This window comes from Gymnoscopelus microlampas (assembly GCF_963454915.1).
Source record: "Gymnoscopelus microlampas genome assembly, chromosome: 4".
Lineage (NCBI taxonomy): Eukaryota > Metazoa > Chordata > Actinopteri > Myctophiformes > Myctophidae > Gymnoscopelus > Gymnoscopelus microlampas.
In genome coordinates, this window is record NC_139941.1 from 12704215 (window position 1) to 12835666 (window position 131452).

At 40.9% G+C, this 131452-nt stretch overlaps 1 protein-coding gene across 1 annotated transcript; it reads left to right on the forward strand.

Moving 5' to 3' along the window:
* Positions 1–2096: 2096 nt before the first annotated feature.
* LOC311043651 (protein unc-13 homolog B-like) lies at positions 2097–68452 on the forward strand (the record flags this gene model as incomplete). Its single annotated transcript, XM_084054962.1, has 28 exons — positions 2097–2168; positions 4355–4574; positions 6137–6364; positions 8607–8748; positions 9417–9586; positions 12914–13029; positions 15411–15574; positions 17946–18096; positions 19114–19182; positions 21344–21433; positions 22500–22640; positions 25230–25507; positions 26487–26572; positions 29412–29538; positions 29793–29889; positions 30532–30675; positions 31020–31097; positions 31265–31342; positions 49286–49374; positions 51897–52034; positions 53119–53242; positions 54143–54187; positions 60027–60098; positions 61349–61496; positions 62558–62614; positions 62900–62983; positions 63398–63557; positions 64756–68452. 28 exons carry the CDS (start codon positions 2097–2099, stop codon positions 65036–65038), a joined length of 3651 nt encoding a protein of 1216 aa, XP_083911088.1. The 3' UTR covers positions 65039–68452.
* Between the last annotated feature and the right edge of the window lie 63000 nt (positions 68453–131452).

Consider the following 131452-nt stretch of genomic DNA (forward strand, 5'->3'; position numbering starts at 1 on the left):
GGTGTTTATAAGCATTGAGTAAAGACAAGTTGATGATATGAGACTAACCATTTCTTTATCTGCTTGTCCCTATGTGTTCCATGACTCCCCTGCTGTCAGGCGATGGTAAGTAAGAGAGCTCACTTTGTTTTGTTCGGATTCTTGTTTTAAATCTTTTCAAATTGTATCAACATTGGATGCACAAATACACATACTGTAGGGATGGGTGATATAGCAAGGATTAAAAAAATGATTAATTATAATATCAGCTACAGTATACAGTATCAGCTGCTATCCAAAAAGCAATTAGCAATCAAGTTGACTAATCTAGTCTTAGCAGCTGGCAGCCAGAACAGTTAAGAGTGGTGTATAAATCTTTTTTCTTTTACGGTTTCACTTGTCAAAAGTATGTAAATAAATGTAGTTTCTTTACTTTACATTACATAATCAAAATGTTGAGATTTTTCTATTTAAAGGACATTTATGTTAGATCATTATGTGCAGTAACCTGCCTCTTTCACCTTTTCTTTGATGTGCTGTTTCCTGATAGACAAATTACTCGAGCACCTTCCAGCATGTTCTTTAATTAGTTGATTAACACAAGTGGCTGATTGGAGAGAGTGAGGTAGTGATGTTCTGGGGGAGAGGAGGAACATGAATTCTTATTTGCAGGCTATACTGCTGCCCTAGTTCAGACATCGTCGGGGTCAGGTGGAAACCTTGTATGTCCAAAACCCGTTTCTTTTTCAGGAAACGGGACAAATTATTTCAGAAATAGTGGAAAATAGCAGATACAAGCCATTGGGCTATTTTCACCACTTTCGCTATCACACTCTTGTATGATAAAGTAGGGCATTGACCCATTCAAACCGGGAACGCATCTGTGTAACCACTATATCCATATTTTCTACTTTGGCTATTCAAAAATAGCAGATATACAAGCTCATAGCGTGGCACCGAGTGCCGCGCTATGAGCTTGTAGATCTGCTATTTTTTTGAAAAGTCTTGAACATTTTGTGCAAATATTTGAATATATTGAACTCAAATCTTTGCTTTTGGGGGTCCCTGGAACTAAATATTTTGAGATGGGGGGGGGGGCGTCGGCAGCCAAATATTTTTTTGGGGTGGTCCTTGACATGAAAAAGTTCGAGAACCACTGATATAGGAACATACGTTTTTCAAAAAACAATTTGAGTTACAAATGTCTGCCTTAAAAATATATATATATTCAAAGATTTGCACAAATTTTCATTTCATTTTTCTAAAATAGCAGATCTACAAGCTTGTAGCTATGAGCTTGTAGATCTGCTATTCTTGAATAGCCCAAAGAAAAATAAAATCACACCGATTCTTTCCCGGTCTAAATGGGTTAAATGGCGAAATAAACTTTAAAAGTAGTAATTTGGAGATGCAAGGTTTTTAGGCCGACTGCGATGACGTTTTCAAGTGTCCCGGTCATTATGTCTCACCGGCGTGCACCCTAACAAATCCTAAGTGTTCATTGAACAAATAATAGTCCCTTAAGGGTAACGTTTTTACACACTCAGAGTTAAATTGATACTCAGGACTTGTGCTGTGCGCACAGTGAAGTGTGAAGCCAAATCAAATCCAATCAAATCAAATCAAATGGAGGTCTTTAAAATAATGAACTCTGTACCATACCAAGGCAATCAGTTCTCCTATCATTTGAATTTGTCCGTCTGTTTCTCACTCATTTGCTTTTTGCTTTCTTTCTCTTTCTCCCTGCCCCTTCTCCTGTCTGTCTGTCCCCCTCCTCTCTGTCTGTCTGTCTGTCTGTCTGTCTGTCTGTCCCTCTTTCTCTGTGTTTCTGTCTGTCTGTCTCTCTTTCTATGTTTTTCTGTCTGTGTCTGTCTGTCTGTCTGTCTGTCTGTCTGTCTGTCTGTCTGTCTGTCTGTCTGTCTCTCTTTCTCTGTCTGTCTGTCTGTCTGTCTGTCTGTCTGTCTGTCTGTCTGTCTGTCTGTCTGTCTGTCTGTCTGTCTGTCTGTCTGTGTCTCTCTCTCTCTCTCTCTCTCTCTCTCTCTCTCTCTCTCTCTCTCTCTCTCTCTCTCTCTCTCTCTCTCTCTCTCTCTCTCTCTCTCTCTCTCTCTCTCTAGTCCATGATACAGTCCAGGAAGGCTGGACTCGCCCATGCCTTGGCCACAAGGACCTCCCTTAAGGATGAGGAGCTTGTGAGTCATGTACTTTTTTGCTTAGTCATGCTTACAGTTGTTTTGTTGAGTCATAATGTGTCTGTGTATCGTCAGTGTATCTTCTAACCTTCAACTATCTTCAGTTTAACACAAGCGTGTACAAATGGAACTAAACAGAGGGTCTACTTGGTTCCATTTGTACAATCTCAGATTTAAATTAACACTCAGGATGTTACGGTATAGTGTTAGAATTTCACTGGTTGAGCCCCTTAACAATCTGTGGTGCATTAAAGGTGCCAGTGGTGTGAGTCACTTCCTTTTTATGAACGCTAGCTGAATGAGTAGAGAGGTCACCTGGAAAACGGAAGGTCCACAATTTCACGTTCTGCAAAACGTACTGTGCTTATAATTATTGTGTGCGTGTCTGTGTGTGTTCCATGCTCTTATTGGTATTGATATTTTATGTATGTATTCAGTAGTGTCACACCATTGGCCCCAGAGCCATTGAGATTTAGAGAAAGAGTTGCGTCAATGAGGTGTGTGTCCTTGTCCATCACTCAATGCGCAAGTAATCTGGCGTGACGTCAGCAGGCCGGAATAAAAAAAAATATTGGATGGTGTTATATGATAACTATATAAGCTAATTTAGGTCAAATAGCAATAGGCTTACAATGGATATTATTCCACCCAGAAGGGCTGTGTCTGTGTGTTACCGGCCTGGTCTCATCTATGGAGTGAACAATCTTCATATCTCAATGGCCCTGATTGAGCCGATGCTGTGTACTTTGGACTCTTGTCCTTGTGTATTTTTAACATCACTGTCTGTGATTTACACACACACACACACACACACACACACACACACACACACACACACACACACACACACACACACACACACACCCACACCCACACCCACACACACACTTCAAGTTCACGATGCGTGGTGAGCCTATAAATCTGCAGTTTTCGAAAGATTTAAACACATTTTTAAAACTTTTGAAAGAGGTTCTGAAATGGGACATTCTGCATGAAGTCATACTCAAAACTGCATAATGAGTATTTTTTTCCACATTGTGGTATTGTTATGGAAACATGACACAACATGATGCAAAATAAGGTTAGAAGCAAGGGAAGCGGCTCAAGTTTATGATAAAGGAAGATAAGCAGTCTTTAGTGCAAAAGCAATACAAGGTATTGGAATGTGCACCAGAGAGGATATATTTAGCCAAACACTTTTCTGGAGTGTGATAAATGTCAGGCTGACGCCATTAAAGTGGCTAAAAGAAGCCACTTTAATGGCGTCGCCATTATGTAATCACGTAATGACGTAATCATGTTGTGACAATGTGCTTCCTGGAATAAGACATGCTTCATAGGTCACAGCACATGAATGATAGGTACTTGAGGTACCTATCATGCAAAGTGATTACGATATTTAAGAAGGAGGCTGACGGCTTCCCAGTTCAGCTAACAAGCGAGGTCCTAGGATGGTCGGCTTTTGCATGGCGAAATCTCTTCAATAAGTAACCATTAAAGGTAGGGTAAGTGATATTGTTTGGTTAAAACAAAAAGTGTTTTGTTAAAAGCTTAAAGCACTATATTCTGATAGTACTCATTGCTATAGAGTGTTTGTTCAGTAACAGGAGTCTCCCTGTCTCTACAGCTCTAATAAACAGAAAATACATTTTCAGGTAGGTGACAAAATCTCAGCCAATCAGGAGAGATTACCCATTCATCAGCTTCATTGTTTATAGTTTTCCCGTTCCAATTTTGTCTGCTCATTTCTTAGTGTCATCACTTCCAATTTCACTTGTTTAATCAGTATCCTGACTGAGTTCTGTATCCTGATTGGATAAAATTGTTTAATCAGTATCCTGACTGAGTTCTGTATCCTGATTGGATAAAATTGTTTAATCAGTATCCTGACTGAGTTCTTTATCCTGATTGGATAAAATTGGTATCCCGACCTGAAAATGCATTTTCTGTTTGATATAGAGGTGGAGAGACATGAAGACTCCTGGTACTGAACAAACACTCTATAGCAACGAGTACTATCTGAATATAGCGCTATTTAACACTTATTTTAACCAAAGAAAATCACTTACCCTACCTTTACCTCCAACTCGTCCAAGTCTGTCATCTTTGAGAATTCCTCAACAGTATTTTGTACTTTTATCTGAATATACTTCTTGCCTGTAATCTCTCCTCTTCGTTGCAAACAGAGGACTCGCGTGTACAAGACGACCGTCCAGGCAGTGATCTACCCGATCTCCTGCACCACGCCGCACAACTTCGAGGTGTGGACCGCCACCACGCCGACCTACTGCTACGAGTGCGAGGGCCTGCTGTGGGGCATCGCCCGGCAGGGCATGCGCTGCTCCGAGTGCGGCGTCAAGGTGCACGAGAAGTGCCAGGAGCTGCTCAACGCCGACTGCCTCCAGAGTGAGTGGAACTGGAAAGCAGGGCCTGCGACTGTCGAATAATTACGCATATGTGTCCTTTTTTAGATTCCTTTGGGCTTTTCAAAAATAGCAGCAAGCTCATAGCTATGAGCAAATCTTTGAATTTATGTATTTTTTCAAGCACAAGTTTTTGACTCAAATCTTTGCTTCTGGGGGGTCCCTGGAACAACATATTTTGAGATGGGGGTGCGCGGTCAAATACATATAATTTTGGGGGTCCTTGACATGAAAAAAAGTTTTAACACCACTGATATAGAAACATACTTAAAAAAAAGAAAAAAAAAAACTGGCAGGATTTAGAGGACATTTGTGGAATCCGCCAGAAGCAAAGATTTGAGTTACAATGTTTGCTTAAAAAAATATATATATATATTGAAAGATTTGCACACATTTTCATGATTTTTCTAAAATAGCAGATCTACAAGCTCATAGTGCCGTGCTATGAATAGCCAAAGAAATCTTAAAATGACACAGATGCGTTAAAAAAATAACTAAATCGATTAGTGTGAGTAACCACTTAAAGGAGCTGTAAGTGATATGATTTAGGTTAAAACAAAACATTAAAGCTATATTCTCTGGTGTGTTTGTACTCTATAGTGGTGACAAATTAATATAATCGCTGTCAGGCAGAAACCCTGTATATCCATATTTAACTTTTGATGTTTTTTTTTTCCTTTAGCCTAGCATAGCATTTTTGCTTTAGGCCTATAGGATGGCAGTTTTTTGCAAAAGCAGTACAAACAGCTGATCTGTTTGCTCACAACACATTGCATTGTGATACATTGTGATCTATGATGACATGCCCAAAATAGGGTGTCCAAGGTCAAAGTGGTTATGTGTGACTGTGGGTTTTATACATATTTGACCAGTGAAAAATATCAACAAGATAATAACTACATTGGCTCCATTGGAACAAGGGTCCTTTTTATTTTTTACAATTACCGTTTTGGACATACAAGGTTTCCACCTCACAGAGTTCAAAACATAATTGTTTTCCAACCCTGTCTTACCCTCCCAACAACACTGTCTTACCCTCCCTAAAACCATGTCTCGCCCTTCTAAAACCCTGTCTCACCCTTCCAAAACCCTGTCTCACCCTCACTAAAACCGTGTCTCACCCTCCCAAAACCCTGTCTCAACCTCCCAAAAACCATGTCTCACCCTCCCTAAATAAACCCTGTCTCACCCTCCCAAAAACCCTGTCTCACCCTCCCTTAATAAACCCTGTCTCACCCTCCCTAAACTCTGTCTCACCCTCCCAAAACTCTGTCTCACCCTCCCAAAACCCTGTCTCACCCTCCCCAAAACTCTGTCTCACCCTCCCCAAAACTCTGTCTCACCCTCCCTGAATAAACCCTCTCTCACCCTCCCAAAAACCCTGTCTCACCCTCCCTTAATAAACCCCGTCTCACCCTCCCTAAATAAACCCTGTCTCACCCTCCCAAAAACCATGTCTCACCCTCCCTTAATAAACCCTGTCTCACCCTCCCTAAATAAACCATGTCTCACCCTCCCTAAACCCTGTCTCTCACCCTACACCAGGAGCGGCGGAGAAGAGCTCGAAGACGGGCGCGGAGGACCGCAACCAGCACATCATCACGGCCATGAAGGACAGGATGAAGATCAGGGAGAGGAACAAGCCGGAGATCTTCGAGGAGATCCGGCGGGTGTTTGGCGTCACCAAGCTCCTCCACGCCCAGCACCTGAAGAGCATCAAGCAGAGCGTCCTGGACGGCACCTCCAAGTGGTCGGCCAAGATCACCATCAACAGTACGTCACGTCCACGCGCTGGCACTTTTCTTCCACTTTACATTTCGTTGCTGTCAGGCAGAAACCTCTTAACTCCATATTCTAACTTTTGAGTTTTTTCGTAAATTAATGCCCTACTTGATCACACTAAAGTATCACACAAAAATATCAAAAGTAGCAGATCCACAAGCTCGAAACGCGACGCGAAGCGGCGCGTTTCGTGCTTGTAGATCTGCTTCTTTTGATGCTTTTGAATTTGAAAAGTAACTGTTTTGGACATAGGAGGTTTCCACCCGACAGAGACGATTTGATGGGCAGCTGAATGGGTAGACGAGGCCGTCTGGGAAGCAGAAGATCCCAGGTTCGATTCCCTCGAGGTGTCCATAAGCAAGACACTTAACCCCCTATGTAGGGATGGGGATCGAGAGTCGATTCTACCGCGGAATCGGTTCCGAAGTCATTGAGTATCAGAAATCAATAAGGTTTTGACATGATCGGTTCTATTATCGATTCTACACGGACCTGACGTGACGTCGTGTCCCGAGAGACAAGAGTCACGTCGTTGAAATCAAATCACTGGCACAAACATTATGTCGCTCTAATAAAGCTTTTGACGTCTGTTGAATTCCTTGCCAATTAACCCATTAAGACCGGGAAAGCATCTGTGTCATTTTAAGATTTCTTTGGGCTATTCAAAAATAGCAGATATGCAAGCTCATAGCGCGGCACTCGGTGCTTGTAGATCTGCTATTTATTTTTAATCGTGAAAATATTTGCAAGTCTTTGAATATATTTATATATTTTTTAAAGCGAACATTTGTAAAATATTTTGTTTAAAATGTTCAAATGTCGTTTAAAAAAATATACATTCAAAGATTTTCACGATAAAAAAAATAAATAGCCAAAGAAATCTAAAACGACAGATGTGTTCCCGGTCGTAATGGATTAATGGTAAAAACGAGGAACATGAATTGAATGGCTTGCTTGCGCATATTACTTCAATGTTGTGCATCCACTGAAGCCAACATGCTCTACCTTTGATTTTCTGCGGAAATTAAATGAGAGTGCCCCGGACTAGCACCAATTTGACAACTTACTACACTGTGGAATCGGGATCAAAATAAATACAAATGAATGTATGACTTTATAAATACATAATATTGTGATATTAAAATAACAACATGTGAGATAGCTGGGGGCAGATTTTAAATGCACAGCCCTATAATTCAAAGGCCTGTGCGCCCTCAACCTCCTCCTCCTCCTCCTCCTCCTCCTCCTCCTCCTCCCCCACACACACTGTCACACATCTGATGCTGCAGTTACCGTAGCGACCGGCGACACCGCGGCGCGGAAACGGGAACGTTGCCATGACACTGATCACACCTGCTCTTCTGCCCCGATCAGCAACGACGGGGACCCCCCGTTCAGAGCACTGGTTTGACGCATTGAGATGTGTTCAACGTCGGGTCTGGGGACCCCCAAGGGGTCTTTGAGGAGGTTTCAGATTAACCACGTCAACCCTTGATACGTGGGCTATTAGAAATTAGCCTTTTTTCATCTAGAACAGTTTTGAATAGTTTTGAATCAACCAATGGTTCGCGGACCACCAGTGGTCCACGGACCTATTGCAGGTGGTCCCTGGCCATGCATTCAGAAATGTAATAAAATCATTTAGAAATAAATTAATAATAATTTGACTTTTTTTTTTAATTGTACCTTTATTTGCTACCCTTGTTCCTTGTTTGTGAACAATTAACTTAAGTCGAATCTAACATTTCAAAAAGTCAAGTGAGCTCTTACGATGTAAACATCCGGTCGCTGCTAATGCGCTCATAATTAGTTTCCAGCATACACGCGTAACAAGTAAGAAAAAGAAAACTCATCTTAACCCATGGAATGATGCATGGACCCCCCCCACAACTATTGTGTGGGGTGGGTCTATGATGGACCCACCCGACACAATAGTGGTGGTCCCCAGGTTGCTCTTAGTCAGGATGGTGGTCCCCATGGGTCAAAATCAGTTGGAAATCCCTGCTCTAAACCATGGGTTTAGAGTGCAGCTCTGCTGCTATGCAGGGTTCACCAGGTGCTGTTTTGTTCCATTTACTTTATGTACTGTACTATTTGGGTATGTGTGTGTGTGTGTGTGTGTGTGTGTGTGTGTGTGTGTGTGTGTGTGTGTGTGTGTGTGTGTGTGTGTGTGTGTGTGTGTGTGTGTGTGTGTGTGTGTGCGTGCGCGTGTGCGTGCATGTGCGTGTGTCAGTCGTCAGTGCCCAGGGTCTCCAGGCGAAGGACAGGACGGGTTCCAGTGATCCGTACGTCACCATCCAGGTGGGCAAGACCAAAAAGAGGACCAAGACCATCTTCGGCAACCTCAACCCAGTGTGGGAGGAGAGTTTCAGCTTGTAAGAACTTAACCCTTCCGACTGGCAAAAATAAAACAATAAACGAAACACAAAAACATGACTAAAATCAACATTTCAAATTAGATATGAATGAAACAGTTCTTTCTTTGAAGCAGAGAGTTTACGTATATCGAGTGGTGGAAAGTAACTAAGAACATTTACTCATGTACTGTACTTCCGTAAAATGTTGAGGTATTTTTTACTTAACTGGAGTATTTCCAATGTTCTGTGCTTTTACTGTACTTTACTTCTACGCCACTACATTTCAGAGGCAAATATTGTACTTTTACTCCACTACAATTATTCAAAAACCTTAGTTACTAGTTACTTTGTAGATTTTAATTGTTATTACAAAACATACATTAACCACTCCAGCCCTATAATTGGCTATTTGAAAATAGCTGATCTGCTATTTTCAAAAATATTTGTATACATTTGAAAACATGAAATTGGACATTCTGCATAATGACTACTTTTACTTTTGGTGCTTTAAGTCCAATTTGATACCAATACTTTAGTACTTTTACTCAAGTCAATTTTGAATACTGGACGTTTACTTGTAACAGAGTATTTCTGCATTGCAGTATTGATACTTTTACTCAAGTAAAAAATGTGAGTACCTTTCCCACCACTGACGTATCATTGTACACATCTCACTCCTTCCACAGCGAGTGTCACAACTCGTCAGACCGCATCAAGCTGCGGGTGTGGGACGAAGACGATGACATCAAGTCTCGCTTGAAACAGCGTCTGAAGAAGGAGTCCGACGACTTCCTGGGCCAGAGCATCATCGAGGTGCGCACGCTCAGCGGGGAAATGGACGTCTGGTACAACCTAGGTAGGTCAACACACAGGTGTGTGCGCGTGTGTGTGTGTGTGTGTGTGTGTGTGTGTGTGTGTGTGTGTGTGTGTGTGTGTGTGTGTGTGTGTGTGTGTGTGTGTGTGTGTGTGTGTGTGTGTGTGTGTGTGTGTGCGTGCGTGCACAGTTCACTCTATTCTTGACAGTGGGCTCCAGGGGGTCCCCAGCAAAATACTGAACAGTTTAAACACTTTTAAACACGCCAATTCCACGCTGTCGCCTCACAGCTCGAAGGTCCTGGGTTCGATTCCCGCCGGGGAAGCTGGGGGCGTGTTCTCTCCTCCATGTCATCAGCGCCCATACCCTGGGTGGGGTTGGCGAAAGGGCCTCTCTGTGTGGAGTTTGCATGTTCTCCCCGTGTCTCCTAGGGTAGTTAATACCCTCACAAAAACATGCAGTAATCCTGGTCGCTATACCGCCTCCCCCATGACAGCCGGGGAAGGGAACTGGTTGGAATAACGTGTTCCTTCCATGCGCTACGTCCAACCGGGGAAACTCCCCCCTGTCAGGTGACAAGAAGGTCAGTTGGCTCTCATGCATTGGAGGCATGAGCTCATCCCTGGGCTCCCTGGGATATGGGGGGAGTGTAGATCTGCTATTTTTTGAAAAATCTTGAAAATTCGTGCAAATCTTTGAACATATATGAAAAAGAATTAAAGCGAACATTTGTACCTCAAATCACTCGGCGCTGCGCTATGAGCTTGTATATCTGCTATTTTTGAATAGCCAAAGAACTGACACAGATGCGTTACCGGATTGAATGGGTTAATAAGTTGTGGAATGAACTCTCTGTCAGAAGCTCCGACTTACTCCCCATTTTCTGCCGCAGTCTGAAAACTCACCACATAAGACTCCACCTCAGCACCCTAGCACTCCTCTCTCCTCATATACCATCTTGGGCGCCAATTTCCATAGATGCTAGTTACACTGTACAATATAGATATATGTTCAATTATGTTTTGTTGTGTTGATTTGTTTTCCTTGAGCACGAATGCTAAGAACTTTATCTAACTATATAAATGGCGACCGACTTCCGCACCATCGGTGGCGACATCCACAGCTCTGTTATCGAATACACATGTCGCCAACTGACTCGCCACGGCGCCCGCACTGAATTTACGCCTCGCGTAGGGGACATCTCACTGCTCACTACACCTTTTCCACCGCGCAACATAATTAATTCTACTCACCAAATGTCGGACAAAACGGAAGGGGAGGCAGCTTCGTACCGTTTACCGTGCGCACGACCTAATCACCACAACAGCAGGCAGCCGCTGCGGGGGCTTTTTCCTTTTTTTCCAACATTTTTTTTTGGTCACCATTTTCTCCAGGAACCATTTCTGGTGTAACGCCACCGGCAGCATGCGCTGGGTTGCCAGGTTTGCACAGCCAGCGCCAGAAACAAGCAACCACCTTCATGAAAAAAAAAAAAAAACACAGAAATGGTCCGCAATGTTCCAGGGGTGTCCCCGCGCGTCCCAACACTCCACAGGGGGTCAGTTGACCAGCAGGGGGTCCGCGGACCCCCTGTGGACCCCCTGAAACATAACAAATATAATTTCTTCAAATTTTTTCCTTTTTCAAAAAAACTTTTCCACAGTTTTACTCCGGCGATTTGGGTCCCCCAATCTACACACGGCCACGCTGGGCCCCGTGCGCGGCTGGGGTTGAGGGGGGCGTAGCCCCCCGAAACTCTAGTTTATATATAATAGACAGACAGATGCTAGGTTTGATGTTTTAACTGGTAGCCTATTGTCTTTGAAGCTTGTTTTCCTTCCACTCTAATTATGTGACAATTTACCCGTTAGTTTGTTGACTAGGGTTCATGACATTCATGCTACAGTAGACTGCAGTGAAGTACCAGACACCAAAGACAATTAGAGGTTTGTCCATGAATACGCAAACGTGACAGGAAATGATCAAGAAGAAGAGGTCTTAAATGTCAAGAAGTTGTTTTCTGATGTTCTGTTTTGGCAAATCTTTATTTCTCTGCTGCCTCTTGATAATTGCCATGAGTCATTCTAGGTGTGACTCAGGGTTGTGTGCTGGCTGTCTGTTGTCTGTCAAGCAGTATTTCACCTCCTATATTATAATGATCTCCCAACCAGGCAGGGTTTCCATATTTAGCCCACACTGTTTACCTGCAGGTGTCAAAGTAGCATGTATATTATGTGTGCATCCCCGTGAATATGTTCTTTCTGTGTGTGTGTGTGTGTGTGTATATATATATATATATATTAGATATTAGGAATGCACCGATATAATCACAGTAAACATTATCATGTCATATAGAGGATATGCGCATGCTTAAAGTGAATGGCACATCAAGTGGCAAATCGAGTGGCAAAGCAACATGCAAAGTGAGTTTAGCATTGTTTAATGTTGTTTAATGCAATCAGATATGACTTTTCTGTTTGGATGCATGGGCTGTCAAGGCCAGAAAGTATTTTTTTGACACTCAGTAGGCATTCCTGCATAACTTCTGGATTTGATGATGATGTCACACGCATATCCTCTATTCAAGGGCTTTTTTAAACTAACTCTTTCAGTTGAGGTGTGTGTGTGTCATTGTCCAGCTGACGCTTGTTGACACTCGTTAATGCTACTTGCATCAAGGCAATTATGTTGTGTTTCTGCAGATTCTGAACAGTTATTTATTATAATGAAGATGTATTTGTTTCCCTGGCATAAAAGGGGGAAATAATAACACCAAAAACGAAATAAACAAATATCAGGTCAAATAATCAAAGATGTATACATACAGTATATACAGGTAGCGTACATAGGCATGTATGTGTGTACTTAGGCATGTTTAGAACATTAGCATACTATTGGCATCACATCTGTTAAACCAGTGACCCTCAGTTTGATAAGCATTAGTCCACAGACCGGCATTTGATACTAGTTGTTTTTATAATATTATTTTATCTCTAGGACCCCACTGTAAAATACTGTAGGCCTACCTCAGAGAGTGTACATTCCTTGTACACTACCCCTAACTCCTCCAGGACCCGACGTTGAGATCCAATTTGTTAAACTGTGTAAGATGAACTGTTGTGACAAGTAACAAGACAAATATGACACCGACACTCTCCAAATCGATCATCTTCTGTTTATTGAGGGTAATAAAAAAGAAACAATATAATTAAGCTATAAGACATCATCATGAGCATCACGATGATGATGATGGTTTGTACTGTAGCTGATGAGTGTTTATGTTGTTTCATGTTTCATCCCTTTATATCTCAACCTGTGTGTGTGTGTGTGTGTGTGTGTGTGTGTGTGCGTGCGTGTGCGTGCACACAGAGAAGAGAACAGACAAGTCAGCAGTGTCTGGGGCCATTCGTCTTCAGATCAGTGTGGAGATTGAAGGAGAGGAGAGGGTAGCGTCTTACCATGTACAGTACACCTGCTTGCATGAGGTAACACACGCACACGCACATACATATGCACATACCTGTACACACACACACACACACACACACACACACACACACACACACACACACACACACACACACACACACACACACACACACACACACAGGTGGATTGCCCAGGAGGCATGTAAGTAAGTAACCTTGGAAACAACAGTTCCAGAGCCATATAGACCATAGGTCAGGAGCCTATACAGTGTCTCCGTTTCTGTAGCGCTTGATTTACGTAAGTCCATCCCCCAACCATGATGTACACGTACACCCCCCTGGACATGGCGCTAGCACGCCGCAGGGACTTTACCCTCAATTCAACCCTTGATGCATGGGGAGGCATGTAGCAGACGGAATCGCATTCTCCACGATTCAAAGAATACATGCTAGCAAAGACCGTTTGATTGTCATTTCGTAGACGTTACACTGACTCTTATATTGCTAACTATCTAACTATATAAATGGCGAGCAACTTCCGCACCCTCGGTGGTGACACCCCACAGCTCTGTTATCGGATAAACAACGCACCGCCAGACCACATGTCGCCTACTGACTCGCCACGGCGGCCGCACTGAATTTACGCCTCGCGTAGGGGACATCTCACTGTTCACTACACCTTTTCCACCGCGCAACATAATTAATTCTACTCACCAAATGTCGGACAAAACGGAAGGGGAGGCAGCTTCGTACCGTTTACCGTGCGCACGACCTCATCACCACAACAGCAGGCAGCCGCTGCGGGGTTTTTTTCCTTTTTTTCCAAACTTTTTTTTTGGTCACCATTTTCTCCAGGCACCATTTCTGGTGTAACGTCGGGTGTTTCTTTTCACCAGCCAATCACCTTTCACGTTGCCACGTCCGTTGCCACGTCGCGCTGACGTACGCTAAACAAGCGCTGCCGTGCGCACAATGCAAACGAGCCCAAAGGCGCGCAAAAATAAGCCGACCATTGCTTAGACACAAAGTCAGACCTGGCAACGCAGCCTACGCCAATCATGTGTGAGAGATCTACAAGCTATGGGGCACAGACGCCACCGTATCTTAGCAACAACTACAGCGCTCACTCTCATTGGTCGTGTCACGCTAAGAGCAGTCTCCAGACAATGGCATCGCAGACAGCTTGCTGTTACTGCTGTAGCCATCACAGGCAGTTGCAGCACGACGGACAGGGCGCTGTGATAGCTGCCATGTCGCTAACGCTAACCTGGTTGTCATGCCTGCAGCGGCTGTGCAATCACTTTGTCAACAATGCACGTTCGTGTGGTGAATGTCTATATTGCTGCTCAGTTCGTCCATTGTAGATGGTGTATGTTTGTGTGTGTCTTCTGGAGAACTATGTAGCTCCACAGCTCCACAGCCCCCCCCCCCCCAAATACACGTACTCACAACAACACCAGGCGGCCGCCATCTTGCAGAAAGGGCTGCCATTCGCCAGCTTTCAGAAAAACAAGCAACCACCTTCATATTTTTTTTTTTTTTTTTTTTTTTTTCCTTTTGGAAATTTTCATCCCACGATTTCCGCGCGGACCACCAGGGGGTCCGCGGACCCCCTGGTGCTCCGCGAAACATACAAAATATAATTTCTTCTACTTATTTTTCATCATTTTGTAACTTTTACATTACACTTTCTTACAATTTTTTTTTTTTTTTCCCTTTTTGCAAATGTTACTTTGACAATTTGTCTACCCCCATATACACACGCCCACGCGGGCCCCGTGCGCGTACATGCCTCTAACAGCCATAATCCCCATCTATACTGCCCACTCTGTGCTGCAGCTACACGGATATAGACACAGGGACACGGAGGGACCAACAAACGCAAAGCCCCGTGCGCGGCTGGGGTTGAGGGGGGCGTAGCCCCCCGAAACTCTAGTTTATTTATAAAACACCACTAAGTACAGTATATATATTTGAAAACTTTAGTTACTAGTTACTTTGTAGATTTTGATTATTATTACAAAACATACATTAACCACTTTAGCCCTATGAAAAAAAGAATTTGGCTATTTGAAAATAGCCGATCTACAAGCTCACAACGTAGATCTGATATTTTCAAAAGATTTTTATACATTTGAAAACTTGTGAATTTAGACATTCTGCATAATGAGCACTTTCTATTTTTGGTACTTTAAGTACATTTTGATACTAATACTATTGTACTTTTACTCAAGTAAATTTTGAATTCCGGACTTTTACTTGTAACAGTCCGGAGTATTTCTACATTGCAGTATCGATGCTTTTACTTAAGTAAAACAATTGAGTACTTCTTACACCACTGGTAAAATGCTTGTGCTGCAAAATGTCTTGACACAATCATATGTCCCTCTTCCCCACCCGTCCGTCCATCCATCCGTCCCTCCGTCCTGGCTGTCCAGGTCATGTTCCACTACCTGACAGACGTAGAGGGTGGAGGCATGGTGAAGATCCCCAATGCACACGGAGACGATGCATGGAAAGTGTACTTTGACGAGGTGCAGCAGGAGATCGTGGATGAGTTCGCCATGCGCTACGGCATCGAGTCCATCTACCAGGCCATGACGTGAGTTCACTGTGTGTGTGTGTGTGTGTGTGTGTGTGTGTGTGTGTGTGTGTGTGTGTGTGTGTGTGTGTGTGTGCCTGCCTGCGTGCGTGCGTGCGTGCGTGCGTGCGTGCGTGCGTGCGTGCGTTGGTCTTAAAACGCATATGGCTCCTCCAATGAGGACTGCATGTCAATGGTTTGACTTATATTAGATGTTTATGAAAGACAAAGCTTCCATATTAAATGCAGGGGTCAACTGCAGGCAGACCTCGGAGAAGTTTGACATCTAAGTTCCCCCCATGGAGTACAGGGGCATGTGAATAATGAAATGACCTAACCTCCCTAGAAAATAAACTAATCTCACCCCAGTGGCGGGTGTGTGTGTGTGTGTGTGTGTGTGTGTGTGTGTGTGTGTGTGTGTGTGTGTGTGTGTGTGTGTGTGTGTGTGTGTGTGTGTGTGTGTGTGTGTGTGTGTGTGTGTGTGTTTGTGTGTGTGTGTGTGTGTGTGTGTGCGTGTTTATCAGTTGATAGTTTAATGAGAAATGCTGGCCTGTCATCTGAGATATCCCTGGATGCTGCATTTATGATTAGAGATCTCTAGGCAGGGGGGAAAATCTTAATACACACGCACGCACGCACGCACGCACGCACGCACGCACGCACGCACGCACGCACGCACACACACACACACACACACACACACACACACACACACACACACACACACACACACACACACACACACACACACACACACACACACACACACACACTTTCACAGTAAAGTGAAAATAACAGCTTTTACTTCAGTAAAAAGAGACAATCTGAGTACTTCTTTCACCACTGGTTGGAGGCACAACAAAGACTATAGAGAGAGAATAGAGCCCATTGAACACAACATAATGAATGTCACACCCCCATTCATGTGTAATGTGCCTTTGGACAAGTTCTCTGAATAGGAAGTGTGACTCATGTATCTCAAGATAATGTGTTTGCCTCACGTTGTTTTTAAAATTGAATTCAAGGTTGAGTTCCAAAACTATTGGGTCAATTTGAATAAACCACATCTCATTTTGTAGCTATGATTCTCTACTTCCATGTTGTTATGAAAACAACAACAAAAAGCTAATATTTTCAAAGCATCAGCTTTTGTCAAGCTCAGGGCAGGCACATGAGGAAATGGTAGCAGTCCATGTTGTTTTTTTCCCTGCCCCCATGTTGTCAAAATGTCACCTAACTCTTAAGCTGCATCCTGCGTCCATTTTGGGGTGGCAGTGGGGAACCAGAAGGTTATGGGTTCGATCCCTGGCTCCTCTTGGCTACCTAGTACAGAAGTGTTGTTGAGCAAGACACTGAGCCCATAACTGCTCCCCGGGAGTTGTTCCCCACTGCCCCTACTGTAATACTTACTGTAGCATGTTCATATATTTGTCCAAGCTCACAACATGTCACATTTCTTTCTAAAACACCACTATATACACAGTATATATATTTGAGAACTTTAGTTACTAGTTACTTTGTAGATTTGGATTATTATTACAAAACATACATTAACCACTTCAGCCCTATAAAAAAAAAAATGTGGCTATTAAAAAATAGCAGATCTACAAGCTCACAACCCGTCGCGATGCGACGCGTTGTGAGCTTGTAGATCGGCTATTTTCTAAATATTCGTATACATTTGAAGACTTGTGAATTTGGACATTCTGCATAATTAGTACTTTATTTTACATTTTCTTTTTCTTGTGAACAATTTGTGAAAAACTTTTGTCAAAATTCTGAAGATTTTTGAAAACTTGAAAGTTCACCTAAAATAGGGACATCAAGTTGAACGTTTGTAAATGCAAAGCACACATTCCAGGTACGTGCAAATGTACTTGGCCAATACACACCAACAACTATGAAAGGGAAAACATGTCTTCATGCAACTGCTTGCGTGTGTGCGTGCGTGCAAGTACGCGTGTGCATGCGTTAAAATGCACCACACAAATCCCATAAAACGGCAATACCGGTCAGAGCCATTTGCTAAACTAAAAGTTGTAAATCCAAACAGAAATGGACAGTGGGAATGGAGTAACAAGACGATCAATAGTGGTCCAGCTCATTGAAATGTGCTCCAGGGATCTATTTCCTCTCCCGAGGATCCACAATAATGACTTTCTGCTTCCTCCTTTCTCCGTCATGCCTGCTCCTCTTTCCCATAATTACCTCTCCCATCTGCCCTCCCTTGTCTTTCCAATTCTAATATCCCTTTGTCTTCCCCGTTCTCTCTCTCTCTCTCTCTCTCTCTCGCTCTCTCTCTCTCTCTCTCTCTCTCTCTCTCTCTCTCTCTCTCTCTCTCTCTCTCTCTCTCTCTCTCTCTCCTCTCTCTCTCTCTCTCTCTCTCTCCCAGTCATTTCTCCTGTCTGTCGTCTAAGTACATGTTGTCAGGGGTTCCAGCGGTCATGAGCACCCTGCTGGCTAACATCAATGCCTACTACGCCCACCCCACCGCATTCTCCAACGTGTCGGCCCAGGACCGCTTCACTGCGTCCAACTTCAAGGTACACACACGCACGCATAGGGCTGTCACGGTTGCACATTTAAGTCACGCAAATAATTGCGATTAAATGAATTAATTAAATTGTGTTTGTTGGCATTGAACATTGAAACATGAATACAATTTTAATTTCTGTTTGTTTTTTTTTGCTTCGTAAACCCAAACTATTATGCAGGGTTCCTATTGGGGAACCATGCTCTCTAGCGCATTGGTTATCAAAGTGGGGTCCGGGGACGCCCAGGGGTCCTTGGGGGGGGATACTTTTTTTTTTGAGTAGCCAATAATGTTAATGCTATGACGATGATTGGGATGCTATGTGATATTTACTGTAGTTAGCGAGCGGTTTAGACAGATGCTGGGTTTGACGTTTACTTGGTATCCTAGTTACTTGTTGCACTAGATTGTTTTGGTTTGCACTCACTTATGTGACCATTCACCCTGTTGTTTGTTGACTAGGGTTCACTCTGAACACTGTAAGTCTCTGTAAGTCACTCTGGACAAGTGCATACATTGTAAACTGTGCGCTGTGCGCTGTTTGTGTGTGTGTTTGTGTGTGTGTGTGTTTGTGTGTGTGTGTGTGTGTGTGTGTGTGTGTGTGTGTGTGTGTGTGTGTGTGTGTGTGTGTGTGTGTGTGTGTGTGTGTGCGTGTGCGGAACGGAAGACTAGTAAATACACTATGTGTCCTCCTCCCTCTTTCATTGAAGCCGGTGAGTGATTTAATAGTCAGATGAGGGGTGTAATATTGATCTGTTCAGACTCCTGCTGCCCATAACTCAACACTGCACCGGACACTTTAATACGCCCTCAATAACCTTGTCCTCCATGTTATACAAGGACATTCATGTGTATGTGCGCGTGTGTGTGTGTGTGTGTGTGTGTGTGTGTGTCTGTCTGTGTGATCACGCCAGGGGGCGCTCTCCCAGAAGCGAGACATTGAGTGAATAATATGAAAAAGAACTATAATGTCTCTCTCTCTCTCTCTCTCTCTCTCTCTCTCTCTCTCTCTCTGCTTCTAACACAGAGGGAACGTTTTGTGAAGCTGTTGGATCAACTTCACAACTCGCTACGTATTGACCTCTCCACGTACAGAGTAAGTCGTCATACTTAACCATGTTAACCACATAGCGTCTCTATTCTGAGACGAATATTGGATGAACATTTTCACCGCAGAGATAAAGTGTGTCCCTTGGGGGACTACAGTAAGTATATGGTTTAAGTGGTGAAGCTATTCTGCAGCCTTACATATCCTGACATATAGTGATGTATAGAGTGAGAAAAAGTCATTAAAAGATGTGTTTAAGCCAGACTGTCCTCACGTACTGCGAGCAACAGCACGCTGTGCAGCGATGGCATCCAAATATCCGTTCGATGTCTCTGTTTGAGTGAGTGTTCACGGACGTGTTCCACCCCCAAACTTTTTTCATTGGTAAAGATCCCTTGCACCCCTTCCTGGATTACAGCTATTTTGATTGTTACTAACTGTGAAGGAAATTGGATTTTCAGGTGGCATATAGTGTAAATGTTTTTACAGCAAACTTTGATTTAGTTTTAAGTCATAGTCTTTTGAATAACATTCCATTTAGTTTTAGTCATCTATATTTTAGTCATCTGAAATGTTTTAGACGCGTCACGCTGTGATGTGTTGTGAGCTTGTAGATCTGCTATTTTCGGAGCATGACACCCTTGCGCAACCAAGCATAAAATGTCTTAGTTCTAATCTCTTCTCCACTAGTCCCTCCCTAACATTTTCGTCCACTTTTTATTTGTGCATTGACAAAATTGTCAATATAATTTAGTCACAGTTTTAGTCATCATAGCTTTGTTTTTATTTTTGTTTAGTTTTCGTCAGAGAAAAAAGGTAGTCGATGAACATTTTAGACATAGTTTTAGTCGACAAAATAAACCCTGGTGGCATAAAGGACGGACAACACAGTAGCTTCTCTGGCTGCACCCTCACTTTGTTACTGACGCACTTCATATTTACATTTGAGGAGTATTCACAGTATACAGTGAGACCTTCGTTACTTCATACAGTATCTATATTTGAGGATTGTTCACGGTATAGTGAGTGAGACCCTCGTTATTTTGTATTTATAGCCTATTTCGGTATAGTTCAAACGACCCTCACCAAACAGTACAGTGAGACCCTCGTTACTGCATATTTGCATTTCAGGGTTGTTCAAACGGAATAGTGAGACCATCATAGTGATTGTTACTGAAGGAAGGGAATAGGTCTCATACTTAACGCAGAGTAGAGCTATCTACGCATACTGGGTTTGTGCATGCATGGATATGGGGGACATTTCTGGAGGTGTGTGTGTGCTCGCGTGCGTGTGCTCGCGCACACGTTCGTGTTTGTGTGTGCGTGCAACGTTGTAGCTTCAAAGCACCGACATTCCTCTCCTCGTATTAGTTCTTCATCAATCTGGGAACCCTTTCGGTAAAAAAAAAAGGCAGAAATATATTTTTTTTTTTTCCCCCTTGGTTTTTGCCTCTGGGGGCACCACCTCCTTTTTTGTGTAAAACAGGAACTCGGTTTGGCTCCTCCCCTTTCTTAGTCCACTTCCTACCGGGTGCTTCTGTGTTTATATTCCTACTAACAACAACATTACATGTCTAAGGCAGTGGTGCTGACTGATTCTGCTGTTGGCAGAATCTGTCTTGAGAGATAAGTTATTCATTGGTTAATTCGATTGGTTCAAGCTACGTCGCAACGCCATGACTGACACTACACGAAATCGAGTGATGACACTTGCAAGCAATATGACTATTGAAATGACTCATAAGACAGCCGACCACTTCACACTTACCTGATCCTTCCATCTAAAATCACAATTTTCCCCCATTGTTGTACCTGATTTAACCTCTGGGCATTTCCCAGGAAGGCCTGGACATTCCCATGGACTTCCCACTGAAGTGCCAATGGCAGCTCCTTTGAAATCGTCAGATGTCTCATCCGTATAACGTTGCTGTCGGGCAGAAGCCTCTTATCTCCATATTTTAAACTTTTTGTGTTTTTTCGTAAATTAGCGCCCTACTCGATCACACGACAGCATCGCCAAAAGCGTTTTGGCGATGCTGTCTGCTTTTGCTACTTGAAAATTTGAAGCCTGAAAAGTAACAGTTTTGGACATATGAGGTTTCCTCCGGACAGAGACGATAAGTAAAAAATACCTGCTGTATGTGAATAATAATGCACAGAATACAAATAAGAAGTATCGTTGTTGACCTCATGGCGTCTGTTTCCTCAGAACAACTTCCCAGCCAGCAGCACGCCTCGCCTCTCGGACCTCAAGTCCACAGTGGACCTGCTCACCAGCATCACCTTCTTCAGGATGAAGGTACAAACACACACTGTATGATTTGTGTAGTGAGTAGAACCATGTGTGTTTGTAGTCGGAGACAGGCCTATGGATGCTCACCCCATCTCACCATGCGAGAAGATTCTCTTGCTCTAGAATCTAGTGTGTGTGTGTGTGTGTGTGTGTGTGTGTGTGCACGTGCGTGTGTGGGGGGTTGGGAATTTGCATACAAACACATTTGTCTCAAAAATGGGAATTGAGAAAATCCCCCAAAAGGTAGCACATCCCAAATTTCAGACCAAGGACAAAGTACTCGCATTTCCACTTTTGTGTTGACGCACACCAATAAACGAACGCTTATGCGTTTCGACTAAGAGCCTTCATCAGAGCATACAGTTATGTATACTGGATTTCGGGTCTAGCACCCTCTTTTTGTTATTTAAAGGTAGGGTAAGTGATTTGCTTTGGTTAAAATAAGTGTTAAATAGCTCTATATTCTGATAGTACTCATTGCTATAGAGTGTTTGTTCAGTAAAAGAAGTCTCCTTGTCTCTCCAGCTTTTTATAAAACAGAAAATGCATTTTTGTTTCAGTTTCATTTCCAATGTTATCCAATCAGGATAAAGAACTCAATCAGGATATAGATTTAACAAGTGAAATTGGAAGTGATGACACTAAGAAATGAGCAGGCAAAATTGGAACTGGAACACTATCAAAATGAAGCTTAAAAATGGGTACTTTCTCCTGATTGGCTGAGATTTTGACACCTACCGGAAAATGTATTTTCTGCTTATTAAAGAGCTGGAGAGACGGGGAGATTCCTGTTACTGAACAAACACTCTATAGCAATGATTACTATCAGAATATAGTGCTTTAACCTTTTAACAAAATACTTTTTGTTTTAACCAAAAAAATATCACTTATCCTACCTTTAAACATATCTTTGTGTCTGTGTGTTTTGTCTTCTCACTTCTTTCACACTTGTAAGAGCATCTTATAGATGTCTAAACTGTAAATCGTTGCTACAGTTTCTATACCAACATGTTTCTGTCTCTGTATACCTGCCCCCTCTCTCCCCGTCTCTCTCCCATGGCGTGGTGTTCAGGTGTTGGAGCTCCAGAGCCCCCCCAGGGCCGCCCACGTAGTGAGGGACTGTGTCAAAGCCTGCCTCAACTCCACCTACGAGTACATCTTCAACAACTGCCTGGAGCTCTACAACCGCCAGTTCCAGCCTGCCGTTCCAGCGGTCAGTCACTGCAACGCACGCTCACATAAAGCATGATTCATAGCGCCGCTGTCGGGGCGGAAACCTCTTACATCCATATTCTAACTTTTTTGTGTTTTATTCTTTCCTAAACGAACGCCCTACTTCAGGGGTCTTCAACAGGGGGTCCGGGACCCCTAGGTGGTCCTCAGAGTTACTACAGGGGGGCCGCCGAATCTTTGTGTGATTGGAACTTTTTTTTTTACATTAACCACTTTGTTCTGAGGGGAACGTGAGCCGAAAATAGCAGATCTACAAGCTCACAACGCCTCGCGCTGCGAGGCGTTGTGAGCTTGTAGATCGGCTATTTTCAGCAAAGAAGTTTGGGGTAGGGGGGAAAAAAGAGCAGACCAAGTACAAGTTGTCTAAGTATTGAGGGTTCAAGTGGTTAACTGTCTGAAAATACACATGTACGTCTATGAAGTATGAAGCTATCTTCATACTTCTAGCTATCTATGAAAATGTTTAATATACAACATGATTTTATACAACATGTAGCTGGGGGTCCCCGCTTCATCTCTCTCTCAGCTAGGGGGTCCTTGGGCTGAAAACGTTGAAGACCCCTGCCCTACTTCATTATACTACAGCGTCACACGAAAGCATCAAAAGTAGAAGATCCTTCGCGGCGCGTTTCGAGCTTGTAGATCTGCTGCTTTCGATATTTTTTTTATTTGAATCCTGAAAAGGAAATGGACGTTTTCGACGTATGAAGTTTCCACCCGATAGAGACGATATTTAGTTGCACGCCCGTGTCGAACGGCAACAATAGCTGATCTACACGCTCGCAACGTGCCGTGACGCGATGTGTTATGAGCTTGTATATCTGCTATTGTTGAAGTGTGACGCCGGTTGCGCAACCAAGTCTAAATCAGGCAATATTGTGGTCATCTCCAAAAAACAGGATTTAATATTATTTTTGTAAGGATAGGGACCAAGGATAGGAGGAGAATAGAGAGTATAAGCTGAGAAGGAGACAGTGGAGGAGAGACAGACAATAGGAAAGCTGAGAAAGAGACTGTGTAAGAGAGACAGACGGTAGGAAAGCTGAGAGACAGACGGTGTAGGAGAGACAGGCGATAGGAAAGCTGAGAAAGAGACTGTGTAAGAGAGACAGACGGTAGGAAAGCTGAGAGGGAGACTGTGTACGAGAGACAGATGATAGGAAAGCTGATAGGGAGACGGCGTAAGAGAAACAGACGATAGGAAAGCTGAGAAAGAGACGGTGTAAGAGAGACAGACGATATGACAGCTCAGAGGGAGACGGTGCAGATCCACATTTCCTTTCTCACAGATTAGATTTGAACTCGCCACAACAAATCCACATTTGGCAGTATCCTCCAGCAAATGTACATTACCAGACATCCAATCAGTGTAATGGAGTCACGTACGGATGCGGTCATTTTGAATGTGCGCCCCGGTACCGCGGTGTAACTGAAAGTCATCACGCAGTCCCACTCAGCCACTGTACCGCGCTATCATCTGATTGTAATTTATATTGGCGTGCGAGAGTACCCTCTAGGTGGCACTGAGAAAACCAATATTGCCCCTTTATTATTTTAATGTAACGGATGACCTGACAATAGCAATGCGCTCCTATATACTCAGACCATGATAGACCACCACTCCAGCCACAGTCACTGAAACGCAGCTGTATTGAATTTTTAAGCTCGAAACAATTAAATATATACATGTCATTTTCTCGTTTTAAACCACTACGAGAGGGAGCCAGTGGAAGCTGAGAAAGAGAGAGAGAGAGACAGTGTAAGAGAGACAGACAGTAGGAGAGCTGAGAGGTTAGTCATTGTAAGAGTGACAAAGGGTAGGGAGCTGAGAGGGAGACGGTATACAAAGGTTAATTTATGCTCGGCGCCACAAGTGTCAAACAACCCGTCTCACTATGATGAGCATTCATACTGTCTACGACTCGCTAGAAAACGTAAACAAGGAAGTGAAGGTAGTCTCGCGCATTTCCATGGTAGCAGACGTTACCTCGTCTTACCAGCCAATCAGAGTAGGCTATGCCATTGTTCTCAAAGTGGGGTCCGGGGACACCCAGCAGGGGTCCTTGAGGGGGGTACCAGGGGGTTCCCAGCCAAATTAGTTAATATAGCGTCACAATAATTTTAACCTTTTATACTTGCTGTTCAAAATGAGCAGATATACAAGCTCATAGTGCCGCACCAAGTGCCGCACTATGACCTCGTAGATCTGCTATTTTTTGAAAAACCGTGAACATTTGTGCAAACCTTTTTTTAAGGATATTGGATATAGGATATTTTGGGTGCTTTTATGCTTTTATTGATAGTATTTAGTGGAGACAGACAGGAAACAGGGACAGAGGGAGATGGGGAGTGACACGCAGCAAAGGTCATCGGGACCGGGATTCGAACCCGCGACACGCTGTCAGGCTGCATTGGAGCCTCTATGTGGTATGCGCCCAGTGGGGTTTTGGTCGTTAGTAGTTTTTCACACGCACGTGCATGTACGGCACGGTACGGTGCACGGTGCATAGTATCATGAGTTTAGCCTTTTTCATTACTAGTTCTAAGTGTTTGTTTTTTCCATTCACAGATCGAGCCAAAGAAGGAGAAAAAGGAGAAGAAGGAGAAGAAGAAGAAGAAGGAGAAGGCGGAGGGAGAGGAGAGCGGTGGTGAGGATGATGAGGAGGAGTCGGCGGAAGAGGAGGATGAGGAGGAAGAGGAGGAGGAGGAGGAGGAGGAGAAGAAGGAGAGCCAGCCGGAGGAGCAGGGACCCAGTATCCAGAACCTGGAGTTCTGGCCAAAGCTCATCCTCCTCATCGTGTCCATCATAGAAGAGGATAAGAACTCCTACACACCCATCATCAACCAGTTAGTGCTGCTTTTCTTATGAAGCTTCAGTGTTCATTTAACTCAGAGAGTGTGCAAATGTAACGGGTCCGTTTGGACACATTCGCACACTCGCAGAGTTATAATTGGGTCAATTAAAGGTAGAATAAGTGATATTTATTGGTTAAAACAGAAACATTTTTGCTCTGTATTCTGACAGTAATCATTGCTATAGTGTTTGTTCTGTAACAGAGGTCTCCCCCCGTCTGTCCGCCTCTTTAATAAACAGAAAAGGCATTTTCAGGTCGGTTGCCAATTTCCTCCAGTCCAGGGGATGGTAGCCTACCCGTTTTATCAGCTTCAGTTTTTGTCCCAGTTCCAGTTCCATTTTTTTGGTCCTGCTCATTTCTTTGTGCCACTTCCACTTTCACTTGTTTATCCCGTGTCCAGTATGAGTTCTCTCTCCTGATTGGATCAAATTGGTATCCTGACCTGAAAAATGCATTTTCTGTGTATTAAAGAGAGATGGCATGACCCTATAAACACTCTATAGCAACGATTACTATCAGAATATAGAGCTATTTAACATTTATTTGAACAAACAATATCACTTTACTGCACCTTTTGATTTAACTCAGTGTGTACAAATGTACATTTCGTTGCAGAGCAACATGTTGTGAGCCTGTAGATCAGCTATTTTCGGTTAGTAGTTATTTTAAGTATTAGAATTGGTCAAAATAGCAATAGAATACATGTTCAGAAGCATAAGACCATAATTGTTTCAGTTATTCCATAAAACTAAGTAAAGGTTAAAGCCTCTGTCTGTGATTTCTTCCAACTGGTTGGCTGTGTGTTGGTTTAGAATGATGATACCTAAACATCATAATTCTACATATTGTGTTGAGAAAATGTTTCAGTCATGAGATTTCATTTAGCTTTATTCCATGTATATTTACCATGGTGTTGACTCTGGTAGAACCGGTTGGTGTTCTCTGTATCTTAACACCTGTGTCTCTGTTAGGTTCCCACAAGAACTCAGCGTGGGCAAGGTCAGCGCTGAGGTCATGTGGACACTCTTCGCTCAAGACATGAAATATGCCCTGGAAGGTAAGAGTGTACTGTGTGTGTGTGTGTGTGTGTGTGTGTGTGTGTGTGTGTGTGTGTGTGTGTGTGTGTGTGTGTGTGGGTGGGTGGGTGGGTGGGTGGGTGGGTGGGTGGGTGGGTGGGTTTGTGCGTGCGTGCGAGAGAGATCTCCCATCAACCATTTATTCATGTCATTGTCCTTTGTCCATTCTGTTGAACAGTGTTGGAAAAGATTGATTGCTATCACTGGAACAACGGTAACTAATACAGTCCCTGTTGATATAGTGAGCTTACAGTAGATAGTACATGAGAGCAAATTCCCTTGTGTCCCTTAGTTCCCCAAAATGTTAAACCTTTGCTGCCGCCCCATCAACAACAACCTATTCTCCCTCAAATCCAACCTGCTTACCAAACCCTGTACAAATAAATCGTCTTCTGTCGGGAGGAAACCTCATTATGTCCAAAACTTTACTTTTCAGGATGGTCCGGGGACCCCCAGGGGTCCTTGGGGGGTTCCAGGGAGTCCCCAGATAAGATAGTTAATGTAGCATCACAATCTGTTTAACCGCGTTGGCTATTCAAAAATAGCAGATCTACAAGCTCGCAACGCGTCACTTCGTGGTGCGTTGCGAGCTTATAGATTTTTTGAAACATATTGAGAATGTTTGGAAACTTTTGAATAATTGATTTAATTTTAAACATAAATCTTCTCTTCTGGGGGTCCATGGCACAAAACATTTTCAGGTGGGGGTCCGCGGCCAAATACATATCATTTTGGGGGTCCTTGTCACGAAAAAGTTTGAGAACTACTGACATTTCATTTACGAAAAAACACAAAAAGTGAAAATATGGAGATAAGAGGTTTCTGCCCGACAGAGAGAGAGAGAGAGAGAGAGAGAGAGAGATAGAGAGAGAGAGAGAGAGAGAGAGAGAGAGATTGCCCACATGATGAACCAGGCAATGCTGGGTACCGAATGCTTCTTGACACATTACAGAGCGAGACGCATCGAGTGTCGCATTTTCTACGTCTTCACTATCGAGTGAAGGCACTCTGTGAAAATGCTCTCATTTGCAAAGAGCCTTGATTTGTATTCATTGGCTAATCAATTCAGAACGAGTACTCAAATACTCCTACGGAAAGTGCACAGACTATCCAAAGGACAAAAGGGTATTTAGGACAGCCATAAACGGCACGTGGAATTGTTATTCCGTTCATAAACCTTCTAATTTCTGTGAAAACAAGCACGTAATCCAGGATAATCAGCGACCAGCTCTCTCTCGGTTTGCGCTTGAGAATGATAAACAAAGTTAAATTGTGGTTTTATGTTTAGCTCAAACAGAGCTTCTTGTGTTGGCTTGTTTTTTGTGTTCATGCCCTCTAGAGTTCTGTTAAAATGTAATATTACCCCTTATTAATAATAAGTAGAAAATATTAAGTTACAGAGAATTGTGGTGAGTTTGCTGACCACTAAAGTCCTATTTCTTGACACACACACACGCACGCGCGCACACACACACACACACACACACACACACACACACACACACACACACGCACACACGCACACGCACGCACACACACACACACAGAATATACATATTCTGCATGTTAAAACACTCTTGTTTGTCCTTCATCTCTGCTTCCCTTCCTTTTCTTTGTTTGAATCTTTTTTTCTGTGTGTCCATCTTCATTCATTCTCTCTTCTGTTATGTTGTCATCTCAGCTCCCACTACATTCCGCATCCGCAGAATAGACTTTGAAGGCGGTAAGAAGTGTCTGTGTTGTGTGTATGTGTGCGTGCGTGTGTGCGTGAGAGAGAGAGAGAGAGAGAGAGAGAGAGAGAGAGAGAGAGAGAGAGAGAGAGAGAGAGAGAGAGAGAGAGAGAGAGAGAGAGAGAGAGAGAGGATGAGAGAGAGAGAGAGAGAGAGAGAGAGAGAGAGAGAGAGAGAGAGAGAGAGAGAGAGAGAGAGAGAGAGAGAGAGAGAGAGAGAGAGAGAGAGAGAGAGAGTGAGTGTTTGAGGTTTGATTTGATTTTGAGGACAGTAAACGATCAATCTAAACTGAGAGTGCATTAAGTGTTTTATCTAGAACATAATGGAGCGGTGGTGTGTTATGAATATGTTAGCACAACCAGACTACCAGTCACCACATGCCGGTGTTGCTAATGTATATCCATTCATATATTCACTGTTCATAAGCTGAATTAAACATGAATTCAGAGACCCATTGCAGATATCTCGTGCCAGTATCGAAACTTTTACTTTACTTTACTTTACTTTACTTTACTTTACTTTACTTTACTTTACTTTACTTTACTTTACTTTACTTACTTTACTTTACTTTACTTTACTTTAACCTATCCTGTGTTTCATCCTGCTATAACGCCAGAATTTTGATAAAAAAAGATTGATCTTATCTTAAGTTCAGAACTGATGATCATTATGAATGCTCACCATATCAAAACCTTCACCAGCTGTATGAGCCTTTCACCACCATGGTTAGACCAAAACCCCTGACCTCCATGGAGCCTTGACCTCCCGGAGGCCCCTTGTACACTGGAGTTATAGTATCACAATTGGAAACAAGCTCACAACGCGTCAAGATGGGCTATTGTCGCTACTTTTACATTAACTTTTTGTAGGACAAAGTAGGGCATTAATTACGGGAAAAACATTTAAAAAGTTGAAAGTATAGAGATACAAGGTTTCTGCCAGACAGTGAGGAGAACACGAGTTGATTACAACAAGATCATAATTCTTATGTGCCATTATATTATATTGTAAACCTGCAACAGCTTCATGAAAAAATGTGGTGCTTACTTTGTGTGTGTGTGTGCGTGTGTGCATGTGTGTGTGTCCACAGAGCATGAGAAGCAGAGGCTGTGTAAGACGGCTGACTACATGAACCTGCACTTCAAGGTCAAGTGGCTGTACAATGAATATGTCAGAGACCTGCCTGCCTTCGCTGACACTGTGCCAGAGTACCCCGCGTAAGACACACACACACACACACACACACACACACACACACACACACACACACACACACACACACACACACACACACACACACACACACACACACACACACACACACACACACACACACAGTCCTGTATATACTCCAGTGTCTCTCTAGTGTTTGAAATATTGTGACTGCGTTTCCTTTTTCATGGTCCTTCATGGCATTACACTCTATCTCTGTCTGTCTGTCTGTCTGTCTGTCTGTCTGTCTGTCCATCAGGTGGTTCCTGCAGTTTGTCCTGGCCTGGCTGGCTGAGAATGAAGACGTGTCCCTGGAGTTCATGCATGGAGCGCTGGAGAGAGACAAGCGAGAGGGGGTGAGTGATGGAGTCTGGCCCTCTATCTGTCTGGCCTGATGTATCGGCCATTACTTGTCTTTTTTCACAACATCTGTCTCGGCAATTATGCTGTTTCTCAACGTTGGGTCCAGGGACCACCGAAGGGGTCCAAATGGATCCTTAAGGGTCTGTAACTCTGAGAGTGTACACATGGAACCAAATTAACCCCTACACAGCCTAGAAGTTTGTAACTCGAGTGTACAAATTAAAACAGTGTTAATTTTGTTGACTAAAACACTAAGATTAAAAATATTTTGATATTTAGTCTACTAAAACTAGACTAAGACTAAAAAAATAATTTGCTGTCAAACTTAACACTGGTATTTAGGTACCAGCGTTCATTTTATTGACTAAGACTAAATCAGAATTTGCTGTCAAAATTAACACTGGTACAAAGTGTAGATTTTAGATTGATTGATTGAATACTTTAATAGTCATAAATGTAAACAGCATGTGGTACAGTAAGACATTAAGGCTAAAAGGATGACCCAAAATAATCCTGGGGTCCCACAGGAAAAAAAAAAAAACTGTCCTTGAAATTCAAAAGGTTGAGAATGACTGCTGAAAACCATTTTAATTGTGGGAATGGTTTCTAAAACGTGTCCCTCCGACCGCCTCCAGTTCCAGCAGACATCGGAGCACGCCCTGTTCTCCAGCTCCGTGGTGGACGTCTTCACGCAGCTCAACCAGAGCTTTGAGATCATCAAGAAACTGGAGTGTCCCGACCCCGCCGTGGTCACGCACTACAACAGGCGCTTCGCCAAGGTGAGGTCACCCTGCATGCACGCACTAGGGCTGGGGGGCAATATGACTTCAAATCAATTATCAACATTTATTTCTAACTTTTACGATTAACCACTTAAACCCCATATGGGGTCCCTCAGGGTGACCTCCACCCTCCAAGAAAAGGGTGTCTTTTCTGTTATCTGTTATTGTGGGAAAAGCATTTGCTGAAAATAGCAGATCTTTTGATGCTTTTGTGTGACGCTGTAGTATGATCAAGAAGGGCATTCATTAAACAAAAAAAACACAAAAAGGTAGAATATGGAGATAAGAGGTTTCTGCCCGACAGCAGAGAAATGTAACCGTATGCTTTCTTGTGTCCACAGACCATCTCAAAAGTGCTGCTGCAATACTGCACTCTGCTGGCCAAGACCTTTCCCTCCTACTGTGAGAAGGAGAAGATTGTGAGTGGTTTCTGTGAGAGGATAGTCTGTAGAGTTAATCAAACTAATAGATTAATCGACTTAAAGAAGAACAGATACATAGGGCTAAAGTGGTTAGTAAGATCAAGATCAATCATTTATTTCTATCTAATACAGCTTAACCCCCCCTGTCTTTCTCTCTCCTGTAGCCGTGTGTGCTGATGAACAACATTCAGCAGATGAGGGTCTTATTGGAGAAGATGTTTGAGTCCATGGGAGCCAAGCAGGTGAGCTTAAACACACACACACACACACACACACACACACACACACACACACACACACACACACACACACACACACACACACACACACACACACACACACACACACACACTCAGATGAAGTTTGTCCTAAGCTATACGTTCGAGTCTTGTGTGTACAACATTTTCACACAGTGTGATTTGATGAAATCATCCAATCCACTAATTCATGGGCCGCCATGTGGTCCAGTCAGCTGTCACCTGTGTGACATTATGTCACATGCTGGTCATATACAGCTGTATGAGGGCCTTTTGTCACGTTTGTCACTGTGTTGTCATGGGGGTTCCATTTGTTTAATCCTTTAACCCTCTAAGACCCGGATATATTTGTACTTGCAAAAAAAATTTTTAAACCTTTCAGATGGTCTTGTAGGAGTATTTTGAAGAGGAAAATATAATGTTTTTAAAAAAAAAATGTTTTGGTAAGCTTTTATGCAAATGTTGACATTTAGCAACGTTGGGTTCATCAGGTAGCAAAATTTCCTATAGGCCATTTTTATGGATAACATGGCAAATGTGTAATTACTTCACTAAAACAACTTAATGATTCATTTATATGGTTTATTATTTGGCCTCAGATCAATTATGAATAATATTTGGCCTCAGAACAGTATACATTATGAATAATAACACCAATAAGCCATATTCTTAAATCAATTTTATTAAAAGAACAAAATGAAAATCAGTACAATATATGTAGTAAAGAAACCTAAAAACCTAAACCATTGTCAGTGATCACACAATACTGCCTGGCCAACTCACTGATTTGCATTGATAAAAGGATGCAAACTGTTTCCAGAGTTTGTCCTTCTTGTCCTTCTCTGGCACGGTCAAGTTGTCAACCAGATGTAACGAGGTCAACAAAGACTGAAATCGGTTGCGTGGCATCACATCAGCTACAGACGCGTTTCGTGTGTCTGCTTCCCAGTACATCCGGTATCCATTCATTTGAGAAAGGCCCATTCTCAAATACATCCCAAACATTTGCTCAATTTCTTTTGGACTTGTGTTGACTGATGTTCCTTTTGTTTGAAGGCTGTAAATGTTTGTGTTCGTTGTGAGAGAGTCAATCATGTCTTTGGACACAAACTAGCGGAAGTACTGCAGTGGTGTTTGGATAGAACTCACATATTCAGAGGTCAGAGGTGGGCCAGAAAAGTCTGTATTAGGGCTGATGAAGTCCTTCTTCAGCCACTGATATCTTGAATCACGGCGATGAGTGGGTTTGGTCAGTTGGGGCAGCTGAATGTCTGCTGGGCGGTCAGTGGGTTCACTGGGTGGTTCGGATGGTTCGTTTTCTTTGGACCCCAAGCCACAGTCCTCTTCATCTGACTCTTCATCAGTCTCATTGATGTCTATGTCAACATCACTCTCTCCGTTGAACACGGCATCCAGAACATCCCTTGCTAAGAAGCGAGGCTCTTTCCGTCTTTGTGGCATTCTGAAATGAAATAAAGACATACCATTAGTACATTAGTAATGCTAAGTTCTTACACATCACTGCTCACTGCAGGACAACATTTCACAAGTCATACAATACTGTCTGGCAACCTATTGTTTGATGTTGATTGCCACTAAGTGGTCATCATCATTACAAGCCCCTAAGTACCCACCACCCCTCGAATGAATAATGAACAACCCCCACAACACCCCAAGAATTACCACATTGGTCCCACTGTCCTTGTAGTATTGAAAGAAAATTAAACTTACTGAGAATTAACAAGGGAATAATATTGGTTGAATATGTATTGTTTAGGGGGAAAGAGAAACTTTGGGTGGACATTTTCTGAGGCTTACAGCTCAATTATCATATATATATATATATATATATATATATATATATATATATATATATATATATATATATATATATATATATATATATATATATATATATATATATTATATTATATAGTAATGTAAATACACATATAACTGTTTAAATCTATTGTGAAAACTATATATAAGGCTGAACAGTAGCAGGTGAACCCTTGTATTTTTTGCAACCCCAAGGGCCCAACGTTGACCAAAAGCAACAAGTATGAATCATGCTCTAATTTCAATTTGGGACATATATTTCACAATAATAACATATATACATGTTCTAGACATTGTAATGTTCACCAAAAAAAATATTACAGGCATATTACTTACGTTTTTGTGAGGAATATCTTCCAGAGAAAAAAGAGATCTGTTCCAGCAGAGATTTTTCAAGTTGTGATGATTCCTGCCTCTGTGGGGGGTATTTATATGCAAATATCCTGGCCAATGGCATTGTAAGACTAAACAATAGGACCCAATGAGGATTTAGAGGTGAAAAAATAACAGAAAAACAAATTATTTAAACTCCTTTCTTTATAAAATATAATTGTTGCTCTGAAGCATCTCTGGGTCTTAGAGGGTTAAGACCGGGAACGCATCTGTGTCATTTTAGATTTCTTTGGCTATTCAAAAATAGGAGATAGCAGTTTTTTCAAAAAACTGTTAGGATTTAGAAGACATTTGTAGAATCCCCAGAAGCAAAGATTTGAGTAAAAAAAAATGCTTTAAAAAAATATATATATATTTAAAGATTTGCAAAAAAGTTCACTTTTTTTCCGAAATAGCAGATCTACAAGCTCATAGCACGGCACCCGGTGCCGCGCTATGAGTTTGTATATCTGCTATTTTGGAAGAAAATAAATCTTAAAATGACAGATGCGTTCCCGGATTGAATGAGTTAAGCGGAAAACCAAGGGGAGGACATTTTCCGTCAGCTGTCACGCGATGTGACGAGCTGTCAAGTGGCGTCTCTGCATACTACGGCCATAACATACAGTAGTGAGTGCCTTTATGCTGTTTGTCAAATAGTGTTGTGATGGTTGACTCAGCAGGTCGGTTTCTCTGCCATCGGTGTGTGTGTGTGTGTGTGTGTGTGTGTGTGTGTGTGTGTGTGTGTGTGTGTGTGTGTGTGTGTGTGTGTGTGTGTGTGTGTGTGTGTGTGTGTGTGTGTGTGTGTGTGTGTGTGTGTGTGTGTGTGTGTGTGTGTGAATGTAAAGCACTTTGTAAAGTGCTTTGGATTAGGTGCTATATACTATAGAAAAGCAGGTCATTTAGTGATGTGACTGAGTAACCTCTGAGTTGGTGTGTGTTTCTCTACAGTTCACTGATGAGGAGGAGAGGGTAGGTCTATTAGTCCACGTTCTTTCCTAGATCCCAATACCTCTGTCCTGCAGGACCCCCCCTGTTCCGTTCCCTCTTCTCCCCACCATGCGCCAAGTATCTTAACAACAGTGCCCCGCCCCCAATCCTCTTTACAACTATCAACACTGCACGTTCTCTGTCTCAGGTCGGGTTGGGTGACGTCTATATACCGTTGTGTTCCCACGAGCGCTTTTCAACGTTCCCGGTACTCCAGCATCACGTGACTTAATCCATTAAGACCGGGAAAGCATCTGTGTCATTTTAGATTTCTTTGGTTATTCAATTTTTTTTTTTAGAAAAATCGTGAAAATGTGTGCAAAACTTTGAATATATACAGTATATTATTGTTTTTTAAAGCAAATATTTTTAACTCAAATTGTGCTACCGATATAGAAACATTTTTTTTTCAAAAAAACTGTTAGGATTTAGAAGTCATTTGTAGAATCCCCAGAAGCAAAGATTTTAGTTAAAATGTTCACTTTAAGAAATATATTCAAAGATTTGCACAATTTTTATTTTTTTTCAAAAATAGCAGATCTACAAGCTCATAGCGCGGCACTCGGTGCCACACTATGAGCTTGTATATCTGCAATTTATTTGAATAGCCAAAGAAATCTAAAATGACACAGATGCTTACCCGATCTTAACGGGTTAAAGGAGGAATTCACCCAAAAAATGACTTATTTTCTATCAATTACACACCCCATGAAGCCTTGATTTCATGGATTTATTTTTGTGGCATTCCTAAGACAATAATTTGATGACCGTGTGTATTTCCGGTAGGAGACACAAATAATCTACTTGCGACGAAAACAAAAAAGAATCCATGGATTCAAGGCTTCATAGGGTGTGCAATTGATAGAAAATAAGTCATTTTTTGGGTGAACTCCTCCTTTAACGGTGGAGTGCAGACATGCGTTCTCACTCCCAACTCGTAATAGGTCGGTTGACGCGCCACTAAAAAAATTCTGAAACGAGGGCCGTCAGAAGCCCTCCCTTGAGCTCTGTGAGGCACGTGTTACGCGGCGCGATGTCCGCTTCCGTCAACTCTGTGCTGTTCGAGTTGCGCTCCGACGAGCCTGGATTCGAGAACCACGTCGTCCTCGTCAACTTGCGACGCGACGGGAAAAGCATGTCGCCAAAAACGCGCGTCTGACGCTTGGTGTGATGTTGCCCAACTCATCGCCGTAGTATACAACCTGAGAGTGAGAATGCAAAAAAAAAAAAACCTTCACCAGTATTCACTCCTAAAACACCACTGTAGTGTACCTTCCCATGTGCTGTGTCCTACAGTATACGTGTATTCATACACTAAAGTTCATGTAACACTTTGCTATGTTGGTGCTGCTTCCCTCCCCCAAGCTTGAGAATGAAGACGAACCAGAGGAGATTGATGAGGAGGTGGGTCTGTCTATTTGCCCCCTTTAGACTTGTATTCACGTTAATAAAAAAAACTGAAGAACGGCCCATTTTACCCCCAGTTGAAAATCAGTTGAGTCGTGTATGTAAGTGCGAATTAGTCTTGGAGGTAAACTAGAGGTTACGTATGTAACCCTGGTTATTTTAGTTCTGGAGTGAGACTCTCACTATGGGATACAGCGTATGCCATATTGAGTGTCTCACGAAGAACGAATAAGAACTACATGTTTCCCTTTAAGTGGTTGAGCAGATTCCAGTGCAATGTGACAGTGACACTGAATATGACTGCAACCACACCATATGTCATTGGTGAACCATATTCACACTTTCCAATAGTGTGCTGTGCTCTCATGTATCTGACTGTAGTCATTTTATTCCCCCACATATGTTTTATATTTTTTGAAACATTTCAATTTAATGTTGTTATCAGACGCCGTCTAATGATAAACCCTGTCTTTATTAGACCCTGTCTTGTTCTGTTCTTAACTTTTCTTTCTCCCATCCCTTTATTTCTGTTACTTTTGTCCATTGTCACCAGGCAATCACAGACAATGAAGGGGAGGATAACATGGTAGGTAGTGGTACTGTAGTGTAGGCCACCACGGCAGGAGCTAGCATCAGCACAGCACACCACATTCACTTAGTGTCAGACAAAAAAAGAAAATATCCCTTTTCAGTTTGCTAATCCACTCTTTATTTTTGCTTTCTCAAATCCTCATCTTTTCGGGGCTTGTTTCTTGCGTCCACCAGTCGGAGGACTCCAAGGTGAGAGAGAAGGGGGAGGTGACACGTTTTACCAGCTGGTTTTGCTGGTATTTTCTTTTCATTTTTAGTGCAGTCCATAACCATTTAGAAACGAGATGCTAGTGGCTTTCCAAGTACCTACAGTATGAAGACTTTTTTACGTAGGAGCAAGATTATTAAGACGATGTATCTTGCATTCAAGCCTTTCATTGCCTGAGGAAATCGTTTGCTGCAGTGGTTTTCAAACCTTTTCATATCAAGGTCCATTATTTATTCGGTATTGAGCCACGGACCACCATTTGATGAGATTTAACTTCTCAGACCCAAGACTTTTTGCTATCGTTGGATAAGATTTTGTCAAAATAACAATTCTTCTACATTCTATAATTGTGTAGACTTATTGTAAATTAAGTAATGCAGATTAACAATAATTTAACTCTTGAGAGCGTAAAATGGTTTCAATTTACGCTCTCAAGAGTTAAATTATTGTTATCGTTTAACTCTTGAGAGCGTAAAATGAAACCAAATGGATCCGTAAGGGTCCATTTGGTTTCATTTTACGCTCTCAAGAGTTAAAGATCTATAAAAGGGTCCATTTGGTTACCAACTCTCCATCATTTAGCTGGGGACCACCAGGAAACTCCTCAAGGACCACTGGTGGTCCCCGGACCACTGGTTGAGAACCACTGTTTTCCTGCATTAATAGACGTGTATCTAGAACAGCCAAAGCCAGCAGGCCATGCCCCTTAGGGCTTTCTTATTAGTTCTATCTTCTCTTCAAATGTCAAATGTCCTGTAATAATTTTGTCTCATTTTGTGTTTATTTTCCGACACAATACCAGTCTGGCTGCTCGGACTCAGAAGGCTCGGAGGTGAGGGGGGGATATGGGATATGATCCCTGGTCTAGACACAATGTCCTGTGCAGCTTGTCATATTTATCCTGACATTTTAGTACAGTGTCTGTGAGCCAGCTAGAAAACACTTGATTTGTTTTTGTTAGTACGAGTATGCTTTCCTCCTTAGCTTCAGTTAAAAGTTAAGGAGTGGAAATTGTAAAACAAAAACATACGATTGATCACTGCGTTGAAGTGCTGAAAAAAAGATGAAGCCAGCGTAACTTATTTTTGTAGCTTTTGCACAGTAGCGCATCATGTAGCGACAAGTGTCGGCATCAGTTTGTATTGTCGTTCCTGTCATGTGGAAACCTCATACAGTATGTCCATAACTGTAACTTTTCAGAATTCAAATAAAAAAATAGCAAAAAAAAATCAGATCTACAAGCTCAAAACGCGTCACTTCATGATTACATGTTTTGAGCTTGTAGAGCAGCTATTACAAAGTAAGCCATTAATTAACAAAAAAAACATAAGTTAAAATATGGAGGTTTCTGCCCGACAGCAACGATATTTATGTCGCTGACTTTCACTGAAAATGGCTTTCTCACTGGCACTGCGAGGTGCACGCAGCATAAGCCACGACACTTAATCGCCGATAAAGCTACGAGTGCAGCGTTCTCGCAAACGGCTCTCAACAGATGTACAAGGGCTCTAAAACGGCATCACTGTGCTTTGAAGTACTTCATAGACTGATGGAGAGACATCAGATAATTGAATCTGAGGGTGCCTCAAGACACTGTTTAACTTCCCAGTGGGGGCTCTCCAAATGTCTGCCGCTGTCGCCGTGGCAGCGGGCCGCCTCAAACATTTCACATGAGAGGGATTATACCAAAGGCAGAGCAATAGAGAGTACAGGTGCAACAGTTCATCTACTGTACGTAGCTTATTGATTTCATCGATTATGAATAATAACAAATTTTAATTAAATAATTGTTTTTTCAAATATTGCAAAAATAAGCTCACAACGCCTCACATTGCGTTGGGAGCTTGTAGATCAGCTGTTCTTGAACATTTTTGAAGATTCTGTAAAACTTATGATCATTTTCACCTATAACAACACACCCTAAAGTAGGGATGCCAGATTGAAAGTGGTTAAACCAAGACACATCGGCCGCATAATTGCAGATACTGATACCACAAAAATCAAGTCAAATAATCCGATTATTGGAAATAATCGGTCCAACTGATCGTTCAGGCTGTAGTCATTCAAGCTCTCAGGACTTTAGCTACGATTTAATCTTCATATCCAACCCTCAGTTGGGGCAAGGTGATAGTTATCCGCTCTTCCCTTTTCTTTTCTCATTAAACAGTCAATCAATAAAAAGTAATTAAAAGCTTTTGCACTTAAAGCAGCAGACTGTGTTTCGTACACAGTTTTGCATTTACTGAGTTTAAATCATAGATATCTTTGTCCTGTCCTGTCTTCCCCAGTGTGACAACAAGGACAAAGAGAAAAAGGTTGTATTGTGGCGCGTGTGTGTGTGTGTGCGTGTGCGTGTGCGTGTGCGTGTGTGCGTGTGCGTGTGCGTGTGTGTGTGTGTAGCTCCTCCTATAGAGTGTTGTGATAGTGGATTCATTGTTTCTGGTGTGTCTTTCTGTTAACTGGTTAGTCCAGTGTTTCCCAAACACAGCATGGGTCGTGAAACCATTTTTATGGATCAGTTTAAAACATTATATATAGATATAGATATAGATACAGTATAAAATAAATCATGAAAAATATAAATAATTCATCCATAATGTATTTTTTATACGTTTGGGTCCTGAGGAGACACCACATTTCTCTTTTGGGTCTGGAGCTGAATAGGTTTGGGAACCCCTGGGTTAGTTCATGTTTTCAGTCTGTCTTCATGTTGTGCATTGTGCTGAGCCTTAGGCTTAACTCCTGACCATAAACATCAGTAACATCTGTGTTTACAGCTCCATTTGGTTACATTCGTTCAAATGGAGGATTTTACTCTGTATAGTAGAATGGAATATAGAACTCTGAGCCGTTCGTCCATTGACATTACTGAGTAGACATGGTGCAAAATGTAATTCACAAATCCAAAAGAAGACTTTAGTCGGTATAGGCTCTCCACCTCTGTGTCTATTCCAAAAAAAATTGTTTGCTCCACTTCATGACCAATGTGACCCAGCGCAAGAACTGGTGTACCCAGGGTTTGATTTGTAAAAAAAAAGGAAGAAAGAAAAGAAAAAAGAGAGAAAATAGCTGATCTACAAGCTTGTGGGCTTGTGTTTTTTTTTGTGCTATTTTTGGCACATTTTAAAAATATGCCTAAAATATGGACACCAGGTTTAAAAATGAATGACCAGATGGGGGATATCAAAAGCAGAGGCATTTTGATACCCCCCCAGCAAATCCAACCCTGCACATACAGTATATATACACAGCTGCCCATGGTGGGCACACTGAGGTGAAAAACAAGCAGCCCTAAATTGGCTGTATTTTTGTGTTTCATAGTACATAAATGAGTGACCCTGTTTGTGTCCATTTTACGTTGTTTTATTTTATGAAGCACAAATGATTCAGTCATGAAGTGGAGGCTCCAAAATGCAAAGACACAGGGATGTGTAGTTTGTTTAAATGAAGAAGTGGACTTGGCGTCTATGGTAGAATGCTTAGCAGCTAGCGCTGTACCAGATGTAGCCTTTAGAGACCATTGTAGGCTACTCCTCTTTTAGCGCATTTGGTTGTACTTGCACAACATTATTTCTTGTTCATTAACTTGATGTTTTTGCTCTTTCTATTTATTGCTAGTCTGAGTCCAAGGATAAGGTGTGTGTTCAACACACCTTGTGTGCACTGTGCACGCTTTCATATAAGTGTGTGTGTGTGTGTGTTGTGTGTTGTGTGTTGTGTGTGTGTGTGTGTGTGTGTGTGTGTGTGTGTGTGTGTGTGTGTGTGTGTGTGTGTGTGAGAGAAATTAATTGTAGTGTAGTTTGCACATACTGGAGGTGTGTATGTGCGTGCGTACGTGTACAGTAGTTATGTAACCTAATACTTTAACTTCTACTCCACTACATCTCAGAGGAAAGGACAAGTATCTGAAATCCTTAGTTACTAGTTACTTTGCAGATTTCGATCATTATAAAAAAAAACACATACATTTTACTACATTTTGAATACTGGCACTTTTACTTGTAACATAGTATTTCTACAGTGTGGTATTGCTACTTTTACTTAATTACAAAATGTGGGTACTTCTTCCACCACTGGAGATAAGAAGTTTCTGCCCCACAGCGATGATAATAGGCCTATATTAGCAAAATAATTGCTGATTCTAAACTGTTGTGTCCTTCCCTGGTGCTTTCAGGGTGAAAAGAAAGACAAAGAGAAGCAGGTAGGCCAATATGTCAGTAGTTCCACCACCCTCCTTCAGCCTCTCCTACAGCATGGGGGGGGGGGGACCCTAGCAAAATGTGGTGATAGCATCACAATAATTTTAACCACTTTAACCTTTTATTCTTTGGCTATTAAGAAATAGCATATATACAAGCTCAAAGCGTGGCAAGCATTTGTAACTCAAATATTTGCTTCCGGGGTGGGCGGCCAAATACATATCATTGTGTGGGTCCTTGACATGAAAAAGTTCGAGAAATGTAATGGACAGATTAGAATGACAACCTGTAGATATATTGTGTATTTGGTGGTCATCTCATTGAAGCAAGTTTTAACATAAATGAGCTAATTCCAACTCAGCTACAGCTGTTAGATCTAACAGCTGAGCTCTTCCCCCATGCTCCTATCACTGTGTCAGCGATTTGCTATGTTTGTGTTGATCTTATCTTTAGTCCAGACCTTCTATGACCATTTAGGAGAGCATCTTTAACTGTGTATCTGTCTCTTTTATAATTAGTACATACCTTATATGACTATTTAGGATAGTATCCTTGGTACAATGTGGACTATAAAGACTGTGTAAGATGGGTGTTTGGGAGGCTGGTGCCCGGATGGGCTGTGGGAGCAGGGTGAAAGCCCTGCTCCTCATTGTTGCTGTATGCTGTCTCTGCTGAAAATCTTCCGAATAAACAACCTTAAAACTTCATCCGAACGGAATATTATTTTTACCACTGTTCTACCTCTGTGTGGTACGGCAGGGTCGCTGCCAAAAAGAACTCCTCTACAACACTGGTTCTCAAACTTTTTCATGTCAAGGACCCCAAAATTGTATATGTATTTGGCTGCGGACCCCCCATCTGAAAATGTTATGTGCCAGGGACCCCCCAGAAGAGAAGATTTATGTAAACAAAATAATACAAATTATTCAACGATATCTTTCAAAAATAGCAGATGTACAAGCCTGCAACGCTGCACGAAGTGACTGTAGATCTGTTATTTTTTGAATAGCCAACATATAAATAAATAAAGTGGTTAAACTGATTGTGATGCTACATTAACTACCGATGCTCTACAAATATATCTTTATTCCCTATGACATACATTTAGTTTCTCTTCAACTGTTCATTAATTTTCTCTCTTGCTGCCAAGCTTGATATCAGTTGTATTGATTTTCATCTCTGCCAGGCTGAAATTATGTGTGTGCGTGTGTGTGTGTGTGTGTGTGTGTGTGTGTGTGTGTGTGTGTGTGTGTGTGTGTGTGTGTGTGTGTGTGTGTGTGTGTGTGTGTGTGTGTGTGTGTGTGTGTGTGTGTGTGTGTGTGTGTGTGTGTGTGTGTGTGTGTGTGTGTGTGTGTGTGCGCGTGTGCACGCACATGCAAGTGTGTTTATTTCGCTACCTTTTAAAATCTTTGCTTCTCTTTTCTTTACTTTTAAGGAGGATGCTCAGAACAAACAGGTGGGTCGTTGAAACACCACTAATTGGTCTCGTTAGACATCCTTTCTTTGCGAATCTTGAACTGAAGACATTCTAAAGCCAGAATGCCAATAGTTTGATCTGCATCAGTCAGCAAGCACTGAGCTCGTATGTGAGAGGCACTCTCCATGCACAAATTACTATCTGTGTGTGTGTGTGTGTGTGTGTGTGTGTGTGTGTGTGTGTGTGTGTGTGTGTGTGTGTGTGTGTGTGTGTGTGTGTGTGTGTGTGTGTGTGTGTGTGTGTGTGTGCGCGCGCGCGTGTGTATGTGTGCGCGCGTGTGTGTGTGCGTGTGTGTGTGCGTGTGCGTGCGTGTGTGAGCCTGAGGCAGAGGAAGGAAGGGATTAGAGTAAACAGGAGGAAATGATTCCATTAGTCCTCTCTGCTCCGTTCCCATTACTGTCTCCTGATTGGACGATGACTCACATCTGTCCCATTCACTCTCATTGGACAGAACTCTGAGCTCATCTGATAAGAGTGATATTTTTGCCTCCAACTAAACTCCATTATTCGACTAGTTGGACCACTTCTATTCCTTTTATTGAAAGTACTTTTTAATAAGAATGTAATACAGCGAAATATGTTGAACTGCATAGCGTCACTGTCGGGTAGCAAACTACTATATCCATTCAACTGTTTCAACTTTTTCATTTTCCTTTTTTTCCCCTTCTTCGTAGTACAACAGTGTGGCACAAAAGTAGTAAAAACAGCCAATCTAGATCGTCTATTATTATTTTTTCCATTTCCTGAAAAGTAAACAAAACTGTTTATTTTTTCATTAATACTGTATAATTGTTTTAATAATAATCATGAAAATAGCCAATCTACAAGCTCACAACGCATCACATCGTGACGCGTTGTGAGCTTGTAGATCGGCTATTTTCACTACTTTTGTGCGACACTTATATGAAGTAGGATATTCATTTTGAAACATGGAGATACTAGGTTTCTGCCCGACAGCAATGACATGCTGTACATAGCTTGTGTTAATGGAGTTTTATTCTCATTTTCATTCACCAGTCAAAGGAACAACTAAATAAGGTTTGTTCATTTGCCTTATAGGTGCCATCCTGCCTCATAGAATGATTTCCCTGAAGTTAGACCTTTAACCTCTAGGTGGCGATGTCCAGTTTAGCTTACCAGTCATGAATGGATTCCGCCTGATATGTTGTAGTATCCTAATAGACCCATACCAGACACACCTACCCCATTAAAAACCCAACATAGCCTACAATGCAATAGGCTATCATGTAAAACAGTGTTTCTCAAATTCTGTTTAATTGTTTTTTATTTAGTATGCCATGAAATTTCAATACAACCAATCACCAATATACGTAACGTCAGCCACCCGCCAAACGAAAGAAAAGACATTTGGTTGGGACGCACAAATGAAAACGAGGGTAAAGAAGGAGAACACATTTAGACAATATGTAATAATATATTTTTAAATGCTGAGACCGAAGCACCAAGTTTTGTGCTGGTGAAGGAGGTTGAAAAAAAATATGGTAGAGGGGGATAGTAAGACGGTTTGAGAAGCACTGATTGTACAACACTGTAGAGCAGTGGTCTTCAACGTTTTTCAGGCCAAGGACCCCTTGGCTGAGAGAGCGATGAAGCAAGGACCCCCCCCCCCCACACTACGTTGTTTACAATAAGTGTTGCAGATTAAACTTTTTCATAGATTTCATAGACAGCTTGTGTTGTCATAGTGTTGTGTAAATTCATGTTTTTTGTTCATTTAACCACTTAAACCTTCAATACTTAGTACTTGATTTGCTCCTTTTCCCCCCTACACCAAACCTCTTTGCCGAAAATAGCTGATCTACAAGCTCACAACGCCTCGCAGATAGCTGATCTACAAGCTCACAACGCCTCGCGCTGCGAGGCGTTGTGAGCTTGTAGATCTGCTATTTTCGGCAAATGTTCCCCTCAGAATAAGGAGGCTAGGGTTCATGTGGTTAATGTAAAAAAAAAATCCTATCACACAAAGATTTGGCAGACCCCCTATAGTAGCTCTGAGGACCCCCTAGGGGTCCCGGACTCCCCGTTGAAGACCCCCTGCTGTAGAGTATGCCGGTTACAAACAGCCGTGTGCCACCACATCTGTGCTGTGCCACAAATTGCCTCACGGAGGACAATTGAAGTTTTCCAAGTCTGAAGTCATTGCTGTGGAACATTTTTGTTTGTTTTTTCTTTCTTTCTTGTGTTCTCCTCTGTCCTCCTGGGAAGAATGAAGCCACAGTGGACAAACAGAAGGTACGATGGCAATTCAGAGAGCCGGAGACATCAGCAACACAGCGCTCGTAGTTTAGTAAATTGATAGAAATATCGTCGCTGTCGGGCAGAGACCTGCCATATTTTTACTTTTTGTGTTTTTTTCCGTAAATTAACACCCTACTTGATCATACTACAGCGTCACACCAAAGCATCAAAAGTAGCAGATTCATGAGCTCGAAACGCAGCTCGAAACGCAGCTCGAAACGCAGCGCGAAGCAGCGCGTTTCGAGCTTGTAGATCTGCTACTTTTGCTACTTTTGAATTTGAATCCTGAAAAGTAGCAGTTTTGGACATATTAGGTTTCCCCCCCAACAGAGACGATATGCATTTGATGTTTACCTTGCTTAGTCGCTCCGGATATAAAGAGCGTCTGCTAAATGCCTAAATGGTAATAGTTTGGTATTTCATATATTGGCGCTTACTTTTCTTTTTCCTGGCTTGTTTGTTTATACTGTAAGTACTGTAATACCGTAATACTTGTCCGGGGGAAGAGTAGCTGTTTAGCGATCTACTGCTCGTGGTTCTGTGGCTGTTAAGACACTTGGTAGCACCTGAGACAGTCTGTGGTTTGGATGGCTCTGATCTTTCTTAACCCATCTAGACCGATATACAAGCTCTTAGCACGGCACTGAGTGCCACGCTATGAGCTTGTATAACAAATCTTCTCTTCTGGGGTACAACACATTCTCAGATGGGGATCCGCGGCCAAATAGCCTATATAATCTTGGGGGTCCTTGGCACAAAAACGTTTTAGAACGTTCGGTTACGTTGTAACCTTTGTTCTCTGTGTGAAGAGACTATCTCTGCACCATACATATGAAATATGTTGGTTGGAGATATAGTCTTGATACGATAGAGAACTACTGATTTAGACGGCATATAGAATCGGCCTCAGGTCTTTAATGGGTTAAGTCTGCAAGCTTTGCAGGATCGAGGGAAGCTCACATTTCTTTCCCCCCTCTGCTAATGGGTTGTTGTCTAGTTAAAGAGCTGGTGCCATGTTTTTGCACTTTTTCTGTTTTTCATGTGTCTATGAGGTTGATAGAACTTCATTAAGCCCCCCGGTGGTGGTTTTATGGTGTTTTATGTCTTCTCTGATTATTTGGAGTTTCTTCCTGGAGGCTGAAATCTTGAGGGTCAAACGTGCCAATAGAGAAACAGCCCTTTAGTGACATCACAGAGCCCCCAAAAAACATACCCTCCCCCTCATTATCATAACACAACAGGTGTGGGCATGAGGAGGAGGAGGGACTAGGACAGGTGGGTGGTGCTAAGGTGGTGGAGGAGGTGCTAAGGTGAGAACCAGGCATACTTAATGAACTGGAGGCGTGTCCACATAAACATTTTTTTTAAACAATTTCTGTACACTTTTTTTTTGTGAAAAAAATCCTTACATAATACCTTATGATCAGGTTTTAGGGTTGAAAAATATCATGGCACTCCATCTTTATGGTTACTGTACTATACCTACACAAGCTTGTCTGTTAGCTGATGTCATCATGGCAGAGCTGGGGATCCAATAGATAAATGTGACACAGCGTGAGAATGAAGGGATCAGAATTCATCATACCCTTTATTTAACTATAAAATACTCATTGAGATTCAAATCTCTTTTCCAAGAGTGACCTTGCCAAGAGAATAGCATTACACACTGATAAGACAAAAACACAATCAACGCAAGCAATCCAAAAATGATGCTGTAGCTTTTACAGAGGCGCTAAAAAATTACTTTGATCTGATTTTGGTAAGAAAAAAAGAGAAGATGATTAGATTTTTCTGTTTCCAAGAGCAACAGGTTCAGGGCACTGCCTGGAGGCTTTCAAATTAATCCAATCAACTGTCTTTGTCAGCTTTTAGAAGCATTTCTACCTTTTTGGAGCATAGTGAAAGAAACGGGACAGTGTGGGAAGCACACACAGCACAGGTTGGATTTGATCTGTGATTTGTTGATTTCTGTAGCACACAATGTAAAAACAATACCAAAAGAAAAGTGCCAGAAGGAGGCAAGAAGCCCAAAGGGCTTATACACGAGGCCTCAACCTATGTATAACAGCATTAAAAACATGATTTGTAAACAACAAAATATGAATTTATAGAATTTACAAATAACATGATTGCAGTATAAAAATACAAATCTACAACATAATTGAAATACCTGATTTTATCTGATTATCCATGACAAGATTACTGATAATAATTAGCCAACATAGTTGACACATCTGATCTTACAGGGTGTTAAATCCATATTGCAAACAAGCAAACCGGGAATAGACAAAAATAAACTAAACAAAGAAGTTATCAGGGAATGTGTGATAATGAATGTGACATTATGTGACCTGGTCAATCAGAACATCCTTCAATTTGGTCTTATACAAATTAAGTGAAGAAAGTTGTATACCAGTAGAGCACTTGTCCCAAAGTGTAGTAGGCTACCTCTGTATTTAAGGGAAGATTGACCATGACTTGTACGGTAAAAGAGGGGGTTAAGATTTGTAGCCTGTCTAGTGTTGTATTTGTGTATTTGAGAATTTGCTTGGAAGGAATATAGTAGTATACTAAAAGGTTTGGGAATGGAGTTGGGGGTATTATTAAACATATAAATAAAAATGCATATTTGATAAGTTTGATAAGTTGATCTGGAAATAGTTTTGACTTTTTGAAAAGTGGAGCAGAGTGGTCAAGTCGTTTTGAAAAAGTAACGGTTCTGTCAAATCTTTTCTGAAGTAGATAAATACCGTTGAGGTAGGAATCATATGTACTGGCCCAGACAATATTGCAGTATGTTAAATGTGGATAAATCAAGCTATAATATAATATAAATAGACCGTTCTGATTGACCAGCTAGGCCACTAATCTTCCTGATGACACCAAGCGATCTAGATACTTTGTTGCAAACGAGATTGATGTTCTTTCCAGCTGAGTTTCTCATCTACTAAAACTCCTAAGAATTTAACAGAGGTAACTTGTGATATTTAAATATCATTAATAATAATTTTACTAACATCTTTGCAATATTTCTTTCCACCAAAGACAATCAAATTTGACTTTTTCACATCATTCAGTGCCAAACTTATTTATTCATGTTAATGGAATTTTGGTTCTGAGTGCCACAGCCAAAATTCATTGTAAAAAAAAAGTGCTTAGGAAGCGAGATACAGCCTTTTTAAGTTATAGGTTAAACAAGGAGTGGATGGAGCAGCAAATCTTCAAATCATCATATCTTGGGTTCTGAACATGTTTTTCCCAAAAAAACAAAAACAAAAAAAAACTTTTATTTTGAATTTTTTTTTTTTTTTTGAAAAAAATGTTATGACGGATTTGACGGATCGTGGCGCTCTGGGCGTCAGGCCACGTGACGGATTTGACGGATTGTGGCACTCAATGAGTTAAGGATAACATATTTGCTTGGAACCATTTGGAAATGTGTTCCATGCCTTTGTTGGCCTCAGATATGAGGGAATGAAAGTCGGTGGGCATACTAAATGTGTGCCCATGTGACATAGAAACACACTTGTCTTTCTGAATGACCAGGATGCAATTTGTTGAAGTGAAGACATCTAGTGACTTGAAAATGGTAGATTTCTAGAACGCCTTCATCCAAAGCGCTTTATAATTTTACGTTACATTCACCCAATGATACGCACTGCCACAAAACCAGCATGAGACAGGGATCGAATGCTGCCCCGGACTTATATTGTTCTGCTTGTTGCGGGATCATGAACTAATTAGGTCTTGAAAGCATGCTTTCAAAAATGAAGGACATGTTTGACCGTAGAGTGTATGTACTTCAGCATGCTGATATGATTGAAGAAAAAGCTCAACAATGTATGGGACTTCTTCATATTCCCCTATTCATTTATCCAAAGGCAAGCAAATTAGAGGAAAAATCATGAAATGATCCACTTGTCTGACAAAATAATTCATTTCTACCATGTTTATCAAACCAACCACATGGACCTTGCTGTGAAATGATGCGTGTGTGTTTTAAGTTTTCTTATTGCTTTATTGTTACATCTTGTGTACAGGAAAATAAGAGTAACATTTATTTTTGTTTGGCTGCCTTCAGACAATGCAGCAGCATAGGTGGTAATAATAATAATAATACTACAACCGTAAAAAAAGAGAACATCAGCGTATGTACACGTGCATATGATCTTGGTGTATTATATACACCAACAGCATTTTTTCAGTAGCTGCTACAATACTTTATGTAAACAACTTCACAGTATATACATCAGCTTAGATGGGAACAGGTGTACTGTAGTATTCTGTGTTCTATTCAGACATAGAATGTTCCCCGTGACATCAGCAGCCTGAATGGTATCTCTATACACTGTAATACTGCACCGCTTAAACACACACTATGTAATTCCTTGTAAATCCATAGAATTAACATATTGTTCTTTTGTTTGCCCTTGTCCTCGTGTGTGTGTGTGTGTGTGTGTGTGTGTGTGTGTGTGTGTGTGTGTGTGTGTGTGTGTGTGTGTGTGTGTGTGTGTGTGTGTGTGTGTGTGTGTGTGTGTGTGTGTGTGTGTGTGTGTGTGTGTGTGTGTGTGTGTGTGTGTGTGTAGATGGACACAGAGGCAGCTGACATTCTCAATGATCTGCAACTGAAGCTCAATACCTTCCTGGATAACTTCAGCACTGTGTTTGGCAAGAGGTAGCACACACACACACACACACACACACACACACACACACACACACACACACACACACACACACACACACACACACACACACACACACATACAATATATCTAGTTAGCACATCTGCAAGTGCTTGCAGAGGAGTCTAATAGCGGTTTCACATTGGGTGCGTTTGAAGCGAAGCGTTCCTCCTCCGTTCCCGAGTGCGCTTGCTGGCCAGCATTCACACTGGCCAAGGCTCTAACGCGCCCGAATACACTTGCATATATACCCCCGATCCTATAGGTGGCGGCATGCACATAGTGCTTCGCCAGTGGACACAGACGTCATCAACTATGCGACAATGTTTGTGCTGGTCGCGCATAAATATAGGGTTGCCGCTGGGGAGAGAGTCAGGAGCGCACTGAGCGCACAGAAGTCAAGGCACAGACTGCTGTGTTGTTGACAGACAACGGATGCACGTTTATGAGAAACAACATAAATAAAACCTGGTGAAACACTTGTGTGCATTAGCGCAAGATGAGGATACAGGAAACATTCAGTCTAAATGTCCAGTTTGCTAACCTTCACAACTACTACTACTTTTGTATTTGAAACTTTACATTTCTCTAAATATTATAAACTTTCACGACAGCTTAAGTACAAAAATATATCATTTATGAAAAGGCAACTAGCCTATACAGTGAAGTCGGACTGAATGACTGAAACCTTGTATTGTGAATTGTACTTCCATGTAGCCTACTGTTTCTCATGTCTTACTAAATAAAGTAACGTCTTTTCTTTTTTTACTCTCTTTGTGTGGGGATTATCTGGCACATGTATGTATCTGTTATGAAAGAGAAATTGCATCATGTCCTTGGGAAACCATAAACCTACGTAGGCCTACATCTAAATGAGTTACCATATTTACTTACAAATTTCAAATTACAAAGCCTTATAAGCTATATATTTCTGGGATGCATAGTAGCTGAAACTCCACAAGATATCCACAAGATATACTATATAATATATATATATATATATATATATATATATATATATATATATATATATATATATATATATATATATATATATATTGTTGCTGTCATTATATGGCCATGACACGGCCTCTCTTTCTATCTCGCGCTCTCATTCTATTTCTGTATGTAATGTTTTATATAAATAAATAAAAAATGTTTTATATATAAATATTGCGGGTTTTAGCGCATCATCCCGCGGGTTCATTTTATAATTTAATGATGAAATTAACCCGCGGGATCCGGCCATGGTTGAACCCCTGTGGATTGATCTGCGACGTGTTTTTGTTGACTGTTTTTGGCGAGTTTATATACCGTCACCTATTACAAATAGCGGGCCACTTCCGTCAAACGATACGCTTGCTTTCACATTGCAGTGTACTGTAACCGAGGACGCAAGAATCGCACCCGAGACTACCTCCCGAGGTGGTTTCGGGAACGGAACGGCGATCCGTTTCGGGGAACGATGCGCAACATTCACACTAGCGCGAAACCTGCCAAGCGGTCTCGAGTGCGCACCCGGGACCATAGTGTGAAACCGCTATAAATGTCTCTTCCATTGAGACATTTAGACCCTGGTGTCAGGTGGTACTGCCTGAACCTCATAAGTACTATATCTCCCACCTGGCCAAGCGAGGATTCCCTCTTCAATGAGCGGAAGACGTTTGGTCTCCCACGTGGGAGATCCGGGTTTGAATCCCGGGTATAGGATATAAAACGTGCAGCTTTGATGAGTGCTGGTCTGATTTATTGATTGATTGAATGAAGGAAAGACTGCTTTCATGTATTATGCTCCACACAAATGGAACAAACTTCAGGACTCGATTGTTCTCAATAGAGACATTCAGGGGGCTTCTCGAGGACACACTACATGGTGACTGCACCTGCTTCATGTAACTCTATGTTTATTTGCATCTGTGATACTGTAATATGATTCAAATGTTTATTATTGTTTTTTATATGCTGTTATCAGGGCGTCCTTGAAAAATGTATCAAGACATGTAAAGACATACAATACTATACAGGAAATCATCAATACTAGGAGCAGTAAAAATATATTATTTACAGAAAAACAGTCTAACACAGTGGTTCCCAAACTTTTTAGCTCAAGATCTACAAGCTCACAACACAACGCGTTGTGAGCTTGTAGATCTGCTATTTTCACTACTTCTTAAACATTAAAAAAGATATATTTATGGAATTATTTTAATGTTTTTATTTTATTTATGAAATACTTTAGAAAAATGTTAGAATTGTTTTTAATTGATACAATGTTGTTTTTAATAAATTAGTTGTTTTTAGTTGATGAAAAGTTGAGATTTATTTTGTTTAAACTTTTATTTATTTTTATTTTGGAAGAATATATACATTTTTAAACGTAGGAAATGAAAAAAGGGGATATTTACTCACGACCCATAAAAGTTGGTCTGTGACCCAAACATGGGTCCCGACCCACTGTTTGGTAAAACTGTGGTCTAGCAGACGGTGTCTCCGTGTGTCTCGTCCCATGCAGCTTCCAGGCTCGTATCAACGTCTGCATGCGGCAGGTGGCCGACATCCTCTACCAGATCAAGGGGCCTCCCAACCCCAACACGGCAGAGGCGGACGCAGACGCCATACTGAGGCCACTCATGGAGTTCCTGGATGGGAAGTAAGTAACTCTCTAGACCAGTGGTTCTCAACATGTGGGTCGGGACCCCCAGGGGGGTCCCCACATGATGTTGAGGGGGTCCCCAGATGACAGTGAAGTGACAATTTATGGACTTTTAAGACCTTTTTAATACCTAAAAAAAACTAAAACCTTACAGCATCAAAAGGAATCAAACCAATTGGCCAAATTTGTCAAATAATAAAAGAGGCAAAAATTGTGAAAATAGCAGATCTATAAGCTCACAACGCCTCGCAAAGCGAGGCGTTGTGAGCTTGTAGATCTGCTATTTTCACAATATTTATCTGTGGAAGCGAGTCAAACTAAATGTAATGCCTGCAATTCAAACTGCTTGTCAGGGTGGGGGTTCCCAGTTCAAATATGATTATTTGGGGGGGTCGCAGCCTGAAAAAGTTGAGAACCACTGCTCTAGACAGGCTTTTGGCTCACACAATTTTGTGACGCTTCGGTCCGCCTAACAGTCCGTACATCAGAAGTGCTGAAGATCCATAGAAAATAAAGCAGATGTCCCGACTTCCCTACTTCCGTTTCAACAACGTTTCATCAAGTATTAATTAACGTGACCCATTGTAAAACAAGTCGGATATCGCATACTTGTTAGTGCAAGTCATGATGGGGACTGCTTACTTGTGTGAAATTATTCAAATGTATTTATTAATTTGTTATTTAGAACTGTTTTTAATTGGGATGAGTTGCCATAATTTGGAAACCATTATATAAAGGCAATAAGCCACGCTGAGGCCATGGTTTACTGTAATCATGCCACCCAGTGCCCCGTAGCTGTTCTAAAACGACAATAAGACCACAGCCTGTTGTTGTGGGCTTATTGCTTTAATCACATCCGGACGTAATCACTTAATCTGGACCTCTACTCTTAAGACCAAAGTTTTGTTTCCATTAAACAATGGATTGATTTTCATCTTAGCGTGTGTGTGTGTGTGTGTGTGTGTGTGTGTGTGTGTGTGTGTGTGTGTGTGTGTGTGTGTGTGTGTGTGTGTGTGTGTGTGTGTGTGTGTGTGTGTGTGTGTGTGTGTGTGTGTGTGTGTGTGTGTGTGTGTGTTTTTAGTCTGAGTACCTTTGCAGATGTCTGTGAGAAGACGACACTGAAGAGGATCTTAAAGGACCTGTGGAAGATCGTCCTCAGCAGCTTGGAGAAGATGATCGTCCTGCCTCAGAGCAACGACAGCCTGGTCAGCACCCCTCGCCACAAGCAGCAGCAACACACACACTTATTCGGACAAACATTTTCATGTCAAGGACCAGGATTTGGCTGAGGAACCTCATGTGAAAATATTTTTAAGAAAACTAAGATTCTTTCAAAATTCTGAAAATTAAAAAAAACAAATAGCAGATCTGCAAGCAGCTCTACAAGCTCACGATGCAAGGACCCCTTGGAATGTTTTCCATGTGCTGAAAAGGAGCGTTTTTAAATTTGGCTGTGTGTGTGTGCGTGCACGTGCATGCTCATGCACACTGGCTGCATGCTCATGCACACTACCTGTGTATGAGCAGGAGTGAGCAGATGAATCTGGCAACAATGCTGTAGCTCCCTCTACTGATAAATACTGTTCAAAGCACTGGTTCTCAAAGGGCGCCAGGGGTCTTTGAGGGGGTTCCAGGGGGTCCCCGGCAAAATGACTTAATATACATCATCACAATCAGTTTAACCACTTTAACTTTAACCCTGTATGCATAAGCTCACAACTTGTAGATCTGCTATTTGAAAAAAGATTGCAATATTTGGAGAAACACAAATCTTAGGGGGTACGAAATATTTTCTGATGGGGGTCCGTGGTAAAAGGCATATTCATTTGGGGGTCCTTGACATGAAAAAGTTTGAGAACCACTGATCTACAACATGTAGACATGGACCAAAATGTATCACAACAATGATAATGACAACATCTAACACCTCATTTATATGAGGTGAGATGAGATTAGATCAGATTGAGGATCAAGGTGTTTATTGTTACATACACATACAAGTTTGCAGCAGCATTATAGGCAGTGAAATGCTTCTGCGTCAAGCTTCCTCAACAGTGTATAACAATAAAAGAACAATGAGTGACGCTGTGTTCTCTGATCTGCAGGGGGCCCAACTTCTTACTGCTGCTAAAGGACTATCCAATTTAAAGGTACACACACACACACACACACACACACACACACACACACACACACACACACACACACACACACACACACACATACACTATACGGCATCACCACCAAGGTTCTCAAGAAACTATAGTACGTACAAAATTCTGCCGCCCGCCTGCTCACCAGAACCCGCTCCAGGGACCACATCACTCCTGTCCTCCGTGACCTCCACTGGCTCCCAGTCAAGCACAGAATTGACTTCAAATACTAATCACTACCTACAAAGCCCTCAACAACCAGGCCCCCCGGCCCCCGCTACCTCTTTGAACTCATCACACCCCCCCCGCTCCCTCAGGTCGGGTGATGCCAACCTCCTGGACACCCGCAAGACAAACAAGCGAACCTGGGGTGACAGGGCCTTCTCGCCGGCCGCCCCCTCACTGTGGAACTCACTCCCAGCTCACATCAGAGCTGCCTTTCTGTGTGGAGTTTGCATGTTCTCCCCGTGTCCCCTAGGCAGTGGCGCGGGAAGGGGGGGGGGGGGGGGGGGGGGCTATGGGGGCTGCAGCCCCCATAGCCATAGAAAAAGGTAAAAAAGAGGTGAAAAAGGTGGAAAAAACGCTTTGCGCGCGTGCGCAGTCCCCCACCCAGCCCCCCTTGAAATAAATGTCTTCCAGCGCGCCTGCCCCTAGGGGTAGGTACCGTCACAAAAACATGCAGTAATCCTGGTCACTATACTGCCTCCCCCTGGCCAGCCGGGCGCCTGATGGAGGGGAAAGGAACTGGTTGGAATACGTCTACGTCCAACCAGGGAAACTCTCCCCTGTCAGGTGATAAGAAGGTCAGTTGGCTCTCATGCATTGAAGGAGGCATGAGCTCGGCCCTGGCCTCCCTAGGTTGGCAGAGGGAAGGTAGTGCCCAGGGTTACATAGACAATTGGCACTGGGTGTAAAAAAAATCACACCCAGTGTGAAGTGGGCGGTGTGGTCACAGTGGTCATCACAGTGGGTGATTCACTTTAAAAAAAAACATTAATGTGTTTGTGTGCACAGTCCTATTTATAGGACTGCACATGTGTCATGTGTTTCACTAGCCAATCACAGTCCTGAATAGAGTCAACCAGTGTACAATGGTGGCCAATCACGGTGCAGGGTTAGGGGGGTACAATGGTGGCCAATCACAGCGCAGGGTTGGGGGGGTGCAATGGGTGGGGGTCCAAACCTCACATATAGGGGCGGTTGCACCGCCCAAAAAGGGTTACAAAATCGTGGGATAAAAATTTAAGAATATAAGAATATATACTGTATATGAAGAATATATTCAAAAACCCAGATATGGAGCTCTTGGATGTCATCAATATGACGTCATAGTACTGACGTCATAGACTGGCCTCTAAGTACTCTGATAAATGGTACTTCACTAAGTACTCTGACAGTGGGCACAACACGTATTGCATAACCGAAGGGCCATGCGTTCCAAAGGGCATCACATTAGTCACTGTGAAGACATTTTCTGCCCAGAGAGTGTTCTGACAGACCGAGAAAAAAAGGAGAGAGATAGAAAGCATTAGACCAAGGCCTTTATTCTGCCTTTATTGATAGTATAGAGTAAAGTAGAGAATGACAGGAAACAGGGAGAAAGAGACGGGGAGTGACACACAGCAAAGGTCGTCGGGAACGGGATTTCGAACCCTCGACACGCTGTCAGACTGTGTGGTATGGGCCTGGACCGCTAGGCCAGCGGGCGCCCCCCCCACACTCCATACTCGATTTCATGGACCTTCCTATTTGGGCAAGACTGATATGGAACTCCATATTTGGGCATGGTGTGACGTCATAGTGACATTATAGTATGACCGAAGAAGCTCAGCTTAAAGCCAGACTGCACAGAGTGTGAATTGCAGGTATCTTTGGGGAGTGTATTCTATTACAACTTTGCAAGCCTACAAGAGGAACCACTCGAGACCAAAAGAAAACTAATATTCCGGTGATCCCAGTACAACCATTACACAGAGACCATAGCCACAACGACCTATACTGCCAGACGAGGAGCGGTCGGAATTCCCTCAGCAGCCTGTCAGCAGCAAATGACCAGCACTGTAACCAGCCAGACACGAGGAGACGCAGACGAACCGAGATCTCGCTGTCATCGACAGTTTGCCGAGACTTTACCTCGGCCGGAAGTAATGGCACGTCGGTCGACTGACACCGGAAAGAAACCCCACATCTGTAAACATTGTGATGAGGGTTTCAGATATCCATCAGGCCTGATCAGACACCAGCGTGTCCACACCGGAGACAAACCTTACCGGTGTGAGCGGTGTGACAAGAGTTTCTATGACTCTGGACATCTGGGGGCACACCAGCGTATTCACACCGGAGAAAGACCTTTCCACTGTAAACGGTGTGACAAGAGTTTCTACCAGTCGAGCGATCTGAGGAAACACCAGCGTACTCACACCGGGGAAAAACCTTTTAGTTGTAAACAGTGTGACCAAAGTTTCAGCCAGTCGGGTTCTCTGAGAGCACACCAGCGCATCCACAGTGGAGAAAAACCTTTTAGTTGTAAACAGTGTGACAAAAGTTTCAGCACGTCGGGCTCTCTGAGAGTACACCTGCGCGTCCACAGTGGAGAAAAACCTTTTCACTGTAAAGAGTGCGGCAAAAGCTTCAGTCGTTCAGGTCACATGGCAACACACCAGCGTATCCACACGGGAGAAAAACCTTTTCACTGCAAACAGTGTGGCAAGAGTTTCAACGCCCAGGGCACTCTGAGGACACACCAGCGCGTGCACACGGGAGAAAAGCCGTTTTGCTGCAAACAGTGTGACAAGAGTTTCGGTCGTGTAGACCAGCTGACATTACACCAGCGCAGTATCCACACGGGAGAAAAACCTTTTCACTGCAAACAGTGTGGCAAGAGTTTCAACGCCCAGGGCACTCTGAAGACACACCAGCGCGTGCACACGGGAGAAAAGCCTTTTGGCTGTAAACAGTGTTCCAAACGTTTCAGTCACTCGGGTACTCTGACCAAACACCAGCGTGTGCACACTGGAGAAAGACCCTATTACTGAAAACCGTGCGACAAAGCTTTCCGTCAGATATCTCACCTGAAGAGACACCACCAAGGGTACCCACACTGGAGAAAGACCTTTTCCACTCTTAACAGTAAGACAAAAGTTTCAGTTGATTAGATAAGATTAAGGAACATCGCTGTCGTCGCACTTCACGCTTTTTCCCCCCTCTCCAGTTTAGTCGTTATGACAATTGATTCCCCCGCACACACATTGCTGTGTGTTGCTACTGCCAGTGAGGACATAGAGCCTACTACTCACACCCAACACGCCCCGGCCCGTAGGAGTACGTGCGGTGATATCACCCTCCCCGCCCAGGCTTTCCTCCCCCGAACATGGGCCAATTGTGTTCGAATAGACGCTCGACAAAGCCGGACGCAGATGGATTCACATATGATGGGCCGCACACTCCAGAGAACAGAGATGGACAACTAACTACTCATGAAGTGATTTATTAGCACGACACGTTTCGCCGTAAGCCTCGTCAGGTGCTCACAAATGGCAACTTTTGTATATCACCTGACGAAGCTCACGGCGAAATGCGTTAAATATTAGAATATTTAATTATATATAATATATATTAATAAATACAATTTTTTTGCGTTTTCTTTTCTTTTGACAATCAAATGTTTTATGGTCATGATTCACCGGGAGCCAGGATTGCTTGAATGGGTTTTCTATCTGTAGCACCACAAAATGGTCGCCACTGCTATCCCCTATATATGGTATGTGCCTTAACCACTACGCCATTGGCGCGCCCAGGAGGTTCACATCTGATTGGAACATACAGTACAATCCTGTTTCCAACGTTCCACCGAGTGACTAGGATACACATACCCCTTTTCCACCGAACCTGTTCCGTTCTTGTTTTCGCGCCTAATTTAGAACTGGCTCGGAAGTGTTTCGAATTAATTGGTTCTGAACCCTCGGAGTTGAAGCTCACAATGCGCCGCGTAGCGGCGCATCCAACCGGGGAAACCCCCCCTTGTCAGGTGACAAGAAGGTTAGTTGACTCTCATGCATTGAAGGAGGCATGAGCTCGGCCCTGGCCTCCCTAGGCTGGTGAGGGGAGTGTAGCGCCCAGGATCACTTAGAAAATTGGCACCGGGTGAAAAATAAGGTTTACAAAATCGCGGGATAAAAAAAAAGTATAGGGATGCGACGAGGGTTAATGTAATAAAAAAAATCATACCTGTGTGAAGGTAGCGGCGCCTTTGATACATTTTGTCATGTGTTTCAATATTAATTTTTATTACATTATTTAAAAATTAAATATCTTGCCCGTTCCCGAAATATTTACATATTTCCTGACATCTGAGCTTTCTACGACGACTCCTTGAATTTTCCAGGTCATAGAGACTCTAAGTTCGGCAATAAGGGTTATTGAAACATTGGCTGCTATTTCAGTATTTGTGCATATACTTTGGTCTCGGTAATTTGTAACAGAGTATCTGCACTTGCACTGTTACAGCTCGAGGGTCTCTCTAGCTGTTTTAACATCGGGTTCTGTGACATGGCTGCGTTTTTACCTTTAAAGGCGGCTAGTTCCTTGGTGAGCAATTGTATTTGAACATCACGTTCATTCAATTTGAACTTATAGGACATCATTATTTCTGTGATATCCTTTGAAATTATAGGGTCAATGACTTTGCTTGTTTCCTCTGGGATAACATCACTCTTTGACCTCATTTTTGGGTCGATGACTGCGTTTTTCGGCTCCTGAAAGAAAGGACTCTTGGATTCTCGATCTTCTTTAGCAAACCATTCTCTCATAACGGATGACGGGATCCCCGAGCTCAGACTTTCTATTACTACAAGCGAAGTCATAGGGTCAAAGACATTGCTTTTATCCTCGGGGATAACATCACTCTTTGACCTCATTTTTGGGTCAATGACTGCGTTTTTCGGCTCCTGAATGAAAGGACTCTTGGACACTCGATCTTCTTTGTCAAACCATTCTCGCATAACGGATGACTGGATCCCCGAACTCAGACTTTCTATTACTTCACTCTTCGTCTGTTCATCATTCAAAGATTGTATTTGAACATTACGTTCTTGTATCTTTCTTTTTCTATTCGTCATATTGGGCAGAATCTTGGGCAGATCCCAAGATTCCCAAGATAAAGTTAAATTGAGGATCTAACTTTAAAAAACTTACCTAGAAGGAGACTTTAGCCAAATGAATAATAAAATGAAATTACTAAATATTTCTAGATATTACTCATTGTTTATTTAGTCATTGTTTATATAGACATCTAATTCTATATTCATGACATCATAGTGATGTCATGAATAGTCCCCTTGCCTGACAAATCAGAACCTTGACGGGCCTGACCAATCAGAACCTTGACGGGCCTGACCAATCAGAACCTTGACGGGCCTGACCAATCAGAACCTTGACGGGCCTGACCAATCAGAACGTTGACGGACCTGACCAATCAGAACCTCGACGGGCCTGACCAATCAGAACGTTGACGGACCTGACCAATCAGAACCTCGACGGGCCTGACCAATCAGAACGTTGACGGACCTGACCAATCAAAACCTTGGCGGGCCTGACCAATCAGAACGTTGACAGACCTGACCAATCAGAACGTTGACGGAAAAGCCAGGTATAGAGCAGGACCGCTCTATACTATGTATAGAGCGGCGCCAGCGCCGCTAAAAACAATGTGTCCCTATCACACAAAGATTTGGCGGCCCCCCTGCAGTAGCCTATCTGTAAGGACCCCCTAGGCCGGGGTCCCGGATCCCATGTTGAAGACCCCTGCTCTAATGTCTTTCATTGTGTTTTGCCGTAGGGAGGAGGTGAGACTCGGACCCTGACCCCTAAACAGTGTGTGATCATCGATGCCGGTCTGGAGGCTATCAAGGTAGGTTGAAGTGTAGTGCAAGTACTGTACTTGCGTCCAATTTTGAGATGCATTTACTTCACTTCAGTTTTTCCACTTTTTGATACTTTGATGTCTAAGGGAAATATTGTACTTTTTGCTCAACTACAAATGTTTGACAACATTAGTTACTAGTTACTTTGCAGAATTAAAGGGATAGTCAACCCAAAAAACGTATCCATCAGTCACCCCATGGAGACTTGAATTCATGGATTTTTTTTAGTTTTTGTCGGATTCCTAAGCCAATAATTTGATGACCACGCTTTGTGTCCTACCGAAACAGCTGCCGGTCATTTATTCTTAAATTAAAGTAGTTTACAAAACATTGCTGAGAATAGCTGATCTACAAGCTCACAACATATTGATGCCAATATCTTTGTACTTTTACTTAAAGCGGCTCTATGTAACTTTTTTTAGATTGAGTCAAAGGTCATGTCTCACCTAGACAGGATCTGACATGAATTTTGACATGATGGTCAAGATTAAATTTATCCCCCGAGCAAGCAGGCAGGCTCTATTAGCTCAATGGTAAAAATGTCAGCACTTGTGCAGGAAACCTGGTTCAGATCCAGGATAGAAGAGGAAAGTTACATAGTGCACCTTTAAGTCATATTTTGAATACAGGAGTAACAGGAGTATTTCTACTTTACTTATGTAAATGTGCATGTGTACTTCTTCCACTCACACAGATGAGGTGTTTAGCCCCATGCAAATGGACAGTCCCTATTAACCCACCTCATACACGGCACCGAGTGCCGCACTATGAGAAAAATGTGTGCAAATCTTTGAATACATATTTTTTAAAGCAAACATTTGTAACTCAAATCTTTGCTTCAGGAGGTCCCTGGAACAAAATATTTTGAGAGGTCCGCAGACAAATACATATAATTTTAGCGGTCCTTTACATGAAAAAGTTTGAGAACCACTGATATTATTATAGCAACATACATTTTTCAAAAAAACTGTTAGGATTTAGAGGACATTTGTAGAATCCCCAGAAGCAAAGATTTGAGTTAAAAATGTTCGCTTTAAAAAATATATATTAAATAAAGATTTACACACATTTTCATGATTTTTCAAAAATAGCAGATCTACAAGTGCTATGAGCTTGTAGATCTGCTATTTCTGTATATATATATACAGAAAAACAATATAAAACAATGGTTAAAATCTCCAGTGACACAGATTCTGTCCTGGTCTTAATGGGTTAACGCTGTGCTTGTCTTTTTCAGCAATACTTCCATGCCAGTGGTAATGGCTTGAAGAGGGCCTTTGTGGAGAAGAGTCCGGAGCTGGCCTCGCTGCGCTACGCTCTCTCACTCTACTCCCAGACCACCGATGCTCTCGTTAAAACCTTTGTCTCCACGCAACATGCTCAAGGTAATTAATAGGCTCTATGCACAGCAGCTATAATGGAAAGAAATTGGGCCCCTTCTTTACTTCCTTCACAGGTGTTACCAATGATACTCTGTTCCATTCTGGTCAAACAGAGTCAGGGTGCTGATATTGTGCATGTCGGCTCACTGGAAACACTGCTATACCAGTGGGTCTCAAAGTGGGGTCCAGGGACCCTCATGGTTCCTTGGTGGGGGTTCTAAATGTCCCCTTAGAAAGCTGTGTAACTCTGAGAGTGTACAAATGGAACCAAATGGACCCGTAAGGGTCCATTTGGTTCCATTTGTACACTCTCAGAGTTATGGGAGTCCTTGAAAAGGTTTGAGAACCACTGTGCTACATGAAATGGAACAGAGCCTTCATTAGTATCATTGATAAAAACCTGTGAAGGAAGTAAGGAAGAGGCCCAATTTCTTTCCAATATGGCTGCTGTGCATTGAGCCAATTCTTTGACTGACAGAAATATAACATTGTTTGCTAAGCCACTGCCAGCGGTTTTTGAAGTGAATGGTGGAGGAGATCTTGCGATCTTGTGATCTCCTGGATCTGTGTGACTGAGAATGAAATGGTCACTCATGTGTTAGCGAACAGCGCCATCTAGCGTGAAATCACTGAAAACACGAAATCTCGTCATTCTCGCCCTTGGCAGTCTGATCCTTAGCAAAATATGACGAGGAATCTCGTCATTGGCAGTCAAAGAGTTAAGGTTGCAACTATCGATGATCATCTTTAGTGATTATTCTGTCAATTACTTAATTCGATTAATCATTTATTATATCAATAAACCAACGTGAAAAAAAATTTAAGATTTGTTTATAGTCTGCTGCATTTCAGGGTTCCTTGTGGGGGCTAACCAAATGGACCCTAAGTTAGAGGGCTGTAACTCTGAGAGTGGAACCAAATGGACCCTTATGAGTTTTTTTTGGTATTTGGTTCCATTTGTACACTCTCAGAGTTATGCAGGTCCTTGAAATTGAAAGGAAATACTGATCTACATACCAACTGGTGATATGCTTTAAAAATGTTTTCTCTTTTTCCTCTCCCAGTGCTAGATGGGATGGGCATCAGAGTTACAGCTAGTGAGAAAGCTCGCCCGGACCGGGGTAAGTCAGCCCCCACTCTCCTACTGCTCAGTATTTTTGCTATTTAACAAATAAATACATGAATGGATAAATAAACACATAAACTGATATAATATTGGACTGTGTCCTGTAGGTGTTGTGAGTAAAACGGTTGTGGTATACTGGACTGTGTCATGTCGGTGTTGTGAGTAAAAAGGTTGTGGTATACTGGACTGTGTCCTGTAGGTGTTATGCGTAATAAGGTTGTGGTAGACTGGACTGTGTAGGTGTTGTGAGTAATAAGGTTGTGGATACTGTGTCCTGTAGGCTCTGGTGTGGAGAAGCCCATAGGAGAGGCCATCGTCCAGATAGACATGGTACCCGGAAAGGAACGCAAAATCGTCGTCAGAGGTTAGACACACTCATACACACATGCACAATATACGTACTGCAGGCAGGCACACATACACACACACACACACACACACACACACACACACACACACACACACACACACACACACACACACACACACACACACACACACACACACACACACACACACACACACACACACACACACACACACGCGCATGCACGCACACACGTATGTACACACACACACACACACACACACACACACACACACACACACACACACACACACACACACACACACACACACACACACACACACACACACACACACACACACACACACAGTAACCTGACTTACCATCATAGATTTTGGACTAGTTGCCTTCTCCTGTTGTTCCTGTACCTGGTCCTCACGACTCTCTGTCTCTCCCTCTCTCTCTCTCCAGTCATTGGGGTGAATGACATGAAGTGGCAGACGTCAGGGATGTTCCGGCCCTTCGTGGAGGTCACCATGGTCGGTCCCTTCCTGGCCGACAAGAAGAGGAAGTTCGCCACCAAGTCTAAGAACAACTGCTGGACGGCCAAGTTCAATGAGACCTTCCAGTTGTAAGTATCCCACAGCTTCCATGGAACCACTTTCTACATGTGAATAGCATGTGGCGAGATTTGACGAGAATAGCAGATCTAATAGCCTAAGCCAGTAGTTCTCAAACCTTTTCATGTCAAGGACCCCCAAAATAATATGTATGGTTAAATGGTTAAAATGATTGTGATGCTATATTAACTCATTTTGCTGGGGACCCCCTGGAACCCCTTCAAGGAAACCCCTTCATTGAGCTTGTTTAGACCAGTTTAGGTATTTTTGTATTTAAAATAATGAAATGGGATTTCTTTGACACATTTGGTAGATTTGCCCAAAATGGGGTTAGTGTGCCAGGGTTAAGATAATTATGTATTTTTTTTTATCAAATTGTTAAATTGTCAATAGTATATAAAAAATATCTTTCTCAAATAAAACTTATCCCCACCAGCCACTTAATCTCAGTGGTGGACAGTAACAAAGTATGTTTACTTCAGTAATACTTATTTGAGTATCTGTACTTCACTTGAGAATTTGTTTTCATTTTTTTTATTTTGGAAGCTTATAACTTTCACTCCATTACATTTCAAAGACAAAATTTTTACTTTTGACTCCACTAGTTTCTAGGAAGGGACCCCCAGGACCTAAATGTACAAAAATACTATAATGCAATCACTTTTATAAGCATGTGCTTTTGATTATTTAAGATGTTTTATTTATTTCGTAGATTTTAACTTGGTAGCTTACACTTTGACCAGGCGTGTCTTTACTTTGACTCAAATACTGGGATTGAGTCCTTAAGACCAGGAATGCATCTGTGTCATTCTAAGATTTATTTGGCTATTGAACAATAGCAGATCTACAAGCTCATAGCACGGCACGAGTGCCGCGCTATGAGCTGGTAGATCTGCTATTTGTTTTAAATCGTGAACATTATTTTTTGTGCAAATCTTTGGATGTATATTCTATAAACAGTTTTTTGAAAAAAACGTTTATGTTGCTATATCAGTGGTGCTCCAACTTTTCCATGTCAAGGACCCCCAAAATGATATGTATTTGGCCACGGACCCCCATCTCAAAATATGTTGTGTGTTCAAAGATTTGCAGATCTGTTCAAGATTTTTCAAAGAAATCTGAAAATGACACACAGATGCGGTCCCGGTCTAAAAGGCTTAATCTTTCTCCTTCCTCTTCGCTCTCGTCCACTCTCGTGCCGCTTTCCAGCGTGCCGGGGAAGGAGTCCCTGGACTGCTACGAGCTCCAGCTGACCGTGAAGGACTACTGCTTCGGCCGGGCGGACCGCGTGGTCGGCACGGCCGTGGTGCAGCTCCGGGACGTGGCCGACCGCAAGAGCTGCGTGTGCTGGTGTCCGCTGGGGCCGCGGGTCTGTACCGACGAGACGGGCACCACGGTGCTCCGCATCCTGTCGCAGCGCCCCGCCGACGAGGTGGCCAAGGAGTTCTTCAAGCTCAAGTCGGAGACGCGCCCCGCCGAGGAGGGCAGATGAGAGGGGAGGACACGGGCAAATACCGCCGAGCCGAGTTTTTGGATTGTTGACCGTTTTGTGACGGTCCGGGCCGGAGACCTGTGTTTTTGCATGTCGTTCTCTCCCTCTCTGCAGTCATCTTCCTCTCTCTACACAAGTGGTCCTCAACCTTTTTTAATTGCAAGGACCCCCGGTTTGATATCCATTAGGCCACAGACCCCCATTTGATACGTTCTCAGATTGTGACCCCAATCTAAACTTTACAATCCACACGTTTTGATTTACAGACCTGTAACTCGTCAAGGACCCGACGTTGAGAACCACTGCGCTACACTTTAAATACAGTTTAGAAAAGATATATCTACATTTACAAAAAAAGAAAAGAAAATAGTGATATTTAAATTGTGAGCTGTAAATCCTGATTGGAGGAGAATCAGGTTGGAAAAGTTGTGTCGGAAAGAAAAGGAAAGCGGGTTTCAATTAGGGATAATAGTGATGTTTGACTTTTGACCTGCAGGTCCTGTGAGATGAAATGCAGAAATTCAGGCACATGCCAGTCAGAAATGACCAATGTTCTGACTAATCAGAGTGGATAGAGGGGATCGTACAACATTCTTAAAAGTTTTAGGAGCCCCTCGAAAATGAGATGCTACATGTCAAGGGGTTATTCCTAATCAAGAATCATCAAAAGTACCTTGCATCCTTGGCGAAATTAGAATGTTACCAACACAGTATCTGTCTCCGGTGTAGCCTAAATGTGGAATAATGCGGATTCAGGTACATTCAGAGTTTTCACCACATTGTTGGTGATTATTGGTGGCTGAACAGAAAATGCTTACAGTACAGCTGATGCAAATGTCAAGCACACTTTGAACGATGAAAGACAAACTGACAGATTTAAAACTGTAGAGAAGGTTATTGTGGTTGTTTATTGTCTGAACACGACGATTGATGAGATGTTATTTAAAAACAAAGTTTTTAATAAGATTTTATTTTATTTTTTATACGTGACATGTTTATTTTGGAATATGTTATACAAATGTTTATTTCTTTTTTATATTTTTTAATTGAGTGAGTAAAGCTCAGAGTACTTTATGTTCAATCTTTGACATGGAATTGACATTTACATGAAATCATAATTTCCTCTAGAAATGCATAGTTTTCATGATTTAACTTTGCAGCCCTTTGAAACCTAGTAAAGATGAGCGCGAGAGGATCTAGCACCAACACCTGAACAAAACACATGGATGGATGGATCCATTTTCAGTTTACCTACCCAGTCTATCCCCATCATTTATGTAGCCTTAAACATCATACACACATAATAGATGGGAGTGGGGAGAACATGGAACCAACAAGTTTTTCTTGTTGGTTCCAGGGTTTTTAAAGACCCAAGTGTTTGCTGTGAGAAGGGAATCAAAATGGTTTGAACTTATAAAAAAGAAAAAAGAAAAGGAAAGAAAAATCAACTGTTTTCATAAGCAATGCATTATGGATACAGTAATTTGTAGCATATTTTACTACTTTATAATGGTCTGTTGAACAAACATCAAAAGATCTATTGTAAGAATCAAAAACAATGACTGCCCAGCTTACTTATAATGGAAGTCTGTGGTATTGGATGGCAGTCAAAAATAATTGACCTTTTATGAAATCACGGATTTACTCGTTTCAACATGGAAATAAATCTGGGTACTTCATAGTGGATAAATGTGGAAAAGTGTTGTATTTAAGCTCACATACTCTGATTAACCTTCTTACGTGCATTTTTCCTTCCTGCGTGCTTGGCTGCTTGCCAATAATTGAAACTGTGACTGCAGTGAACATCGTTTACCTGTAGGTGTCAGCAGCGAACACCGGTTAACTGTATGTGAAGACTGAAGAATAGCCAAGAATGAGCTGGCTGTTATCAAGGGTAACATAGTTTTTAGATATCGATGAGGAACCTTCACTGTACCATTTCATAGCACCTGAACAAAGCCTTCAGAACAGTTTCTCAAACGTTTTAATTTCAAGGACCCCTCCAGTTTGTTATGCCCCTTACCAGACCTGTCATTTGGTACTATTCTATCAATCGTTTAGCTGAGGAACAACTGGAACCCCTTCACGGACCCCATGCAGACCCCACTTTGAGAACCGAACCACTGCTCTAGAACTCCCCAAAAACGATTTGATGCCATGCGACTTGCATGGCATCAAGTCTTGCTAAAATCTGCATCCGGTGCACAGTCAAATCAACAAGTGTCGATTTAACTCTTGAAAGTGGCGGTCCAATTTTAGTTTGAACTTTCACAGTTAAATGAATATTCCTGACCCTTCAGTGTAATAGTCGTCACTCATCAGCTATGCAAGTGCAGTTACACATTGATGCCAATAAGGATATCTTTCAAAACTACTACAATGGCAGTCAAAGTCAGTCAAACAATCATCATCATCTGTTTTTACGTTCGGAGACTCCTGTCCAGGACAGGCTTCAGATCTTAACCCATTTGATTCCAAATTGTTGATTTGCTAACTTTAGCTAGATAGGTGAAACTAATTTAACCTTGTGTTTTGTACCTGTCTCAGTACAATGGATTTAACCACTCAAGCCCTATTTCGTTGTGTGTACAAATAGCGAAAATATCCCATCTACAAACAGTTTTGATTTGTTTGAAAAGCTGTCCAAAATATGATGTGGTGTCAAAGTATGACAGGGAATTAAGTTCTGCGCAATGTCCACGACGTTCAGTATATATGAAAAATAATAATCTGGTGTAACTGGCATCGAATTATGTAAGCGAGAATATGGTATCCTGTGACTATTGTGAAACCAGAAATGTACACTGCAGTTTATTTACTAGGGATGTCTATAGCAGATGTGACATCGATTATGACATTGATTTGGGGTGGCCGTAGGTGAGTGGGTACAGAGGCCGCTGAAGTGTCCCAGAGCACGACACTTACCCTTTAACCGCCCCCGACACCCCCCCATCATAACCATCTGAGCAGCCATCAGCTGGGTGATGCCTCAACTGATGACAAAGGTCTCCCCTTCCGTATTGTTTGTTTACCCTTTGCTGAAATCATGTTAGAGACATGCTGTCCCATCATATGACACCAATATGAAGAGACCTGATATGCACTCTGAATTGTTTATAATTATGTGCCAAGGAACGCAAGTGTTCCATGTGTATACGGTTCTTTGCATACTGACAAGTGAACTCTTGCACTCTTGTTTTATCTTCTGTACGTTTGTAAAGAAAAAGAAAAAAGCCTACTGTACAACCAGAGCATGTATTTATTGTATAAAATCAAAGTAAACTAGACTTGTGCATTTTTTAAATGTATGTGAAATATGAAGAGGATTGATTTACCACTATTCTAATGTGAAATATGTTGAATATACTTCATGATGATATTTTAATTTTGTTTATAAAGTATTTATGAATCATGTCTATGGAAGTACTTTTTTTCACAGACCTTGTTACCAGACCATCCTTATAGAGCAGTGGTAACCAACCGGTCGACCATGATCGATACATCGATCTTCAAATCCGTCACAGTCGATCCCAACAATACAAACTTAGATTTGTTTATTGCGTTGCGTGGCCAAGCTCACAACGCATCGTGTCATGTTGTGAGCTTGTAGATCGGCTATTTTCAAATAGCCAACATATATATGATTAAAATGGTTAAAGGGGCTACACCATGAATTTAAAAAATAATAATAATATTTAATATATTGTTTATGTCCCTCAAACGTTTTTCAAAAGGTTTGAGCCTAAATCAAGCCTCAGATATACTCATTCCAACTAACTTCTCTCTGGCTTATAAAGCACTTTCACCTGCAATACCACATTGTCCTGTTTGGCACGGGGCGCTATTGAGCCAGTTTGTATGCATGTTATCTCCTGGTTTAAAAATTGGAAAAAAACAACATTTTTTTTTTCTTTTTTCTTTTTTCTTTTTGGTTGGAACTGAGAAACGGGAGGAATTGTTCCCAGACGTGACGTAGGCAGGGGGAACAAATCTGACGGACTGTTTTCAGACCAATTTACATAAAAAACACAGATAGCCTATGAAAGCCTGCATGCTCGAAGTCGGGTATTTGTTGGAACAGAAGAGAGGTGGGGGAGACCAAAAACACACAAAAATGAAGAAAAAGTTAAAATTCATGGTGTAGCCCCTTTAAATAGATTTTTATGATATTCATTAATTTTGTTGGGGACCACTTGGAACCCCCTCAAGGACCCCACTTTGAGAACCAACGCTGTAGCCGACATACATGTATATCCATTCATAGGCGATAGCTGTGTATTCCTGCATATGTTATGGTGTCTTATACTATTGTTGCATGAACCAGACAGTTGTCTGTCTGTCAGTTACCTACCATCTATCTAGCTAGCTACTCATCTTCCAACCAACCACCAAACCCAAATAAACTGAACCTTAAATATAGCTGCAAGCAGCGATAATACCGGGCCAGGGGGGGGGGGGGGGGGGGGGAGAGAGAGAGAGAGACAGACAGACAGACAGACAGACAGACAGACAGACAAGAGTGACATGGATACTGGAGAGAGAGAGAGTGAGAGAGACATGGATACTGGAGAGAGAGAGCGAGAGAGCGAGAGAGAGAGATAGAAACGGAATAGATTGGAGATAGAGACATGGAAACGGAATAGATTGAAGAGAGAGAGAGAGAGAGAGAGAGCCATGGAAACGGAATAGATTGAAGAGAGACATGGAAACAGAATAGATTGATGAGAGAGAGAGATGGAAACAGAATGGATTGATTGGACATCTCAACCTATTGCCATTAACAGGAATCGAACTCTCAACCTTCGGACTAATATGCTGCAACACTACCTATAGTGCTATAGCTTTGTCCAGGCTGCTGTTGTCTGTTGAAGAGGATAAACTCTTGCCTTCTGTCATGAACCAAGCCAACACTAAGATCACTCGTTCACAAACCATTTGCCAATAGAGAAATTGTATGTCTCCTCGCAACCGAAAACAGTGAAAGCAGCCGATCTACAAGCTCAGAAACACGTTGCTATCTGAAAAGTTTTGAGATTGTAGATCGGCTATTTTCAGAATGAAGTATGTCATAGATTGAAAAAACGTACTCTCAAATAAGCATTTCAGGTTATCTTTTTCACGTTGAAAAACTCCTGGGTTTAAGTGTTTTTCAAACTGCTCAAAATTGCGGACAATCTAAGGGCCAATTGGAGTGAGATTGGTTTCAGTGATATTTGGAATGACTCTCTACATAGCTGCAACGTTTCAAAGAAATGTGAGTCCTGCATGTATGTGTTAGGGGCAGATGAATAATTTTCATAAAACTGCAATAGTTAAAATCTATTTCCTCCTGGGATTTTTGAGTAATCTGCACAAAACATTTTACAGATGAACTTAGGACCTTTGCTGACAAAACAAAAGCGGCGGATTTTCCATAAGTGAAAAAATGCAGAAGTTATGAGCCAATGGCTGTTTTTCATATAATTCAAAATGGTGGGCGATCTAAAGGTCAGAGGTCAAAAGTCAGACAACGAAAGTTGTCGGGCATGAAGAGACGCATGTGTGTATCGAAGTTTCATGGTTTTAGGTCAAACAGGGCATGAGTTGTACCTGTTCAAAGTTGGCACTTTCAATTGAGTGCTATAGCGCCACCCTTTGACGAAAGAGTGTGAGAATTATTTCTTGATAGTTTTTCATGAGCATCTACCATATGGCCGAGTTTCGTAAAAAGCGTATGCACGGTTAAGCCAGAACTGCCAAAAACAAGTATTTTTCAAACTGCTCAAAATTGCGGACAATCTAAGGGCGGAGCTTACTGGTCAAAGCGATACATGTGTTCCTCGTGAGTCAAGGCACAAGTGTAAGCAAGTTTCACGACTTTCGGCCAAACGAGGCATGACTTATGCCTGGTTAAAGTTTGCATTTTCAAAAAATTGCTTTAGCGCCCCCCTTTGGCCAATTGGAGTAAGATTGGTTTCAATGATATTTGGAATGACCCTCTACATTGGGATTTTTGAGCAATCTGCACGAAACGTTTGACACTTGAACTTTGGACCTATGCCGACAACACCTTGGCAGCGGATTTTCCATAAGTGAAAAAATGCAGAAGTTAGGAGCCAATGACTGTTTTTCATATAATTCAAAATGGTGGGAGATCTAAACGTCAGAGGTCAAAAGTCAGAGGGTGAAAGTTGTTCAGCATGAGGAGACGCATATGTGTATCCAAGTTTCATGGCTGTAGGTCAAACAGGGCATGATTTGTACCTGTTCAAAGTTGGCACTTTCAATTGAGTGCTATAGCGCCACCCTTTGACGAAAGAGTGTGAGAATTATTTCTTGATAGTTTTGCATGAGCATCTACCATATGGCCGAGTTTCGTAAAAAGCGTATGCACGGTTAAGCCAGAACTGCCAAAAACAAGTATTTTTCAAACTGCTCAAAATTGCGGACAATCTAAGGGCGGAGCTTACTGGTCAAAGCGATACATGTGTTCCTCGTGAGTCAAGGCACAAGTGTAAGCAAGTTTCACGACTTTCGGCCAAACGAGGCATGACTTATGCCTGGTTAAAGTTTGCATTTTCAAAAAATTGCTTTAGCGCCCCCCTTTGGCCAATTGGAGTAAGATTGGTTTCAATGATATTTGGAATGACCCTCTACATTGGGATTTTTGAGCAATCTGCACGAAACGTTTGACACTTGAACTTTGGACCTATGCCGACAACACCTTGGCAGCGGATTTTCCATAAGTGAAAAAATGCAGAAGTTAGGAGCCAATGACTGTTTTTCATATAATTCAAAATGGTGGGAGATCTAAAGGTCAGAGGTCAAAAGTCAGAGGGTGAAAGTTGTTCAGCATGAGGAGACGCATATGTGTATCCAAGTTTCATGGCTGTAGGTCAAACAGGGCATGAGTTGTACCTGTTCAAAGTTGGCATTTTTCAATTGAGTGCTATAGCGCCACCTTTTGACGAATGAGTGTGAGAATTATTTCTTGATCGTTTTTCATGACCATCTACCATATGGCCGAGTTTCTTAAAAAAACGACAGCACGGTTCATTCAGAACTGCGAAAAGTGGCAGAAGAAGAAATAAAATACTACCAATAATAAAACAGGTCCAGAGCTGAGATCTGGCCCCGTAATAAAACAGGTCCAGAGCTGAGCTCTGGCCCCGTAATAAGCAAAATATACCTACACCAGGGGTCTTCAACAGGGGTCCGGGACCCTTAGGGGGTCCTCAGAGTTACTACAGGGGGTCCGCCAAAACTTTGTGTGCTATGATTTTCTTTTTTTTACATTAACCACTTCAACCCTAGCATCCCTTTTCTGAGGAGAACTTTAGCCAAAAATAGCAGATCTACAAGCTCACAACTTCTCGCGCTGCGAGGCATTGTGAGCTTGTAGATCGGCTGTAGAGGTGTAGAGGGTAAAAAGAGCAGACTAAGTAAACAAAAAAGTTTAATCTGAAACACAATTTTATACAATTATAGAGGGGGTCCGTGCTTCATCTTTCTCTCAGCTAGGGGGTCCTTGGCCTGAAAACGTTGAAGACCCCTGACCTACACTATAGGTGTTTTTTCATGTTTGTAGCTGGCTGTAATCTTTCACTGAAGAGCATGCAGGGCAATGCTCAAATACACACAACAGTTCTATAGTGGTAAAAAAAGTCAGACCTCTGTACCCTGCACGGTTTAACTGCTTCAGTTAATCTGAGACTCCTTGGACCATGTCATTCACTCATCTCTCCATCGCAGCTTCTTGCTCTCAGGAGAACCTGTTTCCCTGTCGTCAGCCTCCAGCACAGATGTACGCCCACTCGCCCAGGCAAGGATAACTTTTATTACAGTTTGTAAAAGTGACAGTTTCATGCTCATTGTCTGATGTGACTTTAAGGTTGACATGTAAATCAGTGTGAATGCTAATGTGCACTTCATTGTCATCATCAATGTATGATTATTTGTCTAATTGTTTGTTTTTAATGTCACCTTTTCTTCAATAAAGCCCTGCCAACTACACCATATGGCCTGTTCCTTGGAGGAGTTGATGCAAAAAGGACTTTAGCTTGTTATTAATTCAGTTCCTACATTGACACAATAGTATATGAGAAAAGTCATACTAAACTCGTACTGTGTCATAAAAAATGAAGTCATACAATACTTTAGTATAAACAAAATGCCATACAGTCCTGTCGTTAAAAAAATACTTTGTTCTTGTCAGCCTAAATTGTTCACAGCACAGCTATCTATTTTTATATTTAATTTAAGTCTTGTGACAACCCTGGGGGTTGTCAGGGTGACTGGTGTGGTTGTCATGGTTACTAACCATGTGTCATGTGTGTCAGAATGATTGGAGGGCGGAGTGTGTCATCAGTGGAGATCTGGCCCGCCTGGATTGTCCTCTATAAAAGAGGTGGCTGGACTTCATTCGTGTTCTCTCTCTCACCGTGAAGCTCACTGGGAGCACTCCAGCCTTTTGGATTTTGCTTGTTAAAGAACAAGATCACTGTGGTAGAGGTTTGGGTTGTGTAGTTACCTTGTCATGATGTAACTCCAAAGGTGAACAAGAAATCTAAAATAATTGCTGTATAATAATTGAATAGAAATTGATCATTCAAAATATGCTCCTCATTGACATTGTATGGTGAAACGGCTCTCAAAGTCACTCTTTTAGCACGTAAACAAACACAAACAAAGCTGATTCAGTCAATATAGAACATCACCAAACCCAGTACTGTTTTTTTTTTTAAATAAAGTCAACTTCCTGTTGATTTTACTATTTGAAGATCCAGATCCGCGGATCCAGTCCGAGTTCTTTTTAATAAAAATAGCAAAATCAACAGGATGTTAGCATTTTTATCTAAAAAACAAACGGTACTGGGTTTGGTGATGTTCTATATAGTCTGAATCAACTTTATTTGCGTTTGTTTGTGCTAAAAGAGTGACTTTGAGAGCTGTTTCAGCCTACAATGTAATTCAATGAGGAGCATATTTTTTTATTATCAATGGAGCAATTATTTTAGATTTCTTGCCCACCTTTGGAGATGCATCATGGCAAGGTAACTACACAACCCAAACCTCTACCAAAGTGGTCTTGCCCTTTAAGCACTGTTAACCACCCCAGTATCCGTATTGTGGGTATAGCTTTAGCAGAAAATAGCCGATCGACAAGCTCACTGCGACACGTTGTGAGCTTGTCGATCGGCTATTTTCAGTCAAAACTTTCCTCATAATAACACAAAACAGAAAATACACTAGTATTGAGCCCTGAGGCTCACCGGTTACCCATATGGGGTTAAGTTAGTTTTAATAAAATAATTTAAACGTTCTTTGTTTGTGTGAGTTTCCTCATTTTGTTACAAACTCAGCCGTTTGCAACACTCTTGGTTGGTGGTTGCAATAAATACATTACATTTAAGTGGTTGAATTTATGTAATTTGTTATCCCTGAGTCACTAGAATACCTCAAAACGAAGTATGGAGCTCGGCCTATAATTGATCATTGTTTTGATTGATATGCTGCATGCCATGAGTGCGAAGTGGTATTTTCTTAAACTTAATTCAGTTAATCTGTGGTCATAATACAGCACTGTTTGAGGAACTATAGTTGAAAACTTAAGACATATTTTTTAATGTCCAGTCCAAAGTGAGAACAATGTAGCCTACTTGATTTAACACCAAAACTGCTATAGTTTTGATCATCTGAAACTAAGGAATTTATAAATGACAAAAAGGGTATGAATTTTTATGACATTACGAAACATCTCTCTGTTTCCTTTCAATGAAAGTGTAAATCTGGGTTCAGACTCAGCCAGAGTAAACGTTTTCTAACAGATGGTTTTAAACAACCTAAATCTCAGTCGTGTCATAATGAGCCCTTTCCCTGATCATCAGAGGGTGTATCTAGTAGATCCAGTCATTCTGTCAGGGGTAGAGGTGTTTGGTCAGGGGATCTTAGTATAATCTCACATTCTATTCCAATTCACTTTTTAAACAATTATTTTACTGATTTTCCTTTCAGACCCCAAATTAGATATTGCTCAATTTTTCAAATATTCACTTCCAATTTGAAGCTCAGATTATACTAAGATCCCCCGGGCCTCTGAAGGTATCTTAGTATAATCTGAGATTCAATTCGAATTCACTTCTCAAGTCTATCTTACTGATTTTCGTTTCAGAACCTAAATAAAACATTGCTTGTTTCTGTCTGCTTCTGTGATGTATGTCCTGTAATGTACTTTGTGTAATGTATTGTGTATGTCCTGCCTGTATCTTGAACGGTGACGTCATGGACACAAAGCAAATTTCGGTGAAAGCTGACAATAAAGTTGTATCGTATCGTATCGTATTGCTTCATTTTTTCAATTTTCTATCCCACCAAAAAATCAGGAAAATGCTCCATTTTTCTGATATTCTGCTTAGTATTTTGGCTTCTTTTGATTTGGGACTGACACTGAGAAAAGCTCAAAATTGTTTTTTTTCCAAATCTTTCATCCCAGAATAAAAATCAAAGAATGTCTTTGCCATTTTTCCAATTTTCTAGCCTACAAAAAAAAATCAGGAAAATGTTTCGTTTCGGTAAAATTGATTTTACCGAAACGAAAGTTAAATCCGAAAAAATCACTAAGTGTGGAGGCCAAAATCGTCCCCCCAAAAACCTGCTAGGAGTACGTTTCAGGCAATTTAGAGTTGATTGGTAGTACTTTGTAGTGACTTTTTTTGGTCCCTAACACTCATCGAGCTCTGGACTTAGTAAATTTATTTTTTCACCATTGTGTCACTACCGAAACGAAAGTTTGTCACTACCGAAACGAAAGTTAAATCCGAAAAAATCACTAAGTGTGGAGGCCAAAATCGTCCCCCCAAAAACCTGCTAGGAGTACGTTTCAGGCAATTTAGAGTTGATTGGTAGTACTTTGTAGTGACTTTTTTTGGTCCCTAACACTCATCGAGCTCTGGACTTAGTACATTTATTTTTTCACCATTGTGTCACTACCGAAACGAAAGTTAAATCAGAAAAAATCACTAATTGTGGAGGCCAAAATCATCCCCCCAAAAACCTGTTAGGAGTACGTTTCAGGCAATTTAGAGTTGATTGGCAATTTTCGTTTCGGTAAAATTTATTTTACCAAAACGAAAGTTAAATCCGAAAAAATCACTAAGTGTGGAGGCCAAAATCGTCCCCCCAAAAACCTGTTAGGAGTACGTTTCAAGCAATTTAGAGTTGATTGGTAATTTTCGTTTCGGTAAAATTTATTTTACCGAAACCAAAGTTAAATCCGAAAAAATCACTAAGTGTGCAGGCCAAAATCGTCCCCCCAAAAACCTGTTAGGAGTACGTTTTAGGCAATTTAGAGTTGATTGGTAGTACTTTGTAGTGACTTTCTTTGTTCCCAAACAGTCATCGAGCTCTGGACTTTTTTTTCTGGATTTTTTTCACCATTGTGTCACTACCGAAACGAAACTTTGTCACTAGCAAAACGAAAGTTAAATCCGAAAAAATCATTAAGTGTGGAGGCCAAAATCGTCCCCCCAAAAACCTGTTAGGAGTACGTTTCAGGCAATTTAGAGTTGATTGGTTATTTTCGTTGCGGTAAAATTTAATTTACGTTTCGGTGAAATTTATTTTACCGAAACGAAAATTACCAATCAACTCTAAATTGCCTGAAACGTACTCCTAACAGGTTTTTGGGGGGACGATTATGGCCTAGTGATTTTTTCGGAAAAAAACACTTTCACCTAGAAACTCCATTCACAGTTCAAAAATTCCACCTTACTGTGGACATGCATGCTTGAGATTTTTTCTTTTGAAATCATTTGTAGTTTTGGAGATATTTAACTTTAAGCGCCCCATTCATTGTCGATGCGGCAATGGACATTTAAAGGCAGGCTTACAACTACATGCTTACGCCTAGTAACCTCATTCATACTTTAAAATGTTCATCTTACTCTGGACATGTTTGCCTGAAAAGGAATCTTTGAAATGTTGCATAGTTTTAGAATTGTACTCCTTTAAAAGTTCAGAGATTTAGAATGGAGGCGGATGGAAGGTTAGGGTTAGGGTATAGGGACCTCAAAAAAACACGTTCACCTAGAAACTCCATTCACAGTTCGAAAATTCCACCTTACTGTGGACATGCATGCTTGAGATTTTTTCTTTTGAAATCATTTGTAGTTTTGGAGATATTTAACTTTAAGCGCCCCATTCATTGTCGAAGCGGCAATGGACATTTAAAGGCAGGCTTACAACTACATACTTACGCCTAGTAACCTCATTCATACTTTAAAATGTTCATCTTACTCTGGACATGTTTGCCCGAAAAGGAATCTTTGAAATGTTTAATAGTTTTAGAATTGTACTCCTTTAAAAGTTCAGAGATTTAGAATGGAGGTCGATGGACGAATTTGGGACCTCAAAAAACACTTTCACCTAGAAACTCCATTCACAGTTCAAAAATTCCAGCTTACTGTGGACATGCATGCTTGAGATTTTTTATTTTGAAATCATTTGTAGTTTTTGAGATATTTAACTTTAAGCGCCCCATTCATTGTCGATGCGGCAATGGACATTTAAAGGCAGGCTTACAACTACATACTTACGCCTAGTAACCTCATTCATACTTTAAAATGTTCATCTTACTCTGGACATGTTTGCCTGAAAAGGAATCTTTGAAATGTTGCATAGTTTTAGAATTGTACTCCTTTAAAAGTTCAGAGATTTAGAATGGAGGCGGATGGAAGGTTTTGGGACCTCAAAAAAACACTTTCACCTAGAAACTCCATTCACAGTTCAAAAATTCCCCCTTACTGTGGATATGCATCCTTGAGATGTTTTACTTTGACATGATTTGTAGTTTTTGAAATATTTAACTTTAAGCGCCTAATGCATTGTCAATGGCAATGGATATTTAAAGGGAAAAGGGTACAAAGTTTTCGAGGCTAAGTTAACAGAACAAGTCAGAACCTCTGTGGTGCAGTGGTTTAGATACAGGACCTGCAACCAGAAGGTTACTGGTTCAAATCCAACCAGGACAGGTTCCAACAAATACCTGACTCTTGCACCTTTATCTGATCTTTCACTGAACAGCGTGTAAGACACCATAGAAAGTATGTACCATGATGGAGTAGTGGATAAGATTCAGGCCTTACACACTGAAGGTCCTGAGTTCAAATCTCGCAAGGACATCTTTCTATCTTTTACCTGGGGCTTTTACCTTTATATAATCTTTCAGACAAATTCCACGCAAGTCAACAGAACATGTAAGGACCTCTGTGGTGCAGTGGTTTAGATACAGGACTTGCAACCAGAAGATTCCTGGTTCAAATCCAACTGGCACACTTTTTTTTCTTTCCCAAGACTCAAGACCCAAAAGAGTCTTGAGTCGAACCAATTACTCCCGCGGAGACATCAAATTTCTCTTTTGGGCCATGAGTCCCAAGACTGAAGGCCCAAAAGAGAAATTTGATGTCTACGCGGGAGTAATTGGTTCGACTCAAGACCCAAAAGAAGGTGAACTGACTGTAATGATTCAAAATGTCATATATAGAATAGAAACCCCATTCAAACTTTAAAATGTTCATCTTACTGTGGACATGTTTGCCTGAAAGGGAATCTTTGAAATGTTTAATAGTTTTAGAATTGTACTCCTTTAAAAGTTCAGAGATTTAGAATGGAGGTCGATGGACGAATTTGGGACCTCAAAAAAACACTTTCACCTAGAAACTCCATTCACAGTTCAAAAATTCCACCTTACTGTGGACATGCATGCTTGAGATTTTTTCTTTTGAAATCATTTGTAGTTTTGGAGATATTTAACTTTAAGCGCCCCATTCATTGTCGATGTGGCAATGGACATTTAAAGGCAGGCTTACAACTACATACTTACGCCTAGTAACCTCATTCATACTTTAAAATGTTCATCTTACTCTGGACATGTTTGCCTGAAAAGGAATCTTTGAAATGTTGCATGGTTTTAGAATTGTACTCCTTTAAAAGTTCAGAGATTTAGAATGGAGGCGGATGGAAGGTTAGGGTTAGGGTATAGGGACCTCAAAAAAACACGTTCACCTAGAAACTCCATTCACAGTTCAAAAATTCCACCTTACTGTGGACATGCATGCTTGAGATTTTTTATTTTGAAATCATTTGTAGTTTTTGAGATATTTAACTTTAAGCGCCCCATTCATTGTCGATGCGGCAATGGACATTTAAAGGCAGGCTTACAACTACATACTTACGCCTAGTAACCTCATTCATACTTTAAAATGTTCATCTTACTCTGGACATGTTTGCCTGAAAAGGAATCTTTGAAATGTTGCATAGTTTTAGAATTGTACTCCTTTAAAAGTTCAGAGATTTAGAATGGAGGCGGATGGAAGGTTTTGGGACCTCAAAAAAACACTTTCACCTAGAAACTCCATTCACAGTTCAAAAATTCCACCTTACTGTGGACATGCATGCTTGAGATTTTTTATTTTGAAATCATTTGTAGTTTTTGAGATATTTAACTTTAAGCGCCCCATTCATTGTCGATGCGGCAATGGACATTTAAAGGCAGGCTTACAACTACATACTTACGCCTAGTAACCTCATTCATACTTTAAAATGTTCATCTTACTCTGGACATGTTTGCCTGAAAAGGAATCTTTGAAATGTTGCATAGTTTTAGAATTGTACTCCTTTAAAAGTTCAGAGATTTAGAATGGAGGCGGATGGAAGGTTAGGGTTAGGGTATAGGGACCTCAAAAAAACACTTTCACCTAGAAACTCCATTCACAGTTCGAAAATTCCACCTTACTGTGGACATGCATGCTTGAGATTTTTTCTTTTGAAATCATTTGTAGTTTTGGAGATATGTAACTTTAAGCGCCCCATTCATTGTCGATGCGGCAATGGACATTTAAAGGCAGGCTTACAACTACATACTTACGCCTAGTAACCTCATTCATACTTTAAAATGTTCATCTTACTCTGGACATGTTTGCCCGAAAAGGAATCTTTGAAATGTTTAATAGTTTTAGAATTGTACTCCTTTAAAAGTTCAGAGATTTAGAATGGAGGCGGATGGAAGGTTTTGGGACCTCAAAAAAACACTTTCACCTAGAAACTCCATTCACAGTTCAAAAATTCCCCCTTACTGTGGATATGCATGCTTGAGATGTTTTACTTTGAAATGATTTGTAGTTTTTGAAATATTTAACTTTAAGCGCCTAATGCATTGTCAATGGCAATGGATATTTAAAGGGAAAAGGGTACAAAGTTTTCAAGGCTAAGTTAACAGAACAAGTCAGAACCTCTGTGGTGCAGTGGTTTAGATACAGGACCTGCAACCAGAAGGTTACTGGTTCAAATCCAACCAGGACAGGTTCCAACAAATACCTGACTCTTGCACCTTTATCTGATCTTTCACTGAACAGCGTGTAAGACACCATAGAAAGTATGTACCATGATGGAGCAGTGGTTAAGATTCAGGCCTTACACACTGAAGGTCCTGAGTTCAAATCTCGCAAGGACATCTTTCTATCTTTTACCTAGGGCTTTTACCTTTATATAATCTTTCAGACAAATTCCACGCAAGTCAACAGAACATGTAAGGACCTCTGTGGTGCAGTGGTTTAGATACAGGACTTGCAACCAGAAGATTCCTGGTTCAAATCCAACTGGCACACTTTTTTTTTCTTTCCCAAGACTCAAGACCCAAAAGAGTCTTGAGTCGAACCAATTACTCCCGCGGAGACATCAAATTTCTCTTTTGGGCCATGAGTCCCAAGACTGAAGGCCCAAAAGAGAAATTTGATGTCTACGCGGGAGTAATTGGTTCGACTCAAGACCCAAAAGAAGGTGAACTGACTGTAATGATTCAAAATGTCATATATAGAATAGAAACCCCATTCAAACTTTAAAATGTTCATCTTACTGTGGACATGTTTGCCTGAAAGGGAATCTTTGAAATGTTTAATAGTTTTAGAATTGTACTCCTTTAAAAGTTCAGAGATTTAGAATGGAGGTCGATGGACGAATTTGGGACCTCAAAAAAACACTTTCACCTAGAAACTCCATTCACAGTTAAAAAATTCCACCTTACTGTGGACATGCATGCTTGAGATTTTTTCTTTTGAAATCATTTGTAGTTTTGGAGATATTTAACTTTAAGCGCCCCATTCATTGTCGATGCGGCAATGGACATTTAAAGGCAGGCTTACAACTACATACTTACGCCAAGTAACCTCATTCATACTTTAAAATGTTCATCTTGCTCTGGACATGTTTGCCTGAAAAGGAATCTTTGAAATGTTGCATAGTTTTAGAATTGTACTCCTTTAAAAGTTCAGAGATTTAGAATGGAGGCGGATGGAAGGTTAGGGTTAGGGTATAGGGACCTCAAAAAAACACGTTCACCTAGAAACTCCATTCACAGTTCGAAAATTCCACCTTACTGTGGACATGCATGCTTGAGATTTTTTCTTTTGAAATCATTTGTAGTTTTGGAGATATGAAACTTTAAGCGCCCCATTCATTGTCGATGCGGCAATGGACATTTAAAGGCAGGCTTACAACTACATACTTACGCCTAGTAACCTCATTCATACTTTAAAATGTTCATCTTACTCTGGACATGTTTGCCTGAAAAGGAATCTTTGAAATGTTGCATAGTTTTAGAATTGTACTCCTTTAAAAGTTCAGAGATTTAGAATGGAGGCGGATGGAAGGTTTTGGGACCTCAAAAAAACACTTTCACCTAGAAACTCCATTCACAGTTCAAAAATTCCCCCTTACTGTGGATATGCATGCTTGAGATGTTTTACTTTGAAATGATTTGTAGTTTTTGAAATATTTAACTTTAAGCGCCTAATGCATTGTCAATGGCAATGGATAGTTAAAGGGAAAAGGGTACAAAGTTTTCAAGGCTAAGTTAACAGAACAAGTCAGAACCTCTGTGGTGCAGTGGTTTAGATACAGGACCTGCAACCAGAAGGTTACTGGTTCAAATCCAACCAGGACAGGTTCCAACAAATACCTGACTCTTGCACCTTTATCTGATCTTTCACTGAACAGCGTGTAAGACACCATAGAAAGTATGTACCATGATGGAGTAGTGGATAAGATTCAGGCCTTACACACTGAAGGTCCTGAGTTCAAATCTCGCAAGGACATCTTTTATCTTTTACCTGGGGCTTTTACCTTTATATAATCTTTCAGACAAATTCCACGCAAGTCAACAGAACATGTAAGGACCTCTGTGGTGCAGTGGTTTAGATACAGGACTTGCAACCAGAAGATTCCTGGTTCAAATCCAACTGGCACACTTTTTTTTTCTTTCCCAAGACTCAAGACCCAAAAGAGTCTTGAGTCGAACCAATTACTCCCGCGGAGACATCAAATTTCTCTTTTGGGCCATGAGTCCCAAGACTGAAGGCCCAAAAGAGAAATTTGATGTCTACGCGGGAGTAATTGGTTCGACTCAAGACCCAAAAGAAGGTGAACTGACTGTAATGATTCAAAATGTCATGTATAGAATAGAAACCCCATTCAAACTTTAAAATGTTCATCTTACTGTGGACATGTTTGCCTGAAAGGGAATCTTTGAAATGTTTAATAGTTTTAGAATTGTACTCCTTTAAAAGTTCAGAGATTTAGAATGGAGGTCGATGGACGAATTTGGGACCTCAAAAAAACACTTTCACCTAGAAACTCCATTCACAGTTCAAAAATTCCACCTTACTGTGGACATGCATGCTTGAGATTTTTTATTTTGAAATCATTTGTAGTTTTGGAGATATTTAACTTTAAGCGCCCCATTCATTGTCGATGCGGCAATGGACATTTAAAGGCAGGCTTACAACTACATACTTACGCCTAGTAACCTCATTCATACTTTAAAATGTTCATCTTACTCTGGACATGTTTGCCTGAAAAGGAATCTTTGAAATGTTGCATAGTTTTAGAATTGTACTCCTTTAAAAGTTCAGAGATTTAGAATGGAGGCGGATGGAAGGTTAGGGTTAGGGTATAGGGACCTCAAAAAAACACGTTCACCTAGAAACTCCATTCACAGTTCGAAAATTCCACCTTACTGTGGACATGCATGCTTGAGATTTTTTCTTTTGAAATCATTTGTAGTTTTGGAGATATGTAACTTTAAGCGCCCCATTCATTGTCGATGCGGCAATGGACATTTAAAGGCAGGCTTACAACTACATACTTACGCCTAGTAACCTCATTCATACTTTAAAATGTTCATCTTACTCTGGACATGTTTGCCTGAAAAGGAATCTTTGAAATGTTGCATAGTTTTAGAATTGTACTCCTTTAAAAGTTCAGAGATTTAGAATGGAGGCGGATGGAAGGTTTTGGGACCTCAAAAAAACACTTTCACCTAGAAACTCCATTCACAGTTCAAAAATTCCCCCTTACTGTGGATATGCATGCTTGAGATGTTTTACTTTGAAATGATTTGTAGTTTTTGAAATATTTAACTTTAAGCGCCTAATGCATTGTCAATGGCAATGGATATTTAAAGGGAAAAGGGTACAAAGTTTTCAAGGCTAAGTTAACAGAACAAGTCAGAACCTCTGTGGTGCAGTGGTTTAGATACAGGACCTGCAACCAGAAGGTTACTGGTTCAAATCCAACCAGGACAGGTTCCAACAAATACCTGACTCTTGCACCTTTATCTGATCTTTCACTGAACAGCGTGTAAGACACCATAGAAAGTATGTACCATGATGGAGCAGTGGTTAAGATTCAGGCCTTACACACTGAAGGTCCTGAGTTCAAATCTCGCAAGGACATCTTTCTATCTTTTACCTGGGGCTTTTACCTTTATATAATCTTTCAGACAAATTCCACGCAAGTCAACAGAACATGTAAGGACCTCTGTGGTGCAGTGGTTTAGATACAGGACTTGCAACCAGAAGATTCCTGGTTCAAATCCAACTGGCACACTTTTTTTTTCTTTCCCAAGACTCAAGACCCAAAAGAGTCTTGAGTCGAACCAATTACTCCCGCGGAGGCATCAAATTTCTCTTTTGGGCCATGAGTCCCAAGACTGAAGGCCCAAAAGAGAAATTTGATGTCTACGCGGGAGTAATTGGTTCGACTCAAGACCCAAAAGAAGGTGAACTGACTGTAATGATTCAAAATGTCATATATAGAATAGAAACCCCATTCAAACTTTAAAATGTTCATCTTACTGTGGACATGTTTGCCTGAAAGGGAATCTTTGAAATGTTTAATAGTTTTAGAATTGTACTCCTTTAAAAGTTCAGAGATTTAGAATGGAGGTCGATGGACGAATTTGGGACCTCAAAAAAACACTTTCACCTAGAAACTCCATTCACAGTTCAAAAATTCCACCTTACTGTGGACATGCATGCTTGAGATTTTTTCTTTTGAAATCATTTGTAGTTTTGGAGATATTTAACTTTAAGCGCCCCATTCATTGTCGATGCGGCAATGGACATTTAAAGGCAGGCTTACAACTACATACTTACGCCTAGTAACCTCATTCATACTTTAAAATGTTCATCTTACTCTGGACATGTTTGCCTGAAAAGGAATCTTTGAAATGTTGCATAGTTTTAGAATTGTACTCCTTTAAAAGTTCAGAGATTTAGAATGGAGGCGGATGGAAGGTTAGGGTTAGGGTATAGGGACCTCAAAAAAACACATTCACCTAGAAACTCCATTCACAGTTCGAAAATTCCACCTTACTGTGGACATGCATGCTTGAGATTTTTTCTTTTGAAATCATTTGTAGTTTTGGAGATATGTAACTTTAAGCCCCCCATTCATTGTCGATGCGGCAATGGACATTTAAAGGCAGGCTTACAACTACATACTTACGCCTAGTAACCTCATTCATACTTTAAAATGTTCATCTTACTCTGGACATGTTTGCCCGAAAAGGAATCTTTGAAATGTTTAATAGTTTTAGAATTGTACTCCTTTAAAAGTTCAGAGATTTAGAATGGAGGTCGATGGACGAATTTGGGACCTCAAAAAAACACTTTCACCTAGAAACTCCATTCACAGTTAAAAAATTCCACCTTACTGTGGACATGCATGCTTGAGATTTTTTCTTTTGAAATCATTTGTAGTTTTGGAGATATTTAACTTTAAGCGCCCCATTCATTGTCGATGCGGCAATGGACATTTAAAGGCAGGCTTACAACTACATACTTACGCCTAGTAACCTCATTCATACTTTAAAATGTTCATCTTACTCTGGACATGTTTGCCCGAAAAGGAATCTTTGAAATGTTTAATAGTTTTAGAATTGTACTCCTTTAAAAGTTCAGAGATTTAGAATGGAGGCGGATGGAAGGTTTTGGGACCTCAAAAAAACACTTTCACCTAGAAACTCCATTCACAGTTCAAAAATTCCCCCTTACTGTGGACATGCATGCTTGAGATTTTTTCTTTTGAAATCATTTGTAGTTTTGGAGATATTTAACTTTAAGCGCCCCATTCATTGTCGATGCGGCAATGGACATTTAAAGGCAGGCTTACAACTACATACTTACGCCTAGTAACCTCATTCATACTTTAAAATGTTCATCTTACTCTGGACATGTTTGCCTGAAAAGGAATCTTTGAAATGTTGCATAGTTTTAGAATTGTACTCCTTTAAAAGTTCAGAGATTTAGAATGGAGGCGGATGGAAGGTTTTGGGACCTCAAAAAAACACTTTCACCTAGAAACTCCATTCACAGTTCAAAAATTCCCCCTTACTGTGGATATGCATGCTTGAGATGTTTTACTTTGAAATGATTTGTAGTTTTTGAAATATTTAACTTTAAGCGCCTAATGCATTGTCAATGGCAATGGATATTTAAAGGGAAAAGGGTACAAAGTTTTCAAGGCTAAGTTAACAGAACAAGTCAGAACCTCTGTGGTGCAGTGGTTTAGATACAGGACCTGCAACCAGAAGGTTACTGGTTCAAATCCAACCAGGACAGGTTCCAACAAATACCTGACTCTTGCACCTTTATCTGATCTTTCACTGAACAGCGTGTAAGACACCATAGAAAGTATGTACCATGATGGAGCAGTGGTTAAGATTCAGGCCTTACACACTGAAGGTCCTGAGTTCAAATCTCGCAAGGACATCTTTCTATCTTTTACCTGGGGCTTTTACCTTTATATAATCTTTCAGACAAATTCCACGCAAGTCAACAGAACATGTAAGGACCTCTGTGGTGCAGTGGTTTAGATACAGGACTTGCAACCAGAAGATTCCTGGTTCAAATCCAACTGGCACACTTTTTTTTTCTTTCCCAAGACTCAAGACCCAAAAGAGTCTTGAGTCGAACCAATTACTCCCGCGGAGACATCAAATTTCTCTTTTGGGCCATGAGTCCCAAGACTGAAGGCCCAAAAGAGAAATTTGATGTCTACGCGGGAGTAATTGGTTCGACTCAAGACCCAAAAGAAGGTGAACTGACTGTAATGATTCAAAATGTCATATATAGAATAGAAACCCCATTCAAACTTTAAAATGTTCATCTTACTGTGGACATGTTTGCCTGAAAGGGAATCTTTGAAATGTTTAATAGTTTTAGAATTGTACTCCTTTAAAAGTTCAGAGATTTAGAATGGAGGTCGATGGACGAATTTGGGACCTCAAAAAAACACTTTCACCTAGAAACTCCATTCACAGTTCAAAAATTCCACCTTACTGTGGACATGCATGCTTGAGATTTTTTCTTTTGAAATCATTTGTAGTTTTGGAGATATTTAACTTTAAGCGCCCCATTCATTGTCGATGCGGCAATGGACATTTAAAGGCAGGCTTACAACTACATACTTACGCCTAGTAACCTCATTCATACTTTAAAATGTTCATCTTACTCTGGATATGTTTGCCTGAAAAGGAATCTTTGAAATGTTGCATAGTTTTAGAATTGTACTCCTTTAAAAGTTCAGAGATTTAGAATGGAGGCGGATGGAAGGTTAGGGTTAGGGTATAGGGACCTCAAAAAAACACGTTCACCTAGAAACTCCATTCACAGTTCGAAAATTCCACCTTACTGTGGACATGCATGCTTGAGATTTTTTCTTTTGAAATCATTTGTAGTTTTGGAGATATGTAACTTTAAGCGCCCCATTCATTGTCGATGCGGCAATGGACATTTAAAGGCAGGCTTACAACTACATACTTACGCCTAGTAACCTCATTCATACTTTAAAATGTTCATCTTACTCTGGACATGTTTGCCCGAAAAGGAATCTTTGAAATGTTTAATAGTTTTAGAATTGTACTCCTTTAAAAGTTCAGAGATTTAGAATGGAGGTCGATGGACGAATTTGGGACCTCAAAAAAACACTTTCACCTAGAAACTCCATTCACAGTTAAAAAATTCCACCTTACTGTGGACATGCATGCTTGAGATTTTTTCTTTTGAAATCATTTGTAGTTTTGGAGATATTTAACTTTAAGCGCCCCATTCATTGTCGATGCGGCAATGGACATTTAAAGGCAGGCTTACAACTACATACTTACGCCTAGTAACCTCATTCATACTTTAAAATGTTCATCTTACTCTGGACATGTTTGCCCGAAAAGGAATCTTTGAAATGTTTAATAGTTTTAGAATTGTACTCCTTTAAAAGTTCAGAGATTTAGAATGGAGGCGGATGGAAGGTTTTGGGACCTCAAAAAAACACTTTCACCTAGAAACTCCATTCACAGTTCAAAAATTCCCCCTTACTGTGGACATGCATGCTTGAGATTTTTTCTTTTGAAATCATTTGTAGTTTTGGAGATATTTAACTTTAAGCGCCCCATTCATTGTCGATGCGGCAATGGACATTTAAAGGCAGGCTTACAACTACATACTTACGCCTAGTAACCTCATTCATACTTTAAAATGTTCATCTTACTCTGGACATGTTTGCCTGAAAAGGAATCTTTGAAATGTTGCATAGTTTTAGAATTGTACTCCTTTAAAAGTTCAGAGATTTAGAATGGAGGCGGATGGAAGGTTTTGGGACCTCAAAAAAACACTTTCACCTAGAAACTCCATTCACAGTTCAAAAATTCCCCCTTACTGTGGATATGCATGCTTGAGATGTTTTACTTTGAAATGATTTGTAGTTTTTGAAATATTTAACTTTAAGCGCCTAATGCATTGTCAATGGCAATGGATATTTAAAGGGAAAAGGGTACAAAGTTTTCAAGGCTAAGTTAACAGAACAAGTCAGAACCTCTGTGGTGCAGTGGTTTAGATACAGGACCTGCAACCAGAAGGTTACTGGTTCAAATCCAACCAGGACAGGTTCCAACAAATACCTGACTCTTGCACCTTTATCTGATCTTTCACTGAACAGCGTGTAAGACACCATAGAAAGTATGTACCATGATGGAGCAGTGGTTAAGATTCAGGCCTTACACACTGAAGGTCCTGAGTTCAAATCTCGCAAGGACATCTTTTTATCTTTTACCTGGGGCTTTTACCTTTATATAATCTTTCAGACAAATTCCACGCAAGTCAACAGAACATGTAAGGACCTCTGTGGTGCAGTGGTTTAGATACAGGACTTGCAACCAGAAGATTCCTGGTTCAAATCCAACTGGCACACTTTTTTTTTCTTTCCCAAGACTCAAGACCCAAAAGAGTCTTGAGTCGAACCAATTACTCCCGCGGAGACATCAAATTTCTCTTTTGGGCCATGAGTCCCAAGACTGAAGGCCCAAAAGAGAAATTTGATGTCTACGCGGGAGTAATTGGTTCGACTCAAGACCCAAAAGAAGGTGAACTGACTGTAATGATTCAAAATGTCATATATAGAATAGAAACCCCATTCAAACTTTAAAATGTTCATCTTACTGTGGACATGTTTGCCTGAAAGGGAATCTTTGAAATGTTTAATAGTTTTAGAATTGTACTCCTTTAAAAGTTCAGAGATTTAGAATGGAGGTCGATGGACGAATTTGGGACCTCAAAAAAACACTTTCACCTAGAAACTCCATTCACAGTTCAAAAATTCCACCTTACTGTGGACATGCATGCTTGAGATTTTTTCTTTTGAAATCATTTGTAGTTTTGGAGATATTTAACTTTAAGCGCCCCATTCATTGTCGATGCGGCAATGGACATTTAAAGGCAGGCTTACAACTACATACTTACGCCTAGTAACCTCATTCATACTTTAAAATGTTCATCTTACTCTGGACATGTTTGCCTGAAAAGGAATCTTTGAAATGTTGCATAGTTTTAGAATTGTACTCCTTTAAAAGTTCAGAGATTTAGAATGGAGGCGGATGGAAGGTTAGGGTTAGGGTATAGGGACCTCAAAAAAACACGTTCACCTAGAAACTCCATTCACAGTTCGAAAATTCCACCTTACTGTGGACATGCATGCTTGAGATTTTTTCTTTTGAAATCATTTGTAGTTTTGGAGATATGTAACTTTAAGCGCCCCATTCATTGTCGATGCGGCAATGGACATTTAAAGGCAGGCTTACAACTACATACTTACGCCCATAGACTGTATAAATGAGATGGACAAACCCACTCCGCTGCTTTCTACAGACCGAAAATGAAGCCGATTGTTCCAAGACTAGGTCCGCCATCTTTCAATACGCGTCAGAATGAGACCAGAGCATTATTGGTTGGGTAGCTTGTCAATCAAGAGCGGGGGGCGGGGAATGAATGCTATTGGTTGTGTAGCTTGTCAATCAAATCATCCCGCCCCTCCTAGAGAATAGCCTACTTTATCGTCAATTTTATAATAAATAGGACCATAATTTAGCAAAACGCATATCCTGATGATTGAAAGGAGACTTTAAACTAGCGACTGGAAGCATATAGAATTTATGACATTTTTTATTACAGTAAGAAAATCTAGTCTAAAGTTTGTCAAAAAACCCATTCACTTGCGTTAAAATAAATTCTTTCTGACACCGCAGGTCGGCGCAGGGTAAAACAGCGCCACTCTGGCCATTTACAAGCTTCCGTGTCGGCCTCATTGTAAATAGCTAAGACTTGCCCCTTGCTTACGCCTAGTAACCTCATTCATACTTTAAAATGTTCATCTTACTCTGGACATGTTTGCCCGAAAAGGAATCTTTGAAATGTTTAATAGTTTTAGAATTGTACTCCTTTAAAAGTTCAGAGATTTAGAATGGAGGTCGATGGACGAATTTGGGACCTCAAAAAAACACTTTCACCTAGAAACTCCATTCACAGTTAAAAGATTCCACCTTACTGTGGACATGCATGCTTGAGATTTTTTCTTTTGAAATCATTTGTAGTTTTTGAGATATTTAACTTTAAGCGCCCCATTCATTGTCGATGCGGCAATGGACATTTAAAGGCAGGCTTACAACTACATACTTACGCCTAGTAACCTCATTCATACTTTAAAATGTTCATCTTACTCTGGACATGTTTGCCTGAAAAGGAATCTTTGAAATGTTGCATAGTTTTAGAATTGTACTCCTTTAAAAGTTCAGAGATTTAGAATGGAGGCGGATGGAAGGTTTTGGGACCTCAAAAAAACACTTTCACCTAGAAACTCCATTCACAGTTCAAAAATTCCCCCTTACTGTGGATATGCATGCTTGAGATGTTTTACTTTGAAATGATTTGTAGTTTTTGAAATATTTAACTTTAAGCGCCTAATGCATTGTCAATGGCAATGGATATTTAAAGGGAAAAGGGTACAAAGTTTTCAAGGCTAAGTTAACAGAACAAGTCAGAACCTCTGTGGTGCAGTGGTTTAGATACAGGACCTGCAACCAGAAGGTTACTGGTTCAAATCCAACCAGGACAGGTTCCAACAAATACCTGACTCTTGCACCTTTATCTGATCTTTCACTGAACAGCGTGTAAGACACCATAGAAAGTATGTACCATGATGGAGCAGTGGTTAAGATTCAGGCCTTACACACTGAAGGTCCTGAGTTCAAATCTCGCAAGGACATCTTTTTATCTTTTACCTGGGGCTTTTACCTTTATATAATCTTTCAGACAAATTCCACGCAAGTCAACAGAACATGTAAGGACCTCTGTGGTGCAGTGGTTTAGATACAGGACTTGCAACCAGAAGATTCCTGGTTCAAATCCAACTGGCACACTTTTTTTTTCTTTCCCAAGACTCAAGACCCAAAAGAGTCTTGAGTCGAACCAATTACTCCCGCGGAGACATCAAATTTCTCTTTTGGGCCATGAGTCCCAAGACTGAAGGCCCAAAAGAGAAATTTGATGTCTACGCGGGAGTAATTGGTTCGACTCAAGACCCAAAAGAAGGTGAACTGACTGTAATGATTCAAAATGTCATATATAGAATAGAAACCCCATTCAAACTTTAAAATGTTCATCTTACTGTGGACATGTTTGCCTGAAAGGGAATCTTTGAAATGTTTAATAGTTTTAGAATTGTACTCCTTTAAAAGTTCAGAGATTTAGAATGGAGGTCGATGGACGAATTTGGGACCTCAAAAAAACACTTTCACCTAGAAACTCCATTCACAGTTCAAAAATTCCACCTTACTGTGGACATGCATGCTTGAGATTTTTTCTTTTGAAATCATTTGTAGTTTTGGAGATATTTAACTTTAAGCGCCCCATTCATTGTCGATGCGGCAATGGACATTTAAAGGCAGGCTTACAACTACATACTTACGCCTAGTAACCTCATTCATACTTTAAAATGTTCATCTTACTCTGGACATGTTTGCCTGAAAAGGAATCTTTGAAATGTTGCATAGTTTTAGAATTGTACTCCTTTAAAAGTTCAGAGATTTAGAATGGAGGCGGATGGAAGGTTAGGGTTAGGGTATAGGGACCTCAAAAAAACACGTTCACCTAGAAACTCCATTCACAGTTCGAAAATTCCACCTTACTGTGGACATGCATGCTTGAGATTTTTTCTTTTGAAATCATTTGTAGTTTTGGAGATATGTAACTTTAAGCGCCCCATTCATTGTCGATGCGGCAATGGACATTTAAAGGCAGGCTTACAACTACATACTTACGCCCATAGACTGTATAAATGAGATGGACAAACCCACTCCGCTGCTTTCTACAGACCGAAAATGAAGCCGATTGTTCCAAGACTAGGTCCGCCATCTTTCAATACGCGTCAGAATGAGACCAGAGCATTATTGGTTGGGTAGCTTGTCAATCAAGAGCGGGGGGCGGGGAATGAATGCTATTGGTTGTGTAGCTTGTCAATCAAATCATCCCGCCCCTCCTAGAGAATAGCCTACTTTATCGTCAATTTTATAATAAATAGGACCATAATTTAGCAAAACGCATATCCTGATGATTGAAAGGAGACTTTAAACTAGCGACTGGAAGCATATAGAATTTATGACATTTTTTATTACAGTAAGAAAATCTAGTCTAAAGTTTGTCAAAAAACCCATTCACTTGCGTTAAAATAAATTCTTTCTGACACCGCAGGTCGGCGCAGGGTAAAACAGCGCCACTCTGGCCATTTACAAGCTTCCGTGTCGGCCTCATTGTAAATAGCTAAGACTTGCCCCTTGCTTACGCCTAGTAACCTCATTCATACTTTAAAATGTTCATCTTACTCTGGACATGTTTGCCCGAAAAGGAATCTTTGAAATGTTTAATAGTTTTAGAATTGTACTCCTTTAAAAGTTCAGAGATTTAGAATGGAGGTCGATGGACGAATTTGGGACCTCAAAAAAACACTTTCACCTAGAAACTCCATTCACAGTTAAAAGATTCCACCTTACTGTGGACATGCATGCTTGAGATTTTTTCTTTTGAAATCATTTGTAGTTTTTGAGATATTTAACTTTAAGCGCCCCATTCATTGTCGATGCGGCAATGGACATTTAAAGGCAGGCTTACAACTACATACTTACGCCTAGTAACCTCATTCATACTTTAAAATGTTCATCTTACTCTGGACATGTTTGCCTGAAAAGGAATCTTTGAAATGTTGCATAGTTTTAGAATTGTACTCCTTTAAAAGTTCAGAGATTTAGAATGGAGGCGGATGGAAGGTTTTGGGACCTCAAAAAAACACTTTCACCTAGAAACTCCATTCACAGTTCAAAAATTCCCCCTTACTGTGGATATGCATCCTTGAGATGTTTTACTTTGAAATGATTTGTAGTTTTTGAAATATTTAACTTTAAGCGCCTAATGCATTGTCAATGGCAATGGATATTTAAAGGGAAAAGGGTACTAAGTTAACAGAACAAGTCAGAACCTCTGTGGTGCAGTGGTTTAGATACAGGACCTGCAACCAGAAGGTTACTGGTTCAAATCCAACCAGGACAGGTTCCAACAAATACCTGACTCTTGCACCATTATCTGATCTTTCACTGAACAGCGTGTAAGACACCATAGAAAGTATGTACCATGATGGAGTAGTGGTTAAGATTCAGGCCTTACACACTGAAGGTCCTGAGTTCAAATCTCGCAAGGACATCTTTCTATCTTTTACCTGGGGCTTTTACCTTTATATAATCTTTCAGACAAATTCCACGCAAGTCAACAGAACATGTAAGGACCTCTGTGGTGCAGTGGTTTAGATACAGGACTTGCAACCAGAAGATTCCTGGTTCAAATCCAACTGGCACACTTTTTTTTTCTTTCCCAAGACTCAAGACCCAAAAGAGTCTTGAGTCGAACCAATTACTCCCGCGGAGACATCAAATTTCTCTTTTGGGCCATGAGTCCCAAGACTGAAGGCCCAAAAGAGAAATTTGATGTCTACGCGGGAGTAATTGGTTCGACTCAAGACCCAAAAGAAGGTGAACTGACTGTAATGATTCAAAATGTCATATATAGAATAGAAACCCCATTCAAACTTTAAAATGTTCATCTTACTGTGGACATGTTTGCCTGAAAGGGAATCTTTGAAATGTTTAATAGTTTTAGAATTGTACTCCTTTAAAAGTTCAGAGATTTAGAATGGAGGTCGATGGACGAATTTGGGACCTCAAAAAAACACTTTCACCTAGAAACTCCATTCACAGTTCAAAAATTCCACCTTACTGTGGACATGCATGCTTGAGATTTTTTCTTTTGAAATCATTTGTAGTTTTTGAGATATTTAACTTTAAGCGCCCCATTCATTGTCGATGCGGCAATGGACATTTAAAGGCAGGCTTACAACTACATACTTACGCCTAGTAACCTCATTCATACTTTAAAATGTTCATCTTACTCTGGACATGTTTGCCTGAAAAGGAATCTTTGAAATGTTGCATAGTTTTAGAATTGTACTCCTTTAAAAGTTCAGAGATTTAGAATGGAGGCGGATGGAAGGTTAGGGTTAGGGTATAGGGACCTCAAAAAAACACGTTCACCTAGAAACTCCATTCACAGTTCGAAAATTCCACCTTACTGTGGACATGCATGCTTGAGATTTTTTCTTTTGAAATCATTTGTAGTTTTGGAGATATGTAACTTTAAGCGCCCCATTCATTGTCGATGCGGCAATGGACATTTAAAGGCAGGCTTACAACTACATACTTACGCCCATAGACTGTATAAATGAGATGGACAAACCCACTCCGCTGCTTTCTACAGACCGAAAATGAAGCCGATTGTTCCAAGACTAGGTCCGCCATCTTTCAATACGCGTCAGAATGAGACCAGAGCATTATTGGTTGGGTAGCTTGTCAATCAAGAGCGGGGGGCGGGGAATGAATGCTATTGGTTGTGTAGCTTGTCAATCAAATCATCCCGCCCCTCCTAGTGAATAGCCTACTTTATCGTCAATTTTATAATAAATAGGACCATAATTTAGCAAAACGCATATCCTGATGATTGAAAGGAGACTTTAAACTAGCGACTGGAAGCTTATAGAATTTATGACATTTTTTATTACAGTAAGAAAATCTAGTCTAAAGTTTGTCAAAAAACCCATTCACTTGCGTTAAAATAAATTCTTTCTGACACCGCAGGTCGGCGCAGGGTAAAACAGCGCCACTCTGGCCATTTACAAGCTTCCGTGTCGGCCTCATTGTAAATATCTAAGACTTGCCCCTTGCTTACGCCTAGTAACCTCATTCATACTTTAAAATGTTCATCTTACTCTGGACATGTTTGCCCGAAAAGGAATCTTTGAAATGTTTAATAGTTTTAGAATTGTACTCCTTTAAAAGTTCAGAGATTTAGAATGGAGGTCGATGGACGAATTTGGGACCTCAAAAAAACACTTTCACCTAGAAACTCCATTCACAGTTAAAAGATTCCACCTTACTGTGGACATGCATGCTTGAGATTTTTTCTTTTGAAATCATTTGTAGTTTTTGAGATATTTAACTTTAAGCGCCCCATTCATTGTCGATGCGGCAATGGACATTTAAAGGCAGGCTTACAACTACATACTTACGCCTAGTAACCTCATTCATACTTTAAAATGTTCATCTTACTCTGGACATGTTTGCCTGAAAAGGAATCTTTGAAATGTTGCATAGTTTTAGAATTGTACTCCTTTAAAAGTTCAGAGATTTAGAATGGAGGCGGATGGAAGGTTTTGGGACCTCAAAAAAACACTTTCACCTAGAAACTCCATTCACAGTTCAAAAATTCCCCCTTACTGTGGATATGCATCCTTGAGATGTTTTACTTTGAAATGATTTGTAGTTTTTGAAATATTTAACTTTAAGCGCCTAATGCATTGTCAATGGCAATGGATATTTAAAGGGAAAAGGGTACTAAGTTAACAGAACAAGTCAGAACCTCTGTGGTGCAGTGGTTTAGATACAGGACCTGCAACCAGAAGGTTACTGGTTCAAATCCAACCAGGACAGGTTCCAACAAATACCTGACTCTTGCACCATTATCTGATCTTTCACTGAACAGCGTGTAAGACACCATAGAAAGTATGTACCATGATGGAGTAGTGGTTAAGATTCAGGCCTTACACACTGAAGGTCCTGAGTTCAAATCTCGCAAGGACATCTTTCTATCTTTTACCTGGGGCTTTTACCTTTATATAATCTTTCAGACAAATTCCACGCAAGTCAACAGAACATGTAAGGACCTCTGTGGTGCAGTGGTTTAGATACAGGACTTGCAACCAGAAGATTCCTGGTTCAAATCCAACTGGCACACTTTTTTTTTCTTTCCCAAGACTCAAGACCCAAAAGAGTCTTGAGTCGAACCAATTACTCCCGCGGAGACATCAAATTTCTCTTTTGGGCCATGAGTCCCAAGACTGAAGGCCCAAAAGAGAAATTTGATGTCTACGCGGGAGTAATTGGTTCGACTCAAGACCCAAAAGAAGGTGAACTGACTGTAATGATTCAAAATGTCATATATAGAATAGAAACCCCATTCAAACTTTAAAATGTTCATCTTACTGTGGACATGTTTGCCTGAAAGGGAATCTTTGAAATGTTTAATAGTTTTAGAATTGTACTCCTTTAAAAGTTCAGAGATTTAGAATGGAGGTCGATGGACGAATTTGGGACCTCAAAAAAACACTTTCACCTAGAAACTCCATTCACAGTTCAAAAATTCCACCTTACTGTGGACATGCATGCTTGAGATTTTTTCTTTTGAAATCATTTGTAGTTTTTGAGATATTTAACTTTAAGCGCCCCATTCATTGTCGATGCGGCAATGGACATTTAAAGGCAGGCTTACAACTACATACTTACGCCTAGTAACCTCATTCATACTTTAAAATGTTCATCTTACTCTGGACATGTTTGCCTGAAAAGGAATCTTTGAAATGTTGCATAGTTTTAGAATTGTACTCCTTTAAAAGTTCAGAGATTTAGAATGGAGGCGGATGGAAGGTTAGGGTTAGGGTATAGGGACCTCAAAAAAACACGTTCACCTAGAAACTCCATTCACAGTTCGAAAATTCCACCTTACTGTGGACATGCATGCTTGAGATTTTTTCTTTTGAAATCATTTGTAGTTTTGGAGATATGTAACTTTAAGCGCCCCATTCATTGTCGATGCGGCAATGGACATTTAAAGGCAGGCTTACAACTACATACTTACGCCCATAGACTGTATAAATGAGATGGACAAACCCACTCCGCTGCTTTCTACAGACCGAAAATGAAGCCGATTGTTCCAAGACTAGGTCCGCCATCTTTCAATACGCGTCAGAATGAGACCAGAGCATTATTGGTTGGGTAGCTTGTCAATCAAGAGCGGGGGGCGGGGAATGAATGCTATTGGTTGTGTAGCTTGTCAATCAAATCATCCCGCCCCTCCTAGTGAATAGCCTACTTTATCGTCAATTTTATAATAAATAGGACCATAATTTAGCAAAACGCATATCCTGATGATTGAAAGGAGACTTTAAACTAGCGACTGGAAGCTTATAGAATTTATGACATTTTTTATTACAGTAAGAAAATCTAGTCTAAAGTTTGTCAAAAAACCCATTCACTTGCGTTAAAATAAATTCTTTCTGACACCGCAGGTCGGCGCAGGGTAAAACAGCGCCACTCTGGCCATTTACAAGCTTCCGTGTCGGCCTCATTGTAAATATCTAAGACTTGCCCCTTGCTTACGCCTAGTAACCTCATTCATACTTTAAAATGTTCATCTTACTCTGGACATGTTTGCCCGAAAAGGAATCTTTGAAATGTTTAATAGTTTTAGAATTGTACTCCTTTAAAAGTTCAGAGATTTAGAATGGAGGTCGATGGACGAATTTGGGACCTCAAAAAAACACTTTCACCTAGAAACTCCATTCACAGTTAAAAGATTCCACCTTACTGTGGACATGCATGCTTGAGATTTTTTCTTTTGAAATCATTTGTAGTTTTTGAGATATTTAACTTTAAGCGCCCCATTCATTGTCGATGCGGCAATGGACATTTAAAGGCAGGCTTACAACTACATACTTACGCCTAGTAACCTCATTCATACTTTAAAATGTTCATCTTACTCTGGACATGTTTGCCTGAAAAGGAATCTTTGAAATGTTGCATAGTTTTAGAATTGTACTCCTTTAAAAGTTCAGAGATTTAGAATGGAGGCGGATGGAAGGTTTTGGGACCTCAAAAAAACACTTTCACCTAGAAACTCCATTCACAGTTCAAAAATTCCCCCTTACTGTGGATATGCATCCTTGAGATGTTTTACTTTGAAATGATTTGTAGTTTTTGAAATATTTAACTTTAAGCGCCTAATGCATTGTCAATGGCAATGGATATTTAAAGGGAAAAGGGTACTAAGTTAACAGAACAAGTCAGAACCTCTGTGGTGCAGTGGTTTAGATACAGGACCTGCAACCAGAAGGTTACTGGTTCAAATCCAACCAGGACAGGTTCCAACAAATACCTGACTCTTGCACCATTATCTGATCTTTCACTGAACAGCGTGTAAGACACCATAGAAAGTATGTACCATGATGGAGTAGTGGTTAAGATTCAGGCCTTACACACTGAAGGTCCTGAGTTCAAATCTCGCAAGGACATCTTTCTATCTTTTACCTGGGGCTTTTACCTTTATATAATCTTTCAGACAAATTCCACGCAAGTCAACAGAACATGTAAGGACCTCTGTGGTGCAGTGGTTTAGATACAGGACTTGCAACCAGAGGATTCCTGGTTCAAATCCAACTGGCACACTTTTTTTTTCTTTCCCAAGACTCAAGACCCAAAAGAGTCTTGAGTCGAACCAATTACTCCCGCGGGGACATCAAATTTCTCTTTTGGGCCATGAGTCCCAAGACTGAAGGCCCAAAAGAGAAATTTGATGTCTACGCGGGAGTAATTGGTTCGACTCAAGACCCAAAAGAAGGTGAACTGACTGTAATGATTCAAAATGTCATATATAGAATAGAAACCCCATTCAAACTTTAAAATGTTCATCTTACTGTGGACATGTTTGCCTGAAAGGGAATCTTTGAAATGTTTAATAGTTTTAGAATTGTACTCCTTTAAAAGTTCAGAGATTTAGAATGGAGGTCGATGGACGAATCTGGGACCTCAAAAAAACACTTTCACCTAGAAACTCCATTCACAGTTAAAAAATTCCACCTTACTGTGGACATGCATGCTTGAGATTTTTTCTTTTGAAATCATTTGTAGTTTTGGAGATATTTAACTTTAAGCGCCCCATTCATTGTCGATGCGGCAATGGACATTTAAAGGCAGGCTTACAACTACATACTTACGCCTAGTAACCTCATTCATACTTTAAAATGTTCATCTTACTCTGGACATGTTTGCCTGAAAAGGAATCTTTGAAATGTTGCATGGTTTTAGAATTGTACTCCTTTAAAAGTTCAGAGATTTAGAATGGAGGCGGATGGAAGGTTAGGGTTAGGGTATAGGGACCTCAAAAAAACACGTTCACCTAGAAACTCCATTCACAGTTCAAAAATTCCACCTTACTGTGGACATGCATGCTTGAGATTTTTTCTTTTGAAATCATTTGTAGTTTTTGAGATATTTAACTTTAAGCGCCCCATTCATTGTCGATGCGGCAATGGACATATTAAAGGCAGGCTTACAACTACATACTTACGCCTAGTAACCTCATTCATACTTTAAAATGTTCATCTTACTCTGGACATGTTTGCCTGAAAAGGAATCTTTGAAATGTTGCATAGTTTTAGAATTGTACTCCTTTAAAAGTTCAGAGATTTAGAATGGAGGTCGATGGACGAATTTGGGACCTCAAAAAAACACTTTCACCTAGAAACTCCATTCACAGTTCAAAAATTCCACCTTACTGTGGACATGCATGCTTGAGATTTTTTCTTTTGAAATCATTTGTAGTTTTGGAGATATTTAACTTTAAGCGCCCCATTCATTGTCGATGCGGCAATGGACATTTAAAGGCAGGCTTACAACTACATGCTTACGCCTAGTAACCTCATTCATACTTTAAAATGTTCATCTTACTCTGGACATGTTTGCCTGAAAAGGAATCTTTGAAATGTTGCATAGTTTTAGAATTGTACTCCTTTAAAAGTTCAGAGATTTAGAATGGAGGCGGATGGAAGGTTAGGGTTAGGGTATAGGGACCTCAAAAAAACACGTTCACCTAGAAACTCCATTCACAGTTCGAAAATTCCACCTTACTGTGGACATGCATGCTTGAGATGTTTTCTTTTGAAATCATTTGTAGTTTTGGAGATATTTAACTTTAAGCGCCCCATTCATTGTCGATGCGGCAATGGACATTTAAAGGCAGGCTTACAACTACATACTTACGCCTAGTAACCTCATTCATACTTTAAAATGTTCATCTTACTCTGGACATGTTTGCCTGAAAAGGAATCTTTGAAATGTTGCATAGTTTTAGAATTGTACTCCTTTAAAAGTTCAGAGATTTAGAATGGAGGTCGATGGACGAATTTGGGACCTCAAAAAAACACTTTCACCTAGAAACTCCATTCACAGTTCAAAAATTCCACCTTACTGTGGACATGCATGCTTGAGATTTTTTCTTTTGAAATCATTTGTAGTTTTGGAGATATTTAACTTTAAGCGCCCCATTCATTGTCGATGCGGCAATGGACATTTAAAGGCAGGCTTACAACTACATGCTTATGCCTAGTAACCTCATTCATACTTTAAAATGTTCATCTTACTCTGGACATGTTTGCCTGAAAAGGAATCTTTGAAATGTTGCATAGTTTTAGAATTGTACTCCTTTAAAAGTTCAGAGATTTAGAATGGAGGCGGATGGAAGGTTAGGGTTAGGGTGTAGGGACCTCAAAAAAACACGTTCACCTAGAAACTCCATTCACAGTTCGAAAATTCCACCTTACTGTGGACATGCATGCTTGAGATGTTTTCTTTTGAAATCATTTGTAGTTTTGGAGATATTTAACTTTAAGCGCCCCATTCATTGTCGATGCGGCAATGGACATTTAAAGGCAGGCTTACAACTACATACTTACGCCTAGTAACCTCATTCATACTTTAAAATGTTCATCTTACTCTGGACATGTTTGCCTGAAAAGGAATCTTTGAAATGTTTAATAGTTTTAGAATTGTACTCCTTTAAAAGTTCAGAGATTTAGAATGGAGGTCGATGGACGAATTTGGGACCTCAAAAAAACACTTTCACCTAGAAACTCCATTCACAGTTCAAAAATTCCACCTTACTGTGGACATGCATGCTTGAGATTTTTTCTTTTGAAATCATTTGTAGTTTTGGAGATATTTAACTTTAAGCGCCCCATTCATTGTCGATGCGGCAATGGACATTTAAAGACAGGCTTACAACTACATACTTACGCCTAGTAACCTCATTCATACTTTAAAATGACTGGATTTGAACCAGGACACTCCTACAAGTTATTCTACGGATATCAGTCAATTTATCCGCTGCCCCAATTTACCGGGGACACTTGACTCGAGTGGGAATCGAACCCACTCAAGTCAAGTCAAGTCATGTTATTGGACAGACGCTCTACCAGTTAAGCTATACTGTTGGCTGAGAGTTACAAGTTTCCTGGTGGTTTTAACTTACAGATTTTCTGGTGGTTTTAACTTGTTTTTCTAGAAGTTAGTCTGCAAAGGGAAGCATCACTAAGGATATCAGTCAATGTATCCGTTGCCCCAAGTTACCGGGGACACTTGACTCGAGTAGGAATCGAACCCACTCAAGTGAAGTCAAGTCATGTTATTGGACAGACGCTCTACCAGTTGAGCTATGCTGTTGGCTGAGAGTTGCAGGTTTCCTGGTGGTTTTAACTTGTTTTTCTAGAAGTTAGTCTGCAAAGGGAAGCATCACTAAGGATATCAGTCAATTTATCCGTTGCCCTAAGTTACCGGGGACACTTGACTTGAGTGGGAATCGAACCCACTCAAGTCAAGTCATGTTATTGGACAGACGCTCCACCAGTTGAGCTAAGCTGTTGGCTGAGAGTTACAGGTTTCCTGGTGGTTTTAACTTTTTTTTCTAGAAGTTAGTCTGCAAAGGGAAGCATCACTAAGGATATCAGTCAATGTATCCGTTGCCCCAAGTTACCGGGGACACTTGACTCGAGTGGGAATCAAACCCACTCAAGTCAAGTCATGTTATTGGACAGATGCTCTACCAGTTGAGCTAAGCTGTTGGCTGAGAGTTACAGGTTTCCTGGTGGTTTTAGCTTGTTTTTCTAGAAGTTAGTCTGCAAAGGGAAGCATAACAGTAAAGACACCAGTGGGATTTGAACTCATGGCCTCTGGATCATGAATACTGCGTCTCAACCCATTGAGCTAACTGTTGGCAAAGAAATACAGCCTTCCTGGTGCTTTGATTTGAACAACAAACAAGACAAATACATTTATTTTTTCACCATTGTGTCACTACCGAAACGAACGTTTGTCACTACCGAAACGAAAGTTAAATCCGAAAAAATCAAAAACCTGTTAGGAGTACGTTTCAGGCAATTTAGAGTTGATTGGTAATTTTCGTTTCGGTAAAATAAATTTTACCGAAACTTTGGCCTCCACACTTATTGATTTTTTTCGGATTTAACTTTCGTTTCGGTAGTGACAAACTTTCGTTTCGGTAGTGACACAATGGTGAAAAAATAAATGTACTAAGTCCAGAGCTCGATGACTGATAGGGACCAAAAAAAGTCACTACAAAGTACTACCAATCAACTCTAAATTGCCTGAAACGTACTCCTAACAGGTTTTTGGGGGGACGATTTTGGCCTGCACACTTAGGGATTTTTTCGGATTTAACTTTCGTTTCGGTAAAATAAATTTTACCGAAACGAAAATTACCAATCAACTCTAAATTGCCTGAAACGTACTCCTAACAGGTTTTTGGGGGGACGATTTTGGCCTCCATACTTAGTGATTTTTTCGGATTTAACTTTCGTTTCGGTAAAATAAATTTACCAATCAACTCTAAATTGCCTGAAACGTACTCCTAACAGGTTTTTGGGGGGACGATTATGGCCTGCACACTTAGTGATTTTTTCGGATTTAACTTTCGTTTCGGTAAAATAAATTTTACCGAAACGAAAATTACCAATCAACTCTAAATTGCCTGAAACACACTCCTAACAGGTTTTTGGGGGGACGATTTTGGCCTCCACAATTAGTGATTTTTTCGGATTTAACTTTTGTTTCGGTAGTGACAAACTTTCGTTTCGGTAGTGACACAATGGTGAAAAAATAAATTTACTAAGTCCAGAGCTCGATGAATGTTAGGGACAAAAAAAAATCACTACAAAGTACTACCAATCAACTCTAAATTGCCTGAAACGTACTCCTAGCAGGTTTTTGGGGGGACGATTTTGGCCTCCACACTTAGTGATTTTTTCGGATTTAACTTTCGTTTCGGTAAAATAAATTTACCAATCAACTCTAAATTGCCTGAAACGTACTCCTAACAGGTTTTTGGGGGGACGATTTTGGCCTCCACAATTAGTGATTTTTTCGGATTTAACTTTCGTTTCGGTAAAATAAACTTTACCGAAACGAAAATTACCAATCAACTCTAAATTGCCTGAAGCGTACTCCTAACAGGTTTTTGGGGGGACGATTTTGGCCTCCACAATAAGTGATTTTTTCGGATTTAACTTTCGTTTCGGTAGTGACAAACCTTCGTTTCGGTAGTGACACAATGGTGAAAAAATAAATGTACTAAGTCCAGAGCTCGATGAATGTTAGGGACCAAAAAAAGTCACTACAAAGTACTACCAATCAACTCTAAATTGCCTGAAACGTAATCCTAACAGGTTTTTGGGGGGACGATTTTGGCCTCCACACTTAGTGATTTTTTCAGATTTAACTTTCGTTTCGGTAAAATAAATTTTACCGAAACGAAAATTACCAATCAACTCTAAATTGCCTGAAACGTACTCCTAACAGGTTTTTGGGGGGACGATTTTGGCCTCCACACTTAGTGATTTTTTCGCATTTAACTTTCGTTTCGGTAAAATAAATTTTACCGAAACGAAAAATACCAATCAACTCTAAATTGCCTGAAACGTACTCCTAACAGGTTTTTGGGGGGACGATTTTGGCCTCCACAATTAGTGATTTTTTCGGATTTAACTTTCGTTTCAGTAGTGACAAACCTTCGTTTCGGTAGTGACACAATGGTGAAAAAATTAATTTACTAAGTCCAGAGCTCGATGAATGTTAGGGACAAAAAAAAGTCACTACAAAGTACTACCAATCAACTCTAAATTGCCTGAAACGTACTCCTAACAGGTTTTTGGGGGGACGATTTTGGCCTCCACACTTAGTGATTTTTTCGGATTTAACTTTCGTTTCGGTAAAATAAATTTACCAATCAACTCTAAATTGCCTGAAACATACTCCTAACATGTTTTTTGGGGGACGATTTTGGCCTCCACACTTAGTGATTCTTTCGGATTTAACTTTCGTTTCGGTAAAATAAATTTTACCGAAACGAAACATTTTCCTGATTTTTTTGGGTAGGCTAGAAAATTGGAAAAATGGCAAAGACATTCTTTGATTTTTATTCATGGAAACGGAATAGATTGAAGAGAGACATGGAAACGGAATAGATTGAAGAGAGAGAGAGAGAGCAAGAGAGCCATGGAAACGGAATAGATTGAAGAGAGAGAGAGACATGGAAACGGAATGGATTGAAGAGAGAGAGACATGGAAATGGAATAGATTTGAGAGAGAGATGGAAACATAATGGATTTATTGGACATCACATCCTATTGCCCGTAACAGGAATCAAACTCTCAACCTTCGGACTGAGAGGCTGCAACACTACCTATAGTGCTACAGCTTTGTCCATGCTGATTTTGTCTGTTGAAGATCATAAACTCTTGCCTTCTGTCATGAACCAAGCCCCTGTTTCACTAACACTAAGATCACTCGTTCAAAACCAATAGAGAAATTGTATGTCTCCTCGAAACCAAAACCAGTGAAAGCGGCCGATCTACAAGCTCACAAAACGTTGCTATCTGAAAAGTTGTGAGATTGTAGATCGGCTACTTTCACAATGAAGTACGTCATACATTGAAAAAACTTACTCTCAAATAAGCATTTCAGGTTATCTTTACCATTTGCAGGTTGGACATCTCAACCTATTGCCATTAACAGGAATCGAACTCTCAACCTTCGGACTAATAGGCTGCAACACTACCTATACACTACCATGGACCCAGGAGCGCCGGCAGTGAGTACTAGCCAGGTAGCCATGGGCCCTCCGCAGTTTTGTTCCCTACCTATGTTGAATGCACTTATTGTAAGTCACTTTGGATAAAAGCGTATTCTAAATGACAGATGTAATGTAATGTAATGTAATGTAATGTAATGTATTGTAATTCTGTCAGTCTGCTTTCATTTTATGTCAGGCCACAGCGGCATTGCCTTCCATACAATTTGTAAATTAAAACCATCAGACGTCACCTCATTAGGGTTTAATACAAGGCTACCGTTTTTAGATGTCGTGGAAAAATAAACGACTGATTCAACGACTCAACATATAATGAAGCGACTGGAATAGGCACCGCTGAGATTCAAACTCAGGATCTCCTGTTGACCTGTGTGCACGGGGATCTCATTTTAAATAAGCCAAGTGCTTTTATGAGCGATCCAGTTTAAAGGACCTTGTATTGTGAATTGTACTTCCATGTACTATTACCATGTCTTTCTAAATAAAGTATTCAATCAATCAAACTATACAGGCACTTTAACGCCACTGCGCCAGGTGAGGAGGAAAGAAATTGTATAACACTTCTTATAAAAATGTCAGTATTTTTCTTTTATTTGATCATCTGTTGTGCAATTTTATACAAAATATATGTCATAAATAATATACAATAGAGCTAAGCAAAAAAAGATTAAGCGTTCAATATAAATTATCTAGCATTCTTTTTGTCTCACTTCTCGCCATAAATAGGTCAACTCCATTATTTAGATTTGTATTATCAAAGTTCCCTACAACTGGCATATTTTATCACTCATCCCAATAAATAATCAATCATTGCAGCAGAAACTTCCAAGTCGGAGAGGTCGATGATGTCGCCCAAGTCTTGAAAAGCCAGGTCTATGTCATCAAAAACTTCGGCCTGTTGTCGCCCTCTGCGGGGGAAAAACTGATACTGCAGCATGTCGCTCATGTCAGGCATGACGAAGCTGTTCTGTGTGTGTGCGTTAATATTATGCTCGGCCGTACCACAGCGGCTCCCAGCGGGCTGAGCTCCGTCTCCAAATAGAAAGTCATTGTCCTCTGGGAGAAAGACGGTGTTTGGAGCGACTTTGTTAAAATGTCCATTGAAGCCAGGCGTTTGGTAATAGTCCTGGGGACACCCGGGGACAGCCAGACAGTCCAGGGCGGTAGCCTGGTCTCCGGCGACTGGCGAAGTAGGACCGTTGGGTCTTGCCCGTCCCTGGCGGTGCCCCGGCATTGTAGGACTAAGCGTGGACTGGGGACTCCATGGCTGGGTGGCACTGCCACTCCATGCCTGGGGGAGACATGGAGATGGGTAGCTCGGTGCAGAGGGGGAAGGGGTTGACATGGAGGAGGATGATGATGATGGTGAGCTAGTAGGTGACATGATGTGACAGAACTGCGGTGAAGGGGGACTGCTTGGTGGCTGTGATGATGCGTCCCTGTTTTGTTTCTTGCTCTTGAAAAAGCGTGCACGACGATTCTGGAACCACACCTGTAATACAAAAAGAAGAGGATGGTTAAGGCCACAATAAAGAGACACAATGACGCACAACGATTTGACCTAACACATGACCCTCTGAGTTAAATGAACACAGAGGAATGGATTTTTTTCACTGTACCTGGATCTTAGAATCCGGGAGCCCAGTGAGAGAGGCGAGGGCCTCCTTGGTCTTGACATCGGGGTAATGGTTGAGGGAGAAGGCCCTCTCCAGCTCGCTCAGCTGCGCTTTGCTGAAGGTTGTGCGTTTTCTCCGGCGCCGGATGTCTGTGCGCCCCCCCTGGTACAACTGAGCATTAAGGGCCACTGTAGAAAGAACAACACAAAAAATATTAGAATATTATATAAATACCATCATTTAAGGTTTGACCTACTTTAGAGATGAATTGAATACACAGGACCCCAATGGAAACAAGCCATAGTGCTTTCTTGGGTTTATTCCTTCTAGCATCCTTTTGTATAGAACTGTAGCCTACTCTCTGTGCTTTTGCAAACTGTTAATAAAGTATTCAATCAATCAATGGATATATTTACTCTACATTTTACACTACATTCAACCGACTCTTTCCAGGGCAAATTACAAAAAAAAAAAGAATACTGTTTTTACTTCAGAATGTGAAGGAACAACATCTAGGCTATGCAAGTTCTTCCTTCTGACAGAAACAGAGCGAAATGAGTGCATGTTGTTCCTCCTCCCAACCTTCCAAGGAATAAAACATAACAGTAACAACAGTTTTGTTTAAATTGAGTTCTTTCTTACCTTTGGGCTCTGGTAAAACGTCATCGATGTGGTACACATCCAGACATGATGATCCAGTTGACCAGTGATGTCCTCCTGGGTAAAGTGCACTCATCTCTGAAACATTAGTGTAATCCAATCCAAACGCCTCCATGCCTCAGAATAATAATAATCCAAATGTGTATAGACCAAACAAATACAGGCTTAGTGATCCAGTGAGATGCTTCTCCTGGAGACTGGTAGGACTGTACTGACAAAAATAGTGCTGTCACCCTTTTTATAGTAGCACCAGACTGCCCCCACAGACAGCCATCAGGCCTACCTGCCCCTCAGCAGATATGATCACATGTCTTCTACCAACGTGTGCCTTTGAAGTGCTGTGGCCCTTGGTCTAATAGGTGTCCCTTTGATCCCAGACGATCCCTAATGGGGCCCATTAAGGCCCAGAACGACCCAATGCTTATGATCCCAACACGGGCAGCAGGTGACAGGTCATGTGACAGAATGACAATCACTCCTTTGACTTACACTGGAAATACTCCAGTAAAGTAAAAATACCTCACAATGTGACTTAAGTACTGTACTTGAGTAAATGTAATTAAAGTTACTTTACACCACCTTCTAACATGACCCAAGGTAAAAAACAAACAAACAATTATAATCATCTGAGTTAATGTATTATCTACTGTAACCCTGGCTGTAACCCAAATGGACACTTACGGGTCCATTTGGTTACATGTGTAGGCTACACTCCCGTGCATGGTCAGTGGTGTAAAGTAACTAAGTACATTTACTCAAGTACTGTAGGCTACTAACACCATTTTGAGGTATGGTTTACCTTTAAGTATTTCCAATTCTCAGTAGCCTACTTTTACTGCTACATCTCAGATGCAAATAGTGCACGTTTACTTCACTACAATTATTTGAAAACTTGAGTTACTATAGTTACTTTAGACTATTATTACAATACAAACCATACAGTAACCACTTCAAAAATAGCCGATCTTCAAGCTCACAATGCATCGCGATGCGACGCATTGTGGAGATAGTAAAGGCGTGAAAGTGTATTGGAGGAGGGGGCTTTGTACGTGTAGCCTACTGTGTACTGTAGGTGTAGGTGACAAATCGGACTACTCGGCCTTGGTTCTTCTTCTTCCTGACCGGTAGTGTGTCGTTTCCAAGCCTAGACTTCAAAACGCTGGATGAAGGCCAAGTCCAAAGTCACAGTGCCAGACAGACAGAGTAGAATCCATAAACACCAACCGATTCATGCTTTTATTTATTTATGCATTTATGGCATGATGAAGGCCACTTAATGCCACCATCTGTATGTAGGCTATATCAACTATAGATAGACAGATAGATATAGATTAGATATTTTCTACATTTAGATATGTATTATACTATATGGCTACATCATCTTTCATTTCATTCATTCAGTGATTCAGTGCAGATTCTGGGGAGAGGAGCCGGGCCAATTCGATTTTTTATTTTATTGTTTTTATTTATATAGCCTATTTGGTTGACTATTTACCTGCTGCCTATTTCATTCTCATTATTATGTATTATCAAGAGACCCAACAGCAAAAGTCGTTCAAATTGCCATCCTTTACCAGGAGCAACATGAATGCAATAGGCCAATCCAATAATAATAATGATTAGCTGTACATTTTGTAGTATTTTTTACATTGTGGTAACCTATTGCTAGGCCTAAATACATTTATTTTAAGTAAAACCACCGATCTTATGCCTATAGTAGGTCATCTTATATCAAATCACAGGCTACAAATTAATGATATGAATATATAAAGAACATAACTGAACAGGCTACTTTCCATCAGGGCTGATCACATGGCGCAGATAGATGCTCATTTACACCTGATGCTGCAGACAAAGGGTCGTTATGGCCTATTGTGATCATCATAATCCATGTTGGCCGCATGGCATACATTGATACCACCTGAATATGGGTCCATATGGATTATGAAAGAAATTGAAACCGGTTCGGGTCACATGCTTCTGATTGAGACCCACTTATGGCCGCTATCTATTAAATAGCCTATGAACAAAAACGTTTTTTCAAAGAAGTAGGCCATACTGCTTGATTCCAAAAAGGTGTGAAGATATGAAGAGGATTAATTTACCACTATTCTAATGTGAAATATGTTGAATATACTTCATGATGATATTTTAATTTTGTTTATAAAGTATTTATGAATCATGCCTATGGACGTAGGCCTACTTTCACATACCTTGTTTGACCATCCTATAGGACCTGTCATGTTGGCTATTTTCAAATAGCCAACATATATATGATTAAAGTGGTTAAATAGATTTTTATGATATTCATTCATTTTGTTGGGGACCCCCTAGAAACCCACTTTGAGAAGCAATGCTGTAGCAGACACACATATCCATTCAGGCGACAGCTGTGCATCGTTGCTGTCCGGCAGGAACCAGCAAACTCCATTTTTCTGCTTTTGCATATTTTTTCCATAAATCAGTGCTATTGAAACCCTTTACGTCTGTGTGTTGGTAAAAAAAATATTGAACCAATGAAATTAAAGTATGAAAAAGTGCTTCTGACAAAAGCAGCTAACCCATTGGATCCTCAAACTTTTTTGGAATCAAGCTGTAGCCTACTTCTTTGAAAAAACGTTTTTGTTCATAGGCTATTTAATAGTTATAGTGCTTGGCATGGATGACCCTTGGGATCATAAATGGGTCTCAATCAGAAGCATGTGACCCGAACCAGTTTCGATAGCTTGCATAATCCATATGGACCCATATTCACATGGTATCAATGCATTGTTGTCTTAATGCATGTCATGCGGCCAACATGGATTATGATGATCACAATAGGCCATAACAACCTTTTGTCTGCAGCATCAGGTGTAAATGAGCATCTATCATGGCTTAGCTGCACCATGTGATCAGCCCTGATGGAAAGTAGCCTGTTTAGTTATGCTCTTTTTATATTCATATCATTAATTTGTAGCCTGTGATTTGACATAATATACATTATACGATTACCTACTATATGCATAAGATCGGTGGTTTTAGCCTACTTAAAATAAATGCATTTAGCGAAAGGTTACCACAATGTAAAAATACCACAAAATGTATAGCTAATCATTATGCAGAATGACCCATTTCACGATCATATTATTGGATTGTAATTAGGCCTATTGCATTCATGTGTTCATGTTGCTTGCTCCTGGTAAAGGATGGCAATTTGAACGACTTTTGCTGCTGGGTCGCTTAATAATGCATCATAATGAGAATGAAAGAGGCAGCAGGTAAATATATAAATAATAATACAATAAAAAATCGAATTGGCCCGGCTCCTCTCCCCAGAATCTGCATTGAATCACTGTGAATAAAGTGAAAGAGGATGTAGCCATATAGTCTATAATAAATAGCTAAATGTAGTAAATATCTAATCTATCTATCTGTCTATCTATATAGCTTATATAGCCTATATAGACATACAGATGATGGCCTTCGATTCCGCCATAAATGCCCCCCCCCTCCCAATAAATAAATACAAACATGAATCGGTTGGTATTTCATGGACTCTGTCTGTCTAGCACTGTGACTTTGGACGTGGCCTTCATCCAGCGTTTTGAAGTCTAGGCTAGGAAACGACACACTACCGGTCAGGAAGAAGAATAACCAAGTAGGCCTAGTAGCCTAGACCTAGTCCGATGTGTCACCTACACCTACAGTACACAGTACACGTACAAAGCCCCCTCCTCCAATACACTTTCACGCCACTATCTCCACAATGCGTTGCATCGCGATGCATTGTGAGCTTGTAGATCGGCTATTTTCAAATGGCCAAAATGTAGGGCTGAAGTGGTTACTGTATGGTTTGTAATAATAGTCTAAAGTAACTATAGTAACTAAAGTTTTCAAATAATTGTAGTGGAGTAAAAGTACAATATTTGCATCTGCGATGTAGCAGTAAAAGTAGCCATACTGAAAATTGGAAATACTTAAAGGTAAACAATACCTCAAAATGGTGTTAGTAGCCTACAGTAGGCCTACTTGAGTAAATGTACTTAATTACTTTACACCACTGACCATGCACGAGACTTGAGTGTAGCCTACACACATGTAACCAAATGGACCCGTAAGTGTCCATTTGGGTTACAGCCAGGGTTACAGTAGATAATACATTAACACTGATGATTATAACTGTTTTTACATTGGGTCATGTTAGGGAGTGGTGTAAACAAAGTAACTTTAATTACATTTACTCAAGTACAGTACTTAAGTCACATTTTGAGGTATCTTTACTTTACTGGAGTATTTCCAGTGTATGTCAAAGGAGTGATTGTCATTTTGTCACATGACCTGTCACCTGCTGCCCGTGTTGGGATCATAAGCGTTGGGTCGTTCTGGGCCTTAATGGGCCCCATTAGGGGTCGTCGGGATCACAGGGACACCTATTAGACCAAGGGCCACAGCACTTCAAAGGCACACGTTGGTAGAAGACATGTGATCATATCTGCTGAGGGGCAGGTAGGCCTGATGGCTGTCTGTGGGGGTAGTCTGGTGCTACTATAAAAAGGGTGACAGCACTATTTTTGTCAGTACAGTCCTACCAGTCTCCAGGAGAAGCATCTCACTGGATCACTAAGCCTGTATTTCTTTGGTGTATACACATTTGGATTATTATTATTTGGAGGCATGGAGGCGTTTGGATTGGATTACACTAATGTTTCAGAGATGAGTGCACTTTACCCAGGAGGACATCACTGGTCAACTGGATCATCATGTCTGGATGTGTACCACATCGATGACTTTTTACCAGAGCCCAAAGGTAAGAAAGAACTCAATTTAAACACAACTGTTGTTACTGTTGTGTTGTATTCCTTGGAAGGTTGGGAGGAGGAACAACATGCACTCATTTTGCTCTGTTTCTGCCGGAAGGAAGAACTTGCATAGCCTATAAGTGTCGTTCCTTCATATTCTGAAGTAAAAAGTTATTTTAGTTTAGTAATTTGCCCTGGATAGTGTCGGTTGAATGTAATGTAAAATGTAGTGAGTAAATATATCCATTGATTGATTGAATACTTTATTAACAGTTTGCAAAAAAGCACAGAAAGTAGGCTACAGTTCTATACAAAAGGATGCTAAAAGGATTAAAACCAAGAAAGCACTATGGCTTGTTTCCATTGGGGTCCTGTGTATTAAATTCATCATTTACCCTAAAGTCCCTTAGTTCAAAGATTAAATGATGGTATTTCTATTATATATATATTTTTTTGTTCTTTCTACAGTAGCCCTTAATGCTCAGTTGTACCAGGGGGGGCGCACAGACATCCGGCACCGGAGAAAGCGCACAACCTTCAGCAAAGCGCAGCTGAGCGAGCTGGAGAGGGCCTTCTCCCTCAACCATTACCCCGATGTCAAGACCAAGGAGGCCCTCGCCTCTCTCACTGGGCTCCCGGATTCTAAGATCCAGGTACAGTGAAAAAAATCCATTCCTCTGTGTTCATTTAACTCGGAGGGTCATGCGTGTTAGGTCAAATCGTTGTGCGTCATTGTGTCTCTTTCTTTATTATGGCCTTAACCATCCTCTTCTTTTTGTATTACAGGTGTGGTTCCAGAATCGTCGCGCACGCTTTTTCAAGAGCAAGAAACAAAACAGGGACGCATCATCACACCCACCAAGCAGTCCCCCATCACCGCAGTTCTGTCACATCATGTCACCTACTAGCTCACCATCATCATCCTCCTCCATGTCAACCCCTTCCCCCTCTGCACCGAGCTACCCATCTCCAAGTCTCCCCCAGGCATGGAGTGGCAGTTCCACCCAGCCATGGAGTCCCCAGTCCATGCTTAGTCCTACAATGCCGGGGCACCGCCAGGGACGGGCAAGACCCAACTGTCCTACTTCGCCATTCGCCGGAGACCAGGCTACCGCCCTGGACTGTCCGGCTGGGCCCGGGTGTCCCCAAGACTATTACCAAACGCCTGGCTTCAATGGACATTTTAACAAAGTCGTTCCAAACACTGTCTTTCTCCCAGATTACTTTCTATTTGGAGACGGACCTCAGCCCACTGGGAGCCGCTGTGGTACGGCTGAGCATAATATTAACGCAAACACACAGAACAGCTTCGTCATGCCTGACATGAGCGACATGCTGCAGTATCAGTTTTTCCCCCGCAGAGGGCGACAACAGACGGAGGTTTTTGACGACATCGACCTGGCTTTTCAAGACTTGGGCGACATCATCGACCTGTCAGACTTGGAAGTTTCTGCTGCAATGATTGATTATTTATTGGGATGAGTGATTAAAATATGCCAGTTGTAGGGAACTTTAATAATACAAATGTAAATAATATTTAGACCTATTTATGGCGAGAAGTGAGACAAAAAGAATGCTAGATAATTTATATTGAACGCTAATTATTTTGCTGAGCTCTATACTGTATATTATTTATGACATATATTTAGTAAAACATTGCACAGAAGATGATCAAATAAAAGAAAAATACTGAAAGTATTAGAAGTGTTATACTATTTTTTCCTCCTCACCTGGCGCCGTGGCTTAGTTGGTTAAAGTGCCTGTCTAGTAAACAGGAGATCCTGAGTTTGAATCTCAGCGGTGCCTATTCCAGTTGGTTCATTACGCTGAGTCGCTGAATCAGTCGTTTATTTTTCCACGACATCTAAAAACGGTAGCTTTGTGTTAAACCCTAATGAGGTGACATCGGATGGTTTTAATTTACACATTTTAAGGCATTAATGCCGCTGTGGCCAGACATAAAACAGAATGCTGTTGAGGAATAACTCTTTTCATCATGTGGTCAACAGTTAAACCACAAATAGCGTTCTACAAGACTGAGGTAGCCTTGGATCAAGACTATCATAAATGTATTCGATCGATTTTGATATTTGCATATCTATGATCGTCTTGGGCTTTACCCCCCAGTTGTCACTGAACATCCGCATGTCCGTATTTCTCGGAACAAGTACAAATGCAAAATATAAAGGTGCTTTCCCGGTAGCCCCGGATGTTCACTTGGCATTCAGAATCGTTGTGCACTGTATTAGTTAATATTTTTCAATAGATATGTCTTTTAATCCCGTCTGTGTCCGAACGCCATTTTTTCCCCCCTCGTTTACTTCCTGTTTACATTGAGTGTAATACACGCTTTCACCAGATGCGCCCCGTTACTACCGCCCAGTGAGGAATACAGGGAACTTCCGACAGAATCTGACACAGCCCGAAAAATACGGGCCAATACAGTGTTGAGTTAACATCCGTGGCTACAGGGTCAGCACTTTACATTTTTTTTTGTACATGTACGGAGAAGTATGGGCTGTCCGCCCAAGACTATCATAGATACGAAAGTAAAAGTCAGACTCGATAAAATACACCTATGATAGTCTTGATCCAAGGCTGGGGCAGCGGAAACGAGCTCAGGATAAGAATAACCCAGGGAACATGAAGACTCGGAGAGTGGGCTGGGGGGGTAGTAACCTCTCCACTCTCCTCCGTGGGCTGCAGTAGCTAGGCCCGCTTCCGTTTCTTCTTAACGCCTTTGTTGTCAGCTGGGCGCTGTGGGGCGCTTCTAGCTGGAGGGGCGGTCTGAGGAACCTTCCTTCTGGCTCCGAGAGCCTGTGGAGGTCTGGTACCAGATGGCCCAGCCCAGCGGTGGCAGGGTAAGGAGACGGTTTCTGAGGAACCCTAAACCCCCCTGGGGCCGCAGCTTGTGCGTAAGTGCTGCGGGGCAGTAGTGGCATGTGTGTAATTAACTCAGCTTTTATTTGTTCACTCAAAATAATTACTGGTGTTTTGGGATCATTCCCAAGTAAGTTGTGTTAGAGCGCCCTCTTGTGGAATTCAACAAAAACATTTTTTTGGAAAATACGTAGATCTACGTTTATGGCACCTAATGTGTTAAGAGAAGGGACGTTTGAATATCGCGGCTGGCGTCATCCCTGCTGATGACGCCAGCACGCAACCTTGTTCCAGCCAATAATATTGCCTGGAGTGTATAATAATGCTTCTGTGATCACGCCGGGGGGCGCTCTCCCCTAAGTGTGAGCGAGTAATATCAAAGAACAATAATGATGACACTCGCAAACATAGTATATAGGTTGTACTTTTTGCCTGTTGCCTGTAAAAGATGTAGTGGAGTACAACCGAGATGTAGTGGAGTATGTCTCTCGCCCTGCAGTCCAACGAAGGGTAAAAATCGAGAGATTTGGTGAGAGAGAGAAGGAGGAGAGAAATAGAGAGAAGGAGAAAAAAGGATGAGACCAAAGAAGTTGAGAGAGAAGACAGAGGAAGGGAGATACTGTGTACAGCGAATTGGAGAGAAGAGGGAGGGAGAGAGAGAAAGAGAGCGAGAGAATATTATATCCATTACTTTATTTGTAATAGAAAACAGACCATTAATCTACAGCCTGAATAAATAACAATACTGTTTTCAACTGAATATGAGCATAGTTGTCTTAATATATGAACCCTAGTGCCGCTATTCTGGGCAAAAAATCTGTGAAAATAGCACACAGCAACAGAAGATTTTGTATCATGTCTATTACTTTATTTGTCATAGAAAACAGACGATTAAACCACAGCCTGATACGTTTTCAACTGAATAGTTGTCTTATGACATATGAAGCCTAGTGTCCTTATTCCGGGGGAAACATTCGGTGAAAATAGCCGATCTACAAGATCACAGCGTGTCGCTTTGTGAGCTTGTAGATATTTTCAGGGAAAGAGTTTCTGTGTATCTGGAAAAAAGGAGGGGGCCCATTATAGACCCCTGGGGGACTCTTGACAGTGAAGCATACAGGCTTTAAGTAGTTCAACATATCTACCATATCTTACACACCTCTGCTGCATCTCCACAACGATGTGGAAGCCTTATCCCTGGATAGAGAGGTTGTGTAAATGTGGTTTGAACTGTATGGAGGAGAGTAACTGTGTCAGAAACACAGTAGAATGACAGAGTACCTGCCTTGTGATCCACGTACACTGCCACCCTGGAGGAAAGAGGCCCTGACACTTTAGTCATAACGTTGTTGTGGCGGAACCTGTACCCTTCATGACACGAAACAGCTAAACTCCAGGACTTGTCATTGCATCCAAAAGCTGACAGGTTATAATCTTTTCTGTTGATGTCTATATAAGAGACTGCTATGTGAACCCACTGTCCACTGCATTCTACTTCCCAGTAACAACGTTCAGGCAGACTCTCTCTACCCAACACCTGACGGGCATGTTTAAATCTCTCTTTAAATCTCAAATTAGGGTAATGCTGGTGTTGTTGTGTTCTGGTCACCTTCCTGTTCTCCCCCGACAGGGAGAGATAGTTGTTTAGTGTATTCATGTCCAGTGACAGTGGGTAGGAATCTGTGAGAAGAACACATGACAAAATGTCAAAGCATAAAACTTCATGTACCTTATTGTGTTTAGAGTTTATACCTTCTGATTACTGTACAGCCTCTGTACCCACTCAGGTACGGCCGCCCATCAAACAAATATATATAATACAAACTATCAGTTTAAGTTGACCCATATAAATAAATGTCACTGTTTAGGGCTTTTAAACACATTTTGGGGCAAAATGTTATTATACCCACTTCTCCAGAAACTGATTAGGGATGTAACAATATTGTTATCATGATATTGCAATAACAAAAATGTCTCAATATTATCGTGGGCCGTCTCAGTATTATCGTGGGCCTGTGACAGCAACTGCCATATGTATTGAGGTCTAAAATTGTATCGTTTTGTTTGAACAGCAGAAACGTAATGAGGTAGTGAAACAGCCTGCCTCTACTTTGAATCGACTCTCGCTTCGTTATTTAGCTAAACATCTAACCCGTTACCATTTAGATTAGCAGCTATCTTAGCTTTAGTCAAACAGTGCTGCCACTTCTGTCATAAAAGGGTGAACATTTGTACATTTGTTATTTAATTAATTTATATATTAAATGTAATGATAAATATGTGGACTTGTTATTGTGATGTTAGGGGCTGTGTCCACAGAAAGTGTTTTATGAGTGGAGGGGCGCTTTGGATATCATCTCTGTTGGGTGGAAACCTCATTTGTCCAAAACTGTTACTTTTCAGGATTAAAATTCAAAAATGGCAAAAGTAGCAGATCTACAAGCTCAAAACTCGGCACGTTTCGAGCCTGCGGATGTGCTACTTTTGATGCTTTCGTTTGACACTGTAGTATGATCAAGTAGCGTATTAATTTACAAAAAAACAATGAGTTAGAAGAAAGGTTAGAATATGGAGATGCGCGGTTTCTGCCCGACAGCGACGATATCATGTCCATAGTGCTCGCATGCAGCGCTTATTGACAACATCTGAACCGATCAACAATTGCTGTCCTCAAATGTCCTGTCATCTGCGTTATCACGAATAGCTTAGCTGAAATAACGGAAAACATGGCCTTCTGACGGTTGTGATAAATTACCGGGTTCTCAAGACACAGCCACAAGGATGAAAAGAGCAGCGCTCCTATCAAAAGTTTAACTATCGTCTCATAATTCCGACCTCCCATTATTAAGACATCCCAATTGTCCGACAAACATTAGGTTAGTGTGAGGTTAGGGACAGTTATAATAATGGGGCCAGTAGGACTAACGGGACGTCGGGATAATGGGCTGTCGGGACTCGGAATAATGACATGGCACAGCTTGACACGCCCATGGCACTGACCCCCAAAAAACGGTAGATGCAGCGAGTGCTGGGGCACGATGCGAAGGCACTGGGAAGAGGAGCACTGCAGCGTGTCTTTACCATAGAAATGCATGGCAGACAGGCGCTGGCAGCTCAAAAAACACTCCATGGACTGGACACGGCCCCTTATAGTATTGTGAGTTTTTGGTATCGTTACATCCCTACTACTGATTAATATGGACTCACATTGTAGAAGGATCTGTCTGGTCTGAGATGAGACTGCAGACACAGCAGAGGCAGCAGACGGTTGACCTCCTGGATTCCTCAACTTCTCCACAACCTGGAAGTAAAAAGTAAAGGAGGCGGTCAGTCACTCACCGATGAAAACAACAGAATCGTGGATGAAAACACAGTGAGAAATGTTAGGATCATAGGAGTTATCGAAATGGATTTCAATTACTGTTGATTGTTTTGTTACATTGTTGTGGTAGTAACTTGTAATATTTAGACCCCTTTAAAAAAATACAAACGATTTCTGGGGTACAAATTATACTTTGTTTGCTGTGTTGAAGTACTGACGTCAGTTGCGCTCCATATGATCCATTTGCAATGTAGTAAGGTGCACCGCAATCAATGTAAATAAATGCACAAAATCACTGTGTGTCTGTCCCCTTCATATCTCGGGAACCGTCTGACCAATCAATTTTAAAGGTATGACATCATGCTACTGTTAACCACACTGCCAAGTATAATTTACAAAAAAATGCTTACACACACGTGTATGCGCACGCACGCACACACACACACACACACACACACACACACACACACACACACACACACACACACACACACACACACACACACACACACACACACACACACCAATGCCAGTGCACAAACATTGTACTGTTCTGTGAATTATATCAAACATATATTCATTTGGGGGTCTTTGACATGAAAACGTTTGAGAACCATAGTGTTATAGTAGTTTACTATAGTGTTCATTTGAACCTCCTCACCTCAGCCAGCATGACGTTCTTCCTCGGAACAGGTGTGGGACGGAAGCTCTCTTTGCACTGGACACAGCTGTAGGCTCCGCATCGGAAACAGCTGTAGGCTCTCTGCTGGCTCCATTGGCGCTCAATGCAGCCTCTACAGTAACTGTGTCCACAGTATAGAGCCACCGGTTCCTTTAGGAGGTCCAGACACATGGAGCAGCAGAACCGGCCCGGGTCCAGAGCAACGACCTGCTGCTCACTCCGTCCGCACTGAGATGGGACTGCAGACACAGCGGAGGGAGAGGACGGTTGACCTCCTGGATCCCTCAGCTTCTTCACAACCTGGAAATGAATATGCCAAGGATGTGGTCAGTCACTCACAGATGATATAATACATTACAACAGGAACAGTGGTGGAAAAAGTAAAAGTAAGTAAAAGTCCAGAATTCTAAATTTACTTGAGTAACAGTACAAAAGTATTGTCATTAAAATATACTTAAAGTACCAAAAGTACTCATTATGCAGCTGATCTACACACTCAAGCTTGTAGATCGGCTATTTTCAAATAGCCAAAGTTTAAATAGGGCTGAAGTGGTTAATGTATGTTTTGTAATAATCAAAATCTACAAAGTAAATAGTAACTAAAGTTTTCAAATAATTGTACTTGAGTAAAAGTACAGTACAATATTTGCCTCTGAGTGGAGTAGAGGTAAAAGTACTGAAAACTGGAAATACTCCAGTAAAGTAAAAATACCTCAAAATTGTACTTAACTACAGTACTTGAGTAAATGTACTTAGTTACTTTACACAGAACAGGAATCATGCTTCATGATGAAAACACAGCGAGGAATGATAAAATCTACTAGGATCATAGGACTGATAGGAGACATTTCTAAACACCCTTTGACTTATATGCTGTTGCTCGCTTTGTCACATTGTTCTACAGTAACTTGCAAAAGTATTCAGATCCCTTTTTTTCTGGAGTACAAATGATTTTGACTTTGCTGGGTTCAAGTACAGATGCCAGTTGTGAGGTATATGATACAGTTGCAATGTTGGGATGTGCACTGCAATCTTAATCCATCTAGAAATCCACAGAATCACTGTCTGTGTGTGGCTGTCCTCCGCAATATCTTCAGAACGGCCCGATCGACTTTGAAGTCTGTCGGTTAAGCGGTTGTCCAGAAATATTTAAATGCATACATCTATTTATCTGTCTGTCTGTGACCATTAAATGCCCCATGAAAATCCTTAATATGATATCATTGTAGCCTACTTCTGTCATAGACTGTCCCCCAAGTACTAATGGGTATGGGTACACCAAGTGCTCTGACAAGGGGTACAATGGGTATCACATATCTGGAGGGGCTTGCGTTCCCAATGGGCATGGGCCTATTTTGTATAAATATGACACTCCTAAGTATGTTTTCAAAGAAATGCCTGCACACACACACGTGACGTCACAATGCCAGTACAGCAACATTGTATATTTCTGTGAATATCATGTAGTGTTTCAATGACAAAAAATATACATGTGATCAGTAAATTCATGTTACCACTATTGCCATTACCGCCACTACAACCATCTTCTCAAGTCTGAATCTCCTCACCTCAGCCAGCATGTAGTTCATCCTCAGAACAGGCCTGGGGGTGCAGCTCTCTCTGCACAGGGCACACCTGTAGGGTCTCTGCTGGTCTCATTGACACTCAACACAGCTCATGCAATAGCTGTGTCCGCAGTGGAGAGCCACTGGTACCTTTATAAGGTCCAGACAGATGGAACAGCGGAAATGCCCCGGGTCCAAAACAACTACCTGTTGCTGCTGTTGTGACATTTTACTGACCAGTGAAGTAGGGACAGGCTTTCCTGGTTGATGTGTTGTTCGGGAGGCGTGGCATTAAAGAGTGGCTGTAGAGAGAGGCCATGGAGATGGACAGAAAAGGGAGTGAGCTGAAGGAGTTTAGTGGGAGGCTCCTGGCTGCAGACCTTGAGATTGCACAGCTAGAACTCCAGAACTCCAGAGGAGTGGTGGACAAAGTATACAGTATACTCAAGTAAATAGGCTACTCAAGCATTCAAAAGTACAAATGACATTTTCTTTACTATCAAGACAATTTACTTAAATGTAATCCCCCCCATTTTTTTAAATGGTTAATTCATAATTATGTTTTAGTAAGTTTGGGTGCCAAAGAGTCCCTTGCTGGAAATGTAGTGGAGTGAAAAGTACAACATTTTTATATAAAATGTAGCAAAGTGAAGGTCATTATTCTGGCACCTGTGCAAGTATGAGCATGCATCACCATTGGACAAACACTCATACTTTTCCTTTGAATGTTAACATAACATCGGTTTAAAGAATTGTGAGTGTGAAATACAAAAAAGGACGATGAAATAGCATAAACTACTAAATATTATTAAATACAATAAAACACGTAAAGATTCAATTCAAAATAGGAACATTTCAATGAGTTTGGTCCATGAGCCAACTGATTCATTATCCTTTTAAACTAGTACCAACACATTTTTTTATCTAGCAAATGTACAATTAAATAAAATAAACAACATGAAATGTATTTTTTCTTGTAAAGGAACCACTAAACATTGTAAACAAACATTAACTAATAGACTACTGTAATTTACAAAGTTTCCCCAAGGTTAAAACGCAGGTACCTGCTGGTCTCCAGCTTGCTTGCTGTACAAGCTGTGTCTAATAATCTCTTGATTAACAGACAGACTCAGACTATTAATCACATAGCCTGGGCAGCGTTCCTTTTCCTATGGATACGAAGCATCAACTGACGGTGAGAAAACGCTCATGTTACTTCCGCCGAATTAGTTAAATTTTCGCCAGAAACAGACTGTATCAAATATAAGTGACTGACTATCATAAACGATACAGAACCTCCTCCCTGACAATATCGCCGAGACGGTTTGTTTATGTTTGGACCACAATTCTTATATGAGACTATTCTATGATGACCCAATGTTATTCTCCATAGCGAAATTACTTTACGAACCTGGGTGGGGATGAACGAGTGACGTAAGGACTTCGGTGGTCTATTTGACAGAAAACAAGGGATTGACGTGTCAAATTCATGCATGTAACATGAAAAAAGTACTCAAGTCAATGTACTTAGTTACTCTCCAACATTGTTGGAGAGGGTTACTCTCCAGTCTCCAGCACTGTTGGAGAGGAAGGTTTCCACAATGTGTTGATTATTTCTACAGAAGAGAAAATATAATAAATGAATAATGTACTCTTGCCCTGTCTGTGCGTCCTAGTGTCATGCTCCCATAATCTCTCACATTGGATGATAAGGGGACAGGAAGAGTATCTCATTAAAGGTGCACTTCACCAATATTGCACCCAAATCCCATTTTAATGAAGTTAAAATTAGGACATAATAAACTTGATAGTGGAGTGAGTTTTGTCTATTTTCAGTGTTATTTTTTCTTTTAACACAATTTCCCCTGTGACATCACCGAGGTGAATGCCAGTTCTTCCTGCATGGCACCATTGTGTGGTGAAGTATGAAATAATGCCCAAGTGCTTCGTCGTGCTTATTCGATTAATCAAGAAAGTAATCAATAGAATGCAGTAAACAATAGCTAGCTGAACCCTACATGTGCTTTAAGATTTTGTGATAGATTGCTTGCAATTCAGAGACAGTCATGAATGAAATTCCAAACAATATCCACGACTGTCAGTTGTCAGTTATGTTTTAATACAGCACTTTTACTTACAGATAGTACAAGAAATGCATCTATATAATCATCAGGTAACTTTCTTTTCTTTCACAAATATATTGATTGTAGAACATACATTTTAGACACAAAAAGTACAAAATCATAACGTAAAAGCAGCCAAAATGATCACAATGCAGTGTCATCAGTCAACACAGTAAAATCCATCAAATTAATTTGTTTGGGTAAAAGTTGGTTTTGCAGTGTGGAAGTGCCTATTGTCACTGTCGAGCAGAAAACTTGTGTGTCCAAAACGGTTACTTTTAAGGAAATGGAAAGAGTAACCTGTGTTCCAATAGAACCAATGTAGTTATTATTTAGTCACTCGTAATTAGTTAATACTTTTCAGAGGTTGGTTACATATAAAGTATAAAAACACAGGCACACTTTCAAAACAAACAAAAAATTGCTGATCTTCAAACTCAACCCGTCACATTGCGAGCTTGTAGATCGGCTATTTTTGCTACTTTTGTGTGACACTCTCGTATGACGAAGTAGGGCATTCATTTACGGAAAAAAATAAAAAATAAATATGGAGATAAAAGGTTTCTGTCCGACAGCAACAATATCATTTTAGTGCAGGCAGCCGCAGTGGGAAATGAACACATGCAGCGCCACATGCAGGGAGTGCCAGTGTTGTATCTGGTGAACTGTGCAGAAGGCCAGGCACGTTTATGTGTAAACCGCTCATGTAAATCTGAGTCCACTGAGGCTTTTTTCCCCCGGCTTAAAATGCCAAAGTGCTCGCCTAAAAACACTTCAAAACACCAGAGTTGAAAATATTTTGCTTCAAGTTTCAAGCAGGCAAAACAAAAATGCCACACGCGAGCGCCAGCACAAAATAAATGCTCAGCGCCACGTCACGCCATGCTGCTGGTGTTTCCAAACATTCTGACGCTCCCATTGTAAACAATTCAAAAGCTATTTTTTAGGGGGTAAAAAATATATATATATATTAGTGGACACAGCCCCTGAGAGTCTACAAATGTAACCTTAATGGACCCACATTTGTAGTCTCTCTTGGGTAGCACTTTTTCCATACACAAGGAGCTTTGCATAAGACCAAGCCAACAATAATAATGTCCCCTTACAATAAAGAGTATTTATTTCAGGCTATGGGGTGAGTGGCATCTTCCTCCAATGGCTTGTACTGCTCTGGATCCTGCATAATGAGTGTAGAAGACAGTACCTTTTTATTTTAGAAGGCGTGAGCCAGGACATAAAATATCATTGCTGTCAGGTGGAAACCTCATATGTCCAAAACTGTTACTATTCAGGATTCAAATAAAAAAAAAAATCACAAAAATAGCTGATCTAAAAGCTCAAAACGCGTCGCACAGCGATGCATTTTGAGCTTGTGGATTGGCTATTTTTGCTACTTTTGGGTGACGCTGTGGTAAGACAAAGTAGGGCATTAGTTTATGAAAAACATAAAATATGGAGAGGTTTCTGCCCGACAGAAATGATAATGTGATGTAAACATCATGTTTACCACATTTCTATACTGTAGCTTTAGCAACCTGCACCCATCTTGTTTAAGTAGGCAACACAAATCTGACTGTCAGTAATCTAAAATAGTATGGCAATAATAAAAATTGTTTGTAAAAAAAATATAATAATAATTAAAAAGTCAACACACTTTGCTTACCTGAACTTGGGTAATAGTAGCAGAAAAAATATGAATACTCTGAGAGTACTTAACCGATAATAGTAACTTAACCACTTAAACCCCCAGCATCTGTATTGTGGGGAAAACCTTCGCATAATATAGCAGATCTACAATTGTCTATTTTCAGCAAAGATATTTAATGTAGAGCGAAAAGTCACCAGTATAGAGCCCTGAGGGACTCCGATCAACCAAGTATAGGGTTTGAGTGGTTAAGTGCAGTACCTGAGTTAACGTACTTTAAACAACTGATTACCAGTTTGTGCTCGTCATACCTGGTTAACATGGTTGCTGTTAGGGATGCACCGATATATGGGCCACATATCGGTATCAGCCGATATTTGCCGTTATCGTCAACATCGGTATCGGCAAAAAAAAAAAAATTGATAGATTTTTTCTTTGCTGGTTAAAGTTACAGGAGTTTGTACACCATGGTGTTTGTTATATGAAATGTAAGCTTACCATAATCTTATCTTACTATCTTACTACTATATAATTGACAAAAGCTCAGAAGTTTGGCAGCGATTCGCAAGCACAGGATCACTCCACATGCCTCCAAGACCCGTCACAGACTGTTGATCAGAGCTATGGCTATGTTGTAGGCATCTTACCAAATTTTATTACCAAAATAAACATATCGGTATCAGTATCGGCTAAATTGTTATTTTAAACATCGTTATCGGCCAAAAATGTCCATATCGGTGCATCCCTAGTTGCTGTGTTACTTAGTTACTTTACACTAGTGATTACCAGTTGCTTGTCATACCTGGTTAACATGGTGGCTGTGGCGTCTCAGAGCTTTGATCCCCAACACAGCAGAGCTGATATTGACACACAGCTGCAGGACTGAAACAATGATCAACACTGCAGTCACACCTTGCGCCAGCACCTGGGACAAGAACAATCACTGTTATCTTTTTTTTTTTTTAAATCAGTGGACCCCCAAATTAATATGATGTGTTTGGCAACGGACCCCCATCTGAAACAAATTTGTGCTGAAAATAGTGGATCTACAAGCTACAAGCTCACAACGCGATGAGACGCGTTGTCGTTGTGTAGTCTTTAAAGCCTTTTACAATAGTCATTACACAGAAGATGACTTATATTAATATTAAATATAGCATTTAAAAGAATGATCATGATACAAATCAGCAGTCTAAATGGATTCAATGCAATTCCATTTAAAGAACTGGACAGCTTTCAGGTACTATAACTGCCCTCATGTGTAAAACATAGCACCGCAAGTATCAATTATTTCCTTAGCGAATAATCTATCAACTACTTTACCGTTTAATCAGATAATCGAGAAGCTTTCAATTTTTTTTATTTCAATGCATCACTAACCACCACTTAAGCCCTATACTTTGTCACTCAACAGAGTCCTGTAAAAATATTGAAAATTGACAACCTACACGCTTGTGAGCTTGTAGATCAGCTATTTTGACTATTTAGAAAATAATTCAGAAGATTATTTCCTATAATGACAAGCCCAAAATAGGGATTTATTATTAATCAATTTTATTAAATGATCAATTAACATTCTTTTGTTTTTTTTTGCACCCCTACAGTAGTTCAACACTCACAGTAATAGTTCCTTTGGCCTCCATGCAGTGCTTCAAGTACCACTGTGCCTCTACAGAATCGCACAGTGACCGCAGGCTATCTGTACCCGGCAAGTAAATGGCGTAGAGCACAATGGCTGTAATGGCGGCAGCAATACCGGCTAGGTTCACCAACACGTTGACAAACATCTAAAACATGAAGAGTTGCCATATTAAATGTACAGTATATTGCATAGACACATTTTAACAAGTAGTTCAACAAGTAACACTGATGCCAATTAAACAGGTGTCTGGTATTATTCTGACACGAGCTGTCAGTTTGAACAGTGCAGAAGTACCCTTGAGTAAGGCACTGGTCAGTGGTGGTCAGTACATTTACTTAAGTACTGTACTTGAGTACAATGTTGAGGTATTTGTACTTTACTTGAGTATTTCCAATTTCCAATACGTTTACTTCTACTCCACTACATCTCAGAGGCAAATATTGTACTTTTACTCCACTCCATTTACTTGAAAACTTTAGTTACTAGTTACTTTTCAGATATAAACTATGATATAATGAAACCTACATTAACCACTTTAAACCTATTCTATACATAGGCTATTTTCAAATATTTAGTACTTTTACTTTTGTTACTTTAAGTACATTTTGATGCCAATACTTTTGTACTTTTACTCAAGTAAATTTTGAATGCTGGACTTTTACTTGTAACAAAGTATTTTTATATTGCAGTATTGGTACTTTTACTTAAGTAAAGAATTTGAGTACTTTTTCCACCACTGCTGGTATTATTCTGACACTGGCTGTCAGTTTGAACAGTGCAGAAGTACCCTTGAGTAAGGAACTGGTAAATGCATATCGTCACTTTTGGGTGGAAACCTTGTATATCCACACATATCTTTTGTGGAACTTTAAAACAGCACTATGTAACTTTCCTATTCTACCCCGGATTTGAAACTGGTTTCCTGCGCAAGTGCTGACATTTTTACCATTGAGCAAATAGAGCCTGCCTGCTCGCTCAGCGGATAAATTGAATCTTGAACATTAGGTCAACATGTGTGTCAGATCCTGTGTCTAGGTGAGACATGACCTTTGCCACGATCTAAATGTCTCAATAGAAGAGCAGGGAGACAAAATACAACCACCCCAATTGTATAAGTTATATTGTATTAACATACTCTACTATACAGATTGGACAAAATGACATTTTATTAATGCAAAAAAGTTACATAGTGCTGCTTTAACTTCCACTTTCAAAAGGTTTCGAATTTCAATAGTGAGCTTGTAGATTGTTTATCTTTGCTACTTTTGGGTGACATTCTTTTATGACAAAGTACGATGTATGAATGGATCGTTTTGTATATGCCCAATATATAAAAAAATTACAGTAACCTTTTGTTCAATATTTCTTTTTTTAAAGAAATATGAACAAATAAATAGCTGAACTGCTTACCATGCGAAGACTGGGGAACTTCTTGGTCAAAATGCACAAGATGCCAATGCCAATAAACTAGAGAATAAGAAACAGAAATTAACCAAGAATTCTGTTGTAATTGTATGGTGATTTTTTTCCTTTACTTATGCCATAAATCAAGGGTTTTCAGGCCACGACCCCACACAATAATCAAATTTGAACTGGGGACCACCCACACTGACAAGTACTTGGAATTGCAGGAATTACATTTAGTTTGACTCAGATCCACAGATAAATATTGTGAAAATAGCCAGCTCACCCCACCTCTTGTGAGATAGATTGGCTATTTTCACAATGTTTGCCATATTTTGCCATATACTTTCATATTTTTGCCCAATTTGGTATCAAAAAGGTATTAAAATGTAACTTTAGAAATGTGCAAATACCCTGTATACACTTGTACTGTATGTTGGTTTGCCTTACCACACCACCAAGGACGTAAGGATACAAAAGGTCCAGCGCCATAACATTGTACAATCCCTCAGTATAATACAATCCCGCACTGCTACTGGCGAGGACGGCCCCAAGGCCAATGTTAAGACACCCAGCCATGATCTGCAGGGCCTGTGTGTGGAGGAAACGTCACCGAGTTGTAGTTAGTGATTAATATCGGAATATAGAGCTTAAACTCATGGATTAAAGGTTTCATGACATGCTGGTTTACAAAACAATAAAAGTCTTTATCATGGTCCTTCAAATGTGTATTTAATGGTTTTAACTGAAAAATTCACTCCAGTGAGCCATGGCAGGTTTTTTCTCTCTGTGTTCTGAAGTCTTGTCATCTGCAATGGTGTCGCTGTTGAGGGATTTTGCCTGTCAATCATCGCCTCTCAAAGTTTCACTGCAATCGGACACTGCGTTCATGATTTGCGGCATTTTGTTCAAAACAGGCCACTCCTGCAAACTCTAAATGTCAATTTTAGCCAATCAGGATGGAATATGTAAGAATCGAACAGATCCGTCTTGATCACATGACTATAGAGATCATGTGTACCGACTTGCGTGAAATTTTGATAACATCTGAAGGCTTAATATCAAAAGATGTGTTTTACATAAGTTGGCCTCTTGGTGGCGCTATAAAGAGCAAATGTGAAAAATGCAGGGGAAAAGTTTTTCCTTGGCCTCTAGAGAGTGTGCATACAAAGTTTTACATCGATCGGTGCAGTTATAGGTAAAAACACGAATCGGCATGTTATAGCGCCACCATGAGGCTGATTTGAAAAATTTCAAATGGCATTTCTTCCTCTGCCTAGTGGGAATGTACGTGCAAAATTTCACAGAAATTGCATGCTGTGTTCATGATTTGAGGCATTTAGTTCAAAACGGAGCAGTCCTGCAAACTTTGGAAGGCAATTTGAGTAAATCAGGATGGAATATGGAAAATCTGAAAGACTTGTTTCGTTTTATGACTATAGAGATACCGTGTACCGATTTGCGTGATGTTTGGACAAAATCTGTAGGAGTACTGTCAAGAAATGTGTTTTGCACAAATCGTCCCACTGGTGGCGCTATGACAGGCCGATGTGAAAAATTTGGGGCAGAGGTTCTGCTCTGGCATCCAGGGAGTGTGTGTGCACAGTTTTGCTGCGAGCAAGCCAACGGTGCCGGAGATTAGCTGTCCACAGACAGAATGACACACGGACGGACGGACAGGGGGTAAAACATACTCTCTCGCCAAACTCATGACTGAACACATTTTTGTTAGGCCTAATCTGTGCTTTGAGAAACAGCGTGACAGGAAGAGCCCACCACACACTAGCACTGTGTTTCATAAACAATTAGCACAATATGTAGAATTATGATGTTTTGGTAGCCATATGGCCAACCAGTTGAAGAAATTGCAGATTTAATGTTTGCTTTTATGGAATATATGAGATCAATAGGATTCTCTGAAAGATTGAACATGTTTTGCTAGTTCGACCACTTCAAATACTCTTTAATATTAAAATAACGAATAACCGAAAACAGGCTATATACAAGCTTACAACACGTGTTGTAAGCTTGTAGATAGCCTGTTTTCGGTGCATGACGAGCTTCCATAGAAGACATAGAATCCAAATGACTGAAATCGGCCACGGTGACTGAGAACTTAAATCCAACCTTTTGTTTTAAGAAATATCACTTACACTTAAATGTAAAGCCCTGTGTTAATTGGTTGCACCAGACTGGCGCGCAACCAAGTAAAATTCACCCTTAATTGTGCAGCGTCACCACTCACTCACCCCCAGTACTGACTGAGACGTAACCGCGTCGACCCTCAGCTTCTCCGACGCCGAGCAGCACACCGGGCTGTAGCAGAGAGCCCCGAGGATCTGGCACAGCGGGGGCCAGCCACTTTTGGGGTTGGCGGTTATAGTGACTGTCGTCACCCCCTCACCCTTGGTCATGGACATCGACATCCTGATCAATAATAAAAGGGAACTGAAAACAAAACACGGTAAAGAAGAGAATCATCTTTATCATCACAGGTTTACAGGTGTAAACAGTTTTTTTTCCTCCTTTTTTTGAGCGTGCTCCATCAATTGTAGTTCCTGTGAGAAGAGAGAGGGTAGAGCAAGGGGTCCCAAACATTTCAGGCTGTGGACCCCAAAAAGAATCATATTTGAACTGGGAACCCCCCACCCTGACAGGCACTTGGAATTGTAGGCATTACATATTTAGGTTGACTCTGTTCCACAGATAAACATTGTGAAAATAGCCAAACTACAAGCTCACAATGCTTGCCTCTTTCTTATATGACAATTTGGCCAATTGCGATATTAAAAAGGTCTTAAGTCATTAAATTGTAACTTTAGAAATGTGCAGATACCCTGTTTACACTTATACTGTATGTTGTTGATTTGTTTACTGTTGAGTGAGAAAACAATGTTGCACATTAAGCTAATCATCTGGGGACCCCCCAAAATAATTTGGGGACTCCCAGGGGGTCCCGACCCCCAGTTTTGGAGCCACTGGGGTAGAGCAGGAGGTAAGGAGGAAAAAAAGGACGCAGGTCAAATATCAAAAGTGTCGCATAATCAAAGTGTCAAACTATATACATACAGTGTATATATAGCATGCAGGTTATGTACATGTTTAGAACATTAGCATCATATGCAGGTGTGTGCGTGTCCTTTTTAGGAACATTAGAATCATATACTGTACCTCATATATGTCTAAAACGGTTCTTAGACTGTTCTTTTCAGGATTCAAATTAAAAAATATCAAAAGTAGCAGAACCACTAGCTAACCACTTGTGGATCTGCTACTTTTGATGCTTGTGTGATGCTGTAGAATGATCAGGTAGGGCGTTAATTTACAAACAAACACAAAAAGTTACAATATAGAGATAAGAGGTTTCTGCCAGACAGCAACGATATGCAGCTGTACACATAGGGCCGAGATTAAAGGTATTGTTGTTAAGGTGCAGTTCAATAGGCCTGTTGAGTGACATAATATACATGTATATACACAGAACGTGGGTCATAATGGTAAATCATTCATCTGCTTCAGTAGGAGGAGGAAATATAACTCTAGACGTATTAGGTCACCAGTCGTGACGTGTGTTGTAAGCTTGTAGATCTGCTATTTCCGCGGAAGTACAGTATATAGGGCTTATGGGTTACAGAGCATTTCTGTCTCGTATTGACTATGCAATTCCTAAAACATGCTGATCTCCATGCCATAACTTCAAAACATTTTCATTACTTCATATTATTGTCTAATACAATGGTTCTCAAAGTGGGGTCGAGGGACCCTCGTGGTTCCTTCAAGGGATTTCCGAATGGTCCTTTTGCTCTGTAACTCTGTGTACAAATGGCACCAAAGAGAGCCATAAGGGTCTGTTATGAGGATTCTTGAAATCAAAAAGGAACCAGTGATAATAAAAGCAGAGATACAGAACATGCACATAATGACATAACAGTCTTACCCGTTCGCAGCTATTTGGCTTAAGAACACTGTATGGCAAAACCCAGTAATCCACCTGTCAATGCTGGTTGGTGTGGTTATTATGCAGTTTATGAGGGCTTGTTCCGGATAGTACCTCCTCCAATGGTAAACTTAACCCTCTCCTGTCCAC